Source organism: Hydractinia symbiolongicarpus, chromosome 1 (assembly GCF_029227915.1).
Source record: "Hydractinia symbiolongicarpus strain clone_291-10 chromosome 1, HSymV2.1, whole genome shotgun sequence".
Taxonomy (NCBI): Eukaryota; Metazoa; Cnidaria; class Hydrozoa; order Anthoathecata; family Hydractiniidae; genus Hydractinia; species Hydractinia symbiolongicarpus.
Window position 1 is genome coordinate 26022220 of NC_079875.1, and position 131783 is coordinate 26154002.

A 131783-nucleotide genomic window follows, 5' to 3' on the forward strand; every position below is an offset into this window, starting at 1 on the left:
TGAGACGTGAAGTATATATGTAATCCAAACCACTTCCATCCTCATAGCTCATCATTTCTCGCTGGTTTGATATTTATTTAACATCCAAAATCTAAATAGAAATCAAGAAAAATTTAATAATAAAAGATAATTAAAATAGGAGCCAATCAATTTAATCAATTTGGCAAACAGCTGCCTTATCAGTGAAAAAAACCGACTAAATTTTTTAGTGGGCACAAATATTAGTCACTAGCATCCCACGTCAGGGCCCACAAAGGTCCCGAAATTTGAGAAAAATGACCATGCTGATGTCAGCAACAATTAGAGAATGTTAAAAGTTTGAACCTAACTAAATTACCTAAGTTCCTAAGTCCGCTGTAAACATTGACAAGTGATAAACAGTAACAAGTGAACTATAAACACTGACAAATAAACTTTGGCAAGTTCAAATTGGACGAATATAGTAAGTACTTTCTAATTACTCGTGGGGACCAGGTTTGAAATTTGCCCCCGTGTGTTAATATATTTTTAGGGGATTGTGACTCTATTTAAAGTGAAAATGGATAATAAAAATTAACAAATTGCAGCTAAAAATGTAAACTGAAGATGTCCATACTTTTAAAGGCATTTTGTTTCTGAATGCACTGAAAAGGGAGAAGCAAAATTCCGGTTAATTGGTATGGTTCAGAAATGAAAACAACGTAAAGTATTGGTAGGAAATGTATTCTTAAATAGTTTGCAGTTATATTTGGGGTATGGGTTGAGGTGCTAGGGCTTCGTTAAAATTTAAATACTAAAATAAATTACTGACATTGTGACAGACAAGACAATTGGCACAATATGCCTTAGACAACGGACTCTTGACTCTTGCCACTACATGTCTATTATGGTGAGTGTTTATCGTAACAGTTGGGACACGGGCTTCTTTTTACTGCACCACATGGCTACTGGCTTCTTTTAGACATTTTGACAACGGATTCTTTTGCCAGCACATGACAATTAATGGCAATTAAACGTTTGTCTCATTATAACGGACTGACATGAACTGGCACACTCTTTACTTACAAAATACTTAATCAACTCTATCACTGTCAACAAAATAGACATCTGCGCCTAAGCTGGCTGACGAAGGAAGCCCAGTACCCCCAAATTTCCCCAGATTGAAAAACCAAGAGTTGATTTCCATGTAGTCTTCTATAAGTATGAAATTAGCTACATACTATGATATAACACAACATCTAATCATAAATATCGGCAACTAATAAACTGCTGTCCTATTGAAAAATATACGAAGGATAGTGCGACTTTTATAGTATTTTTACAGGCGTTTAAAACTCAAAATTTGTATATCTTAGAGGATCGTAATAACCTACATACTATACAAGTTAGCTCAGTTTAAAGCACAAACTTAATGTCCCAGATTTTTGTCATTTCATTTAACTCTGCTATGCGAGTAGACTGTTCTGTCAAAACGTTGTCTGCCAGGTGAATGTACCTTCTGTAGAAATCACTACTCCAGCGTCAAAAAATCTTAGTAGAATCGGGTATCCCGCAGGAAGCTGCAGCCCAAGCGCCGCAAATGCGAAAACTGTGCGTGTTAATGTTAATATTGTTAGGCAAGCTTATTGTTAGAAATGAAGAGACAAACTTTCGGGTAACCAACTTTCCGTCACTAAACATGAACCAGGGCCCTAGTTTAAATGCTAGGTAATTTTAAATGGCTAAAGACAAAGATAGCCTCCAATTTTTGCTAAGCGAATCTTGCACCCTAGCCTAAACGGATCTGTTTTAGAGCACTTAAAGTTAATTACAGCAGTTGAACCACACGTGAAAAAGGATATGTAAGCAGGTGTGAGGTGAATTCCTGTAACAAAAGTGGGTGTGGAGGGGCAAACGACACCCTTACAGGCCAAAAAATGCCACTAAGATAAGACTAGTCCACATTGCTTTGTCGTGGTTGTAAAACATAGAGTTTTTAATATAAATTATCATTTTACGCAGATCAGCTGGTGTAATTGGTAGTCTCTTAGAAGGAGAGTTTGGATGACATTTTCTAATGCCACGCAAAACATAGTACAGGCGACCCATGTGGGCTATCTTTGTGTTAATGCCACGTATTACACTCTCGTACTGAACACTGCAAAGATTGACTTTAATAGTAGCAAATTTGACGCGTCTTGCCAAATATGACGCAATCAGTTGATGTGGTATTTCTGTCAGAGGAAAGGTAGGTACAGATGTAGCTTCGCAAAATTTCTTAAACGAGAGATATTCTGACCAATATGTTGCCCTGCTGTTTGTTGAAATGAATTAGTTTAAATAATGACTTAAATCTCTTTGAAGAGTTGTAGCATTGATAAAGGAATAGGTGTTGGATCTGCTTCGGCTTCTGGTCATAGATGTTTGCAATGTTTTACTTGCCAGCGAGACAAAAGTATTGTATACTGCATAAGTATTGTTCTGGCCTTTAATGTGGCTTACCAGAAGGTTTATATTGTGTTCTGATGTGTTAAACAATAAAAAAACGTACGAGATGCATGATGTTTGGACAACGACACGACCCAGAGGACCACACATGAACAATAGCCAAATTATCTGTGTATAACACTAATTGCTTCTTTTTCCATGCCTTGCCCCAAGAAAAAAACTGCTACAACTATGACCAATAACTCAATGAAGGTGATACCATACTTATGAGTAAGGTTTAAGGCAATTGAAACCATGCACCAGATAAAAATCCTCCTATGCCTACTCCAGAACCATCAATAAAATGATTTATTGAAGAGGAGTCTAAGGTTTCAGTGTGGATAATAGCGATGCCATTCCAAGTGGGGAGAAACTCACACCACCATTGAATATCCTTGCGAGATTCTGATGTTATAGAAATATGATGGTGCAAGGAACGAACTGTATTGGAGAGATCAATAATCGACCACATTTCACAACCCTGCACGCAAAAGAAAAAGACCCTATAAGAGATAAAACTTCTCTCTTTGTGCATTTCTTCTTCCCTAACCAATTACGAAGTGAAGATAGTAATTCCGTGAACTTATCTTGTGGGAGACGAACAGCAAACTTTACTGTGTCTGTTTCAATGCCCAGGTATGTAATTACTTGGCAGGGGCCTACCATCTTATCTGGAGCCCACGGAACATAAAGCAAGTGAAAAACGTCCTTAATCAACTTTACATATATTTTTGACATATATTGACATATATTTTTAGGCAGGGCAGTTGTGATGAAATCATCTAAATAATGTAAGAGATTTTTGCCAAAATAAATCCACAATAATATCCACTCTAGAATATCAGCAAAGTTGTTAAAAATGAAAGTAGAGAAACGCCCACCAAAAGGTAGAACTACGTCAAAAAAAGTATCTTCCCTTCCACTTATAACCTAATAGGTTCCAATCACTATGATGCACAAGGCACAGTCTGAAAGCATGCTTTATGTCCAACTTAGACATGTAATAACTTCTACCCAACCTTTTAACCATTTCAACCACATCGTCAAATGATGAGTATGAGAGCGAAAAGTCCTCTTTTGTAATGACATTGTTAACTGAATGTTCATGTGGTGAAGAAAGGTCTAATACCACTCGCACCTGATACAATACCACAACCTGATACAATAAACCACACAGTGTTTTGTTTGGATGACCATTCAAGATACTCTCTCATACGTCAACCTTAACCGGGGTTGTAACAAGCGATTTTACTGGAAAGAATTCATTTGGTACTTGCCCTAAAGGACCGGAGTGTGCAATGGAGTGATGGGTGTCCTGAAGATCCACATGAAAGACGCCTGTGAGAATAGGTGCATGGGGTATATGTGCAACTGAGTCCTCTATTAAATTTAATGCACCGTGGTTGCTGGGTATTACTTCGAAACTGCTGAGGGACATTCCGAAACTGCTGCTCATCGGCCTTCCTAAACCGTCCACTTCGAGTGGGGCATTGGTTAGTGAAGTGCCCTACTTCATTGCAGATAAAAAACATGCATAGCTTAACCTGGAGGATGTAGATGAAGATGACACCAAGCAACAGCATCCCTTTTTTGGCAACACAGGAGCGCCTCTAAGGTTCTGGTTGTATTGCAGGTCATCAATGACATCCCACCTCTTGCTGGTATCATTTGCCAGATGTATTCTCTGCAGTTGGTCAAAGGCATATACAGATGAAAAAATATACTGGTTGGCAAATTGGGTGATGTACGTCTGACATCTGACTAACTGCTGAGTTAAGTGTGGTGAGTACTGGAGCATACAACTAAGATAATAGCTCCAAGTCAAACTCCATGAAGCATAACCCTTAATACGAAACTTAGTTACGTTTTTTCTACACGTAGCTAATGTGGGCGTGCCATCCACGGTGCGCATCCTCCTCGTGTACTCACCTCCATCGTCCATGGGCAAGGAGACAAGGACATTGAGGCATTGAGTGATGGGGTCCAGGTTTTCGATGTTGTATTCTGGTAGGCTTTTTGCCTACAATTCCCCGTTCCTTTTCGGAAATATCAAGGGCAGCATACAGCGTGCTAATTCTATGCGTGTTATTTGTGGCGTTAAGCAAAGTTGGGTTTCCCACATTCTACTTTGTACAAATATCCTTCCCTGCCACTCCAGATTTCTTTTGTACACCCTGATCTGATAACATCTTTAAGGCAGGAACGGCGTCATTGGGGATTAAAAAGGAAACAAGATGACAATTTCCCTTTTGTGTTTGATAGGCAATTTTCACAGATTGGACCCATCTCTTTCTGCTTCCTCCCAATCCTTGATTTGTAGTCGGCCAGTTTCTCCGCCTCGTCTCGCATTTAAAAGTGTTAACCGAGTCATCGCTAGATTTCCCAACTCCACAAAAGATGAAGAGGACCCAAAACTGAAAGTTGTCACATAATTCTGCCATTTTAGCAAGAATATGCTTATGCAACATTTTTACATCACTTTCCAAAAGAAGCTGGCATGGCTTTCTCCTTTTTTCTAGTTTGGTTCTTTCTAAATTATACCTAACGAATAAAATTTAAGTGAAACTTTGCGGTCAGAGTTATTTAACCCTAATTGGTATGCACTTCTTTGGCTCTTGTAGTTTTACCGTCGTAGTCAGAGATTAATGGAATAAATTACCATACTTATTTTCTTGTGAAGCCAGCATATTTTTGTATAACTTTTTGTTTTGATTTTCTGCTAGTGACCTAACTTTTCTTACACATGGATTATTATGTCAAAATTTATACTATTTTCCATTTAAGATTGCTAAATATAGTGGTTTTAAGCAACGCCTAATAAATCCTGAAGGTAAAATCAATTTTTTTGGAAAAAAATGTCACACAAAACATGGTGATAGTCACAAAGTTATTAAAAATTAAGCAAGTATTTTGGAAGATATTGAAATTTAAATTTTGTTTGTGCACCTTATGCCCCCTTCCTTTATTCCAAATAGGGTTAATAATATTATTGGAGAGAACATTTGTTTTTGGGTAGAAGAAATTTTGTCGTGACGCTGAAACCTGCTGAATGAAAGGTCACGAATTTACCTTGCAGAAGAAACAATGATATCCTCATTGGATTTTAAGGACTTGTAAAAGGTATCCAGCTCCGTTGATAAAATTCCTTGTCGTTCAAGATACATTTTATTCCTAAGGTTTTCACTGCCTTTATCATTACATAATATAAATTATGTCTTAAGCCTGCCTTTATAGTTTTATCATCCTTGGTAGTAATAAAACCTACGGCATCGCATAGATAATCGAAGTTATCTCTGTTAAACATATCAATGATGTTAAAACATTTTTCATAAATACCATCAAACGGCCAATCTATGTATGTCTCTTCGAATGGATTTGTAAACGGTTGTCTTTCTTGTGCTGTATTTTTTAAAACATATTACAGCCCAGGTTAAGAATGTTCTCATCTTTTCTGACAATAGAGCCGATTTCATCTTCCCTGATTTTGCATAAAATGTTATTGACAAATGTCTCAGGCATTTTATCCTTATTAGGGATAGATTCCATATATTATGGCAAACCAACTGGTGGAGCATCATTTTCTTTTCCACAAGATCGTCTATGTTGCGAAAAAAACCTTTTCGATATTATTGCTGAACATGAACTGCAATGAAGAAGTTAAAAATATTTTCTGCTTTTTCTTTCCCCCTGATACCGTAAATGATCTTCTTCTGCCTCTGCCTTATTGTTATTCACTATGCCTTCCCTTTTTATTTTTCTGAACGCCTTTATTCTTGATGATTTGTGAAAGGTCTGACTATCTGCTACTTTTTTCACCTTTTTTGTGGACTGTGCTGACATATCGTGTCAATTTCGTGGTTTTTTTCCCGCAAAATAAACACAGTCTTTTGGACTTCTGATATGGCTTTTGTTTCTAAATGGAGATATATGATACATAAAATTTCAAATTGGTTCGAATAATTTCCAAGTGGCTGGTACAGTTTTCCTAGTTACAAAGATATAAAGAAAACGAATTCCGACTTTTGAAAATAAAAGTTAGAACGAAATGTTTTGCTGTTTTTGTTAGATCTAGCATAATGGAACCCATTACAAGTTTCACTCACATGTACACGTTCCCCTGAACTATCGTCTGAATTAACAGATTTCTCAGCTGCCAGATGTTTTTTCTAAAGCAAAATTAGAAAGTGCTTGCTTAGTTTTTTAATTCTTCTCCATATATCAGATTCACTCCTTCGAAGAGTATTTATGTGAGTCTTTAAAGATTAATGGTCAAAAAAAGAATATTTTACAATAATTCCCTTATAAAGTATTTAACTCAAAATTGCAGAACTAAAGTTTCGTAAAATAGGTTTGTTTTAAAATTTCCTTAAAGTTTTTTCTCCAATCTCCTCCTTTATTAATATCCGCTAAGAAAAGTTCTATCGCTCTTGCTTTGGAGGTTGAGGCACTCCTCGTGGAATGAGAAGAGAAAAGCTTGGTATCGATACCAGCACATTCTAGAGTAGTTGTTACCCAACGAGACAAGGTTGACGTAGTCACAGGTTTATGTGGTGCTTGTATGCTTCTAAACAATTTAACAAATAAGCCTCTTAAAGGAAAAGTGATTTTCAAATATTGTTTTAAATTTTCTACGAAATATATTTCTTTAAAGGTCGTATTTAAATATTTCTAAAGGAGCAACATGATGTCCAGGTCGAGATGTTCTCAAAAGTTCTGCTATAAACACAACAATTTCTCTTGGTTGAAACACAATATTACGTACGTCGATTGATGATATAGTTTGATCTCTTTGTCCTGAAAGAATACGTAACAAAGTTACAGTCCGGCAGGTTAAAAATTTTCAAGGGTAGCTTGTCAGGATGTCCAAGTGACTCAAGATATTTTAAGACAATATCTATATCATACGTAAAGGAGCTACATGGCAGACGCAATTTATATTCTCCACGCGTAAAACGTTTCATAATTTGTTGCCTCCCAAACGTAATTCCATATCGAGGCTCCATTATGATTGATAATGCTGATCTTGCAGTATTAAGTGCAGAATATTGCTTTGTGCTATTCACAAAGAGGTCAGTTAAGAAATTCCAGACCTTCAACAATAATATGATTATACAGATCAATTGACTTACACAGGCAATAGTTCATCTATTCCTGTTATATATATTAGGTATTAATTCCTTGTACCATCACTTAGCGACGAACTGATAATATTTTTGGCTGAATGAGAGAGATTTTTCACATATTTAGCTTTCCAGACACTATCCCAATTAATAGGGGTCAAGCTTTCCTCCATTGGGTATGTTTCTTCAGAACGTGATGGTAAAGTCAAATGGTGTTTCCTAGGGGAAATAACGATAGGGTCTCCAATTAGCATTTCTTGGTATTAAGAATACAAACACTGATATGGCCAGTTTTGCACAACAAGTACTCCAATAGCTCTGTCAAAATATATTTTTTGCAAGACGTTGGGTAACAGTGAAAATTGTGGAGATTGATAGAATTTAAAATCTTTCCAATCAAATAAAAATGCATTAAAACCCCAAGTAATTAATAGATTGAAACTTAATTTCAATATAGAGGAATTTAGTACTTTGGAATCTAATTTACACACAATCAAACATTCATTCTTTCTAGATTCCCTATCTGCAATGTTATTTTCTTTTCCAGGGATATATGAAGCAGATATCCATATATCTAGATTTTTTTCCCGAGTCCAGATTTCAAAAACTATGTCGTTGCAAATTAATGAATGAGAGGTACCCATCTTGTTAATGCAGACAACTGCTGTGGTGTTGTCAGATTGCTTTTAGCTCAAGAGGATTTATGTATAAATCTCTTTCGTTTTTGTCCCCAAATCCATTTATTTTGATGGACTCAGGGTTTGTATAACCAATTGTGTTTAAACTAGTCAATATATTATCTATCCACCACTGCAGTTCCTTTTTTGATCTTGTTGAAATTTGCATTTTAGAATCAAATTTTCCTGAATTATTCTTTAAAGCTAATGTCTTATCATACTCCAGATTTCTGTTAAACAGTTTTCCAAATTTACCAATGACAGAGAAAACCTTTCGTATTGATGGAGATATACATCGAATTAATTCTGTACATATTTTGAAAATATTTTCTTTCTTTTCTTTATCTAAGTAAATTATCATTCTTGTAGAACCAATAATAAGGCCAAGAAGTGTAATCACTTGTTTTGGAATTAATTGAGATTTTGTAACATTTATAACAAGTCCAAGTTTGTCAAATAATTTTAAAATTGCAAACACTCTTTCAAGACATTTATTATATGACATGTGTGTGTTAAATATGTCGTCTAAATATTGCGATAAAATAAAATTAATATTCTCAAGAAAGCTATTGGAGATTTTAGTAATTTTGTGAATTTTCTTGGACCAGAATATAATTCATTTGGTAAAGCTAAATACTTGTAAAGAACATCATTAAAAACAAATTTTAAGTATTTTTGTGCTTCATTACTCATTGGTACTGTGTAATAAACATCTTTGAGATCTGCTGTGGTGATATAACAAACAGCCAGGTCTGATTAGCTTTAAGATGGTATTTAATGTATCCATTTTAAAATGCACATAGGATGGTAATCATTAAATTGTTTAATATTAAGTATTAATCTAAAGATGTCTCCATCCTTGGGTACTATTTTTCAATGCACCTGCCTGAAATAGCTTTATTTTGTGATTAAAGTAATCAAAAAGATTATCTAAATTTTCTGAAAAATTACTTACATTTATTTTTTGTAGTAGTATCGTTTGCGATGATTCTGTTTTTTGGCAGTACCTAAAAAAGGTATTTTATATAAATTAGGTGAGGAGTACTGGTTTTTCTTTTTATAATTATTTTCATACTCGTTACTGATGTTTAATTTGCAAACTTCCTTTTTCCATTCTGCAGCATTGGTGTTATCATTGCAAACTTTGAAGATCGAATATTAAGGGCAAGAGCGGCGTTTTGATAGAAAGATGCAAAAGAAAATATTCAGGTTTATCCAGAACCTGTATCAATATAATGCATGCCCCTAACCATCCACGATACCCCTCGTTAGAGAAATATATTCGATAACGTAATGATTTAAGTCGATATGATGCCATTTTTAGTTCTTGGTGAATCCTTGTTAACATGTTTTTCGAAACTACATCTATCACAAAGGAGTCAATATGGCTTGTGTTAGTACTATCGTAATTTTTGCCGACCATTGCATTCAAGTATTTAGGGAGTTCGGCTCGAGCCAGTTCTTGAAAAGTATCCACTTTGGCATTTATTCGTATTTTTGGATCAGAAACATTCTTCTGCTGCTCCGTCCTGTTGGTGTTAATGTTCACCTTTAATTTTGTAATTGTTGCATCCAGCAAGTCTGTCATTTCGCTAAAAGTATTCAATTCAAAGTCATTTGAATATTTCCAACTAGCTAGGTTCTAGGCTGCTTACGCAAACCTTTTTGTTATTATTTAAAGCGACTGTCATTAAAAATAGCTCTGTATGACATGTGTATATTAAATTGTTGCAACGACTAATGTAACTTACTTTGGCATATTCACTTTTGCAATAGTTATACAATTGCTCTTGTTCCATTGATTAAAATCTTTAATTGTTTGCGCAACCTGCAGCACCCCAACACCACTGTCCAGCGCATCACCGCTGTTGGTCATATAACTCAACTTGTTTCTGAAAAAGTTAAAATGCAACTGTTGGAGTTTGGAAGGTATGGATTAATCATGTCATCATCGCAATCACAATCTCAATCACAATCATCAATGGGGAAAAGAAAAGAAAAAACTTAGTTGTTCCTTGACCCAGTTACTGTCAGCGGAGCCTCTGATCCTTCTGAAAATTTTTGAAATCAAGCAGGTTTATTATCACTAAAAAAGGAAGGGGAAAGGGGGGAAGGGAGTATATTTCTACTATACTATCACTTTTTACTACTTATTACCAACTATTTTATTATAACCTTACTATTTTAGAATTATTATACTAAACAAATACCACATTTTAGACATAACTTAATGCAGGTTTCCATACAACTGCATTTTGCGCCCAGTCGTAAAAAGCGCCGTGACTTTTGATCTACGCATGCGTATTATCAGAATAATGCCGCTGACCTTCCGCCCTTGCATGCGCTGGTGCGATTTAAAAAAAGTTGAACAGGCTCTACTTTTTGCGAGCTACATTTTGCAGTCAATCAGATGGTAGCAATCTACATGAATTACGAAAGAATTTGTAATTAGATCATTTCAATATGGCTAGCAACATCTCGTTTCTGTGTTAAATTTTTGTCAAAGCCAAATGAATGTAGAGAATCAGAATATATGTCAATCAAGTGAAGTAGATGAAAAACAAAATAACATTAATGAGTCTGTGGAGGCACAAAGAAACAACATTGTAAACAAACTTAAAAAGACTACTCGTGATCTGACGACATTAAATCCATAAGCAAAACGTTTTATAGTCCTTTGATTCTTCTTTCTATGGAAAGTCGTCTTATCCACATGTTTTTCTTACGTATTTTGTTGTTTTTTTCTACGCCATAAAAATATTGCTAGGACTACTCTCAAATTTTGCAGCAACAAATATCGTCTGTTTACATCAGCCATGTTTTACAAAAAACACGTGAGCAAAAATCGCTAAATGGAAAAGGTTCGGTATATGTGATAAAAGTCGCTGCGCATTTTACGACTGGGCGCAAAATATAGCTGTATGGAAACTGGCCTTTAGACGTGACTTGAATTGTTTAAGAAAACTTATGTGTGCCTGAGAAAAATAGAAAAATGTATAGATGAGGTAGATGGTACAAACTCTTTGTGTATGTGTAACAAAGCTAAGCCACTCAACTTATCACACACCATTTTGTTGCGATTATCAATGCGTGAAATATGTTGAAATGTTGAGAAACGGAAATCCGAATACGTTTCACGAATACGGACAAATATCATAAAATACGGAAAGATTTGTATACGGGCATATATTTCCTCGTATTTTCTTGTGGGAAAAATACTATAGTTTTATATTCTCCGTACTTTTATAGTTCCAAAACTTTGTAGCAACACAAGATTGCAAAGTATTTTCATAAAAATTACGACACGTTTTATTTTTAACATGTTTCGACTTTACCAAAGTCGTCTTCAGAATATTATACAAAAGTTGATACATACACTCTTTATACAAAATTTTTTTTTCGAAAGTTATATAAATATTTCCCAAAAGTACAATTTTATATGAATTATACACAAGCTAATCCATATTGACAAAATAATATTAGATAAACTAACAAAAGTTAGTTAAATAAAATTTTATATACACAATTTGTTTAAGACAATTAAATATTTCCCAAAAGTACAATTTTTTAATTTAATTAAATGAATTTACACATGCTAAATCAATATCTAAGTAACAAAAACGATATTGAACAAGCGGCTAATACAAAACATAAAATTAAACAGATAAATTGATAATGCAATGCTTAACTTGTTTATTGAGGTGTGGTTTCAACCAAGAAATATGCATACCCTCTTTGAGTTTCCTCTGCCAATCAGTGTCTGCATAATCCAAAATAGAAAAACAATTTTCGTTACATAGTAATTTACAGTTAAGATTTGACTGCATATGCTTGAATATTTGTGAGTTTTTATCAGTTTTCAAATGTTCTTTAACTCTACTAGAAATGTGCCTGGTGGTTTCACCCACATAGCTAGCATTACAACTAGCACAAACAAATTTATACACAAGTCCAGATTTAAAAGATTCAACTCTGTCCTTGCAAGAAAAATAATCTTTAATTTTACACGACTTAAAAACGAGGCACACATTGATTATTTTGTTCAATAATGAAATGTATGAACAGGTCGATGGTGTTGCCATGGGCTCGCCGCTGGCACCTATTTTAGCGAATCTTTTCATGGGCGTTAAAGAAAAGGAATGGATAAAAAATTACTCGGGCTGTGGCCCAACATACTACCGTAGATATGTGGATGACATCTTTGCTTTATTTAACGATGAAAGTAAAGCGTTGGCCTTTTTTGAATACTTGAATCAGAGACACCCTAATATAAAATTTACCTTAGAAAAACAAGTTGATGGTAAACTTCCTTTTCTTGACATTTTAATTGAGAACACCAGTGACAAATTTTATACTTCTGTGTTCCATAAGTCAACCTATACTGGCCTTTTAACTAATTATTTTAGTTTCACTCCCAAAATCTATAAAATTGGTCTCATTAAAACACTAATTGACAGGACTTTCAAAATTAACAACAATTGGAAACACTTTGACATTAATATTAAGGCTCTGACTGAAATTTTGAGAAAAAACTTTTTTCCTACAAAACTGGTAAACCGCCATATTTCAAATTACCTTGATAAGAATTTTTCTACAGCTGTCAGTACAGAGACAACTAATGTTTTAGAAAAGAGGTATTTTAAATTGCCTTTTATTGGCAAGTACTCTAATACTGCCAAAGAAAAAAAAAGATTATTTTTCTTGCAAGGACAGAGTTCCTGAATCTTTTAAATCTGGACTTGTGTATAAATTTGTTTGTGCTAGTTGTAATGCTAGCTATATGGGTGAAACCACCAGGCACATTTCTAGTAGAGTTAAAGAACATTTGAAAACTGATAAAAACTCACAAATATTCAAGCATATGCAGTCAAATCTTAACTGTAAATTACTATGTAACGAAAATTGTTTTTCTATTTTGGATTATGCAGACACTGATTGGCAGAGGAAACTCAAAGAGGGTATGCATATTTCTTGGTTGAAACCAGACCTCAATAAACAAGTTAAGCATTGCATCATCAATTTATCCGTTTAATTTTATGTTTTGTATTAGCCGCTTGTTCAATATCGTTTTTGTTACTTAGATATTGATTTAGCATGTGTAAATTCATTTAATTAAATTAAAAAATTGTACTTTTGGGAAATATTTAATTGTCTTAAACAAATTGTGTATATAAAATTTTATTTAACTAACTTTTGTTAGTTTATCTAATATTATTTTGTCAATATGGATTAGCTTGTGTATAATTCATATAAAATTGTACTTTTGGGAAATATTTATATAACTTTCGAAAAAAAATTTTTGTATAAAGAGTGTATGTATCAACTTTTGTATAATATTCTGAAGATGACTTTGGTAAAGTCGAAACATGTTAAAAATAAAACGTGTCGTAATTTTTATGAAAATACTTTTATAGTTGAAATGCGGAGAAACGGAATCCAGAATACGTTTCATAAATTCGGATAAATATCATAAAATACGGTAAAAATGTGTATACGAGCATATATTTCCACGTATTTTCTCGTATAATGTGCGTTCAATGATTTGATGTGCGTTAAAAGATTCGCGGAAAAAACAGAAAATATTGTGGGCTGCGCCTACTCAAATGTTTTGTTTTACTTCCTCGAATAAAGAAAAATAACGTGCAAGAGAATATACTTTTGCGAATGAGACCCTGATTTCAGCAAAAACGTGATGTTTTTAGCATTTACATATTATGCTAGCAGAATCGCATCCCCTCTTCTCAAAATGTTTTGTATTATTTGCTAAATGAGATTTGGTCAGAATGGAATGAACAAGAAGCCACACAACAGTTAAATTTTATCATGCAAGAATAAAAACAAATTTAAAAAATGCATACGAAAATATAATCAAGAAAAATGGAGCGTGGTGGCAATGGAATGACATTATTCACAGTGTCTGATCGTTTAATATTTTCAATTCGCACAAGAACTATCTCTTCTTTATAACAAACAAATCTTTTATGGACTACTTTAGCTGGGATAAAGCATTTTGGTGAATAAGGCTCGAATTCTGTTGACCATAACTTTATTGAATAACTTCATAAAATCAAATGTTTTACAATTTTTTCTTCCACAATTGCGTCTTTTTGTATCACTTGTACTTCATAAATTCCATTAACAACAGCAGGTCTTTCCATATTGGTGTCGAATACAAATGTATGAGTTGAGTAACGAGCATCTGTATTTGTTTCTAACGATTCTTCATTTTCCATGCTGATGTTACAATTGGTAACAAGTTTCCGCATGACTTAAATGGCTAGATCATTGTTGTTGGTGTGATACATCCCCATAACCTCATTAAACCGCTCAAAACTGAAACACCAGAACCGATAAACTGAACCAAATTCTGTGATGCACTGTCTTAAATGTAAAATTATTTGCATATTAGGGACGCAGGCGTCCTTGCCGTACCTGCACACAAACTGATCGCCAAACATCTTCAACAGACCTTTTCAACTCCAACCAATGTCACAGCTCTCTTGCAGAGTAAAGTACAGCCATAAACAAGCTGTGACCAGATGTTCAAATCACGTTGGTTAATTACGCCTTGCAAACAATACATTGAGTACACTAAGGTCCAATGCTTCAATTTATCTGCTTTCATTCGTTTATAGGTATCAGAAATGCAGTTTGCGATCCTACCCACATCAGAGGGCACTATCATTCTCTTCATTCGTTTATCAATTTCTTCAAGTTGGTGATCAGAAATGAAATCATTTTCAACCCAAAATAAAAAAGTGTGCTTGGCTACACCAAGCATTAAATTGTGCATAAGATATATGACATGCATTAAAATGGAGTCAAAGTAGTCCAATCTAAAAAGCTCGCTATACGTAGCACCAAATTCTTTTTTCAATTTTTGATTGCTTATCTCTAGTTGAGCACAATAGCCACCTTTCTCCTGTTTTGTTATGGTCATCTTTATTTCTAGGTACCCATGTGTCAGTTTCATAGCCAGAACAATCAGGTCTGTTGTCATTGTTTTGCGAAAAGGTTTTTGTACATTTACTGCAACCTAAAAAAATCCAATGGTATGCAATCAATGACCAGTTTTCAGACATAATGACAAGTCCCATTTTAAAAAATAATTTTTTGAGGAAACAAAAAAAAAATTATGAGGAAACAACATTAGCATTTTAAAATTCTTGCAAATTCAATGTCCTTTAAAACTTATTTTAACCCCTTCAGAAATTTTTAAATTCATGAAACCTCTTTCCAAAATATAATAAAAGTAATTATTCAAAAATACCTTGTGTTGCATTATGACTCATAAATCCACCACATTTTCGAGTAGCAGGAACATCACTTGATGTACACAACAATGCTATTTTGTAAAAAGCACTGGAATTTTTTCTTCGATAATTACGCCTGACCATAAACTAAAAAAAGTTGCTGATAGTGAAGCTAGGCTCTTTAGGAGCAGGAATTATTCCCAAAATAATCGTATTTTCCCATTTGAATCTTACATCACGAGGTAAGTTTATCAGCACACTCTTAAAGGATATTCCTTATTATTGAAGGGGTTAAAGAAATCAACGTTCATCATTAAACCTAGATTTCTTTTATCTTTAAAAAACAGCTCACCATACTCATCACAAAACTGTTTTTATATATATATCTCCATCACAAATATCTGCCATGAATTCTGTATCAGAAATTACAGGACCTTTGTGCAGCATTTCACTAAATCCAGGTCGTTTCAAAAGCTCTTGAACGGACACTTTGATGCGACGAGCACAATACAGTTTTTTATGTTTTACTTCCATCATACGAAAGGACAGTTTTCATCAATACTGTACTGCAAGACTCCCGTAACCGCTTTTGTGGATGAGTGGGAAAAGGAACATAGCTGCATTTTTTGGATATCTTTTTACCTAAAAAAAATTATAAAAACTTACAAAAGGTGAAAAATATATAGCGCATTTGTTCTTATGGCCTTAGGGAATATTTTGCGTAAAGAAATAGGAATGAGAGGATTGTTTTCAAGACCACAAAGTATATCATAAAGTAAAAACAAAATCTAATACCAAGTAAAATACATTATGTTTTACATATCGTCCATTAGAATTTCCAATGTTTTTGTGATCCAGTATTTGTTTTAAAAAATGCACAACTATACTGTGTCTTTAAGTTATGTTAAGAAAAAAAATAAAAAATAATTATTTGAGGAAACACTGTCAGTGTGCAAGAACCTATCAAAACATCAATCAGCCTTCCCAATTCACGTCAGCACTCTTTAATTGTATAGGTGAATGACGAAGTGTAATCTTAAAATATGTCAGCAAATTTTTGCTGACATATTTCTTCTTTACTTGGATGTAACTTGAATTTACATAACAATTTTCAGTTACAGTTTTTTTGCTGATGTAATTTAAATTAGAAAAGCTGTCAATGCAAATGAATGATTTTCAAAAGAGAAAACTTACCACCACTATATGTTATTGCATCCTCATAACTGCATGTGAATCACACTATGGACATACTATATATTTGTCAATGTTCTCTCTGTTGATACCACACACTTTTCTTTTTTTTTTTATTTTTTTATTTCACATTATTTATTGTCGAAAATACAATAAAAATAGTCATATTTAAAAAAAACTGACTAATTAAAATCGACTTCATGTAACTAACAAATATAAATTAAAAATAATAAATAAACTAAAAAGAATTTAACCTCAAAAGGTGATCTTATTTCTATATGTATCCTAAATTGTGAATATACAATCTACAAAGACGACACTGACAAGTTAAGCCTTTCCATTTTTTTAGACAACTTACAAACGTTGAAATGCATGGCGCTTCTTGAATAGATTTTGGTAGAGTTGCCCATAGCTGCGGTCCTCTGAAGGTTACAGTTTCCAAGCCATAGTTTACAGTTTGTGCTCTCCCTCGAAAAAACTCTGAATTAATACGATTCGAGTATTAACCTATTTTTGTTAAGAATAAATACTTCGGACATAATATCAGGATTGGTATTATTTTTGACTTTATATAATTCCTTTAATAAAATAATCAAATTACGGTGATGTACACTAACAGTTCCAGTTTTATCCAATAGGTCTTGAAATGAAGAGCTATAATCATTAGTTATTACACGAAGGGCTCTACTATGGATTCTATTAATGGAATTGTTAGTAGTACGGTTACAAAACATCCAAAGTAAAGGACAGTAACCAAACTGAGATAAAATAAAAGAATTTAATATGAGATATAATTTTTGTTGATCCATATACGGTGATAATCTAACAAGAGCATTTAATTTATTGCTTGCTTTTTTGCACAAATCTTTAACGTGTTTGCTAAAAGTCAACATATTATCTATTGTAATACCAAGAAGTTTTTCCTCCGAAGAGCATTGCACAGCTGTTCCATTGATATTAACTTGTAGAAAACATTGTGTGTTGCTACCGAAAAACATAAAATGACACTTCCTTTCATTCAGTTGTAAGCAAGTTTAACCTAAACCATGTTGAGACAGTTCTCATCTCATTTTCAAGCTCGTACAAAATATTTTCCTCAGAGTTTCCTATAACATAAATCGTGTTATCGTCAGCATAATTGCATATATCGCTGGTGACAAAAGATAAAAAATCATTCAAAAAGATGTTGAAAAGGAGAGGTCCTAGCACAGATCCTTGAGGGACACCGAAAGTCATTTCAAGCCATTCGCTAAAAGAGTTTGCCAGTCTGATACGTTGCTTCCTATTTTTCAGATAGCTAGCCACAAGTTTTAAAGCCGAAAAACTTAAACCATAGGCATATAACTTCGCTATGAGAAGATCATGGCTAATACAGTCAAAGGCTTTTGATAGATTCATAAAGATAGCTCCAACTTTTTGTTTGGCATCTAATGCTCCTCGCACTTTCGAGAACATACGCAAGAGAGATTGTTGAGTACTAAAGCCCTTTCGGAAACCACATAAATACGGAGATAGTTTATCACAGAAAAAACCCATAAGTTGTTTATATAGAAGCTTTTCAAATATTTTAGAGACCACAGGCAAAATACTTATAGGTCGAAAATTTTCTTTAGCTGATGGATCGCGTTTTTTAAAAATTGGACAGACTTCGGCACATTTTAACTCATTTGGAAATTCAGAATCCTTAATAACGGTGTTGTTAAATATGCTAACGAGACTTTGATAATATAAACTATAATAATCTTTCAAAATTCTACTCGGAATATCACCAGCAACATTTGATTTGGATTCATCTAATTTCTTCATTTCTTCCCACATTTCACTTCCCGTTGTTGGACTAAATTCGAATCTCGCAATATGGTTATATCTCTCATTGATTTTTTGGATACTCGGATGTAATTCGTATTTTTAAATAGCATTCAGAACGTAATCATGTGAATCTGTTGAAACATCAGGCCATCGATATAACTTCAATGAACTGACAACCTTTTGAAAATAAGAGTTGAAGATATTTGCTATGTCTTCATCACTCGAGATAATACACTCATTTTCGATAAGAATGATTTTCTTTTGGTTTGATGAATCATCACTGACAAATGGCTTCACAGTACGCCAAAAACATTTGTTATCTGTTATCTTCTTAGTATTAAGGTTTGAATAGTAAGTAAATTTGGCCTTTCTCGACAGCTTGATACAAAGATTTCGTTGTAATTTATACTGCTTGATGTTTTCAGCTGAAGGAGATGATATCGATTTATTGCGTAGTCTGGAACGCAGCATGATAGCCTTTCGCAAATTCTTGTTCATAAATGGTTTATTATTCGATCGCAAGATTTTCTTTTTAAGTGGCATATGATTATCTAATATATTTTTGAAAGTGTTATTAAATTGTTCATACGTGGTTATATTTTGCATCCTGTTGGTCAATTCTGATATAAATATCTCTTTATTAAAATGAGAGTAGTCACGATAATTCACAACTTTCGGTGGAGCTTTTACATAAGTAGTTTTCATAACAGTTAGCACCATTCTGTGAAAATCTGAAAGACCAGTTTCGATAGTACTTGTGTGTTTAAACGTCCTTCCAATATTAGTTAAAATCAGATCAATACATGAGGGATTTGATGCTGATTTAAGACATGTTTTTTCTTTTATTAGATTAGACAAATCGAAGGCACTCATAAACTCTGACATTTCATCACTATCTGGCTCCAGGTTAAAATCGCCCATTACGATAATGTTTGAGTAATGTCTCATGTGAAAATTAAGTGCATTCGTGATATTTGAGAGGAAAAAGTGTGTGCATTGTGACGGTGGACGATAAGTGTACAGCAATAGGTACTTCTTCTTCCTTAGGTTTATCTCCAACGTAATCAGTTCTATTCCATTCTGTACCTTGAATGAAGTCAGTTCTTTAGTAAGAAGATTTTCATTTGCAAAGATCATCGAACCTCCACCATTTTTTTCCCGGTCACGGCGAAAGGGGAGCTTGAATCCAGGCATGTCAAATTGACCTACCGGGAAAGATGAATCTACTTTTGTTTCACATATGCAGAGAATATCGATGTTGTTTTCCACAAACTCTTTCAGGAAGTCAAATTTATTTCGTATTGAGTTGATATTCACGTGGGCAATAATAACATTCTTAGGATTTTTTATCCGTAAATTTCTCAAAGAAGGTAAAGTATTGGAAAGGTTTTGACTGTCATTCACATTCATGTCATCGTTGTAGACTACATTTCATTCATTTTGATATTTCTTTAGTGTGTCAACAAATTTTTGGGATAGCAACAAGGTTCCTTTTCGATTCAGATGAAGATTACTTCGGTTTAGATGAAGTTTTGGAGATATAGTATGAGTAATAAAACAAATGTTTCGCTCCTGGCATTTTGATTTGAGTAGCTCGTTTAACGCTTTGACCTTTACATTATATCTGTCTTCGCGTTCAATGATTCCTGATATGATAACATTGGTTTTATCACTCATTTTCAAAGCCAGAGACAAAATATCATTGCAGATTTGATGATGAGTCTTTTTAGATGGTATGTCGTTTGTACCGACATGCAAAATAACTCTATTAGGCTTTTGGTTTAGTGAGGGGATCACATGATGATTTATCGCGCCTATTTTTGCTCCGGAGAATGGTTTAACAATAACTTTTGTCTTATCGTTGAATTGATTCCCAAGCTTCCACCCTTTAACATCCTTTATTATGGAATCTCCCAATATATATGTAACATCATTATCACAATCAACTTTCTCGGTATCCGATTCAATTGATGTATTTAAATGGCTAGGACGGGATTCTATTTTATAACCGGCTAATTGTTGTAGACGTTGTTTTCTGCTTTTGACGGTAATTTCTTGCATCGCATTAAACTCTTCGTGCTTCTTTTTTCTTATAGACTGTAATTGGTTTTCAATGTTTGTTTCAATACAACCATCAGACTTAATTGAATCGTTTTGTAAATCTTTAAAATGTTCATTGTCAGTATGATTAGAGGATAATGATTCCGTATAATTGTTTTGGGAGTTTTGCGGTAATTGTTTGTGATGTAAAAAATTAATACAAGTATCTTGTGAAGAGCTAGAACGCTCGTCATGCATTAGTGATTTCTGTATAAACAAATCTATAATATTATTTTTTGAGCTCACCTCTTCCTTCAGAAATTTAATTTGGTCTTCGAGTGATTTAATATAACTTCGTTGTGTTGAAATATTACTTTCGTCGTCCAATAATGGAGTATAACCACGCCTCAATTTACGAATTTCCATTTTTATGATATCTTTCAGAGATTCATTCAGATCCGCAAATAATTCAGATTTCAACTTTTCATACCTTATCTCTTCATATTTATCATCTATGAATTTCTCTGAGTCTACAGCACAATCATTTTCATTCCACATTAACTCAAATTCGTCAGGATTTGACAAATCTCGAATATGATTTCTCATAACACGCTCCGTATCCGTGTCCGTGTCCGCCATATGCATCTTATCTATATAAATGACCATTTGTATAATGATGTTGTAAGTGCATTAAGAAAATGGTAAAGCCAGCTGGATTTTGACATGTTCATTAAGTAAGTGAACAATACTTCGCAAACTACAAGCAGTGCTTCTGTTGTTTTATTTGAGTTGAAATTTAAAGAAACCCACGACAAAATAATTTTTTAAACAACTTTAAGAACTTTTTCACATGTAGATTCGGTTATTTCTGGTCCACTAATAAAATCTTCATCTGGGTTTCTATCTGGGTCATTCCATATTTCTCGGCTCTGCATCCTGCAAGTAAAGTAGCCTTACATCTTTAAAATATAAAATCAATCAACACAGTAAATCAATAAAATCAATCAACACAGAGCAACATCATTACAAAAAATATTTATTATTTTCAAGGATTAAGTAATGCCATCCATGTGTCTTTTCTGTATGACATATAACTGATTCCTAACATTGTTTTTTTTTTCTCTTTGCATCATCACAGTAAGGTTGTTGTCATTGTCGTTATATCCAATTGGTTCTCTTTTTTTGCGTTATGTGGAAAATATAATCAACGCAATTATTCCATTTTCAGTAAATTGTTCAAAACTGTTGATATTTTGATTGTCATAGTTGGAACCTAAAATTAGATATCATAACAAACTTAATCACCACAAAACAACAGCTAACTATGCAATTCTGGACAACAAGGAAACAACGTAAAATGACGCTCAAATTATTACAACTTTAAGAAACCTCAGAACTTAATTTCTGTTATTATTGTGTGTGAAAATGGATAACAAAAAAAATCCTGATTGGGAAAATGTAAGAACTGCGAACAGATTCATTGTTATCATTATTAAAAACCATCAAAACAGTTCTTTTAAGAACTTCGCTACCACATAATAAGTTTATTTTTATTTTTATAGTTTCTTTTTAATCATATTTTTTTTTCGTTTTTATTTTTTATTTTAGTTTTTATTTTTTATTTATTTTTTATTTATTTATTTATTTATTTATTTATTTTTTTATTTATTTATTTATTTATTTATTTATTTATTTATTTATTTATTTATTTATTTATTTATTTATTTATTTATTTATTTATTTAAAGTTGGATCCAGTATAGTTACAAGGTACTAATTTACACCAACTATCAAATTAAAACATGTAAATACTAAGTGATAAAAATACAAATAAAATACTAAAATAAATCATCGATTGATCCCCGAATGAGCAGCACAGAGTTTACATTGGCAGTATATTTCAACGTGCCTGATAACAGATTTGAATTCTTTTAGATCTGTCACATTTTTGACACACGCAGGTAGGTAATTCCAGGCTAGGCTAGCGCGAAATTGAAAAGAATTCTGCCCGATACTGCTTTTAGAAGGTGGAATGACCAGTACAGAACCACGCCTAAGACTGTAAGTAGTCTCCTTCTTTCGAAAAATATCCCACATTAGTTCAGGGTTCAATCCATGAAGACACTTATGAACTTCAGTTAAAAGGCTTTTCAGATTTCTATCATGGATAGGCATCTTACTAGATATTTCCAGTATTTCTGTATAGGTTTTCTGCACCAGACCAGTTTTTGCACACAACGCTCTTTTATGGGTTGCCGAAATGAGATTGTGTGCCTGTTTGCTGCAGAACATCCATACAAGGGGGCAATAATTGAAACAAGGTAAAATAAATGAGTTAAATAATAAATCAATCTGATCCTGTTTGAGAAAATTTCGTATCCTCAGGAGTGCTTTTGTCTTTGAGGAAGCACTTTTGCACATCCCTTTTACGTGAGGGTAAAATGAAAGTTTTTCATCCAGAGTAATACCTAGTAACTTAACTTGTTTTGATGGAGCAATAGAAGATGAGCCAATCTGAATGCTGATATTGCCAACATCAGCTCCCAGAATTATCATCTGAAACTTGCTTGGATTTGCAACCATACCATTTGAGTTGAACCAGTTTACCACTTTGACTATGTCAGAGTGCAAACTTTCTAGAACAGCAGTAATGCTACTCTTACAACTAAAAATGGTGTTGTCGTCGGCAAAGTTGCAGATATCACCCTCTAATAACAGGAACAACAAATCATTAATAAACACATTGAATAATATCGGTCCTAGGACAGAGCCTTGAGGAACTCCTAACAAAATTTCTAACCACTCACTAACCGAGGAGCCTAACCTCACTCGATGTTTCCTGTTTGATAGATAGCTCAGTACAAGTTTTAATGTATTATATCCAACGCCATATGCCTCCAGTTTTGCAATTAAAAGACCAAAAGGGAGACAATCAAACTCTTTGGATAAATCCATCAAAACTGCACCGACTTTTCCAGATTTTGAGAGACATTTTTGCCACTTTTGAAGCATGTTTAAAATAGCATACTGACAGCTGTAACTCTTTCGAAATCCACAAAGATATTTAGACAAAAAGGTGTTGAAGAATGGTAACAGTTGTTTGGCTAAAATTCTCTCAAAAACTTTGGAAACAGTTGGTAACAAACTGACAGGTCTATAATTTACCTTGTCTGTGGAGCTACCCTTTTTATATAAAAGGATTATCTCTGCCAAAGATAAAAGACTAGGAAAAACAGAACTGTCAATAATAGAACTGTTAAAACATTTTGTAAGTACTGGAACACAATATCTAGCAGCTAATTTAAGCATCTTCGTTGGAATCGAACCACTGACTTTCTTGCTATCATCTAACGCAAGAATTTCCTTAAACATGACATCCTCACAAATTGGAGACAACTCAAAAGTATGTGTCTGTTTCTTCGATTTAATGAAGAGGACACTAGGGTGAGACGCATACTTCTCAACTGCAGCAAGAACAGCATCACACTCGGATGAAAGAGCTTGAGGAATGTGTGGCATGTTAAGGTTGTCAGTAATTTTATTAAAATATTCATTAAATATGTTTGCAATATCACTATCATTATTATATAATATATCTTTGTCAACAAGAGTAATTCTTTCTTTACCATATTTGGCTTTTTCATTAAACAAAGGTTTTACCGATTTCTAAAAACCTTTACTCATATTACTTCGGCCAAAGTTGGAAAAGAAAGTTTTCTTGTCCTGCCTATTTATATTGACCACCAAGTTTCTTTGTTTTTTAAATGCTCTCACATCATCGTCTTTCCCGGAAGTGTTAGCTACCCTTAAGTACTTAATGTCCGGTATGGTGCACGAGACACGGTAAACGAAAAAGAAACACGACGAAACGAAAACACAAGACAACAGATTGGCCTAATAAAGATCCCTTAAATAAAATGTCAAGTTTTTTCCAACTGAAAAATAACTGCGAGGACAGCATTCCGTTTTGGCCTGAGAAAAACGGTTTGTTTTTTAGCCCAGACATTATTTAGACATTATATATATTAAAAATAATTAATAAAAACTGATATCTCCGATATTTGTAATTTTGTATTACATAAGTGTAAGAGGTTGATAGCAAGAATTTGACGCACATATGCTACGTAGGTTTATGCACGCAGATTGTGGATTTGCCTAGTTAAATCAATATCGTGAGTTGCTTATGACTTTAATTCAGCTGCCTGGTTCCAACCGTCCGAGATCATGAATTGCATATGGAGTTTATCTAATTGTTCATAACGGATTGAAACACATATACATAGGAAAGCTCCGCTTTTAATTTCACTCGACTTGTATGCAAGCAATTTAAATTATATCTAGTAATATTATGAGCAATAACCTCTTAAGATTACTTATTAATAATATCCTGTAAAAAATTCATCATAATACATTAGACAAAAATTGAAGCAATTGATACGCTTTCTAATGAGTTGTATTGTTTATTTAGTGCATTTTTTGTTGAAAAGATACTTTTTTATCGGTCTGATCAAAATTAATAATTTCTTAGGGCACTAAACCTCACAAACGTCAAATACTTAACGAGATGTGCAACAGCACTTTAAGTATTTGATATATATTATTATATAAATATATAATAAAATGGCTGTGTCAACTATTAAGAGTTTCAGGATCATTGGGATTACCGATTAGGTATTATGAACGAAAGTATACCATGTAGGGCATTTTTTGCACTCCCATCCGCATGACAGGGTTAGCCACTATCCTCTGTATGCTCTTATGCTTCCAAATTTGCAAGGCTCCTTTATGCTGTTAAATTCGAAAGAGTGAATTACACCTCCCTTATGCTGTTGTATTGCAAAGAGTAAATAACACCTGCACTTACTGTTGTTCTTACTGGTTATTAGATCATCCTCTGACTAAAAAATTAATCATTTAACATTTTAATTTTTTTTTGCTATTAATAACTTACAATGAAATAGTTTGTTAAAATAATTCTTACATTATGTGTTTGTAGTTTTTTACGTGAGACCAGTAATACTTTTGTATAGTAGTACACATTTTTTTGTTCAGTTACGCAAACATTTTGATTTTCATCGTCAGATTCCAATTGACCTGTAAATATAAAAATGTGTTTGGAAATATTTGGGTACTAACAATTTCTTGTGGAATTAAAAATCATAAAAGCTTGTTTTTATACCTGTCATATATGCCAACAGTTCTAAGGAATTACGATACTCAAAAAAGGTTCTGATGTAATACTCTTTATTCGTTTCTCGTTGCAGGTATCCTTTTATCGCATCTACATCACTTTAAAATACGTTATTTTTATTTTATGCATTGTAATAATATGCTATGGACGGGGGCATGTTTTCCGACTCCTCAGATACTATTTCGACGAAACTTTGGAATGGAACATTCATTAAAGTGTGCTGCCAAAAGTAGTATGAATTGAAAACAGACACAAATCTTGTTCCCACTAATCTGGGAATACCATCTTTGTAGGGAATTGGAACCTAACCGTAATTAAAAGTATACAATAAAAGTAAACACTGACACCCTAATTAAGTGAAAGTGGCATATTGTAAAACTTACAGCTTTGCTTGTATCAAAATTACGAATATATTGAAACAAACTCATGTGTTTGCTGTATTGGGGGCGATTTAGATAGCATAATACTATAGGGTTTTCGGTTGTGGTTGAGGGCTTCGGCACAATAAATTATGCAATCTAAAGAATATATAATAACATAAATACATTTAAAACACAAATACTGAAGTAAAAGTCTATTGGTTATAATTACTAACCTTAATATCCGCAAAATGTAGGTCATTTCCGGTTCCGTTACCTTCAAGTTAAATAGATATTGGCACACTAGAGTAAAGCCATCCACATTTGTTCCACTGAGAGCTATGAATATATAATTGAATGTAAATACATTAACAAAATAATCACAAAATAATTCTTTTACTTACAAAATAAATTAAACACATCTTTGAATTTTGTTGTATAATTATAATTACATGGACGTCCATTCTGCACAACAATGTTCCCAATAAAGTGTCGATGTATGCCCTCAAATTATTTGCAAATGCCAATGCGTCATGTTGCAATATTATTGTCCCATTCTCATTGACATGATTTTGCATACTTTGAATCGAGGAGTTAAATACTTTCTTTGCAGATGGTTGTAATGTTTTCACCTGAAATCAGAACGCGTTTAAAGATATAATTCATAGAAATTATTTCAATTAAATATTAAGATGTTAAACAAGCATAGTTACATGATATCCAATAGAAGGATTTTTCTCTTCCATTCTCCATTTAAATCTATTTAAATCTAACTCATTAGGATTTTTTAGTCAAACGAGCAAATGGAGGTGGATAGTCCCTTTATTCTGACATTCAAATCTGTAAAAGCAGGTATTCCAGTTTGACTGCTTTTTCCTAAATAAAAGTCCACATTTTACTTTTATATGATTTCCAGTTCTTTGTGTTATGAGTAGTTTATTCACACCTGGTTCCTGAAAACAAAGCATTTTTCCATCTTTGACAGTTGCTTCCCGTCATATACCCTCTTATAAGTTGCTCCAAAATGTGCATTATATGTATGTGCGACAACATACCATTTTCCAACAAATTATTACTATGGATGCCAAAGCGCTGTAAAAGTATTTTCATCCGAAACAAAATCTATATATCAAGCATCATTTTAACTGTCTTAAACAAATTCGATGTCAGTCAACGTACTTGTGGAAAGGTCCATTCGAAGGGACTAATTGTAATAAATCAGGACGGAAAACCATGTTGTCGGACAGCGTCTTTTAAAAAAGAGTGTTGTCATTGCCAATATGTTGAACTAAACCACTTGTTTTCCAATGACTTTCCAGGATTGATATTTCTCTTTCGTCCCATATTAACCGCACCTATAATTATGAATCATGGGTAATTCATTTAAACATTTTAAGGAATAATTAAAAATATGAATATTTAAAATAAACTATTTCAAATATATCATACCTGAGACGGTTTTAAATATCAATCTATCAAAGTGATATTGTAATCACAGATAGTCATTGCCATAGTTGACAATTGGTGACAACACCTTTAGACGAAATGAAATTTTAGAGGACTTTGACAAAGTACCTATAATAATATATATAAACTATTTTATGAAATAAAATGCAAAAAAAAAAAAAGCAATGAATATATATAGCATAATACGCATATACAAAAATGTTCTTGTAATATAAACATACCTATACATCGATTCTTCAGAATCCATTAAATAACTATATACGCGTAGTAAGTTTGTTCGACGAACACTGTTTGCAACATTATTAATTCGTTTCAACACGGTTGTTGGCTTATTCTGAAATTTACAAAATAAATAGTTAAAGCAATAACGACAATTTATGAATGCAATGAAGTAACAGTCTTACTTTCAGACTTTATGGTGCCATTCGTTGTCGATAACCATATTAGTGACGGGTGTTCCTTACAGATGCAGGACCCCTGCATCTGTTAGGAACACCCTTAACAGCTCCACATCTTCTGGATGCAATTGCAGCATGCATTGAGGAAATTCGTTAATTGTCGGAACGGTATATTGCCCGTTACAAGCTTGACAACTTGTAATATTTTTGTCTTTGCTTTGGAAATGTTTAGTAACAATTTTTCTCGACATAATGAGTTGCACCTAAAAATACAGTTAATTATCAGTACATATGTTGCATATATCAATTACCAATTACAGAAGTTTCAAAAAAATTCTTCCTTTGACAAACGTTCCAACTTTTGTTTGATATCCATTGTTCTAAATCGTTAATGATTTGTTGGCATTTTGTCGAATCTAAAGTTATTATTTGTTTTGTTGTCATCAATTACGAAAAATAAATCAGTAAAAGAATAAAGAAAAGTATGCTCCATACAACAAATTGAATTAAATTATTTTGTAACACTAACTTTCTTTCGCATTTGTTAATAATCTTACCATTTGTAAAAACACATCCTAATCGTTCATTGTATGTTTTACGTTTTTCTATCTCTTCGTTTCGACGCGCAATCAATGCATTTGTATTTCTTTCACAATAAACTTAATTTCCAAATATGGAAACGGCGTTATAGTTTTCCATTTATCGTTAATTATATAATACCAATGTGTATATAAATGGTTTTTCTTGCAATTTTACTTATTTGAAGATCTCCCGCCTTAAATTCACCTAAAATTTTCGGATTTTTATAGTTTTTAAAAATGTCCGAAGAGTAAGGTTAACGGTGTAATTACATTTTTTATGCGTTATTATGATTCATCTGGAAATATGAAAACGGCTTATAAGTTTTCATTTATCGTTTATTTTTTAATACCAATTTGTATATTACATGTTTTTTCAACCAATTTTATTTAGTTAAAAATCTTACGCTTTAAATTTATTTAAAAAAAATGTCGACTTTCCCAGTAAACACGAGACGTCTTAAGCACGTCTTAAAAATGTCTTTTGAAGACCAGATGAGACGTCTAAAAGCGTAACGTCTAAAGACGTCTTTGAGAAACGTAAAAAGACGTCTTTTTGCGACGTATTAAAGACGTTTTAAAGACGTTTTTGAGACGTTCCCGTAGGTACCCAAACGTCTTAAAGACGTCTTTATTTAGTCTCTTTCAAACGTTATACTCAAATAATTTTAGCCTATGCGTATTAGGATTTTAGTAATTTTAATTCTGATGGAGATGTGACAAACCAAAACAAAAAAAGGGTTAAGAAAACGATGATGAAGAATTTAATAGAAAATTTATATTTATATGATTTATATAAATAAACAGTTTAATAAGAATAAAATAATATCACATACAAGCTTTTATATAAGCAACAACAACGAAGACAAAATGGTTACTTTCGGAAACTTTTCTTGTTCTAAAAGATGAATGTTCAATGAGCAACAAATAAGCAACAATCAAGCATTTGAAGCTGTTTTGGTTATAAAAAAAGCGTGCATGTATGACACAAAATATACAGTGTAATACTACAAAAGTAAAATTGTTGAGCATGAACAATAACAGTTAGTATCTTTGAAGGTTGTCTTGAACAACAGCGTCAATTTATTTTCGCCAATCACTAACACTTCGGTCTGAGCTCTGCTTGTAAAATATATCTGTCATATTGTGCACGTTGGATAATGGGTTTCTTCTTTGAAGATATATTCCAAACAACCCTTTAATAAAATGCATTTCAGTCATTACGCCAATATATAAAGTAGCTACTGTTTTTCTTCAATAACAAACTTTATAGGTCTAAAACTTTAGAACATGTGTAACGTGCAATTGAAGGGGAAGGGATAGTGAAGCTAAAACTAAGCATTTAAAGTATTATTTTCCAAGTATTGATGAAAGCTCCCCTTGATTTCAAACTGGCTTAAAATAACTCGTAAACATAATCTGCCGCGTGAGGACCAAAAATCACAAATGTTTCTGCCCGAGAAAGTACAAAAAATATCTAAGATACTTACTTTTAATCAGCAAAATATTTTCTTTATTGTCCATTCATATCTCGGATAAATACAGCCTTTTTTGCTTTGCTATTTACTTGTTGTGTTATGGAGCACATTATTCCCTTAACTTCAAAAGTAAACGTCAAATGCAACATTTGTTGAAACAGAACGATGTTCTTTACAAGTTTATTCTATGCGGTCATACGAACGCTGTTTTCATTGTAAAATGTATCCTTTTTTGGACAAATTTAATTCGAATTTTTGGCTACCTCTGTATATAAAATTCTGAAATATCAAAACCTTTATTTCTACGCCAATAATTGCGAATGGGCAAAGAAATAACGTAGTTATTTGTTTCTTGTGAAATTATCTTTAAAACGAAAAGAATTGATGACATTCATTTCGAACGAGATTATACTTGTCTTACAGAGACCAAATAAAGACGTCTTTGAGACGTTTCTTTCGAACGAGATTTTACTGGTCTTACACAGACCAAATGAAGACGTCTTTCAGACGTTTCTTTAAAACGAGATATAACTGGTCTAACGGAGACCAAATAAAGACGTCTTTAAGACGCTTCTTTAAAACGAGATATAACTGGTCTAACGGAGACCAAATAAAAACGTCTTTAAGACGTTTCTTTTGAACGAGATTTTACTCGTCTTATAAAGACGTCTTTAAGACGTCTTTTTCTGGTCGAGAGACGTTCGAACGAGCTAGGGACGAGAAAAGACGTCTTTAAGACGTCTTTGTGTTTACTGGGAAATGACAATTCTCCTTTATCAATACGTAAAATCACAATTATATGAGACTAGTCACTTTGAAATGCCTCGTTTATCAATTTTACGACTAAAATATACAGAACCTGAGACGAGGTTGTCGACCCTAAATGACAATTATCCTTTATCAATTCGAAAAATCACAAATATATGAGACTAGTCTCATTGAAATGCCTCGTTTATCAATTTTGCGACTAAAAAATGTAGAACCTGAAACGAGGTTGTCGACCCTAAATAACAATTATCCTGTATCGATACAAAAAGTCGCAAATATATAAGACACTCTTCTCTTTTAAATGCCTCGTTTATCAGTTTTACGGCTAAAATATATAAATCCTGAGACGAGGTTGTTGATCCTAAATGACAATTATCTTGCATGAATACGAAAAGTTGCGAAGCATTTCGCAAGTTGCAAGCAAAATTAAACTATCCAATACTTTGTCCCTAGCGCTTCTTGTTTCTTTGGCGCTAACATCTTCCGAAATACATCAAAATTGAATATCATATAGAAGAACCCTGGGGACGAGGTAGGAAAATGAACGCTCTGCGGAACAATTCAACAGTTTTTTTGCGAATAGACTGCGCGAGTATTTGATGTGCGTGGGATATTCTTTTCAAAATGTGCGAGAAAATTAGATTACGCGAAACTAACAAAAACGAATAACGCGTGTTAAAATTTTGTACCGCCTTTTCCCACAAAATGGTAAAAGTGAAGAGCGCAATACAAAATTACACTTTTAGCAGTATTTTGAAAGATATGTGATACATCGAGTTGTACAACCCGCAGAAGTTGGTCCTAACGTAACGATTTCGTAAATGACCTCACAACAAAACAGTATTTTTTTCACGTAAAAATACCGGCAGTAGAAGCCACAGAATCTGCTGGAACGAATTTCGAAAACTCACGGGAAACAATTAAAACAAAAACAAACAAATCAAAACAGTTTTTTAACTTTATCAAGATTTATTAAATAGCTTCAATTTTGGGCAGAAAAACAATAACGGATTCGCCTTCTTTTCACCACACGCATTAGAAGATTACATCACTCACTCCCATTGTACACAATCTAAAAGAAAAAGAAAACATTTTCATATAGTGAAGCTTCCAGTGCCTTTAGGGGATGGCCAAGTCAATGGAATTGAAAGCACTGTTTTTCATCTTATAAATAATTAAGGCTAATTCGGAAAAGTATAAAAGAAAAAGCTAAACAATTTGGCAACTAATACTAATATTATATGCAAAGTTCCAACCATACCAACAATTTCCAAATCTGACAAAATCATTTAAGAAGTGTTTATTTTTTCAGGTTTTCATTGATGCAAGACCAAGGGAAATTAAATAAGTTCATTGTCCTTGACCCATTCAAAAACACATGCTTCTTATCATTCAGGTTTTTTTCAACCAACATTAATGTAATCACCCAGAGGAAATTAAAATGTCTCTTGTCTGTGTTTTAAAATCTTGAATAAAATGGTAATTTTTACGCAAATAGTTTAAAAATAATGAACTTTTTTATGTGGGTTCTTCTCAAACACACTTGGGCGGTAGCTTATTGTATACTGTACCATATTTTTACTACTTTGTACATCTATATATACATATTAACTAGAATAATCCACTTTCCTTAAAAATATGCTTTTCGTTACTAAGAGTAGGGAGCACCCTTAATCACGTGTCCAAACTTTACAGAAAAATTTTTTTTCCGATTATAAGAATTTAATCGAGATTTAAGGGGTAGTACATTTCCCGTTCCATGTTACCTTTTCTGCTACTTCGGATTGATAAAGTTTGATATTATAAGTTACTTCAGTTTTACTAAAATCTTGTTAGAGAAGATGATGTAAATTTATTAGTTCCTAGGCCTAACTACCCATATACTTCTTTGTAAATCCTTGTATAATCGTATAAGTGTTGTTCGTCTCAGTTGAGTGTTGAGTGTTTAACTAGAACTTAAAATCTTGTTTGAGAACATTAGTACTACGTAAACACATATATTCTTGTTATTTTACGGAGTCTGGATGATATCATAGATAAAGCGTTTGCCACCGTTTTGTTCCTCTTATAAACTTTACATTTCACTAAATTTCATTTTGTATTACACTATCACTAGTTTCCTCTGAAAATAGTTTGATTTAAAAACCCAATTCAATTACGGCAAAAGTACACTAACGAATGAGAAAAAAGATCTATTCTGTATATTACATCAATAACTTCTCGTGACATAAAAAATATCTTTTAAATGAGTTGCATCTTAGTGGACGGGATTTGCAGTTGGTCAAATTAAAAAGTACTTCATTATTCAATCATACCTATGAGAGAATCGATTTGATAATGGGAAAATCCACTTCCGTCTGACAACAGCGTATCCTATCCATGGTCTAATTGCATAATTTCTCACCTAAGAACAAATAATACACAGCAAGTATACACACAAGTATCTCTTTTCCAGCTTCTTCAATACCAGAATTTGTCACACTTAAGGAGAAGATGAGAGACTTGTTGCACACATTTCAATTGGACATTTGAAATTGATAAGGCGATTTTCTGATGCGGCCAATAAACATCCTAATAGCGACAGTTATAGAAAAGAGAAATAGGGATGTTGGACTTGTTGTGCCGGCCATGTACAACGCCATGACAGAAAACAAATTACATAATAATTCCCCTCGTTCCGGAAGAAGTCATATTTTTGTATTTGCTTAACAATTTGCACAAGCAATGGCCTCAAAGGAATGCATAAAATATAGACGAACAAAGGAGGTATTTCGAAGTTGACGTCAATATTTTATTAAGTGTTAATACTAATATTTCATTAAATAAACACCGTAGTCACCTGAATAAATCTTCAATCAAGAAGAAAATTATAAGAAAATCTAGAATAAATTCAGTAATGAAAGTCTATCAATTTCTCCAAAAAGTGCACTTAATTTTGGAGGCAAAATTTATGATATAGCTTAGTTATCTTAATTACTTATTGTGTTATAAACGCAAATCCTGTCATAGCACTGTTTTTACAAGAACACACATACTGTATAATATTAAATACTGCGGTAGAATATGATACTTTATTGCGATGAATTTTTGCGTGAATTAAATTTCGCAATTAAGGACATCCACGAAAATTAAGCATTTCGCGGAGATTTTTCTTTGCGGTTAGGCCATTTGCTAATATTTCGCGGGGACTAAATCTCGTGTTTTTGACTATTTTTGATATTTTTGACTATTTTTTGAAATCTATTGTCGAAGAATCTAAAAAAAAAGCATTTACAAAGACGAATTCTATCCAGGGAAAGAGCTTTATGGCTCCACTTTTGATGTCGTAGGAAGCTCTTTTCCTCGTTTACAAAAACAATTAAAAAGAAGGGCTGGTAAAATGAATTTTGGACCGGCGTCTGAGGGCTCTAATTGGTTAAGGAGTAAAGTGACAGTATAATATATATATGTATAAATAACACAAAAAAAGTAGATGCTTTTGTAATCGATGAGTAGAGGTAGTTTATTTTGAAAGATACAATAGATTTTTATCTTATCATTTTTAATCGTTTTTTTTTTCTGATAAAAAACGATGACAAAAGAAGTAAGTGAAAGTAGTTTGTGGAAGTGGAGAATTCGACCATGAAAATTTTTCAGAAATTTTCTTATACAAAATTTAGCGGATCACACAATTATTTAAAAATTTCGCGGGTACAAAGCTTTTCGAATTTACACGGTTATTATGCCGAAATCCGCGAAAATTATTTCCCACGAAATTTTTCCTAATAAACTACATTTTATTTATCTTATTGTTAAATAAAATTCAAAATTTGGAAATAACACAATTTATTATACCTTTCTATGGAATTCTTTGCTAAAAGCTTTCTAGTTCTTGATTTTATATATCGTGAAAGATACTTTAAACACTTTCATGATTTGTTAGTTTTGCCTGATCGTTATCCGACTTTCAAGGGACCTACACTTCTGCCATCATTAATTAACATTACCATACGCCAAAAGGGACTATTTTATTCCCTTTAACAGATTTGTAAAATACGGATCACTATGTAGAAAATGCTGACGGAAATAAGCTAATTTTTTCCTTGATCAAGCATTACCTCGTTAAAAGAGGAAAGGCGCAAAGTGACATCGTCCTGCTTATTTTGGCCGGAGTATTATAGGCGAGGGTAATCAGCTTCCCTCATATTGGGTTGAAAGTCATACGTACGACTATAATATTTACTAAGTTTTAATTAGACACATGCGTGCCAGATTTTTGTTCCCATACCTATAAGAGGCTTTGACATTGCCTATTACTCGAAACTACTCCTACATATCCCTATGAAATCCTTATAATCGAGAAAATATAATAACTCTTGTTAGGATTATCATTTGAACTTGAAACTTACAACACAAAGGGAATCATTCAATATGCCAAACTAGCTAACCGTTAAGAGATTAATTCAGTATTCTCATAAGGGTATTAAATCACAAAAATATATTTTTTTGCAAAAATGTTTTTTGTTTAATGGCATAATCTTAGATTGAATCTTATCTGCCCTATTTCTACCACTGTCTTCAGTGCATCCTGGATTTAACCGTGTTTCGTAAAAAAACATTATCAATTTTGTGCAAAATCATTTTGTTTATAAAGGACATGGGCGGCACTAGATCTCTTAGCCAGTAATTTTATGTAACGTCATTCTTTGCATAAAGCTGCAAATTAAACCTGGCCACTTTTTTTTCAGAAATTTTCTTATACAAAATTTCGCAATTATGCAACATTGGGCAGGAACAAACCTTCTCGGATGGCTCTTACTTTTAATTTTAGAATTAATTTTGCGGATTATGCTGAAAATTAATTCCCGCGAAAAACACAATTTATTATATTTATTCTATGGAATTCTTTACTAATAGCTTTCTAGTTCTTGATTTTATATCATCTAAATTCAACAGAATATGTAAACGAAAATTGGCCGACTGAACTTCACCTTTTTCAAAAATTTACGGGACATTGCTTGATTTGTTACTTTGTCGGTGTTGCCATCGTTAACCGACTTTCAAAATTATCATTTTGTTTTCAGGGACCTACTTCTGTCATCATTAATTAACATACACACGTTAACAGATTTGTAAAATATGGCTCCGGACGAATTTCCAGAAAGAAAAATTCTATGTTTTTTTGCTGTGAACGCTATCTAGAACATGCTGACAGAAACAAGGTAATTCTTTTCTTTGTTATTACATTATTTTCAAGCTAAATTGGTTTAGCACTACCTTGTCACAAGAGGGAGGGTGCAAAGTGACATCCTCCGGCGTATTCTGGCGGGAGCATTGTAGGCGAGGGTAAGCAAATTCCCTCATATTGGGTTGAAAACTGTACGTACGGCTATGATACTTACTAAGTTTAAATATTTATCTATTAGACACTTGCATGTCGCAGAGACTTTGATATTGCCTATTACTCGAAACTACCCCTAAATATCTCTATGAAATCCTTATAATCGGAAAATATAATAACTCTTGTTAGGATTATCATTAGAACTTGAAACTTCGTTTCATCAAGTAGAATCTTTCTGTATTTTGTGGACAAATGATTAATCCGATTTTTCGTCACAGAAAAAGTAACATGAGCAAAAATATATTGCTCCTATTTTGATCCTTTTTTACGTGTTTTTTACGCTTTAAATTAGAAAGGTTAAAAAACATTAAAAGGTTTCCTTCAAGATGAGCATTCTTATTAAAAAACATGAGCTTCAATGAGTTTCCAATGTTTACAAAAGTTAAAGGGTTTGCGGTTTTTTGCACATGCTGTAGATAGAAAATATAAACAAAGAAAATTTAAAACATGACTGACTGAAAAAATGTGAAAAACACCAATAAGAACTAATAAGCAACAAAAAAAGTGAATATTTCCGACTATTTGAATTTCCACAAAACACATTATTCTTAAAATATTCTTAAAATTTCGGATTTTGAGCCTCGATGATTCTTATAAAAGAAATTTGAATGAAAACAATGTGTAGACCAAAAGCGATAAAGCAACAATACCTTCCACCAATTTTAAATTATTTTACAATAGTCAACTCATTGGAAAAGCCTCTGGAAATGTCCAGAGGCTTTTCCAATGAGATTTTAACAGTCAACGTAAGTAAAATTTATGTCTAAACAAGCCACAATTTCGATAACAATTAAATGTCAAGCCTACAGTGTGATATAACAATAGGCCTATTTCAATATCGCCTTTTCAAAGTCATCCGTGGTAGCGAAAAATCAAAACATTGCATGAAAACGAGGTTAGTTTAGATAATGTTCAGGACGCCAAGTTGTTTACTAGCTGTTCTGACCGTAGTTATCAACAAATGTTGGTTTTATAATGTTCAACTGCCGTATTGAAAGAGTCGCAGTGAATAAAAGTACATAGAGGGTATTAATAGTGGTAGTGTGACAACAATTATGAATATTTATTGATATTAAGTGTATTCATGACAACTTTAATGTTGACTAGCTAGCTAGCTATAGCAAGCTAACAAACGTCTTGTTTCTTGCTCCTCCAAAAAGTTTATATTCTATACTGTAAAATCTGAAATATTTACCTAGTTTACTGAAACTTCAAATAACTTATATAATTATAATCTATATATATTATACTTATATTTTCATCCTAGCCAGATAATATAGGATGAATGTTATCGCTAGCTATGTGCACAGAGGTGAGATCTCTTAATTAGTGTCACACTTCCTTGCTAATATCCTTTCACATTCAGTATAAATTTATAATAAACATATTTTGGCTCATTGTTTTGGTTTGTCTGTTCAAGTTCATATTAGTATTGTAGGTGTATCATTTATTGAATATGTTCAAGAAGTGATAAACTACTGAACATGCTGCTGTTCTTACGAAAATGTTTTAGTCAAAGGTCACACATTTTCATAAATAAAAATATTTAGTAGCTACAGTGTAGCTCCCTTCTTTAAGAAAATAGATTTAGGTTTCTCCTAAAATTGTTCTTATTCTCTTTGTGAAAAGAATAAAAAATGCCTATTGATTATTATTTGAATAAATGTTATGGGGGCCAAGATAATCACTGCAAGGTAATTTATTTCATTTATATTCATGAACTTATAAATTATTTGAATTTATGAAGTCACGTGCGATTTGGATCATTATAACAAATTATGTTCATGTCACGCTTGAAAGAATTTGAATGGAAATAAAAACTATGAATTTTTAAAAGAATAAAGTATTAAATACTCTAGGACTCTCCATCTAAGCCATGGCCCCTACTAGAAATAATAGACAGAGTATATCCTTCCATATTTATTAGGCTATTCATGTAAAATATGCACATCTATCATCTTCGTTCAATTAACGGTCATATAACGAACGTACCGTTTGCACATTCAATAACCACTTTTCCCACACGTTCAAATAACGTTCCGCGTGTAACGTTCAAATGATGTTCCAAATTAACGTTCTAATAACGTCATTCCGTTGGTCTAAATACCGTTCAAATATCGTATCGCTTGCACATGTTTCTAAAACGTTTACTTTGAGTTTGTGTAAATAACGTTATAAAAGAGACGTTACAAAAACGTTTAATCGTATACTGTTTTAATAATGTCACAGTAATAACGTTAAAAATACGTCATTTAAGCGGTATTTAAAGAACGTTATTTTCATACCGTTTCAAAAACATTTAATTTATGTTTGTGTAGAAAACGTTGCAAAAGAAGCGTCATAAAAACGTTTTTTTTTAATGTTCAAACCAGAAACGTTAAAAAAGAAACGTTTAAATAACGTAATTTTTCGGTTCCGAACGTGGCAACAAAAAAACACTTAAAAATAACGTTATAATAACGTTATGTGCCCACTGGGTATTAACAGAACAATTTGTTACTTTAAAAAACAATAGTAGCGACAACTGTAACATTCTTACAGGCCATAATTTTTAAAGAATCAAGGCTCAAGGGTACTTATAAGTAAGCATGCTTTTACCTTGGATGATTTCATTGCTTTTATTACAATTTGTTGAATATATCACACGAAGACCAGTATTCAGCCGAATACAAATAATTCAAAAAGCCTACGATAGCCAAGTCATAACGTTATTTACAGATGTTTCAAAAAATAAAAGATGTCTCTAACAAAAAATAAAGTACATATATATGTCAACAACGTTGGTTAAAGCTCCAACAACTAGCTAGTAGTAACCAAACTAGTGCTAGTGTAGCTAGCTATATATAAAATCCAAATTAATCAACTTTAAGAAACCCAAAGGGTATAAAATAAATGCCATTTTCTATTTCTTTTTTAGTTCATAATTTGCCCATTTGACAAGTTAATATAAGAAATAATAAAGGTAAACAAACTATATGTACATCACTTCGCTAAAAAATTATAATTGTCTCTAAACGAACCTCGTTTTCATGTTAGTATATCTATTCCGGCTGTGTATTGTGCGGAATGGAAATGGATATTGAAATAGGTCTATTTACGTATATGAAGTTTCAACATTGAATATGATGAAAATTGTGCGTTTCATATTAAGACATTGAACAGGCAGGTGGTATTTAGAAAAGAAATGGTTATACTTTCACACATCGATTAAAACAGCACGCTATTAATACTATTTTTATTTTAAACTACATTTTACAACCATTAAAACAATGGATGGGAACAAACTGTTTCTCCTTTCACTAAACCTCAATTAAACCAAATAGCAAACTAAATTTCTCTTTAAGAAATTGCAAAACTCTAAATCAACAAAAAACTTTTTTGTATATCACATACATTGCTGCCCCCTTATAAGTTTATATAAAAAAGAACTTGCCAGATTTATTAAAAGCTAATTTTGTTGATTCATAAAAGTATATTAAAAAAAGTAAGATGCAAAATCTAAAGCTATTGAAAACAAAATCAATATAACATAAAATTAAAGGAGCCAAGGATAAGTTTTGCCTTTTTGTATTTTCTCTCCCAAATTGCTTTAATAACTTCACGTTTCAGAGTCAAGGATAAGTTTTTTGTATTTTCTCTTCCAAATTGCTTTAATAACTTAACGTTTCATTTGTCGCAGAATAAAAATTTTAATTTCCTGTGGAAAGTTTCATTTTCAGTAACTTGCTGTAAAAATACCTTACTTTTCTGTGAAATTTTTCACGGCAGCCTTAATTATTTAGTCACATACATTTAATAGTTTTAACTATTGTTGTCTTCCATACTCCAGTAAAGCAACTTCTATATGCAGAACTTTATCACTAACGATTTATTGTGATGTTTGCGGGCTAGTACGCTTTAACTAATTAACGAAGAATTTTTCAAATGCTGATTTTCTTAGAAACACAATAATCACAAAACACGCTTGGTGCATGTTCTTTTAAATAGAAAAACGTGTAACAAGCTCATCAAAGAGTACTACAAACTATATTTACTTTGGTGCTTTTATCTAGTTAGCACTTAGGCTACGTAAGACAGACGATATATATTTCTACTTAATTTTGAATATGCCAATAGAATAGTTATATGCAGTAAAGAATGTATTTTATTAACTATATTACAGTCAGCAAAAACTTGCGTAATTTGACGTTAACACCCTATACACATTCTGTCTCCGCTGGTCCATAAAGCGTCACTTTGTATAACTACATATTGTACTATGCGCAAGAATTCAAAAATTCAAAATCTTTTAACGTGAATGGGTTTTTCACTATGTATTAAAAACGGCATATTTGGTGTATAGGGGAGAAGAAAAAGCATTCCTTAATTGAATGTTGTTTTTCCTAACAAAATATATGTTTAAAGATGTTCCTACGGGATTGTAACATTACTGAGAAAAAACTACTTAATGAATACTCCTTTTCGTTTTTCCATCTTAAGCTTGGTTGGTTATCAATGACTTTTAGTTGCGAAATGATTCAACAACAGTTGCTGTTTCGATTTTATACGAATTTTTTTGGCATTTATTTTAGCTGATATGAAATATGAAATATTTATTTTTCTCTCTCTTATAATTTATTTTGCGGTTCCTTTAAATTACATCAAGGCATTACTTTTTGAATATGTTTTGCGCGTGTTTTACAAATGATCACAGATACTTCTAAGACATTTTCCGAAAATTTCCGATAAAAAAGAATCGTTCGGATCTGCAGCGTATTCACTAGAAGTCATATTTTAAAATGCAACAAATAAATAAATAAAATTTTAGGGTCTATTAAATGCCAGAAGTATGTATTAATTCAACAAAACCATTAACTTTTTAATTGAGAAATAAACTGTACCAAACATTTTCCAGATTATTTTAAGTTAGAATATCCTTGGGTATATCAAAAAATTAAAAATTAGGAGGTTTGAAAGAGTGGTTACAATTTTCATTTGAAATCTGTACTTTGTACAGGCAAGACTTTTTGAAGAAAACCGTAGGAAGATAACCTTTTGCTCAGTCGCATGCCGTTTTTTTAATCTTTTTATCTTTTCCCTTGTAAGTGTATTTCAGGTGTTATATGGAAGTTATAAAAAGACAAACAAAGCTTTTTTTAAGAACTTTTCTAAATTTACTTTACTAGGCATTTCGTGACACCACGGCAACAACAAACACATATCAATCCCCTGGAAAACAGCAATGTTGGTTATTTGACGTCATTATTTTTCTGTAAGGACTAGATAAAAGATAATAACCCACAAGGAGAACTTGTTTACTGTTTTTTTGCTTTTTGTTCAAATTCAAATTTTTTCTTGAGAAGTTTAAGTATCATTTTTGGAACAGAATCTATATAAAGAGATTAAGAATCTCTGGCACGAGATTTACATCAAACCTGTCCTCTGAATGTTAATAGGAAATTTGAAATACTAAACCAATAATAAAGCTTTTTTAATGTGTTGTATAATGGACTGTCGAACAGTGTCAACAAATGTTCTGGACCAACAGAAGAAATCTAAGATTGACGAATGTCAAACAAAAGTCAATTGAGACGATACTGGTAACAAAAACAACTACCTGGCAATGTCAGGAATTCTTTAAAATATTGGGCATAAATCTCAGCTCCTCATGGAATGCTGCTGATGAAAAATTATATGGAAGTATGCACAATCAAATGGGCGTAATTACAAAATGTAAATTACAAGATTTTCAATGATATGAAAATCAAAAATACAAAAATAGCGAATAACATAGTATCGTCATTTTACTTAAAATTAAATGATAACTATAAGCTTTTAAAAGGCATTGAATAACGGAGTGACTTAAAGCTTCTACGATGGAGAGTTTCTAAAAGCAAATACGAGCTATGGCAACAAAAGAGATTATCAATCCACTGTTTATTTAAATATTTATAGCGTGTGTCATTTGTGGTAAGTTGATTGGGTGTTGTGAAAAAAAAGTTAGAATATTTCTGTTAAATAATTTTAAAAATAATTCCAAGACAGATTTTACGTAAAGGGTAATATCTTACGACTTATATACTGAACAATCTCACTCAACATTAATAAAAAAAGATACTTAAAATATTTTCAAGTTTCTGTAATAAAATGGCTTTATCAAAAGTTGAGCTTGCTGCAATGTTGGAATGCAAGATTTGTTTAGACACCTATCATCAGCCTAAACAATTAAACTGTGGACACACTTATTGCCAAGATTGTCTAGATGGTCTTTTATTGTTTGAGGAAGATGGAAGTGCTGAACTGCCTTGTCCAGTAAGATGTACTGAAAAGACAACAATCACTAACGAACAAACAACATCCTCGTTAATGAAAGTGTTTACATTAACAAGCATTTTGGACAAAGTGTAAGTTAATTCTATGTACATAATACTGAAAAACGCTCATTTATTACTTTTCTCAGTATTTGGCGGAATGTTTATTTTAGACAATCGCGCATGGAAATAACACATAATTTTTTAAAAAAGTTGTTAGTTTCTAACATTTCAGTTCGAGTTACAAATACACAAATGTGGTTTTAATGTGAATCAAAAAAATAAAATTACGAATCTGAAAGCTTTTCATGAAAGAATAACAGACATAGAAAAATGATATTTTAAAGCAGAAATTTTATATCAAATATTCATATCGTGAGTAAAAAGTGTTCGAAAAATAAGAAAAAAGTAACAAAAATAGCAGCTCATGGTCGTCATAAAAATTGTATAGCATATGTCAAGAAACTCACTATAATGGATAATAAGGATATATAATTTAGTTACATAGAATGTTTTTTTAAAAAAATTGATATTACTTTGTTCATAGCTCCCCTGGTGAAAAAGTTAATTCTATATGTCAGAAAAGTAAAGACTGCAACCAGATGATCAACTATTCCTGTACAACATGCAGTTTAAAGATCTGTGAGAAATGTCAAAACCTTCATTCTTGTTCCAAAAAATCATATATCAATGTCATTTTCAGTCAAAAATTGCAAGAACTCCAACCATTTTGTAAGCAACATGACTCGCTTGCAAAATTTGCCTGTATTGATTGTGAAAATTTGTTAACATGTGTTTATTGTAAACACCGACAACATAAGAATCACAGAATTAAATCGATAGATGATTTTGGCCTTGAAGCCAAAAAGTGGTTTCAGTCGTTTATTACATCATTCAATGAAACAAAAGTGGTGTTGGAAAAGTTAACAAGAAAATACAGTGACGCTCTAACAAGTTTGGAGAAAGAAAGGGAAGTATTTGTTCAAAAATTAAAAGAAAGAAAGTTAAAGCGACTAGACGAATTTCTCAAAATATTAAATAAAGAAGAAGAAGATCTACTGCGGATATTCGATGAGAAATCTGAAGAATTTAAAGCAAAATTGATTTGTGATGGTTTTGTCGACAATAAGAAAGTACAAGAATTTGCAGATTACGTTCAAGCTTTTAATTTAAAATCTCATTTTGAGTTATTTACAGAAAAGTTGGAAATTGAACGACAACTTCGCAGGCTATCCTCGTTTCCAAGAACTATCCCAACATTCAATTCACACCTTCATCAAATGAACAAAGCAGATATTTTGTCAAATCCATTGGGCGAAATAAATATTTCAATAGATGACGTCACCACTGTTGGTGTAGATCCCAATGAATGTTCGGTTTATAGAAACTTGATTGATGAAGTTGAAACCCAACCCAACTATTCCCAATTAACAACTGATCTAATGAACTTAGTTGAAAGTCTGAAAAGTGAGTTTTTCATTTTATTAAAGTTTTAACATAAATTGTGCGAATTTTAAAAAATTGTTATTGTATTTTATAGAGTACGAGAAACCAATTGTAAATTCTTCTTCTGGAAAACAACAACAGAAGTAGGTATATTTTAAATCCTCTATGTGTTACTTGTCATCGTCTCTACACATCACCATATTGATCAGAATCAGAATTTGTTGTCATTGAACTACAGCTGCTTCAATATTTGTCACGTACAATTAAAATATTTCTACAGCCTGTTTGTTAAATGTTTGTACAGATTGATAAAGGTTAAAAGATAGCAGTAATATAATTGAACAGTGTTTTTGTTTAGTGATGTAAAGCCAAAAAGTTTCCAGCGTGCTAAGGAACGTTACTCTTTTGAAGGTATGGAGCTTTTTATATGGTGGAGATAGGTTAATTTTTCTCGATACACAGTAATTGTGGTATTGCTAAAAGACTATTACTACCTAAAACAGGTTGTATATGTAAAAACGTGATCACAAGTTATATAAAAAAGATCATTTAAAATTTACAATAAAATACACGAAGCTTTTCGTAAATAATCCTTACTTACCTGAAGATGTAAAGTTTTATTTACAAAAAGCTTCGTGTATTTTATTGTAAATTTTAAATGTTCTTTTTTTTATATAATAATCCTACTATGGCGAAGAAAACAATTTAGTAAGCACAAGTATTATTCCAATGCTATTAATTCTTAACACTCATCAACTTTAAAAGTTTTTCTTGTTGCTGTGTACTGTGCATAGTACTGTTCAGTTCTGTATGCTAGGCTTTGGAAAAAGTTTTCTTACCAAAACTTAAATTATTTTAAGATAAAACCGATAGGCTAAGAGATTTTAGGCGAGAAAAACTGGGGCTAGTTCTCTTGCATAACGCAGAAATTAGACTTAATTTATTCGTCTCTATATGTAGTTTTTGATGATTAACAGTACTGTCAATCCCATTTCTAACCATTTGTAGTTTACCGTAGTACTATTACTCCAGTTTTCACCACTCGTAGCACAATAGATGTTCTTCTCCACTTCTTCCCACACTTCCCCCTAAACTTTTATACTTGGTGAGCCAATCAAAGCCAGTCTGCCTACTCCCATTTTGATTCTTAACAACTCACCGTGTCACTGTAATGTCACTTGCCACTTTTAAAATTTAAAAAAAACTGTTTGAGAATCCAAAAAAAATTGCCGCCTAGATAACTCCTACTAATGATAATTCCTCACTGAACAATCCATCCATGCCCTCCCGTACAATTACTCCTTGCTAATTTCGACTAAATACATGCCCTAAGCAGCAACTTCCACGCTTTTCTTACATATATAATTTTATAAGAACATGAGCCTTTCCTTTCTGGCAAATACGAATAACAAAAGAACAACTTTAGGTTCAAATCGTTGTTTTTAAAATCGAGGATAAAAACTAACAGCGTTTTTCTTCTTTCAGAGGACTGTAAATAAAACTAATGCGTGCAAAAAATGGAAACATTGAACGAAAATGTCACCCAAGTCAACTGCGAACGCTCACGGCAACTTTGTTTCCAGGGAATTTACATTAATAATAAAACAGAGTATCAAATACGCACTTTAAATTTTTACACTTAGTCGTATATCAGTTTAAAAAATGATGAGTTTAATTTTTATTATTTACGAAAAAATAACATAAGCCAAATAAACTTATTAACAATTATGTTCTTAAAGTTGTAATTTTTAGACAATTGACTATATAAATGTTCTTAAAACTTAAGAGGTTAGAAATAGAGATTCCTATTTAAATTTTGCGCCCACTGCGAACTTCGGCCTTATTTCATCTAGTGCAAATTTGTTTCATCATTCAGAAGTGTGAGAAAGAAAGTATTCCATGAAAATAATTTTTTTAATTTAAAGTTGGCACCCTTTGTCCCAAATTTTAACCACATAATTTGTGTTTAGAACTCGAAAATATCATTATAAATGGCGATGTCAAGACATTTCAAACAATTCTTATTGATCATCCAAGTATCGTTAAAATGAGAGATGATTATGAAACAACACTTTTGATTATAGCAGCATGGTACAATAAACCATCAATAGTGAAATGCTTGATTGATGCTGGTAGCGATGTGTATGCTGTGAATGAATATAAATGGAATGCATATCACTACAGTGCAAGTTATGGTCATCATGATGTTTTGAAAGTTTTAATTAATCATGACGTCACAAACATTAACAACGTAAACAGTTACAATAACACACCATTACATCTTGCATCTCGTGATGGTCATATTGAATGTGTGAAGTTGTTGTTGTCTATACCACACATCGATGTCAATATACGAAACTGGCAGAACAAAACTGCTTATGATGTTACTCGTAATAACACTATCAAACGTTTATTACAAGAACATCAAAGAAATTAAGAAAATTTTCAGACAATTATACTTTTTAATTTACCTAAGCAAATTATTAAAAGCATATTTCGTCTTTTTTATTAGAACTATAGGTTATAGTAGAATAGGTTTCTTATTTATTTCATAAATATACGTTCACATATTTCTAAATATGACTTCTTAAGAAGAAAATGGTATAATTCAACAAATACTAAAAATTTAGCTGGGATGTGTCATCTTCACTAACAGTGAGTAAGACACCTCAGTAGTTTGACAAACAGGATGGTTTGTATCAGAAATAACCCTTAGAAAAAACGTTTCAAACAGAATTTGTTTTAAGACACACCACTGGCTCTTTCTGGACTTACGCCAAAAATTTAATTTAAACACCCTAGGGTTTGCCGTTATGTGTTATATGTTTTGTTAAGTATTGTTTTATACGTCCTCGGTGTATTATGTAGTTTTGAAAATTATATTTTAAAAAACTTGTGAGAAAATTGTAACAATTTACGTTGATAATGTCTTATAGTAACAAGACGAAATATCCGTTGAAATAAAATAACGTCATCATCAATACTTTTTTTTATTGTGAAGTCATATGCCCGAATTAATATGTATCAACACGAACAATCGCAAATATATGACACTCGTCACTTTGAAATACCTCGTTTATCAATTCCACGCAGAAAATATATAGAACCTAGGACGAGGTTGTCGTCCCTAAATGATAATTATCTTGTATATTATATCGTCGGCAACCTCGTCTCAGGTTCTATATATTATAGCCGTATAATTGATATACGAGGCATTTCAACGTGACGAGTGTTATGTATTTCGGATTTTTCGTATTGATGCAAGATAATTGTACTTTAGGGTTAACAACCTCGTCTCAGGTTCTATATATTTTAGAAGTAAAATTGATAAACGAGGCATTTTTAAGTAACCAGTGTTATAAATTCGTTATTTTTCGTATTGATACAAGATAATTGTCATTTAGGAACGATAATCTCGTCTCAGGCTCTGTCTATTTTAGTCGTAAAATTGATAAACGAAGCATTTCAAAGTGAAGAGTCTCATATTTAGGATTTTTCGTGTTGATGCAAGACAATGGTCATTTAGGGACCACAACCTTGTCTGAGGTTCTATATACTTTAGTTGTAAATTTGATAAACGAGGCATTTCAGAGAGACGAGTGTCATGTATTTGCGATTTTTCGTACTGGGTAACAACCTTGTCTCAGGTTTTGTATTTTATAACCGTGAAATCGATAAACGAGTCATTTAAAAGACACGAGAGTCATGTATTTGCGAGTTTTCGTATTGATACAAGATAATTGTCATTTAGGGACGACAGCCTCTTCTCCGGTTCTATATAATTTAGTCGTAAAATTGATAAACAAGGCATTCAAAAGAGACGAGTGTCATGTACATGCGATTTTACGTATTGATACAGGATAATTGGACTTTAGGGTCAACAACGCCTCAGGTTCTGTGGATCTTAGCTGTAAAATCGATAAACGAGGCATGTAAAGAGACGAGTATCATATATTTGCGATTTTTCGTATTGATGCCGGATAATTGTAGCTATTTTAGGAACGACAACCTCGTCTCAGTTTCTGGATATTTTAACCCTAAAATTGATAAACAAGGCATTTCAAAGTGTCGAATATCATGTATTTGCGATTTTTCGTATGAATACAAGATAATTGTACTTTAGGGTCGACAACCTCGTCTCAGTTTCTATATATTTTAGCCGTAAAATTGTAAAAAGAAGCATTTAAAAGAGACGAGTATCATATATTTGCGATTTTTCGTATTGATACAAAATAATTGTCATTTAGGGTCAACAACGTCTCAGTTTCTATATATTTCCGTCGTAAAATTGATAAACGAAGCATTTAAAAGAGACGAGTATCATATATTTGCGATTTTCCGTATTGATACAAGATTATTGTACTTTTGGGTCAACAACGTCTCAGGTTCTATATATTTCCGTCGTAAATTTGATACACAAGACATTTCAAAGTGTCGAGTGTCATACATTTGCGATTTTTCGTATTGATACAAGATAATTGTCATTTAGGGACAACAACGTCTCAGGTTGTATATGTTTTAGCCGTAAAATTGATAAACGAAGCATTTAAAAGAGACGAGTATCATATATTTGCGATTTTTCGTATTGATACAAGATAATTGTCATTTAGGGACGACAACCTCGTCTGAGGTTCTATATACCTTAGTCGTAAAATTGATAAACAAGGCATTTCAAAATGTCAAAAGTCATGTATTTGCGATTGTTTATATTGATACAAGATAATTGGACTTTAGGGTCAACAACGCCTCAGGTTCTCTATATCTTAGCTGTAAAATCGAGAAACGAGGCATTTAAAGAGACGAGTATCATATATTTGCGATTTTTCGTATTGATACAAGATAATTGTCATTTAGGGACGACAACCTCGTCTGAGGTTCTATATACCTTAGTCGTAAAATTGATAAACAAGGCATTTCAAAATGTCAAGTGTCATGTATTTGCGATTTTTCATATGCATTCAAGATAATTGGACTTTAGGGTCAACAATGCCTCAGGTTCTCTATATCTTAGCTGTAAAATCGATAAACGAGGCATATAAAGAGACGAGTATCATATATTCGCGATTTTCTGTATTGATGCAGGAAAATTGTCATTTACGGTCGATTTTTCGTATTGATACAGGATAATTGTCATTTAGGGACGACAACCTCGTCTCCGGTTCTTTATGTTATGGCCGTAAAGTTAATAAACGAGACATTTCAAAGTGATGCTGTATTAATTATTAACGCAAGACGTCCCTGGGCAATAAAATTTTGAACTTTGGCACTTTTTTGTTCAAGTTATCAGCAAACCTGTCAAGCGTAAATGTGCCAAATTTACTCTGAATGAAAGAAAATGTTTAATTGTCCGCATCGTTATATTTTGATAACTCATCAGCCAAAGTATTAAGTTCTCTAGGGTTCCACGACGATTCTAATTTATTGTCGTATTGAATACAAAAGTTGAAAATTAGTACGGCTAATGCTTGCAATTGAGGTTTTGTACTACCGACTTCAATGATGCGCGAAACATTAAAATTATCAGAATACCAAAGAACTTGTTTATGTTGTTAGCAAAACCAATTGTATATATATATATTTCCAAAAGTTTAGTTCTTATAAACATTCCGATTCGATATAATAAACCTTACATTTGGAGTGTGAACAACCTGCATAGTGAACCTATTCCGGTACTCATGGAATTAAGATTTCCGGCAATTCTCGACATTTGTCTTGGCGTGATTCTTTTGCGTTCTAATGCTACCTTAACGAGTAATAACAACTCCTTTAATTTCTTCTTTGGAACGTAAAGTTTTTCGTTCGTAGTATCTATTTCAAAACCTTATCATTGTTTAGTTGGAGATGGAATCAAGTCTTGCTTCTCATGACAGACTGGTGATTTTTATAAGAAATCACACCTGACACACGGTAAGATGTTTGTGGTTGTTTGTGAAAAGGAGTCGCAATTTTACTACGATTTATAAAAGAATACAAATTCCGCTAGCTGATTTTTCAGTTTTTAGACGTTTCCAGTTCATGAATGCTGTTCTATTTTTTTAACAAAACTATTATAGGTTATATATTTTCAAGTATATTATTTTTAAATAGTATCTATCAATAATATTTTTCAAGTTATATGATCGTCCTGTTTTATAAAATTCGTGACAACAATTTTTCTTGCGGTTTCTTGTAAGTCTGGTTTAAAATAACTGATTGTACTTTTCCTATGGTTGTGTCGTTACTTCGCCGTATATTCTGGAACAAAATAACTGAGCAAATCTCAACGAACCAATTGTGATTATTAAAGCGTTACAATTGATCAAGTACTTAATTACGTTTAATTACGCTTGTGAAACATATCAGTCTTCGTTTAATGGTTTACATTAGTAGAATAGTCTACCATAGTTAATTATGAAGCAATTGTAACAATATCTCCATCCAATTTTTGATTTATGTGCATCGGTAGGTTAGTGTACAATGTAATTATGTCGCTATCAATGTCTCATTTTTTATGTCACCTCTGTTGCCTGAAACAAACGCAATTTGTTCTTGTCTAAAGATAAAACAATAAATTGAAAACAAATAATATAAAAACTGAGTTCATAAAAAACAACTAGTTCTATGCTATATCTTCTTTTTAAGCAACAATATCATAGCTACAAGGCAAAACAAAATACTAAGTTAAAAACAGGATAAGGTACAAATTTCATTAGAAATAGTTGATTTTACCTTCACTAATAATTAATACTAAAGCATTCATGAACTGAAAATCGTCTGTTAAAATGTTTGCGCACTTGCGATAAAACACATCATCAAATCGCATAATTTGAAAGTCTCGAAATCCGACACACCAGTTACAGCAAGCTGCAATTGCAGAAGAAAACCCGAATGTCCATTGGAAGGAAACTGCCAAGTGGCGTCTGTCATATACAAATGCGAAGTTACAGCACCCGCTCACCAAAAGAAAGTCTACATTGGTCTGACTGAGAAATCGTTTAAGACAAGATTCAATGGCCACAAACAGTCTTTTAGCAACAAAAAGTACAAGAACAGCACGTCACTTTCATCATACGTTTGGGACTTGAAAGAGAAAAGCAATGTCACCCCGACGCTCAAATGGTCGACCATCAAGCAAGTACAAAGCTACACTAACAATTCACGAAATTGTCCTCTTTGCCTTCAAGAAAAATTTGAAATCCTCTTTTACAAAGACAAAAGTGAGCTTTTAAACAAACGCAGTGAACTCATTGCTAAATGTCGTCACACAAATAAGTTTCTTTTGGCTAATTATAAATCTAAGGACTGATAATTACTTAGCCAATTATCTATTCACATGTTTATAACACCACGCATTTAATGATGTCTCTTAGGAATTTATCTTGTCAAATAGATAGATACGAATTTTTTTGTTTACTTTTTTCACTTGTATAATTTGGCTGATGAGTGTATAACACGAAACTCGGAGTACCGAACCAATGTCAAGTTATTTTTACTTCCTTTACTAATAAGCTCTAAACTTGTATGTTTATTGAGCACTGTTATTGGCTAACTGCACGACAGTTTTGTAACAATCTCAATAATAATTATGTTGTGTAACGATGTACATTATAATCGTGTTTAATATTAAATGTGTCTTTCTTTCTTAGCTTCAGTTAAGGCATCAAAAATAGTAAAATAGTTAGGTTAGGATATACCAGGTATATTTATTTTTCGTAATACCGTAAGTAACCACAACTTACTATAAGCTAAATTCTCATTGGGATAACAATATTTAAGCATTTTTAGAGAACAGTAACTCACAATTTTTCTTTCTTTTCGAAATAATCTGCAGAAGAAGAAATAACAGTAAATAGTTACGAAAATACATATGATTCAACTATTAATTTTATCATAAGCAGAATTCCATTCATTGCTAAAAAAATCAAATTTTGATTTAGCGTTGTTACAGAAGATTACTGAAACTATTAGTATTACTTTAAACTATAGTATTACCATCTTATTAATCCTGTATCAAAATATATTTTTTAAGGCTATGTGTAAATAAAATTTCTCTTTAGATCATGTTGAGTGGGATGACACCATGCGAATACCTGGTAAGTCAATTTTTTCACTACTATGTGAAAAATTTAAAGTGTAACATACTGCATTTCATAATTCACAATAGTTTTCTCAGAAGACGAGGAAATTAAAATTAAAAAAGTGAGTAAATATTATAAACTTATCTCTGATGCGAAGTATTTTTGGGAATTTGCAAACTTCTTTAACCCGTTGTTAACGCATATATCAATTTAGTGTAAAAAATGGAAACCAAATTATCCATTAATCATTTTGTTTTTGGATAATTTTTCGGAACAGCCACAGCATGTGCAATGAACTTTAAATTATTGTTTGTCAAGTTTACTGATAGTTATGCGATTTTATAAGCATATTGACGATAATTACGCTAACAGATGCGAATAATATTTAAGTTGATTAATGCTTCACGCTGTCTGAAGTGTGCTTTTGTTTTGCTAAGTTTTTATTCATGTCCACATCAGGACTGCGAGGTTTAATTAATTTTATGATGAACTTTGAGAGGAAGAAAGGACAACGTTAATTCTAATTTACTGCTTGTTTTAATGCACATTTCTTAAGAAAATATTGTGCGCAAGTGAAAGGGAAGAAATGCATGCGTTTCAATTCCTTTATAAGGAAAAAAACGACATAGTTTTTTAGATATAAAATTTAATTTTTTTCTTAGCAGAAGATAATAAAATGCTCAAGGTTAAATATATGTATGCCATCTTTTCATTTTTTTGCCTTATACTTTCGAAAAAGTTAACGTCACACAGATATGATCGCATTAAACTACAAAATAATGTTACAAAACGTCGTAGAGTTGACGGTAAATGACGCAACATCTTTCACTTTTGGCTAAAAATATTCGTCTAAAAGTATTCGTCGCTTTTTAACTATAATTTTTATAAAATACACTTTTCAAAAAGAAAGCTAAATTGTTTGTATTTTGTTTTGTCTTCTTGAGCTTTTTGTATTCATTTTATGGTAAATAACAGGCAAGTACACGTTTCACAAAAAAGGCTTACCGTGCTAGATACGGTAAAAAGTGAATACTTAATATTTTAGCCTTGCGTTTTTCCTTTATTTTCATTTATCTGAGAGGTTTATTTTTTCAACCTTTGTCATCTTAGCTAATTGTTCTCTGATTTGAAAGTGTAGTTGTTTGCCTGTGTAAAAATCCACATTAAACCTTTCAAATCTCACATAAAGTCTTTCATTAGAATGTTATCTTCTTATTCCAAATTTCAAAGAAATATGAAAAAAAAACAAGTTTCTTAATCTGAAAAATTTCACCCCCCGCCCCCTTTGACTCAACCATAATAAATATCTGATTGATGATATACCTTGTTATATCATTACTATAATTATAACAATGACAAAGGTTTTTGTTTTTAACAACTTGTATAGATTTGTTTCAGGGGGTTTTGAGGCAAGATTTTAGAGATCTGAGAATTCTGCGCAATTGAAATTCAATTGGAAAGGATGCAAAGCATTTTTAATTTAATAAATACATGATAACAGGAATACGGCAAACAACAGGAATAATTATTTCATATTTTTCTTAAAGTAACAGTTACGACCCGTCTCATGTGACAAAAAAAAATTGAGGATGTTCTTCGACAGATTTATATCGTGGATATCTATCTGTAGGTCTTCTACGACGAGAAACATGAATTAAACTAAGGTTTAGTTTAGTGTTCCAAACACAGAAAAAAATTTCAACCGAAAGTCAAGTGTTGCTAAAGAAGGTTTCTAAGCTTGAAAACTTGATTCAGGCTCGACTATAACAAAGTGTTTTTAATATTTGGCTGCATATCATCCTAAAGGTCCTCGTTTATTACAGAAAATATTATTTGTTTTAATGTTATATCGTTTTGTTTTCATAGAAAGAAGAAATCAAACGGTTGAAATTCCGTAAAAGTGGTACGTTTTTTAATTTGCTGGGCTGATTTGATGGCTTTTCATATAAAATATTTGTATAACTGCTAGGGAGGTAATCACACTGACGCTGCTTAATAAACTTACCTCCCACTTAGAAAATCAACTTTGTACTAATTACGAAAAAGGTATTATTTTCCTACGTTAAAGTTGAAGAGTATTACCCAGGGAAGAAGCGTTTCATCCTTGATATCATAAGTACTTTACATGGATTGTTGTTAAGGTTGAAATTCACGCAAACTCACAGTAATTCCAGCGGATCGTACGACAAACAAATAATTGCACGCTGACCAAAATAGAAGCCCATACATTCTTGTTAATGTAACACAGAATCTGGATGTTCAACGTAAAGAAGAGTGTGCAGCGGAATGTGCGCAAGATCTCTTCTTAAAAGCATATCATAATGCACAAATTATATGAACGAGTCTATAATAAAGAAATAAGAAATAAGTAAAAGAATATGCCTACACCACTTTGAAAATTGCCGATATAGAATTGCCTAAATTTATTACACAACAAAAGAACATAAAACAATTTTTCGGATTAATTTTGCAAGTTGTTTTTCATCTTTTTAAACACAGCATTGGAAGATCGACGAAACAAAATTTCTAATCGAATTTGTTTTGTTTATGGACAATTTTTTGGATCCCAACTTGTTTTTTAAATTCGGAATTCACATTATTATTAAACAGCCACAACATGTGCAATGAACTTTAAATTATTGTTTACCGCATCCCGCCATGTTTACTGATAGTTACTATGGAATTTTACGTGCATACTGACAAGAATAACATTTAACTTCTTCCATATTACATTGACAATTTTGTAGTTCGTAACTTTGGAAACCGTAGATATGGATTTTTTGGTGATAGAAACTTTCTATGGCGCAAAGTTGTGATTTTTGCAAAAACTAAATTCACCAAAAAAGTTATGAGTTTAATTTAATTCAAAGTGCCACGGTCTTTGTGGTGTTACCGGTAGTTAACACCACATCCTCTAATGTGCGCAAACATAAATTTAAAATGCCTTCCTACAACCCACTAAATGAAATGAAATTTGGTTTACGTAGAAAATAACTTTCGTAATTCCATGTTCTTTTCTACGCTTACAATGTCAATACTTCACAATTTTTGACATTTAAATTTATAAAATTTACATTTTCCAATTAAATTTTTTTTGGAATAGCAAAACAACAAAATATAAATGTCAGAACCGTGTACTTCAGGTTTACCTGCCGTTTTGACGCGTTTATGTTATAATACTCGTTGTCTGTCTGAGTTAATTTTAAGACAGGGGGTTAAGCAGGGAGAATAATCATAATAACTAGTCGATAAAGTCCGTGGAAAAATCCACAGAAGCAGGATAAAATTGAAAAATAACCGTCATATAAATTTTGATGATGTCAGCAACCCATCTGCAAAAAAAATTAGAACCTTGCTTTTACGTTGCCTTTATTGTGTAGACCTTAAAGCGCTGATCAAGAAAATGTATGTAATCACGTGCTTTTCATGAATGGTTAATGAAATTTACGGGTTTAAAAATTTTTAAAATGTTTTTTCGAAATTTGTATACCCGTTGCCTTCATGTTATAGCTCTTGAAACGCTGATCAAGAAAATGTATAGGATCATGTACTTTTGACAAACGGTTACGGAAATATTGTGGTTGAAGGGTTTTTTGATGATGTCATAAACCCGTTCATTCCGAAACGGATTTGGGGACCCAGGTTTGGAAAACTACCCAAATTGGTCCCAGGTGGTCCTTAGTTACCCACGCGGTGAAAAAACATTGACATCACCAACTCGTTTCCATGTTAAAATTTTAGGTGCACTGTAATGGCTTCATTAATTTAATATAGGATATTGACGTTAAAGTAGTGTTATTTTCGTCGCGTCGTAACGCCAGAAAATTTAACATATTAGACATGCATTTTTCGGCAACATCAAAGGAAAATGGAGACATCCACTTTGCCTGTCACAGACAGACGGACACACTCTCCGTATTATTATAAGAGATAACCCCCGTCGAAGTGACTTTGATTACTTCATGGTGACAGTCAGTAATGATGCAAGAAGTATTGATGCGGAAAATATGTAAACCAACAATTCACTGTTGAATCTTCCGTGGGTTGACGACTAGTAAATTAATATTTGCATGAAAGATTTCCGAATTGACACATGATAGAGAAAAATAATTATTTCATGATACTTTTAGTTGCGCAACCACTTGTCTCAGTGTCTCAGAAGATGAGAATGATGTCGAAGACGGTAGGTATTTATGACTTTGTATAATCAAGGAGATGAATATTATTAAAATTAAGGTAGCGCCTTATACACTCCCCCCATTAATCATTTGGAACATTTAGTGTGAAACGGTTATACAGATTTATCAAATTAATTGGTGTTTGAAGAGCATTCCACAGTGTCAGCATCGAAATATTGCAGATGCACCTGTTTGACCTTTTCTTATTAAGTATCACGCATATTTTAATAAAAAGTATCAACCAGGGCTGATTTTAATTCAATCTTAATACCACGGTGATGCCATTTTAAGAACAAGAAAGGTTTTTATATTTTAATATCATATGCGAAGAAAGAAAAGGTTGCATGCTATATTAGCAAATCTGACAACGTCTAAAGCTATGAGGAACACACATGTAAACAGCCCAATACGGAATACCGCTAACATGTGTGAACAACTCAATCCGGAATGTAACTGTTCCGGAACAAAAAGCAATTCAAAACGGGTGAACATGATCTTATTCACTGAATAGATAAATATTTATTTTTTATACAAACATGAGTTTTAATGACGGCATAATTGTACGAAAGCTTTATGTTTATGCTATTTATAGATATTCGAGGTAGAAACAACATTGACTTAACAGCAAAAGAACATTTTTTCATTGGGAACCATTTTGTCACATCAAAATTTTCACACTACGCCCTTTGAAAATTATTTAGATTTTTAATGTTACGGCTTGTTCTTTAATTTAAGAAATCTATGAACTTGTTTTTAGCATTTCGGCTGAAATATTTTGTGTCTATCCTTTTTCCCTTGTAAAGCACATCATAAACAGTACTATGAAGAACGAATAATGCAGTGTTGACTGTCAATACATTTTCTTGAATATTAAATCTTTCTCAAAAATACACTATCCCGAGGATTTCCGCTAATACTGAGCATTATTAGCACAAGTCAAAAATCGGGAAACGTGTATTCGCCTTTTTTCACTCCTACAAAAATCTTCCCAATAACTTACCTCTGATCATCTTCAGAAAATACCATGTTTAACCACATATCACACAAGATTAATTTTTTTAACCATGTTGATAAGTTCGAAAATTCTACGTTGTTTTATGAACGTTTTATTTACGCATCAAATCTAACATATAGTGATTGATCGCTTTATTTCAGTTTTCACTCCATTTGAAGCCAATGATAAAAAATTTTATTGCAGAAAAACGCCTGCAAACATGCCATCTAAATTATTGCATTTTTAACGAAGTTTCTACAACAGGCAGAAAATAAACTAAACCTTTAATATAAAAATGACAAAAACATTCTTTTTAAATAGCAAAGAAAAATACTACGATAGAATTTCGTAACATTTACTTTCCAATCCCTTCAATTGAGGCCTTATGTTCAGAAATATGTAAACGAAGCTATCATCTTACGCATGGATACAGTTATTCTTTTCATTTCATAAGAGTATCAATATTTTTTGCACTAATTACAAAAGGTATAAGAGCTTAGTTTTCTTATCGTGTAAGGTTAAAGTAGCTATACAAAACCGAGCACCACCATACTTAAGCAATATAAATGTAAGTAAATAACGGGTATTCCATAGAAAAACCTCTCGTCACTGTGCAATAACTTGTACTTATCGCCAGAAAGACGTATGGAATTGTTTCAACTGTTCTGTTTTACACAGCACAAACTACGGTACGAAATAAAACTGCTCTCACTACTCTATTTGCACATGTTTATTGGGACATTGCTTGTTGTAAGAAAAGCATATTTGTAGATCCCTACTAATTTAATACTTTTCTTTTTGTTATAGTTTCGGTCAACGTAGAGAGATCAATGTGTAAGTGCTAGATTCCACATTCATTTAAATTTTATGTATCAAAATCGATGTGTTCAAACAATTAGCCTATAAATTAATCATTTTTTAGTAACTCTTAAAAGTGATGAAGACGATGAAGATGATGACGTCTTTGGTATGTAAATTTTCATACCTGTTACCTCGTGTTTTCATCAACACAAAGTTTTTCTCAGTTAAATTTTTCAATTTTCTGTGTTTTAACTGCGTTCGGATTTACTTGTTTACTTCTCTATAGAAGTAAAAGTATGATTGAATGAAATGAAACCAATTTCCGAGTAAGGTCAATGAGGAAGATCAGGGAGAACATGGTGTTGCCCTGCATGGACGCATGGTAAGTTGCAAACATTCAATTTAGCAAAGTAAACGTTTATAAAATTTCTTGAAGTTAATCTCTGTAATCACTTTTACAAAATTTTGCAAATTCAAGTAAAAATTGTAGAAAATTTAATTTGTAACTACACAATAATATAACACGACGTGAATAATGCTAGCAGGCAAAACAGAAAAATTGGGAAGCCACGGCGCACAATGATGTTTCTGCAAGTAAGCTTTTTGTCGTTTATTAAATTTGCATGAAAATCAGATCAAACCTTTAATCAGTGTCTCAAAACGTTTGATAACTGATTTAGAATTAGATTCAAATTAAAAGTGACACAAGTCAGCGTCGTTATATGCCTCTTTTTCCAAAACAGTCGTCTGCCAAGCAAACCGTGCGTTTTAATATCTACTCTTCATTTATATTAGAAAATGCTAAATGGGAGCAAATTCGCTTCTAATTTAAATCGGGTCTTGGTTAGAATGTATTTAATGTATAGAGCGTAGTACTTACATTTTTGGCTTCCATTCTAATCTGATAGAGAGACTTACTGATATAGTGACGAACACTTTTACTACATTAAAACTTATGTACTCCGCCAACTTATTTGTTGATTCTTTTTGCTGAATTTGCGCGAGTATTAAAAGCGCAACGAAGACAATTATTATAACGAAACATTTGTCGTAATTTCAGATGGTGAATGTGCCTTGGCGGACGTTAACTGAGCCAAAAAATAAAGAAAAAATAAGAGTAGGAACAATTATTACACGCGCTAATGAAAAAACCTGGTTTAATGTAGTTCATTCATTAAAGAACCTGAATTACATGCTAAAATCCTAAGGTTTCATTTGCATATTCATTCTGACTTGAATTCTTGTTGTATGACGTATATTGCAAACACAATTACTGCATTTAAATTTATTTTTTGATTTTCTTCTGATTTTAGGGCGAAGAAGAAAAATTTAGCACGTGTGTGTTTATCGACCTGCGATTGTTACACTGACCTGGTACGAAAGCTTTACATGTTATACTTTAAACCATTCGCAGGAAACTTACTACCGGATAATGCATCAGCGATTTTGATTTGCACTCACTACCGTTCAAAATGTCTTGAAAAATTAACCATTAAAAGTTAATAACCTTTCTTACAGTCGCAACTTAACTTCAGGACAAAAGTTAAAAAGGGTTATGTCATACATTTGCAATACCTACGCTTACAAAGTCGATCTAAAGTCGTAAAATTAATTATCGCAAACGATCTTGGCGGTGAACCGCAAAATGATCATAGGAAAACATTTTCTGTGATTATAGATGGATCAAAAAAGGATCAGAAGGAGAGAATTTAATACATATGGTGATAAAAAATCTATTAACGTAGTTGTTCTTATAGCAGCAATCTATCACATTTACTATTATGCAAGAAAGCGAGTATTAGAAAGCGCATCGAAGAGGATCATCATGTTTAAACCATTCAAAGCACCGCTAATTTTCGGCTTACAAATCTTATCAAATTTCCTTAGCCTGCTTTGTTTAACATTTGGTATTTCACTCATGTAAAGCGACAGGAATGAAATTCCGGTTAAAGTTACTACAGCTGTAATTGTGCAGTAACTTTACGTTCAGTGTAAAAAAGAACTTCTACTCGGGATTTAATGCGCAGCCAAGAGGATTATTATAATTAAACTTCGTAAATTTCGATGGTAAATGTGGCGCGGACGTTAAAAAGATGAATAAGAAGAAAAAAAGATAGAAAAACTTTCTCATACTAGTCGGGTCCTCGTACTTTTAATACCTCATTACATGCATCTCGCAACTTGCGGTACTATTTTGCGCGACAGACAGACAGACAGACGTGTACTGGTAATATAAAATAGATAGTAATGAACACTTTTGCTGCATTTAAAGATCTTTTTAAATTTTTTTGTTTTTTTATTAATTTGCGAGTTTTAAAAGAGCAGTTGAAAGAATCATTAACATTTTTTTCACATGGTACCTGTGCCGAACTAGTTTAGTTTAGTTTAGTTAGTTTAGATTACTATTATAATGATGTCAATTTCTGTGAAACTAAAGCGAAATATTCGCCAGGTGTTAGAGAGAAGCAGTTATATGTATTTTTTAAATAATAAGGTATAAACAAAACCGTTTCAAATGTGGTTTTAATTTGTTTATACGGCATAAGATCATGTGTTATCCATTTTAGGATGTAAAGAACACTTTTGAAAACGTTGCGGCGATTTTATATGATGGCGTCGAAAGATAATTTTCAGGGAATAAAACTTGTTTCTGTGAGATACAGTATGCACATGTTAAACTGGGGAGAGGAGGAAGATAAATTACAAAACATACAGCTGTAGCAGAAATTTAAACTTTGGGGAGATAATGCACAAACAATAATAGTTACAGCTGATTTTTGTACCTTGCACATCCATATTCACTCACGTAAAGGTTATGAGAAGGATAAAAATAAATTATTATTCAGGCTACGTTGTTGCGAGTCAGTATGTTCGTGAAATATCGCACGTGTGAACAAAGATACATATATTAGTTCAAGTGACACACCTATAACTTGTCACTTATTGCATGTTTGCGCGCGTCAATAAATAAAAACCTCATACCGCCCCTTCTGTGACTCTTTGTCTTCCTCTTCTTCTTTATCGACGCAGTACAAACTATTAACAAAAAATAAATGTTTTTGGTAAAGGGTACTTTGTTTCTTTCGTTTTAAAAATCTCGAAAAATTTTTATTTGGTGAAAAGATGTAGTTCAGCATTAACATTTAAACGACGCTGATAAGGTTTGTTGCCTGCACATGGTGGGTAAAGATCAGCTTTCATAACTTTTAACCCATTTCTTCCAGGATGTAGGTGTTAAAAGTACCGCCCCGAAAAGGATCAAAATTTTCGCAGGTCATAACTGAAAAATCAAATTCAAGAACTGCAAGCAATGATAGATCTTTTAAAAATGGGCATGACAAATATCATTCTCATTTTATTGAAAGTACGATTGGTAAGGGATGCTCCTCCTCTACCAGCATGCAACGTTTAGGAAGAAAATTGTCAAGACACTTTTAACTTACCGCAGTGTCAATTCCGTATTGATACTTGGCCCTTACTTTACATCAATGGTTCATTGGTGTTACATCAACTGGCTGAACTATAAAAACAATAAACAAATATATAATTTTAAGAAAGAACCTCATTAATTCTTCACGGCTTTTCCAGAAAGATATTTTCGCTTATAAATAATTTCACTTACCTGAGTTTGTTGTCACATATACTCCATTGACAATCAGTTCAGGTGAGGTATTTTAACGTAAATTTGGCTTCACTTATATTTTAAAATCATATTTTTTGTGAGGAAATATTCTCTGCAAACTGACGTGCGCAGCCTTCACACGATAATTCATCGGATAGTTTTTGTCAATTAATTTAAAAAGAACTAATAGTTCGTTTTGGGGTTTCTAAATGCACGTGTCATTTGCGCTTGATAATTTCATTAAGATAATACTACGTAGCGTAATAAAGCGAAGAATAAAACTTAATTTCCCTTGGTGCTTGTGTAATAAATAGTAATTTAACGGTCGTCAACGTAAGGGTCGTCAATTTGTTTTGACAGTAGCATTTTGCTATCGTGCGATGCAATAACTCTATTTTATTCACAAGAGACACAATAGTAAAAGATTACTTTAACTAGATGCCATATGGGGAGCAATCGGCCTGGCTAACCGGAGTTTCCTTTTATTCAACCAGACTGGCAAAGGCAGTCTGAATAGTATGATAGTTCCAGTTCAGAAACCACATGATTTCGGTACATTTAAAATAAAAAAATAATAAAAAAATATACTATTATCAACATATTTATCTTTATAATGTTTGTTGAATTTTACAATTTATATTAAATACATACGTACATACATAATGCGCTACACACTATTTATTTTAACTCTGGCTGAGAAAGCTAAACGTGATAGCGAGCTGATTTCAGCCCAGAAAATAGGCCAAGTCAGGCTAACCTGGCTCATAGTGAACATCCCACATTTTAGTTATTTTAGCGTTAAGTATGTACAATTGTGTAAGGTACTCCTTCATTGTTGGAGTTTTACAGCAATTGTATTATCAATGCAGTATTTTTACAGCAAATCGTATTATCATGCTCTTTGTGGGCGAAGAATTCGTGTTGATCAAGGTACACCAATATTTTAGGTTTGACGTAAAATCCTGCAATATTCGCAGTGGACACAGTGCAAAGCCCATTGACACTCATGACCACTTATTAAAAGACATAAAAGAACGGTTTATAATCATCTATTTTTGTTTTTAAAATTCCAAAGGAGGTATTAACCTTTGCGTAACTCGACATTATCTTATCGTATTCTTGTACCCGCCGATTTCTTTTGTTTTACTCGCTTTTAAAATATTTTTATGAAAAGCAATTTTTGTCCTTTTCGGCGACTGTTTACACTGAAAACCCTTGATTGCATTGTGAAGAGATAACCTCAAAAAAGGCACTCGTTCTCTCTATGATGGAAGTCAAACAAGAAAATCTTTGGGGGTTTTAAGGAGAATCTTGGAGGAAAGAATACGGAAGGAGAAACAACTTCATTCCTGTACGCTTTAAATGTATTGAATTTTTTATTGTTTTTAATTTCAAAAGAATCAGTGCGTGAGGTGCTCCACCGAGTCTCGCCCAAAAATGATCAAATTCCATATTCTCCTTTAATAGGGGCTAACTTTTTTCTATTGAAATCTGACTGTAACACGCTGCAGGCACGTGATTATTGTATGGAAAGTGTGCCTAATATAGGTCGGTAAACATTGCTGTTAAAAACTTCAACAATACGTTTGGAAATAAGATATGCGCCGGACGAGTACCGACAAAATGTGTGCTGGATTAATGTTTGTTCTAACTAAAGAAATAACTTCTTATAACAGAACGTCGTTTTAAAACGAGATATAAATTTTTTCTTTTTGTTTACAAAAGTGTCGAGCATGTCCTTCTTCGCTAATTATGTTAACATAAAAACAAAAGAAATTTTACCGATTTCAATATGGCTTCTTGTTTTGATAATATTATCAAGTTCATCACCAAATTATCTAATTGTTTTTATAACCAATCATAGTTGCGAATTGTTATTCACGAATAATTTAGTCACACAAACGCCAAAATTTCAAATTAAGTTTCTATACAGACACCTGCTAGAACCTCACGCAGTATTTCAATAGAATTACAAGAGTTTTTTCTCCTTCCGTATTCTTTCCTCCAAGGGAGAATTGAACACAGATAATATTTTTTGAGATACATATCTACAACCAAAAGGAAATAAAAGAAAAACAGCAATGAAATAAATATAGATTATAAATTGTATGTAGCACTGATTGACGCATTAAAAATCTCCTTTTTTTTTAGGCACGGACAGATGGTAAGGTAAAAATAAATTTCATACAATTTCAATGTAAATATTGCTTTGGTTGTGCTAATTAATAGTACAAAGTAAAGTAGCGCATGGTTAAAAGTGATATTGTGCAGTCGAAGAGTGACATTTATTGACATTTAGAGTGAAATTTATTGTGCTGACTCCACTTTCATGTATGTCAACCGGTTGTTTTCGGTTAGAGTTTATAGTAACTCCGCTACTTCTTTAGAGCCAATATTTCTCATGCTGGTATAAACTGGTATGACAGAACCCCTATAATTATAAAATCAAAACTTTGAATCCATCTGTACGAAGAGTTCGAAGAGGTTTTTTGATATGCGACATAAATTGTATATTCGCCCGGAAAAGGTTTTTCAAGAACATCAAAAAAGTTGACATTTGATAGGAAAACCTGGACCAACAAAGAAAGCTAAGGAGAAACCAAGGAGAAACCCGTTGATGCTTTAAGATCGATCTATGAGATGACAGTGCTTATAGTAAAGCGGGCAAATGAAAAATAGATAATTTTTCTTCAAATAGGTAAAAATAAAAACAATGTAAAGTCAATAAAGAAAGACAGACGTCTTTTTACGTGCAACGTGTATCTTCTTGAAGCTTTTATGGAAGAAGCAAAAAGGAGGTGTCCGAATGACTTACTATATTTGGAGTTGTCTTGTCTTTGCGCTTTAAACAAAGGCCGGATGTTACTGCTACTTTCTCTAGTCTAGGTTATCAAATTCAATTTCTCTTAAACAAAAGCTAATACACAAGCAAGTGTCAGAGCAAAGCCCTAAAACTCAAATCCACCTTATCGCAAACCCCGCATTGCGGTAACATCACAGGTTACACCGATAGGACTGCAGACGGAACCGCAAACTAAATTGCTTGGAACTTGTGCTTGTAAGACTTGCTGAATCCGTTAAGAGTGCTTTAAGTCATTGCATTCTCATCACGAACACCTTTTTTTTATACTGACGGTCAAATTTGCCTAGTCTTGATCTTGTCAATTAAACACGAATTTAAGCCCTTCATCAAAATCTAATTAAAAGAAAAACGCTAACTGGAAAACATTTTGTGAACAAAATGTTTAAAGCTATATTTAAATTGCTATTCCCAACCAACCAAGGAAGAAGAATATATGAGTTGAAACGACAAGATGGTTTTAGGTGAGCGACTTTTTTATTTTCTGTGTACTATTGTGTACTTTTATATTACCATTTTAATAGCCATTAAACATGTTCTTTATAAATATGTAGTTAAATAAAGGTGTCTTGAATATCTGTAGCTGCAGCTGCATCTCATGAAATCGGCTACAAGCTTTAGTACTTTTTTAAATTACAAACCTTTTGCTAGCATTCAACAATTCAACTAAGCCGAGAAATAAAGTAAAACAGTAACTGTTTTTAACAAATGAGCGACAATTCTGCTTTCATGTACAACAAAAGTTTTTTTAAATCATTAAATCAAAAGGGCTCCAACAAACTAGTTTTGACGGTGTCACATTCATATTTATCGTCATGAAGGATCTTCATTATTTCACACAAGTCACCATCTGTTGATATAAAGAATGTATCTTTCCCATTCTCTTTAAATAGTTTTGAATGTTTTGCTGAAGGACTTAAAGAACGTTTCTTCGAAAGTCGTTTGGCAACTTATGCAATGGGGTTGTTACTGTTCCTTACCATTTTCTTTGAACTTTGCATGTAGTTTTCAAACTAAATGCTGAAATGTTATTGAGAAAACAACCATGGTTAATAACATCATAAGCTAAATGGATAAGGCCATGCACATTATACACTGTGGAGATATTTCTATAAGCATTAACACTATTACGAAGAAACCACAACAACAACTCCTTTGCATAACATACCAGCTCACGATTGATATTTTCACTTAACAAAATAGACATTGAAACATGTAAATCAAGTAAATGTTTCTAAACTTTCTCATCAACAACACCTTCTAAAACAGCTGGTCCAAGGTAAGGCAAGAATTGCCTAAACTCTGTCGCTTTCCAGTAGCATAAAACATCCAATTTTCTTGGTTGACGTTTAAAATTAGAGGTCATACTTCCCGGATAGGTGATTAATCTCTGAGAAATAACAGATGATAGATTTTGTGATAATCGACATATTGTATTACCCTTTAGTAAAAAGGTTAACATTCGCTTCAATACGCCAAGTATAACAAGGTGCATATAATCCAATGGAAAATCGTTAATACAGTCAAATTCAACAATACAAGTCAAGGGGCAAAGTTCCTTTTGATGATTTTCTTTACAATCAAATTGGTTAAATTTCTGCTTTGTTCTCATTTCGTAATTTTAATATTTATCGAAAATTATCCTATTTTCTTTTCTTTCGCCTTTAATACAGCATCGTTCGCAAGAGTAATATCCGGTATGCCTAATTGTGCATTTTAGAAAAGATCTTGCTGGTGCATCACATACCAAACTTTTAAGGAAAAATCATGATCATCTTTGAAATTGACACCATCTGCGGTCAACTTTTCAATTTTAGTAATGAAATCAGATAGGAAATCATTAACAGACAACGGCTTACTAGTTCCATAAAATAATGCAATAGGAAAAACATGGTGCGAGTTGTTTATTGACCCTAGTATAGGCCAAAACTGTGAGTTTGTTGACTTGCATAATGGAACCCCATCAAGAGATGATTGGATGCCTCTTCGAGAGATTTGGCTATACCTAGATAACAGTAACTACTATTTTCATCAAAGATTATGTTTTCAACTGATGAAGGTGTTTTTAGTAAAGTGCAACTGTCCTTTGGAACATTCAAACCAGAAGATCATTGATTGAATCTCTGCTTATTGGTACTGAGTTGCTCACTTTGCTAAATCTTGTTGCAAGTTAACAACACTCACTGTATAATGTAGTATCTACGCTACTACCAACGACACTCATTTCTTCAAAAAGCTCCTGTTCTACATCACTATCTCAATGTTCAAAGAATTGATCATAACTATTATGTTCAGCTTCACATTCTGTATTAGATGATAATTCTTCTTCATCATTATCATCATCTTGTATAAGAAATAGCTTCAACTTTTTCTGCAACTTTCGCCTCTCATTCCTTTTCTTTGCCTGATCCATGTCTACAAAAGATTACAATCTCAAACAAGTTTGCGTGCGTACTTTAATTTTTCTCAAACTTTCATCAGGTTGGTGGAAAACGTTCGTCATTCCATGAACTGGTGTCTGGCTATTTGTACAAGGACTTGTTTTAATCAAATCCTCCAATTTTTGCATCTGACAAATAATGATAACGAGTTACCCCGAAATGATCCAAATCATGACAAGCTTTACAAACTTGGAAACTTATCTGCAAATCTTTCAGATTTATTCTATAAAAAGTATGCTTCACAACGGAAACTATCCATTGATGCGAAAATGATAGGGACAAAGTCTCGTGTTTTAGTTATAAAATACATGCCCAAGAAGCCCAAAAAGTTTGTAATAAAGATTTGGGTATTGTGCGAAGCTGTTACTGCTCACTGCCTACAGTTCCATACACTGGAAAGACTGAGGGCACAGTTGAGCATAATTTTTTCGTACCGCATTGTTTTTAATTGGCTACAAAACTACCTCGGAAAAGGTTATCTGGTATTCTTCAATAATTTCTGCATAAGTTTGAAACTCGTTGATGATCTCTAGAAACAGCAGACATATTTCTGTGGTACACTAAGAAAGGAAAGAGCTCAACTCCCTATTGCCTTCCAAACAGAAATATTGGATCTGGGAGCTGCGTCATATCTCCAGCAAAACAATGTTTTAGATCGTGCATTGCGGAATGGTATTGCCGATGTTTTTCTAATGCTAAAAAATCTTTGGTGTACACAACACGTTCAAGAAAGAGATGCTAAAATTAAAAGAAATCTTTAATGATGCTTCAAATGAGCCAATTGGCCCGCAATTTAATGATGTGTGTCAGGCTCTAGAGTTAGTCTGGGAGTATATGTTGTTTAGTGAAAACGGAGCCTGCCTTCACAAATATATCAAACCTAATAAGCCGAGTTGTTAAACAAGAACTATCAACAAGGTTAAGTCAAACAGACATACGAAATTTCTTTCAGTGAAAACTTACTAGATTGTAACTTTTGTAAACTTTATAGAGTCTGAAGAATAAATTGCCTTAACTCCAACTAATGTCTTATTGTTGTCTAAGTTCGACTTAACAGGAGCTTCGCTTAAGTCAAACATTCGTTAAATCGAACTGTTTTCTCTGGTTCTTTGGAGGTTCAAGAAACCTGGAGTTAAACTGTAATAACCAAGACTCAGACTGAAACAAATGGCGTTGATGAAGCTGTCAATGCTGTCAAGTGCACTAAGACACGTGGCATTCAATTTCGATTTTATCTTATGCTACTTCTTCTGACTCACCACAACACATTTAAGGGTTGTTTTTATAGATTTGTTCTGTTTACGCTTTCCTTTAGTGCAATCGTCACGATCAGTTAAACAAACTTTTTTTCGCTTTCGTCTTGTTGCGTTTATTTGTGTTCTTCATTTTTTTAAAAGTTATGTTTAATGTACTAACCGGGAGACCCGGCGTCGAAACACTGCGTTGAGCCACAAGTAACTGTGCGGCCTGGCGTTGAACGCGTAGTTTAGCGCCTAATAAGAAACCCAACAGTGTCACACATTCAGGTTGAGCGCTTTAGTACAGGTATGCAGTATGTCGTGAATCTAGTAAGGAGGCCACAACATTTTAGTGTTTCGGTTGCAAATTTAAAGAATAAAAACACAGTTTGCAACTCGTTGCTACTCCGTTGTAGCAGAAACAGTAGGACAACCATTTTAATTTTTCGGATAATGTTTGCAATGAGAGTTCAAAAATGAATTTTACTTCAGGCTGAGCGCTTAGTACAAGTAAACAATGTTGCAGATCCATATAGGTGTAATACCCTTTTCTGAAAAACACTTTAACGCAACTTCAGATAAACAGAAACAGAGGAAACAGCTCAACACTGGACCGAGTGCTTAATAGAGATAAACTGTGTTGCACATGCGCTTATGCTTAATACCCTTTTAACACAGTTCCAAACCCGTTGTTACCCCGTCAAACGTTAATAAATTATTCATAACACCAGACAGAGCGCTTAGTACAGGTAAACTGTGTTTCACGTGTGTATAGGCGTAATAGCCTTTTCTCAAAAAAGGTTATTACAACTCCAAAGCTAATAAAGAACACACAAAACAGCCCCTGTTAACAGCAGGTTAAACGTTTATTACAGGTAAACCGTGAGTAAATAATAGGCGTAATGTCATTTTTCAAAAAAATTTTATCACAACGGTTTAAATAAAAGCACAGGGAACAGCCAAACATTACCCTGTCCATCTGACAAAGTTTTCATGACGGCAATAAAATGTGTATGTATATTTTAGTGATCTCGCGTACGGCCGGGCCTAAAATCAAACAACAGGTTGAGTAAACATGTAAAACAAATAAGGTTTCTGATTGGTTAATGAAATCAAAGTCCGGCGCAAAAGAGTTGACAGGCTTAATAGTCTAAATTAATGGTCCGGATTAATGGTCGGGATGCCTAGGTTGGAAATGTAGATTTTTTTTAGATTTGTAGATTTTTTGCAGTGGCAATGATCGTGGTAAAAAGGAAAGTGACTTCAAAAAGATTTATAAAATGGTTGGTAGGACGATGACAAGGTTATGGAAAAAAACAAATACTATGGTTGTCGCAGCATTGCTTAGGCGTGGTTAGACGAAAGCAGCGATACGCGGCTAAGCTAACATTTTGCGTGGCAGACAGACAAATGTATACGGAAATTTTAATTTAGACTAGCTAGCCTTCAAAGTCTTGGTTCCTAGCCGAAAATCCTACAACTGGTACGTTTAAGATCTGCACGTAGCTACACAACGTGACAATAGATTTATCTTAACATTAAAAACAAACATAAAAAAAAATATTAGGAAATATATAGCTTTTAGAAGATAAAAAAGTCAAACAGGCCTACAAACCGTCCACGCACTGACCACACATTGCACCATTTTCATAATCAAAATGACCTTCGTTTATTCAACCGCGAAAATCTTGGATTCTTTCTAGTCGCGAAAATCGTGCAGTGTTTGTTTAAAGAATCAGGCTTCGTGATTAGGCTTCGTGATTAGTATACCACGTGCGAGCGGTGAAAACAATATCGGCAGAAATATATTGCATTTGGAATTCGTGCGCATTTTAAAAGTTTCGTGTTTCCGTTGCAGGACACGGCTTTCGCGGACAGACAGACAAAATACGGCTATCATTAAAGAGACTAGCCAGGAAACCCAGCGTCGAAACGCCGGGGTGAGCCACAAGTCAAGGTGTGACCCGGAGTTGCACACACTGTGGAACGCTTAATAAGAACCGAAAACTGTGCGACACGTTCAGGTGAAGCGCTTTTAGTACGGGTATACATTATGTCGTAAATCAAGTGAAACGCATACACCATTGTAGTGTTGCGACTGTAACGTATTTTTCAAATAATAACTTTCCCGCGAAAAAGTAGAAGCCGTTGCTACTCCATCATAGACAAACAATCAGTCAAAATTATTTTATTTTGCGAAATAAGTTTCAGTAAACTTTAACAAAGTAACTGTGACACTGGACTGAAAGCTTTGTGCAAGTAAACCTTGTCGCAAATAAACCGTGACATCATTATTAAAAAACTTCATCGCGACTTCAGTTAAAAGAGTCCAGGAAACCGCCTGTCGTTATCCTGTTCAATTAAAAATTTTATAATACTCAGCAATTTTATTTTTCAGCATATGTTTTCAGAACAGTAATAAGTGGTAGGTGCATTTAGCATAAGAATCGTGTTGTAGCGAAATTGCATTTGTCTACTTTCACTTTTTAGCCAAATAGGAAATATGTAAATGGCTACATCCACAACATAAAAATAAATGTTGGTACGATAAAACGCCTTTATACCAAACAGAATAGTAAAAAGTAAGACTCTAGCTAGCTAGGTAGCTGCTAGCCTTCAAAATCTTCGTGCCTAGCCAAAAATTTTAAAACTGGTGCGTTAATAAGATCTGTATGTAGCTAAAACACGTGAAAATTTTTTTATCTTAACATTGAAAACAAACATAAAACAAATATTAAAAAAATAAAGCTTTTAAAAGATAAAAAAGTCAAACAGGCCTACAAACCGTCCACACACTGACCGCACATTGCACATGACCATTTTCAAAATCACAATAGCCTTCGTTCATTGAGCTGTGAAAATCTTGGATTGCTTTTTTAAGAATCAAAATGGCCTTCGTCCATTCAACCGAGAAAATGTATTGTTTTTTAAGCAAAATAAATTGTTTTTAAGCAAAAATCTTGGATTATTCCTGGTGGCGAAAATCGTAGATTGTATTTTTAAAGAATCAGGCTTCGTAATTAGTATATTACCCGCAAGCGGCGAAAAAAAGTCGACAAAAATATATCGCATTTGGTATTGGTGCGCATTTTAAGAATCCGTGTCCCGCGCGGACAGACAGACAGACAGACGACGGCTGTTATTACAGAGCTGCTTAAAAACTATGTATCTCTTCAATATTTATTTAATTTCATTCTTTTATTTTGTCCTTGTCTACTTTTTTAATGTAAGCACGGAATAAAATTTGGATCAGGTTCTTAACAGCGAAATTTAATGTAACACTGACAGAACTTATGTTTTTAATGTACGAGTTTCCTACTCGTACATTAAAAACATAACTTTTCAGGTCAGGCTTCAGATTAACTTAAGGGAAGAACTTTAGCGGCAATTTAGCCTTACATTCCGCAAAAGTTTTTTCCGTAAAATACGCTAAAGTTAGTCAACCGCTAATGTTTATTCTCCCGAAAAATTTAACTTTTAAAAATGGGAAATTTGATTCCCGCGTAAAAAATAGGCAATTCTTCTCTCTCTTTTGTGTACGCTAACTTAAAAAAACTTTATATGAAATGCTCCAATCCGCGAAAGTTAACTGGTCTTAGGGGCTGTTTACACGTACCCGACATGAAACTCATGCCGGCATGAAATTTCATGCCGGCATGAAAATTTTTTGGTTCACACAGAGCGTTCCTGCCGGCATGAAATGAGTTTCATTTCATGCCGGCATGAAATGAAAACCATTCTCAAATACATGCTGAATTATGAACTTTCATCCCACAGATTCATTTTAAACATGGCTTCCAACAAGAGACAGCTTGCGCTTTTTTCAGCCTTGAATGCAGTTCTCGTGAGTTCTTCAACGTTGTTACAACTACTAAGTATTTTGGTATTGAAATTTTTACAAGAACAGAGGAGGCTCAACAATTTGAGATATCAAGCAGTTATGGAGAGAAATACAGCATTGTCGAGGTACAGACGTGCAAGGTTGAGGTAAATATTTATATTGTTTTGCTGTGGATTTTTATTATTCTTTTTCGTTTCCTGCACAACTACTCATTTTTTAGATATGTTAGAAGCAAGAGAAAATGCTGGATTAAACCTGGAAGAACTGATAAATGGTGGGATAACTTGCACATTGTTGGTAACATGTGTGACGATACTTGGTTACAAAACTTCAGAATGACAAAACAACAATTTATGAAACTTGTCGAATTAATTAGACCTTACGCAAAGGAAAGGTCTTCACAAGTCCGCAAAGACGTAATTCCGCTAGAAAAACGACTAGCTATTACGCTTTATTACTTGAAGGACCAAGGTTCTCTTTTGATGATTGGCAATACATTTGGCATAGCAAAAAGTACGACAAGTGTTGTTGTACATGAAATATGTGGCATATTAGCGAAAGATATCGCTTCTTTGTTGATAAAATTCCCAGTGGAAAAGGCTGATGTGGAAAAGATTTCCAGTAACTTCCTAAAACGATTTGGATTCCCTCAGGTGATTGGTTGTGTTGATGGCACACACATCCCAATAAAACAACCCTCAGAAAACTCTCATGATTACTTTTCCTACAAGATGTATTACTCGATCAATTGTCAAGCAATATGCGATGCGAATGGACAATTCACGAATGTCGAAATTAAATGGCCAGGCAGTGTTCATGATGCTAGAGTTTTTGCTAACTGCACGGTTCAGGAAAAGTATCTTAATGGAGAGTTTAAATTATTTTACAAGGAGATCGTAGAGGATGGTGAATCCGTGCCACAGTTGCTTTTGGGAGATCCTGCATACCCTCTTTTACCACATGTGATGAAGGAGTTCGATCATTGCATATCGAATGAACAAGTCATATTCAATCAAATGTTACGCTCCGCCCGTAACCAAATAGAATGCGCATTTGGAAGGCTTAAAGCTAGGTGGAGAATTTTAAATCGCGCTATGGATCTGCAAGTGAAACATGTTCCAAATGCTATACTAGCTTGTTTTGCATTACACAACTTTTGCGAAATCGAAAAGTCGTTTGTAGACCCGAAGGTCGTAGAGGAATTGGCATTGAAAGAACGCAGCCTTGTAAACACAGTTGATAAACTTAACTCTTACACAACAACTTCAGGAACCAGGGTTAGGGATACTTTAGCAAACTATTTCAAAGAGTTTTTGTAAATTTTTATTTTCTTCAAGGTTACATTATAACTGTTGGTAAACTTTATTTGAACTATCACTACTGCTGCTTGAGGTTTGTGAAGAATACGAGCTTGGAAAGCTTCCTCGAGCAGGTGTAAAACTAGGAGAAGGCAAGGTATTCTGAAAATTACTTCGCAATGGAGTTTCATAAGATGTACCATATGGAGTGTTTGGATGCATTTGCTGTTGAGTAAAGTATTGTGGGTAACTGTTTTGTTGAGTTCCACTGATGGCTTGGGCAAGTAATGCCAAACCATCACCAATTGATTTACCGACACTAGCTATTGACTCGGATATTTGACCAAATGCTGTATTGGAATCTTTTGTTGCTTGGGTCAATTGGTTTACCATATTCTCCTTGAGACGGAGTTCATCTTTAGCCATGTTTAAATACATTTGATCACGCTGGCTTGAAGAAAGATTTTTTTCCATCATTTTACGTTTGTTATCTACGAATTTGGCTGTGACTTTTTTTGCCATATTATTATCAGCTGTAGCATTAACAGGCAACTTTTCACTACCTTCAGGATTATCAGTTTCTTCTTGGTTTTCATCATCATCATCATTGTCGTCATCAGACTCCTCGAAAAATCCTTCAACGTTTTCGTCGGCAATCGTACTTTTGGAGTTTGAGATGGAATTTGTGGCTGGTGATCCACCCCAGAGATTCTTCAACAAATCCCAGTTGTCGCATACTATTTTGCCACTGCCACTCCGACGACCTTCGTTGACAGCCTTTCTGTAGTCCTGTCGAACTTCTTTAACTTTTGCTTTTATTCTAACGTAGCCACCTTTAATCGATTTTTTGTCATTCATAGCCTTTGCTTTTTGTACTGCAAGTTCTTCCTTAGGCAGTTCGAGGTCAACTTCAGTCGCCATAACAGGTCCGAAACCACTATTTTTGAAACGCTCTGCCATCATCACACGAACTTTGTTGTAAAGTTCCACCAGATCACTTTCGAAATCTACCCCTTTGTACTCATACTGAGATTTCAATTCATTCATGCAATCAAGAAGTGCCTCAACCATAGTGTTTTGCCATCGGAATCTTGTCGATTTTGTTTTCACTTTCTTTACTTTTTTCTGTGGCGGGGGGTGATTTTCGGATTTATCAGAATCGTCACTTTCACTCATGATTGGTGTTTGGAGTTTTTCAATCATATCATTAACGACTTTTGAGGAAGGAATTCTGAAAAAAATATATATTTTCTTTTGTGATGGTTTTATTTCATATTTCTCTCATTTTTTATAAGCAAATAAAACGCTATAAACTGAAGTTGTTGTTATTTCTATAAAAAAAAGTTACCTTGCTGCTGCATTGGCCATATTTTTCTTCACAAAGAAATAATATTTGAGTTTTGTATAATTTAAATTCTCTTCTCAGTGACTTCTGTATTATGACTTCTGTATTATAGCTCATTTCATACCGGCATGAAACACGTTTTGCGTTCACACGGTAATATCATGCTCAAAAAGCCCCGACATGAAATTTCATGCCCGTCTTAAGGACGGGCATGAAATCATGCCGGCATGAAATTTCATGTCGGCTTCGACGTGTGAACAGTTATAGGTTTTCCTTAAGACACCGAAATGAACTCATGCCGGCAGGAGTTTCATGCCGGCATGAAAAAATGCGTGTAAACGGGGTCTAAAACTGTAGCCTTGTTACTGAAATTGCAACCACACAGGATTTCTTTATGTGATAATAAGGATTGGTGGAATTGTTTTCCTGCAAGTAATGCAGTACTTTTTGATTGATTTTTTATTTATATTACAATGTCTCTTATGGATTGTTGGACTTTAATTTGTAACTGACGACCATTTTGTTGGTGACAGATAACTTAATTTCGTTCCCATTGCTTGCAGCGCTAACGATGCGTCGTTTTTAAGAGATGTAAGTATAATGACACGCAACTTTATAAATCTCAGGACAACAATTATTATTGTTTTTAAAAAAATTAATTGACCAAAACCGTCCATTCAAACACCATGTGAAATCTAATCGCGTTTTATTGAAGAAAGTATTCTCAGACGATTAACGGGATTCCGCCCCCTGCCCTGACGGTTTTTTTAATAACTTCTTATTGCTATCTTATATGGCTTTGAAACTTACTGATTTTTAATTTTTATCTATTAGACACCTGCAAGCCAAATATTTAGGTCCCATACCATATGTTCCTTTTATGACGTACTGTAAGCGTGCCGCCCTCAGTCAGGTATGTTCGAAAAACCGCGGACGGAATAGGGTTAACACACATCCGTACATGTTTATACAACGTGCAAAAATTTGTTACAGTTTCGGTATTTTCTACGGGAATTACTAAAACAAGCCTACACGTCATTTTTTCTAAAATGGTAGCAAAACATGTCGTTAAATTGTACGCGACGTGTCATACAAACATGAGATTCTTTCCATATAGTGTTAGCCAAACCTCTTTTCAGAATACATAATTCTTTCCGTAGTCAAATCTTTTCAGAATACATTATTCTTTTCGTTAATAGGCCATACTGATGACATCAAAAGAAAAGTTGCTAAAGGGGTGGTATGAAGTGTTTTTTTGTTTTTGCGTGCGCAAACATGCAATAAGTCAAGTTATAGATGTGTCATTTGAACTAATTGATGTATCTTCGTCCACACAACATGTGCGATATTTCATGTTGTTTGGTAGCTGTAATATAAAATTTAAAAAATAATTCTTCATTAGAACCGTAACGACGTAGCGTGAAGAATTTAAATATTTTGTTCTGTTCGGCTTATTCTCCTTGCGCCAATTTTTAGAGTTTTTAATGAATGTTGTATTGTTGTAATATGGTGTTACGTTTATATCCCCTTAATGACAGGCTATAGGTGTGCCTATTTGCACAACTTAAATATTGTAACAAAATGTCAGAGAATTATTCTTTGACTGCCAATGTTTACAAAAGTTAATGCGATTCCGCCCCCCTGACGGTTTTTTTTTAATAACTCCTGATTGCTTTCTTATATGGCTATGATATTTACTGAGTTTCAACATTTATCTAATAGACACCTGCATGCTAAATTTTTAGGTCCCATACCTTTCAGAGGCTATGATATTGGCCATTACTCGAAACTACCCCTAAAATCTCTATGAAATCCTTATAATGGGGAAAATATAATAACTCCTGTTAGGATTGTCTTTAGAACTTGAAACTTGCAACACAACTTTGTTTCATCAAGAAGAATCATTTCAAACAATTTTGACACGTGACTAATCCGATTTCCCGATTTTTTCGGATTTTACCTGAAAATCGGAAAAAACCGGATTTTCGGGTAATTTTGGGCAATTTTTTATTCGATCCATGTAAAAACCGGAAGATATGTTAAAAAAATTTTATTTAGCTTTCAGAAACTTCAAACAGAATGTGAAAATTCGCTCTAGAACAAAAGTAATTATATTTTAAGCAGATAGTGGCATTTTTAACAATTTTCAAGCTTCCGATGACGTCACAGAAAATGTGCTGACGCAAGCAAAAATTAATTGCCGCCATTTTGTTCCTTTTATGACGTACTATAAGTGTGCCAAGTTTGATTCAATTTGAACAATCCTATGAAAAGTTATTGAGGGGGGGCGGAATCCGCCCCCCCCCCCCCCCCGGTCATAGTATGTTCGAAAAACCCCGGACCGAATAGGGTTAACATTTTATGACGATAACCTCGCATGGAAGAACAATATTTAAGTACGTCCTCTTTCCTATTTAATTATATGGAAACTATTTTCGCGCTGACGGAGAAATAGCAATACATTTTCTTAAAATAACATTCACATTTAAAGAACTCGTTAGGTCTGTGCTTTTAAAAAACTTAAGTAAGTTGTACAGTACTTGGTGGTGTGAATAGTCTTCAATAAAGCATTTCCAGACTAATGATTCCTCTCCTACATGCAGCTTTTTAAATAACTTTTCTACTCATATGCGTTGTTTTGATTAGTCATACTTGTGTTAGAAACCTGTATGCCAAAATTTAGTTCAATACCTCCACCATTTCCTTTATGACATAATTATATTCTGAGAGCATAATAACTTTCGTTAAGATTATCTTTAACATTTGAAACTTAAACGAAATTTATTTCACCAACGATACTTTTGCAAGAAAAAGGATGTGTAAATCTGAAAGAAGCAAAATTCCTCAAGAAATGCATATAAAATGGTCTTGTAAAATATCTAGAAAACTTATGATATTTTCTAAACATTTCGTGGAAATCGGTTCCAGCTGAACATGATTGAAAAAACAGCGTCAGAAACGTCGGACAAAATGTATCGGGTAAACGTCTGTAGTAGATATAGCTATGCGCGCAACGATTTCAATTTTTTTACGCTTTATTTCTCTCGCACTTGCTTATACTTCTAGGCGATTTGTTTTAGCGGGCATTAATACGAAATAATGATGATTGTGACTTTGAATTGCAGTGTATGTGTACGTTCATAGGATGGAAATTAAACTAGTAAAGATAAATTTCCTCCGTTGTAACTTAATAGTGTTGTTGATTACTGATTTTAAAACTTACTTTTAATGCACGAATATCAACATATTGTAATTTAAGCAGTCCCTTGCTTTAGTTGTTTTGTGTCTTTTTTTGTGTAGCAGTCACGTGGCTTTGATTTTTTGCTCCATACGTATTCGTTTTGTCATCATTTTCTTCTTGTTTTGACACTAAAATAAAATAAGAAGTTAACATGCATTAAATTTGCCATTCGAAAATTGATATTATAGCTTAACCTTTCCCAAACTTTTTGATTATTTGACAAATTATTGGAATAATTTGCGTGAAATGCAGTCGGGTTTCTTTATCGCAGCTACGCAAACATTTTAACCGGAGGAGTTCCAGTTCATGAATGCTTTGTTTTCTATGAATAAAAAAGGTGAGAACAGATATTTTCAACATTTGTATTAAAATTTGTTTCTGATTTTATGCTATGCAAGACTTCCATTCCTAACTTTTTTCCTGTTTTCGCTTATAAGGTGTATATTCAAGATTGTAATAGCGAAATGGATTTTTTTACTTTTTCATATTTATATTAAATTTATTGTATTCTTTTTAGACAAGGAAAACATAAACAACGGATTTACCCATGTAGAAATTGAATGAATATATTTACACTATAATACACTGATATAATGCACTAACCCACAAATTATAATCTGCTTAAAAAGACTATATTTCATGTCTTAGTTTTTAACTGGCACAAGCGCAAGAAAACGTAATAAAATATTTACTTAGTTTTATGGCATTAGTAATAACAGTTGGCTTGGCCAGATGCCTGCATCATTTAACTTATTCCAGAATGTACGGCGACATTAACATTTGAATAACAAAAAGGCGGATTGAACAATGCAGAAATTGGATGGAGATGTTTACATTGTCGTATACATTGCTATAATGCACTAGCTCACACACTACTATCTGCTTAGGAAGACTGATATATTCTATGTTTTAGTTTCAACTTGCACAAACGTAATAAAACTTATAAAAATATATCATCCCAGCATATAGGGTTACAAGGAGCTACATGTGATTGGTGTTGGATAATTTCTGTTCAAGTCAGCATAAAGATACATCAAGAAATTTCGTAGAACTCTTTGTGTTACTTACACGAAATGTAATCAGCATGTAGACAGCGTTGGATTACTCTCCCCTTAAGTAACGAAAGAAGAACTATGAGACATCAGTATTGTAAGACATGTTTGTTACCATTCTTTTGCAACATAATACTATTAGAAGTTAGGGGAATATATTTTAACGTTTAATGATGTAGGATCTGTAATTATCAATCTGATTTGTTAAAAATTGCAGCAGCATGCATGAACTGGAAACTTTAGAAACTGAAGAATCCCACTGCATTTCGCCAAAAAGCAATTCCTTACTGTTCAAAAAATGTTTTGGCTAGTGCACAGACAGAATATTGCAGCAACCAGTGCTAGTTGGGCTGCAAGAAAATAAAAAAGGACGGAATTAAATTATACGCATGTTCAGGTACAAATATTGCTAAATCAGTTTACACTACGTACCGCTGGGCCTACAGTACTTAAGAAAATTAAATTTCTGACAAATAATAAAACACGCACACGTGAGCAAATTAATGCATGTTAATTACTAATTCGGTAACAAATAAATTGTTAGTGATACTTTTCTTCTTTGTCTCAATTCTTATAAATATTTTTCCCAACAGCTGCAAATGATAAGTATTACTATTGCGTGCAGCTCATGAACTAGTATAAATCAACTTACCAACCCGACATTTGTTTAATTTTAATACTTGTTATAAATCGTGGGCCGTAAGGTACAATGCGACCTGCTCATTTTTAAGCATTAATGTAATTACCTTACCTTCAATTGTTCTTTCATTTCGTAATACTAAAGAAATTTTGCTCATTTTTAAGCATAAACATTTTTAAAATATTTTATATTTATGATAAAAAAAATCTCACAGTAAATCCTCTTTTCTCCATTCTAAAAAAATAAGTACAGAATTCTTAAATTAAAAACTAGTCGTAAGATTAAAAAATTAACATAAAAATGTAATTACCTTACCTTTAATTGTTTTTTCATTTCGTAATACTAAAGAAATATAGATATTTCTTCTTCTTCTCTTACAGCTTAAGAATAAGTTAAGTTAACAATAAAACTTTCTAAAAATGCGCTAATAAAAACGCCAATAAATACAAAAAATAACTTATCTCCTTTACCATTCGTATAATACATTATCCTAATAAATTTGCCAACGTCATCAACAATTGGAATGGGGAAAGCTTTTTTATTGTTCTTCTGTTCTGCTGCGTAAGTGGATTTTTCCATGGACCTTCATGGACTTTTGGAATTAATTCCTTACAATGTTTTTTAGTATATATGGTCACATTTTTTTGTTTGACACCTTCAGGTTTATATGCTACTTATGCCGCCATTTCATAGTACTTTTTCGGATTATTTTTTTCCGGATCTTAAACATCTTGCCGGGAAATGAACATTAAGAAAAGAAAGAAGAGTAACTAAATTACAAATGCTACAGAGTTTAAATTAAATTTCGTGCAAGTAATAAAACACGCACACGTGAGAAAATTAATTCATGTTAATTACTAATTCGGAAAGATTCTTTAGTGTTGAGAGTGCTTTATCCCTCTAACTACACATTTAACTTTGGTAAGGCTTCCATAGAACAATATACATTATTTCCTTTTCTCCATAGTAAAGAAGCAAGTTGATAGAGTTTTTAACTATTCGTAAGATTAAAAATCAAACATAACATAAAAATCTTATTACGTTTGTAATTATCTTCCAAAGTTGAATCTTTTTGCCAAATTTCAATATTTTCTTTCTCCATTACCTTCTCACAGTAAATCGTTTTTTCTCCATACTAAAAAAACCAACCTTACACGATAAAATAACCTTATACCTGTTGTAATTAGTGCAGGTGAATAAGAAAACAGGTAAAAAATAAAACTTAACAAGAAAGACATCTAATGTTCCTACATACTTCAACAGCCTAGTGAAGGTATTGGAAATAAAGGTTACGAAATTGTAATGTAGTATTTTTTCTCTGTATCTTTTGTATATTAAAGCTATAGCTTATAACGTAATATTGCCAGCGGGGTATGTACCTCAGGGGATTACCGTATCCTTAAAAGAACTGATATATATATATGTAATAGTTCAGTTAAAAAAGAGAAAAAGTTTGCCATTTGAATGGAATACCCGTTATTTACTTGGTGCTGGGATTCATTAAAAAGGCAATATTATGGATGATGAAAATGTATTGGCTCCCCGGTTGGCTCCCCGGACCGAATAGGGTTAATTGAATCACCTCTTCATACTCTGAAACCTCTATGTAATTTATACATGCTTGAGGTAGAAACAACAGATACCTTTCAGAGGCTTTGATATCGGCCATTACTCGAAACTACCCCTAAAATCTCTATGAAATCCTTATAATGGGGAAAATATAATAACTCCTGTTAGGATTATCCTTAGAACTTCAAACTTGCAACATAACTTTGTTTCATCAAAAAGAATCATTTTGAATAATTTTGACACGTGACTATTCCGATTTCCCGATTTTGTCGGATTTTACCCGAAAATCAGAGAAAAACAGATTTTCGAGCAATTTTTGGCAATTTCTTATCCGATCCATGTAAAAAGCGGAAGATATTTTAAACAAAATTTATTTAGCTTTCAGAAACTTCAAACAGAATGTAAAAATTCGCTCTAGAACAAAAGTATGTTTTGAGCAGATAGTGGCATTTTTAACAATTTTCAAGCTTCTGATGACGTCACAGAAAATGTGCTGACACAAGCAAAAATTTATTGCCGCCATTTTGTTTTATAAGTGTGCCAAGTTTGATTCAATTTGAACAATCCTAAAGTTATTAAGGGGGGCGCGGAATCCGCCCCCCTGGTCATAGTATGTTCGAAAAACCCCGGACCGAATAGGGTTAAAAAGCTTAAACATTACCGTCATCCATCCAGAAGTCTTCAACTATAATGGATAAAATGTGTAGTTGAAGAAAAATTAAATTTTAAATGTGGCGAAAACAAAACAAAAATTCGTAGTAATCGTTTCTAGGCTTCTAAACTAGCAAGGTGAATTTGTAAATTTCAAACAAGTACAGACATCCCCAATTCCTGTTTTCAAATTTACCTCACCAGTCAGCGTATAGTAAAAATTTAGAAATTTTGGAGAAGCAACAGGTATTTAAGGTTACTAATTCCCATGAAGAACTACGAAGAACTATTGAAGAAGAACTACTTCTCATGATCAGAAGACTGATTATGGTGAAGCATTTTTTGTTGAGAATTAAATACGGTTGTTCTATGATAAATATTTATCCATAAATACACACCACCAGGATTATCTGAGTTCATCGCTAACATATTGCCACATGTAGTGTACTGGCTTCGTCTGCGGCTCTCATTTCTGGGGATCGAATCCCGCTCACTACCAGGCGTTTGTGATGAACAAAGTAGTCACTTCTCAATATGACTTACACGCATTATACTCGCCCGTCATGACCAGAGATGCTGTTGCTAATAAGTCATAAATTTACCATGCGCTAAATTGAAAATACATTAATCATATATGTAAATGACTTCAATGTTGACATTATAGAGATGATCTGCAGAGTACAAAATCCTGTCCTGCAGTATTTAGCACAACTTTAGAAACAAACACTGTTTCTTATTTTACAATCGTTATCTTCAATTTTTTATTCGGATAGCAAATGAGAAAAAGAAATTAATCAAGTTAAATGTTGTTCTTGTCAATATGCTTGAAAAATTGCATAATCAGCAACTAAACATGGCGGGATGAGGTAAACAATAATTTGAAGTTCATTGCACATGTTGTGGCTGTTTAATAATAATTTGAATTCCGAATTTGAAAAACAAGCTGGGATCCAAAAAATTGTCCATAAACAAAACAAATTCGATTAGAAATTTTGTTTCGTCGATCTTCCAATGCTGTGTTTAGAAAGATATAGAACTACGCATTATATAAAAACCTGAAGAAAATAAAATTCTAAGGAGGATGTGTTAATTATTTACAGTTGATAAAAAAGGGCGGGAAAGTAACAGACAGTAAAACTGGAAGAAAATATAGTTCAACAGTACGATTTTCTTCAAAGCCAATTGTAATTTATGCTTGGAGTGGTTTTAGGTTTCCCCTTTTTTACACTAAATTGATATTTGCGTTGACAACGGGTTAAAGAAGTTTGCAGTTTCCCGAAAACAAATCGCATCAAAAATAAGTTAACAATCTTTACTCACTTTGAATTACAATTTCCTCGTCTTCTGAGAAAACTATTGTCAATCAGAAAAGGTATGTTACACTTCATCAGCTAAAAATTCTTTACACAGTAGTAAATAATTACCGTACCAGGAATGTCTATCGAAGTATTATCCCACTGAACAGAATATAAAGATAATTGTTATTAATACATAGCCTTAAAAATATGTTTAATTAATGAGATGGTGTAAAACTAGGTTTGCCAATCAACCATAATATCTTCTTGCTCTCTAAGCCCACCTCCTATTTTTCAACTTCTTTATGAAGCAATTATCAATTGTTTAATGTAAAACTTTTTGTCAAATATTTTGAGCAATTTCAATTTAGGAATAAGATAAACTACTTTAATTATAAAATTATTACTTTCTTATAAAATAAGCCAACCGACATCGTTTTAAATTCATCAAAAATATTCTTGTTATCTTTTATTAAACATTGTATGCATGAAATACAATATTGTTTAGCATATTGACACAAAGTAAGATTTCCAATATAGTCGGTAACTGTCGTGCAACTGTTGTTTTGCGAATGTAACCTGCTATTTTTTTCTTCTTCTTCTTCTTCCTCCACTAACACAATTAGTCAAAAGGGTTACACAATAAACTCTATCCAAGTTGAGAAAGGAGGAGTGGCGACAAATATGCCATTTCACAGTGTCCTTTATCCTTTCTTACAACATTTCATTAAACAAAATTTAATGATTATCAGGTTTTTAATAGCAATGAAAGCAATTCTGATTACGGTACAATTGATGGCAGTTGATTTCCCTGCGTGTATGAATACTAGTATATCCTATATTATGCTATATTCAACCCAAATATTATGTACATCGTTAAACTCTTTCAAGTTTTAGAGGCGCCTCATGAAACCCCTATCAGTTTTTCACTTCTGCATCGCAAGAGTTTTTTTGGTAAAGGAGAGTCACTGCATTATTTAGTACTTTTGGGAAACGAAACTGTTGATGTTATCCTCGGTGATTTTAACGTAAATGCATTGAGTTACGAAAATTGCAAGGCCCCTGGTGTCGATTATTAAACTTTTCGCCCTGATAAAATGTTATTTTAACAAGAACGAAAGCTTTAAGCCATAAGGCTACATAACAAAATATCAATACAATACGCAAACACACTTACATTTCGCCATTTAGTGAAAAGATCTAGAACACAAAAAGTGGTACACATCTCAAAACAAACCAGGTTGCAAAATTTTATTTCACGCATTCGGTTATTTAGAAATCCGTAATTTAGACGTATCTTTAAAAGTCAATAGAAACATACTTGTTCTTGCAACTCTTCTACTATGTGTTGCTGTTGTTGTAGTTGTTGTTAAACCTGCTGTTGGCGTCGGCGTCTTTCTGCACCCTGATTTTGTTGGCGGCGCCGACGCCTTTCAGCAGCGTCAACTTCTTCTTCCATTAGCTAAGTAGTATTATATAAAGCTGACATCACCAAACACATTTCGCAATACATCAAAAAAGTCGATAATCCAGAAAAAATAATAAGATCATATGATTGTATTTCAGTTCTATGACCTCCATTAACTGGTGTTTTTCACAATTGATTTGGCGACCGTCCTTCGGTAACTTAAATAGCTTTGTCCAAGAAAGTTGCGGTTGAAAAAAGACTGACGTCCGGAACTCGTTTCCTGGTTATTTGAACTAAAACTTCACGTTTGCTATAATTTACTAGTTTTGTTAACAATATCGAGGAGATATCGATTACAACAGCATGTTCTAGTAATGCCTCAAATATTGTGCGGTAAATATCTTTTCCCGTTGTTGGTATTGTATGGAGCGTAATTAAAATAATATGTAGAATCGCGTGGTTTTGATTAGCGGGTGAAAAGGTAAGTTCTTTGAAAGTATGATGACGTAAGGAAATTCTCAACAATGCACAAAAAAAACATTTTTTTTTTTTGGAGGTGCCTATAATTTTTGGCTAAGGAGATATTGAAAATGAACGTTAGCCTTCTGCCTGTCACAGAAACAGAGAAATACTCAACCTGTTAGTTTAATGGATCGGTAAAAAAAATCAGTTGAGCTTCAAGAAAAGTCCGTTATTTGTTTTATGTCGTGGTTGTCAGCTGAGTCCGACCTATGTACAAAATAATTTTTTTACTGGTTTTCTCTATTTTGAACTAGAAATAAATGTATACAGTTATGGTTTTTTTAGTGACAAAATATTGTAACGCATTGAGAACATTAAAAAAGCATATGCTGTAAAAGTACATTGAATTGCAGAATACATCTCAATGGAAAATTTGGACTATTTCTTAAAACATTTAGCTATGTAACATCATTTAGCAAAAAAATGTGTCTCTATTTACTTTGCGTAGCCCACTAAACTTGTGATAAATGTAGTAAAAAACAAGTTACTCACCTCAGTTTTTCTCTCTTTGATTATTCTTTGTGCATGTTTTGCAGCACGGCTGCTTCCGGCAACAATCAAGCATGGCTTCTCACTATGATAAACAGAAATAGTAAGCTTTTTAATATCATTGAGTTATACGGATACTTCATACCACTAGAAAAGCATAAATTTAACATCTTCAAAATTGTATAATTGAGCGTAAAATATGGAATTTTTTTGTTTTTGTTCTGTTTGCTGTTCAGTATTTAAACTACAATATTTCTCATTGTGTTTTAGAGAATGGAAAATTTTTGACCAATTTTTGGCTTGCAAAACAGCATCTTCTAAAATAAATTATTGCTTGTGGATATTTTATATGAGGCCTTTATTCCTATAGGATTTTAACCAGATTGTAGCTACTATGATGTGCATAAAGAGGGAACAAGAACTGTACTGTACTATTATTTTGTTATTTCACTAACTTGCTAAATAAATAATAACTTACGGAAAACGAGGACTCCAAAAAAAATTGAATTGCACTGTGGGTTCGAATGCACCTGCAGGCGGTTTTTCTGAAAAATAAAAATTTGCGTAAAAAGAGCTCGTTGATGACGTAGCAATTCACTATTTGGAACATGGCATTTGTCTTTGTTTATATTAGCTTCGGTGTCATTTTAAAAATTCAAGTATATAATAATATAATGGAAAAAAATGATTCTTCTCAGTAGAAATTTATATTACAGGTCTCAAGCTCTAAGCAACCGACTGAAGAAATTTTGTAGTAATTTGAGGGATAGTTTGAATTATAAGCTTTTACTGTGATTGTTTTCTGTAGCATATGGTAAATGTACGAAATTGTTCAGTGTATGAAACCTTTTATGTTAAAGAAAAAATATAATTTTAACATGTTAGCCAAATAAGCATTGGTTCACTTGTCAAGAATGACACCATTCATTCTGTTTTGCTATTTCCGTGATCTGAACCGCGATCTAAGTGTTATATATATTGGAATTAATTATCCTTTACGCCTTAATGTATATTTAGCACAATTCGCTCCTTGGTAAATATGTTTCCACACAACGGCAATTAAATTCAATAAATACTCTATGATGGTCAATACATATAGTTAACAATGTTCTGTCATATATTTAATATCGTTTCTCCTTTTGTAAGAAATATTATTCCTAGAAATTGTTTTAAATATTATAAACAATATGTGTATACGGGTATATTTTAATTATCTAAGGAAGATTAACTCTCTTTGGTTTGGGGGTGAAGGGTTCGTATAGTAACGCCAGTAAATTTCGGTTGCATCACAATCTTTACACGGGATTTCGTAAACAACATTGCTTTGTTCTTCCAGGTTTATTATGTCTTTTGGTTTAGATAAAGTGCTTCTTAGGGTGTTTTTAGAGTTAAGAATGCATTTGATCTTGTGTTGCCTTAAAACTCGACGAAGGATCTCGCTGGTACCTGGTACCTCCGTTGCATCTTTTCTTCATTCTATTTTCCACTTGCGTGATTACTTTCCAACTGAATCCACTTGTGATTAATGCATTTCTTACAAGCCGAATTTCTTCTTTCCTCTCCTTGTTATCTCTGACTACGCTGTTGACACGATTCAGTAATGAAGATATGACACTTTCTTTGCCAGATTTCTGATGGTTTGATTCGAAGTTGTGTGTTATTTTACAATACAGTCAGTAAGCGATAGCTAATTCCATCCTGTTCAAACTCAACAGTGAATTTGATTTGTCGATGCAGGCCTTTATGTGTTCATGGAACTCTTCTAGATGGGATGTTTTCTGGCGAACATCGACTACTGATGATGCAGGACTACCATGGCAACTCCGTCAGTTTGAGTTTAGAAGTTCTTATTAAATAGATACTATGTTTTGGTTACAACAAGTTCGACAAAACGCATCCTTTTCGATAAGGTCTTTAATGATGTTTAGGGTGTCTTCTTTGTGAACATTTGTGTAGAGTGGCGTGACATCAAATGATACCATGCATTCGTCGTCTGCTATCCTTAATTGTCTGATGTATTGCGAGAATTCCTTTGAGTTTCCGCTATGGTCAGTTGTTGTAAATTTGCTGAGGATAGAAGCAACAAATTTTGATAGGTTGTATAAGGGTGTTCCAGTGCGAATGAATTTTGGTAATCCGTACTAACGCGGTGGTGTTCCGTCACAAGGTTTCATTCGGTAATACTGCTTATCGTCGGTGTATTCTTTTCTCTTCAACTCCGTTAAGATGTTCTTCGCTTCTCGTTTGATGACGTCTGCAGGATTTTTCTTGAGAAGTTTGTTAGGCCCGTTGTTAATGTGTTCGTTGCACTTGCTGATGTAGTCAGGTGTATTCATGATAACCGTTGTTCTCTTTGTCTTTCTTTAACCTGGTGTCATACAGAAATTCATTCCTTGAGTCTTGACTTAATGGTGTTGTCAAGATCAAGAATTTGGCGATGTAGGGTGTTACGTGACTTTAGTGGAATCTTTCTTGCAATAACTAGTATGATACAACATTATCTTAAATTATTTTATTATGCTCTTAGAAATGAATGTATACTTCTGAAACTTGAAAAAAATTTTTCCAAATTCATGGACTGTCAAATGTCTACAAATATTTTGAATTTACAAATTAAGATGTTTTAAATTATTTACAGTAATAATAAATAAGTAAATAATAGTGATAACAGCATTCTTCATCTTCTTTTGTTTTTAATTTTTATCACTCACAAAAAAATCAACAAAAAACAAATCATTTTTGAAGTGCATATATGTTGCATTTCTACTCTGGTAGAACATGCACACGTATATAGAAATGCAGCATATGCTAGCACCTATGCACATCATGTCGTTAATGTATTGCTCAAATCGTTCTTCTTTTTCTTCATCTTCTTGAACACCTGTTATGGCAATCGCAGCCTTTTTGTACTTTGATATAACAACGTCCCAATTCGGGGCAAGTGTAGCTGCAAATTCCGAATAGGCTACGTATGGTGTATTAAGCCACTTGCATATGAATGGTTTTCATTTTTTTTCGAAATCCCCATCCGTTGCAGTATTGCTAATGGTCGCTGCACCGTATGGTCTAAGGAAGTCATTCGGGAAATGGTCAAAAAAGAACACTGCGCCTTTTGTTCGACGTGACATCTAAATATACCAAAAAAATTTATATGTTTTAGAAAGAGTAAATGTAAAATGCAATGGCACATTTTCATATAGCTTATTTTTTGAATAACCTAAATCTGGACAACAAGGAAACAACGTAAAATGACGCTCAAATTATTGCAACTATAAGAAACCTCAGAACTTAATCTATTGATTTTTACTATTATTGTGTGTGAAAATGGGTAAAAAAAAAGTTAAATCATATGTTCCGGTAGCAATTCTTATGTAATTATTTAACGATGGAGTACACTTAAAGTATTTTTTTTCTGGCTTATCTGCTCCTCCAGCCTTTGAAATATTGTCCGGATGGAAATGGACGTATTTGGCAACTTTTAAATGTAAGGTTGCTAGATACATGCTAGCACCTATGCACATCATGTCGTTAATGTATTGTTCAAATTGTTCTTCTTTTTCTTCATCTTCTTGAACACCTGTTATGGCAATAGCAGCCTTTTTGTACTTTGATATAACAACATCCCAATGCGGGGCAAATGTAGCTGCAAATTCCGAATAGGCGACGGATGGTCTATTAAACCACCTGCATCTGAATAATTTTAATTTTTTTTTTCGAAATCCCCATCCGTTGCAATATTGTTCATGGTCGCTGTACCGTGTGGTCTAAGGAAATCATTCGGGAAATGATCAAAAAAGAACACCTCGACTTTTGTTCGACGTGATATCTAAGTATATTAAAAAAAATTTAAATGTTTTAGAAAGAGTAAAACTTATATCTGGACAACAAGGAAAACTTAATCTATTGATTTTTACTATTATTGTGTGTGAAAATGGGTAACAAAAATATCCTGTTAAATCATATGTTCCGGTAGCAATTCTTGTGTAATTATTTAACGATGGAGTAAACTTAAAATATTTCCATTCTGGCTTATCTGCTCCTCCAGCCTTAAAAATATACATGCTAGCACCTATGCACATCATGTCGTTAATGTATTGCTCAAATTGTTCTTCTTTTTCTTCATCTTCTTGAACACCTGTTATGGAAATTGCAGCCTTTTTGTACTTTGATATAACAACATCCCAATTCGGGGCAAGTGTAGCTGCAAATTCCGAGTAGGCGACGGATGGTCTATTAAGCCACTTGCATCAGAATGGTTTTAAATTTTTTTCGAAATCCCCATCCGTTGCAGTATTGGTAATGGTCGCTGCACCGTATGGTCTAAGGAAGTCATTCGGGAAATGATCAAAAAAGAACAGTGCGCCTTTTGTTCGACGTGACATCTAAATTTACTAAAATAAATTTAATTGTTTTAGAAAGAGTAAATGTAAAATGTAATGGCACATTTTCATATAGCTTATTTTTTGAATAACCTAAATCTGGACAACAAGGAAACAACGTAAAATGACGCTCAAATTATTGCAACTATAAGGAACCTGAGAACTTAATCTATTGATTTTTACTATTATTGTGTGTGAAAATGGGTAACAAAAAAGTTAAATCATATGTTCCGGTAGCAATTCTTATGTAATTATATAACGACGGAGTAAGATGGAAATGCACGTATTTGGCAACTTTTAAATGTAAGGCTGCTAGATACATGTCACCTATGCACATCATCTCATTAATGTATTGCTCAAATCGTTCTTCTTTTTCTTCATCTTCTTGAACACCTGTTATTGCAATTGCAGCCTTTTTGTACTTTGATATAACAACATCCCAATTCGGGGCAAGTGTAGCTGCAAATTCCGAATAGGCGACGGATGGTCTATTAAACCACTTGCATCGGAATGGTTTTAAATTTTTTTCGAAATCCCTATCCGTTGCAGTAATGGTAATGGTCGCTGCACCGTATGGTCTAAAGAAGTCATTCGGGAAATGATCAAAAAAAACACTGCGCCTTTTGTTCGACGTGACATCTAAATATACTAAAAAAAATTTCAATGTTTTAGAAAGAGTAAATGTAAAATGTAATGGCACATTTTCATATAGCTTATTTTTTGAATAACCTAAATCTGGACAACAAGGAAACAACGTAAAATAACGCTCAAATTATTGGAACTATAAGAAACCTCAGAACTTATTGATTTTTACTATTATTGTGTGTGAAAATGGGTAACAAAAAAATCCTGTTAAATCATATGTTCCGGTAGCAATTCTTATGTAATTATATAACCATGGAGTACACCTAAAATATTTCCATTCTGCCTTATCTTCTCCTCCAGCTAAAATATTGTCCAGATGTAAATGGACGTATTTGGCAACTTTTAAATGTAAGGCTGCTAGATACATGCTAGCACCTATGCACATCATTTCGTTAATGTATTGCTCAAATTGTTCTTCTTTTTCTTCATCTTTTTGAACGCCTGTTATGGAAATTGCAGCCTTTTTGTACTTTGATATAACAACGTCCCAATTCGGGGCAAGTGTAGCTGCAAATTCCGAATAGGCGACGGATGGTCTATTAAACCACTTGCATCGGAATGGTTTTAAATTTTTTTCGAAATCCACATCCGTTGCAGTATTGGTAATGGTCGCTGCACCGTATGGTCTAAAGAAGTCATTCGGGAAATGATCAAAAAAACACTGCGCCTTTTGTTCGACGTGACATCTAAATATACTAAAAAAAATTTCAATGTTTTAGAAAGAGTAATTGTAAAATGTAATGGCACATTTTCATATAGCTTATTTTTTGAATAACCTAAATCTGGACAACAAGGAAACAACGTAAAATGACGCTCAAATTATTGCAACTATAAGACTGTCTTTTTTCGGGTTTTTTTGGGCCTATGCACGTTTTTTCGTAGGCAGCTTATCGGCACCGTCATGCTCGCTATACACATAAAAAAAATGTGAAATTATGTAATTTGTACGTTCAGGTACTATGGACGGCTTACTCTACAGATATTAGCTAGCTATTAGCTAAACATGTTACCTGAATCATCATTATTGGGATTTTCGTGGCTTTGAAAAGTTTCATCAACATTCCCACCTATGTTCATCATCGCAATCCAGTGCTGGAATGTTGTCAATAACTTCCATAGTACGCAAAGATGAGGGACGGTGTTTAGATTTGACATTCTTCTTAGTGCAATCACCATTTATACGTCTGAAGTAAAAATTAGTTTTTGAGACAGATTGTCCACAAAATTTTCGGATTTTCTTCATTTTGACCGTTGCTTGCTATATCTCTTGTTCAAATGAAGAGATTCGGGACCGCAGTTTCAAGGCCCCGATTTTAAACAACTCCATTAACTTTCCAGATCGTCATTGTCTTTTTTTTACTGGATAAAAATTTCCCTTTTTAACGTTCTTATATAATAAATTTACAATTTTATATTAAATAATAACTTATTAAACTGACATTTTTTGCAATTTTAACTTGGTCTTGATTTTGCCAGTCGGGAAGATCGACCCGTGGCTCCAAAATTTAACGTCTTTTCATCATTTCACATTTTACAAGAAAAACATTTTACCAGAGCATTTTTTATGGCATCAACAACATCATTTTTTAGTAAAAGAGCCAATGACTACACCTGAAGGTGTAAAGTTCTTCTGCCAACTCGAACAGATGTTCCATCCATAGCTAGATGCAATTTATATTTGTTTGTTTTTTGAAATGGGCTCTTTAAATCTGAAATTGTATTTTCTTATAATTTTTAGATCACTGCTTTTTCCATCAACACCATGGGACAGTAATAATAGAAACTCCTCCGATAATTCATTTTCATCCTCAGCATCATTGGTTTCACCAAATATTATTATTAGTTTTACAGTATGTTTTTGGTCACTTCAATATCAAATATTTGTGTGTAGCTCACAGCTAAAGGTTTTCTCAGACCACAACATACATAAATACTGGTAGACGGAGCAAATGAATCTTATATATTTCTGGATGATACATAATTATGTAACTATACTGTTTTAGTCTACTTAACAATGCCCAAGACAACTTTAATGAGAAAATAAATCAAATTCAAGGAGCAAATGAGGAGATTGTGCGAAATTTACAAGGAGAATTGAAAGAATTGAGGGATGAGGTAGCTGTGTTAAAGCAACCAAAACAAAAAGGGAAAATTGCAATTCATGTGGAGTTATCGGTACGACTTTTTCTTATTATGTTGACGTTCCCCTCTTTTTTTGTGAAATTTCAGCTGGTAATTCTCGCAAAAATTTATTCTCCTAACGCAACTGCCATTATATATTATTCTATTTTTAGAAAACGATTCGTGACCTGTAACAACCATTCTAACAGGTGGGAGGCTAGAATTTTAGTCAACGGTAAGTATGCCTGTTTGTTTTTGGATCCTTTCTTTTGTCATTACGAGGTAAATAGTGATAAGCAGTCTATTACAAGGTCTGAATGATAGCTCTGTGAATTTGATCGGCAAATTCGAAAAATTAAGTTGATAAAAATAAACATTGAATGAAGTTTGACCTTAAACATTTAAAATTTTATATAAGCGTCATTAATTCTAAAAATTGTCCTTGGTTTGTCATTATTCACTGAACATATATGCAACATTTTAATTTTTTTTCTTTTAAATAACTTAGAGTAAGTATCAAAGCTTTGTGTTAAAAATAGACTAAGGAAATAAAAGCATAGTATAGTATATATATACTTTAGTTATACAATGCGGGAGATAAAGTTTTAAAAAATTATTACTTGGACGTTTATAGCAAATTTAATGTGTGGGCAATGTCTGAAAATGAAGACGAAGAAGGGAATAAGATATTGCGATCTCTCCCTTGGAGAACCGAGGAGGCTTCACACTTAGTAAGAAGATGTGACATGGCATTGGAAGTTATTAGAAAATATGGCGAACCATCTGACCGTGCACCAAATGTTCACTGTCTTGAATTTGTAAAACCAGAACTTTAATTGTAATGTTTTCTTTGCTTTGTGTGTGCTTATTTCAACGTTTCTCCTAGTAAGTGTTATTTTACTTAAAACCCTAAAGATATTTGTTTAAATTGAGTGTTCATTGTCATTGTTTTTCACAGCATCAAGTTTTGGCAAAGCTTTTTGTGCATAATTTATATATTTAAATTTTATTATAAAAAAGGCTGAAATTTTTTTTTGGGAGCATCAACTTTTTAGATGCTTCATATGTTAACAAAGTTTTTGTATGTATTTTATATTTTTATTGTATTTATAAAAATTTCCTTGTTAAAAACAGTTTGTGAATATATAACATTTCTTAACAAATTCATATATTAAATATTCAACAATTCATTTGTACATTTCTTGTTGCACATTTCCTTATTTTCTTAAAATAGCAGAGTTTGTTCGATTTGTTTAACTGCTACGCTGGTCGATATGCCAATACGTCATCAGCGACGCGCACTATATTCAAAGTATTCATCATCAATATTTTTCCGTATTCCTTAAGGATGATATTTCGCCATTTCCGTATGATATAAGTACTCTCCGTATACTGCGTTTTGTAATACGGAATTTCGTAAATCCGTATCAATCTCCGTATAATACTTGTATCCGTCCGTATTCCACATTCCGTATACGGATAGTATCCTATTGTCCGTATTCAAATAGTCCCAATACGGTGTGATACGGATTAGTATACGGAGTTTATACGGACGATTTAGTCTCCGAATTTGTCCGTATTCTGTCTTAATACGGAGAAATTCGGATGAAAAAAAACCTGTATTTATGCATGTTTCACGCAATGCTCTCCATCGATATTATTACGTTTCGAGTCAACGATTTTGAACAACTTAAACGACGCACTCACAGTTTGCGATAGATGATATTTTTTACCACCCGAATGCGCGCGTTTGTCGAGTTTTTTTGTTTTGTTTACATTTGTCGCGCAACCGTCACAAACCACGTGATAGAAAATAAGCAACATGATTCGCTCAATTACGTAGTTTCGAACGGGACGGCATTCGAATAGAAAGTTTCCTTCGCGTAAAAACAAACAAACAAAAAATTTAAAGTTTTCGCGACAAAAGACGAACTTAAAAAAGCGAATAAAAATTAGTATCGTTAAAAGATAAAAAAAAACACATAACTAAACACAGTTTATGTTAAGTGGGAAGGAGGAATTTACAGGTAAAGTTTTGTTTTTAAATATAAAGCTGCTGAAAGTATTTTCAAAAAATGCAGAAAACCAATGCAGCTAGTAGGTTACTGAACATATTCTTAAAAAAAGAAATGTTCATGCTTTCGTTTTCCGATTTGTTTATATATAAAGACAACAACAACGCTAGGCTATTTGTTTACAAATTTTGCATAAATTAAGGTATCTTCAAGTGCGTAACTATGCGTGTTTAATTATTTAAAATGCTGCACAAAGATGTGAGTACAAATAATTTTGTAGTTGTTCAAGCAAATTATATTATAGAGATTGTAAATAGCTTCTAAAAACCAATACTCACGGGCATCCTTATCTATTTGCCTGCCACTAGACTGCTCTAACTGAAGTATCCTTTTTTATAGCCTTTATTGAGACAGTTTGGGTTTTTAGCTACTGCACTGCTACTATTTTTATTTTATAGACCGTTATTAGACTTTTATTCAGAGAACCCTAGCTAGCCGTTCTTAGTTATATATAGCTAGCTATAGTTAAAAGAGTGTTTTCTTTCTATTATGTTTTAGCTAGATACCAGACAAAAAAAGAAATAAATAGTTTATCAAAATCTATAGCATTTGAAACTTTAGAAACTGTGAGTAAGAAATTCTTTATTTTTAAATTATATATAGTTAGCGTAGCATTTCAAAACTGTTGTTTTACGAATAAGAGGATTCTATTGAATTCAAAATAGTGGTATTAATTATAAAAATGGTGGTATATATTAATTTTAAAGTGTAAAAGGTCAGAACTGTCAATCTTAAGTCCCTATATATTTATATATATCTTATTTTTTCTCATTTTAGGAACTGTGGTACCTAATTTGTTTTATTTAGTTTTAATTAGAATATAATGTCTAATGAGTCTGGAATTAATGACAGCAGTAATACTGTTCGTGGTTTTAGACTGTTTAATAATTTGAGTTGGCATAATAGGATACCTCATGTTGCTGTACGTGCAACCCGTACTCGCAACACTACTATAATGTTGCAGTATTATACTTACCGTTTAGCTGCTCGGGAATATTTCAGCCCGATTCATTATGGTAAGAAATTGTTTCAGCAGTATTGTGTTGATTCTTATGTTAAAGTTGAAGGTAATAATTTAAATTACATTCGAGCAAATCAAACCAACCTTCGTGTTGATAGTTATGAAGGTTTAGCTGACCATTTGAATGCACGAGCTGAAGAGCGAGGCCTTCAACCAGGTCGTATTGTTGTTCTTCCTTCGAGTTATTAGTAAGTTTGGAAAACCTGATTTTTTTCTGATTTTACGTGCAATCCAAAATGGCGTGAAATTACAGAAAATTTGTTTGCAGGCCAACGTGCACACGATCGGCCTGATTTAGTTTCTCGAGTTTTTAAATTGAAACTAAATGCACTCCTACTGAAATGGGAGTTCTATGTAAGACTATAGCACATGTGTATGTTATAGAATTTCAAAAGAGGGGTTTGCCTCATTGTCATTTGTTAATTCATTTAGATCCCAATGACAAACTTAGGGATGCAGATGACATAGACAGTGTTATTTCAGCAGAAATTCCTAATCAACAGGAACACCCTGAGCTGTTTGAAATTGTACGATCGTGTATGATTCATGGACCATGTGGACATCTGAATCCTAATTCCAGATGTATGGAAGATGGTGTTTGCACGAAAAGTTTTCCAAAGAAATTTTTAGCATCTACGGTAGCTGAAGTCAACGGATATCCATTATATAGACGCCGTGATAATGGTATACATATCAATGTCAATAATGTTGATGTAGATAATCGCTGGATTGTTCCATATAATCCATGGCTTTCAAAGAAATACAATGCACATATAAACTTAAAGCCGTGCATGTCTGTTAAATGTGTTAAATACCTCTATAAATATATTTATAAAGGTCATGATTGTGCCAACATTGATATCAATGAACGTATTGATCATGATGAGGTGCAGACATTTTTAGATGCGCGGTATGTCAGTGCACCGGAAGCGATATGGCGTCTTTTTGAATTTAACATGCACCAACAATCTCATGTTGTCCATAGATTGCCAGTGCACTTGCCAAATAACCATATTGTTTATTTTCAGCAAAGGACAGGCCAAAGAGGCTCTGGACAGAGCTGCAGATCAGGCTATAAAATTAACAGCTTGGTTTGTGTTAAATGCAGAGAATCATGATGCTCCCCAATATATGTATCCAGATATTCCTCTTCATTTTGTTTTTAATAAGAACAAAGTTTGGAAACCAAGACAACGCGGTCATGGTAAAATTGTGTCCAGAATGTATAGTGTGAGTCCTCGCGCAGGTGAGCTTTTTTATTTACGTATGTTGCTATTGCATACACCTGGTGCAACTTCTTTTGAAGATTTACGAACTGTCAATGGCAATGTTGCTGAAACATTTCGTGACGCCTGTTTACTGCGTGGTCTCCTGCAAGATGATACTAAATGGAACAATACTTTGCAAGAAGCTGTTAACTTTCAGATGCCTCGACAATTAAGGCAACTGTTTGCTGAGATACTTACTCACTGCGAACCTTCTGATCCTTTTACTTTGTGGACAAGGTACAAGGATGCAATATATGAAGATTATATTCACCAAATGAATGAGGAACAGGCTGAGTACAGACTGCTTCAAGATATTAATTCTGTACTTAGGTAAATCTCTTACTGATTATAATCTTCCTCATTTAGATGAATTACCCCCAGTTGAAAACATTAATGTAGCTATGGAGGCTGAAAGAGCTTCTCAACTAAGGGCTCAACTTACTTACGAGCAGACTGCACTGGCTAATGCAGTCATAGAAGCTGTTGTAAATGTTGCTAACAATGCAGCCCAAAACAACCGTCTGTTTTATTTAGAAGGTGCTGGTGGTAGTGGTAAAACCTTTACTTATAATTACCTTATTTCTGAACTTACAGGTAGAGGTTTTCAAGTTGGAACTGCTGCATTTACTGGCATAGCAGCAACACTTTTGAAAAAGGGTACCACCATTCATAGAATATTCCGGTTACCTGTTCCTATTGTAGAGAACAGTACATGCAGCATAACCCCGGTTTCTGCTTATGCTGCAGAATTGCGACAAAAGAGTCTCTTTTTACTTGATGAAGCTTCCATGATTCCTAAGCATGCTTTTCATGCAATAGATCGTCTTCTACAAGATATTTGTAATAATGAGCTTCCATTTGGAGGTAAAGTTGTTCTTTTAGGTGGTGATTTTTCACAGTTACTGCCTGTTGTCAGAAAAGGAAAACCAACTGAAATTGTGGACATGTGTTTAAAAATTTCTCCATTATGGCACTTGGTTAAAGAATTTCGATTACATCGAAACATGAGAACAAGGCCAGGAGAACAACAATTTGCTGCATGGCTTCTGCAACTTGGGAAGGTGTTTTACCTGTTCGGGAGCAAGAACCTTTCCAAGGTGCAATTGAAGTGCCATCCCAATGTGTGATACAAAATGAATGTATTGTTGATACTTTGTTTAGGGATCTTTCACCGGAAATTATGGCATCATCTGTGGTACTAACACCCACAAATGATGGACAATAAACAAGGCACAAGGTCAAACCTTTGAAAAGGTTGGAATATTGCTGCGCAGGCCATGTTTTTCTCATGGTCAGCTGTATGTTGCTTTTTCTAGAGCAAGAGCATTTGGTGATGTTCGAGTAAGTGTTGTTCCTTGCCTGGATGACCAGGCAAGGATTTTTTTTATAGGGAATGTTATACTCAAAATGTGGTTTACCGTCAGGTTCTTACATAATTTATTGAACAATTGGGAAATGTTATACTTAAAATATTGTTTACCGACAAGTTCTTACGTGATTTTCCAAACAATATATAAATATATGCAAATCTATTTTTAAAGCAATTTTGCTTTGGATTTAAAATTTATCTTTACTATTTATCTGAAAATTACTAGAACTTGTATTTATTATCCACCATGTTGTATAATATGACACATTTGTGCTGTCAAAAAGGGAAAAGTATACCTCTATAGAAGGTATATGGCCAGGTAACCTCTGACGCTGCCATGACCTTAATGTTATACAACATGAGAGTAGTTATAAAGCTCTCTCGCACCTTGTAGGAAGAAGCTCGCACCAAATGAAATGTTCAGATAAAAAAACTCACATTTTTTCTAGGTCCCTTAGTTTAAGATATAATCATAATTTATTGACAGTATGTTGAATAAACAGATTGTTGATAAAAGTTATTGATAAAGTTATGATAAACCAAGATTTTACTCATATTTGTTACAGATTTTAACACAGATTTATTTTGTTATTGATACATGATAACCAAGAAGACATTATGTGAATTGACTAATAATTTGGAAGGAATTTACAAAGTAAGTCGTTGCTCTGAAAATTGATTGCGGGAGAATTTTCTACACCAGCTTCTTACATTCCATCTAATAGAAACCAGGTGATATGAGAAAAATTCTATTTTACACATTAATTTTAACAACATTCGTAATTAGTTCCAATGATCAACAAGTACATTATGAAACTTCATTACCGTTGTTACCAAAGAATACCCAAGCGAGACATCTTAAAAGAGGGAAATCACGGGTATTGTATTATTCAAATTGCAGTGCCACGTTTAATCTTATTCTTGATGGTGATATTGAAGTTAATCACGGACCTGGTTTCGTCGCTCCTAAATGCAGTACTTGTTCTAAAGTAGTGAGATGTAACCAAAAACGTCTATTATGTAGTCAATGCCTCGATGTTTCACATGCAGTATGCCAAAATAAACAACACTTGGTTACGAATTCTCGAGTACCGTACGAAACAATGTGTGATCGATGTCTTCATACCGTTCTCCCGTTTCTCAATGTTTCACTAAATACATCCTATGTAGAAAGTGAGAACGACGTATCAATGACTGACTACCATCTTGAAGCGCTGAACAAAAACAAACATTTGTTAAAAATATCTCATTTGAACACTCAATCCTTGATATCTTCTTTCGCAGAATTTCAAGTATTTGCCCATACATATAACTTCGATATAATGACAATGTCTGAAACTTGGTTGAAAAATAATAAACACATTATCGAATATGTTGAATTACCAGGTTTCAAGCTAGTCTATAAAAACCGGGAAGAAAGGCGAGGAGGTGGTGTGGCAGCGTATGTTAAAGATGATATTGACTTTAAATTACGAAATGACATCACAACTTTATATAACGAACTTGAACACATATGGATAGAGATAAATGGTCGCAATAGACATAGCAAAATTCTGTTGGGTGTTTTTTATCAACCGAACTTTGACGATGCAAGCAAAGCTGAATGGCTCAGTAAAGTGGATATTATATTAGATAAAGTCGTGTCTCAGTGGAGAGGTCACATTGTTATTACCGGTGATATGAACATCAACTTGTTGGAGAATTCACAGATCACAACAGTGTACAACGACATTCTTGACTCTCATAACTTAGTACAACATGTTACGAAGCCAAGCAGAAGAGGGACTACGCTGATTGACCATTTTATAACAAACGCTCAATGTAAAGTAAAACTTTGTGATGTTACTCCAACACCAGAAATAAGTGATCATGATGCTATATATGCCTGTATCAACACAAGAGTTACAAGATTTCAGCCTCGTTTTAAATATATACGTGATTACAAGAATTACATTTTAAATGATTATGTCACTGACTTTTCGCAATTACCATTGAGTGTTGTTTATTCTTCAGAATCTGCAGATGATAAACTAGATATTCTCAATGAATTAATATCTTCATGTATAGAACGACATGCACCATTGAAACGAATCAAAGTTACCAGACCTCCAGCACCATGGCTAAAAGATCTCCGCATTAATGATATGCAAAGCAAATGTAGAGAATTGCGTCACAAAGCTCACCTGACACAATCTGATAGTGACTGGGATAATTTCAGAGATATTCGAAATAACCTGAAACGTACGATCAAGCACACTAGGAATACGTTTTTCAAGAAAGCTCTAAGCTCAAAAAGACCTGCAGATGTGTGGAAGTTTATTCACCGTATTCTGAATCCGAAGAAAGATAAAATTTGCCTGGATCCAACCACGCTGAATGATCACTATATATCAACCGCGAATAGAATTTTGAACGCTGTTCCAACTACACAAGGTGACTTATTGAATCATATTAACAATTTCCAACTACGCAATGACCGTTCAGAGTTGTATTTTAGACATGTGACCTATACGGAAGTTGAAACAGAATTGAAATCGCTTCGCATGGATTGTTCCGCTGGATTCGATAATATACCAGTTGCTCTTATAAAACCTGTATTAGAATATCTCATTTCACCTTTAACACATGTTATTAATTCTGGTATTGATGAGCAAAAATTTTATACGCAATGGAAAATCGGAAAGGTTTCTCCAATTCCAAAATGTGACAATGCTACTTCTCCAGATCAGTATCGACCTGTTTCAGTTTTGCCGACCTTGTCTAAAGTGTACGAAAGGTGTATCGCAAACCAAATATGTCAATACATCTCATCTGAGAATGTACTCAAAGACAACATGTCCGGATTTAGAAAGCATCACTCGACTACCACCTTACTGCTGAAAATACGCGATGATATTATAAAAGCCATGGAAAAGGGTGAAGTGACACTAGCAATGTTTTTAGATTATTCCAAGGCATTTGATACAGTTGATTTCAAAACTATCATAACTAAGCTGTATCATCTTAGCTTTTCTAAACCAGCTGTTCTATGGATGTGTTCCTACCTCAACAATCGATTGCAGTACGTTCAAATCGATGACTGTTCATCATCGATGGAGACCGTTCAATTTGGTGTGCCACAGGGTTCAGTTCTAGGGCCGATTCTTTTCAACTTGTACGTAACTGACCTACAAGATGCAGTTCATGGGACAGTTTGTCAATTCGCTGACGACATATCTTGCTATGATCACTGTAAACAAAACGAATTACCGAATGCCATTGAACAACTCACACAACGTTTGGACAACTTGTGTGACTGGTCTTCCAACAACAACCTTGCTTTCAACCAAGGCAAGACTAAAATCATGCTGTTTTCGGGAAGCAGAATGTCACAAACACATAAGTTAGATGATGACACACATGTAACCTTCAATATTAAACATTGTGGTAAACTTATTGAAAGAGTTGCAAGTTATAAGTTACTTGGTGTGCATTTTGATGAACATTTAGCCTGGGACACTCATTTAAACCAGCTTTTGAAATCTACTTACTGTAAGCTTTCTGTATTGCACAAATTGAAACATTCAGCTCCTCAGTACTTACGTAAACAGTTAGTGGAGACACTGTTACTCTCTAGACTTGACTACTGCAATGTGGTGTTTTCCAACGCACCAGATTACAAACTTAACCGTATCAACAAAGTTTTAAGATGTGCAGCAGCCTTTGTTACAGCGCACTACTGTACCACAGCAGATATTTTGAATTTGAAATGGTTGCCCTCCAAAGAGAGAATCAACTTGAACATGTTGAAACTCGCTCACAAATCTTTGCACGAAACAGAATTTCCCACATACCTGAAAGGGCTGGAAATGAAGAAAACAGAAAGAACGACAAGAAGTTCTGAAAGATGTGTGTCCGAATTCAAAGTTAACGCATCGGATAAAACTTTTATTGGAAGAAGTGGTCGACAACTGAACGATCTTCCCACCAGTCTACGAAAAGAAGTGGTTTATAAAAAATTTGTTTACGGAGCTAAATGTTATTTATCAGATAGAGCTCTTGCAAAATATATAAATAAACATTAATTTTTTTTTTTTTTTATAGAAAATATTGCATTCAATATATACACACACTGTTCACTTTTATTTACGACTTTACGATTGCATGTTTATTTGTTAATTTTGTCCTGTTCTTATATATTCCAACAACAGCCTCGGTTCTACCTAGTATGTCCTCAGTATGCGCATAGCTCCAGCCAATCAAGTTACTATTTCCCCCAGGCTGTTTTTTGTTCTCTCCGCTTGTTCTACTCGTTCTATTCCAAGTCCATTTTAGTCTCTGACTTTATTTGATTACATAAACTAATACTATAGTATTTCTTCAATATATAATCTGTTTATTTATTGATTTTGCCGTGTCCATACGTTTTCTCACCAATCGATTCCACGCTATCGCATCCCACCATGCCTCTAGCCATTTCTCCACTAGTTCTATCTACTCTATTCTCATGTCCATTTCGAGTCAAATTTTAGTTGGTTAATGTTTATACTGAAATATATATTACGCTTTTTAAAATTTTCTTTAATTTTTATTATAAATAGCTGTTTTTAATTAGGGATGAAGAGCCATTGTAATACATGGATATGCCCGAAATATACCATTATTATTATTATTATTATTATTAGTAGTAGTAGTAGTTGTGCACCACCGTTGTTATATAATACTGTTTCACAAACATTGTTATATGCTGCGTATCAGTGTGCAATAATACTGACGTTGGGTGCACTTCCGTCACATACGTGTATATGGACATGTCAGGTTTCTGGCTGTTGAACTACTCTTTGTGGGTATTTATAATTGCATGTTGAAAGTTCATTTACGTGTTTACTATTTTGAGTATCTTGTGTCCCATTTAATCCTAAAAATATTGTAAGGATGCATTTTATTTAATGTGTGTTAGACATGATCTCTATTTTTTTTCGGTGAAGTGCAAATTCCTATGGCTTACCTTCACGTGGTGCACTTCGTTAAGTGATTAGCATGTTAGGTCGAAATTGTTACAGACATAATACAAGATAAATTTAGAATTAGCGTAGAACATTTGGGTCCTAAGTTTTAAAAGTGGACGATTTTTTTACCTCAGACTTAACAATTTAAAAAATGTAAATGTTAAAATCATGCATCGCTTTTTACTTTTTTCTGTTCTTAAAACTTTAAAAATTGTAGCTATGTAATAGTAAAGCATGCTTAACAATCATCTCTTATAGTATTTAACAATCATCTCTTATAGTATTTATTGACTTAGCAAAAAAAAACTCGTTTCTTATTTTTATGGAAAAGATTTTGAAGAAAAGGTTAATGTTTCCAAACTTGAACATAACATTTTATCAGGGAGTTCCATTACATTTTTTGAAACACAAAACACATAAACATCTATTAGGAAAAAATAAATTAAAACGTAAATTGATATTTTTAGTTCACACTTTCTTTAAACTTCAATTTAAACGATTTAAGTTTCGTTGAATTTCTACCTAACATGCAAATCATAAACTAAAAGCCAAGGCAATTTTTTTCAATTTTTTATAGTTAGGGAAAGTCAGACAATTTCTGTAGTATGTAGTAACTATACCAGACCAAATTGGATGTAAAAAGAAAATTTAAATTTGGGCATGGAAAAGCAGAGAAAATGGAAATGGAGTTAATTTGGCCGTTTTATAATTAATTTGTCGTTTGGACTTTTGGTTTATTTTTACTTTGACAAATTTATTTTTCAGACAATATATAACAAAAATGGATATTAATGAAATTGAACTATTACAATCTCCAAATAGGAAACCAGGTGCGTACTATGTTTAATAGTTATAATAATACAGAAGAAAAATATGCCAATACAAAATAAATCTAAGCTATTATTTTCAAATATTTTTTTCTTAAGAACAAACAAACGAACAAGAAAATACAGAAGGTCAGACAGTTGTAGAAGGTATGTCACATTTCTCTTCAATTGTGATCTTACTTCCATTACTACCCTAATATTTTTCTTTATCAAGGGCAATATATTATTGGGAAAAGTTTATTGGAATGTTACATTTATTTTCACTACTATGTTAAAATTAACCGTTCAAATATCAGTTTTATAAAACATATATAATTTCGCTTATTACTTAGGTAACGATATTGAGCATGATGGTACAAAAAAATTAGAATTGACGTTTGATGCCTATATCAAATTTAGGAAGGAGAATCCTGGCCCTCGGTCACGAAATTCGTTCCAATGGTGGGTGCGGCACGGGGGTCAGGATTCAGCCAACTTTAAATGGCGAAAGTCGAAACAAAATAAAAAAATACAAAAAAATAACAACAATCAAAAGCATACACACGTCAATGCAAAATGCATTAAATGCACCATACACGTGCATTAAATTATATATAATATTTATTTATTTAATTATTTATTTATTTTTATTTAATAGCTATTCATTTTTACTTTAATTAAATTGTTTCATTGGTTAGACATTTTATGGAATTTTCGTTCTGAGCGCTGAAGGTAGTTTTGAAATAGGTTAGCATCCCAGCAGTTTGTTAAGTATTTTTACAAATCAAATAATGGTATTAAATATAGATTAGTTTCTTCATTAAGCGGTTGATATTAATGAACCGCGTACTTTAAAAGAAAAAGAATGTAATGAGCACAAACTAACTAAAGCAGTGTTTAAAGAAGGCGCGATGTTATGAAACTCAAATATATGTGTGTTAAGAAATATACGTTATCATATCCAAACATGTTTTTATTTACTGTGTCAAAGTAATATACCTTAGGGAAGAAATTTTTGCCAAACTTATTTTAGCAACTAGAACTTCTTCACTTTTCTTTTGTGATTAAAATATTTGCTGATTATTGTGTAATTTATATTGGCGTTACGAAAGAAAACTGACCTCTGATGTGAATATAAATGTTATTGCCAAAAACATTTAATATGCAGAATGCGTAAGCTAAAACTGATGCAAATATTTCGTGTAGGAATGTAGCTCGATATTCTCATGTTGTCCATATACTAATCGTCTAAAAGTCGAGGCACATGTTCAAAGAGATTTCAAGTTGTAATCTTCCGTCATAAGCTTACTTAGCTCATATTTTGGTATATTGTTGACTGACTAATATTTGCTTTTGCTCCATACAATATTTTTCCTAATCTTTTTAACAATATCTTTTTTTAATTTTAGGTTGAAGCACAAAGCCCCATGACTTGCCTTCCCGTGGCGCGCTTCGTTAAGTGACTTATTTCTTCTCTATAGAGATAAATCACAAACTGAAAGTCAGGGCATGGCATCTTATGCATCACAGATTTATTGGAGGTAAGTTGTTCACTATTTTTTTTAATGTATGATGCTTAATACGATGAGTCTGTGAAAGGCATATTGGATATGTTCATTTTTCTTTATAGTTGCTAAAAATATGTCTTTTAAATGCTAATCGACAAATTAAACGTTACAACGTCAAAGACTTTAATAACTTCTATAACTTAATTTAAATTAACGAAAACATTACAATGTACTTATACCTTGGAAGCGGTTGAAGATAACTATCATTATTATGTATTGACGGACAACATCAAAATGTAAGTTGTGATTATCTTTTCCAATGTACTCTTGCCTGAGTGGATTTTTCCACGGGCCTTATCGACTAGTATTATAATAATTTCGTGCTATTCTACCTTTTAACTCCTCATAATATGAAACACCCACGAATTAGAAACGGATTTACGCCTTACAGTTCCCAGCTTCAAATACATCTCAACACCACCTTCTAGTACAGATTCGGACGCTGCGGAAGCACGTTTTTTGAAAGGCGGCTTCTATCATGACGTCATCACGGGAGAATTATGAGCGAAAAAGACCGCCGTGTGTATCAGCACAAGAAATCGCAAATATATGAGACACTCGTCTCTTTTAAATGCCTCGTTTATCAATTTTACGGCTAAAATATAAAAACTCGAAACGGTGATGTTGACCCTAAAGTACAATTCTCCTATATCAATACGAAAAATGGCAAATATATGACACACACGTCTCTTTTAAATGCCTCGATTATCAATTTTACGGCTAAAATATAAAAACTCGAAACGAGGTTGTTGACCTTTAAGTACATTTATCCTGTACCAACACAAGAAATCGCAAATATATGAGACACTCGTCTCTTTTAAAAGCCCCGTTTATCAATTTTACGGCTAAAATATATCAAACCTGAGACGAAGTTGTTGACCCTAAAGTACAATTATCCTGTATCAGGACAAGAAATCGCAAATATATGAGACACTCGTCTCTTTTAAAAGCCCCGTTTATCCATTTTACGGCTAAAATATATCGAACCTGAAACGAGGTTGTTGACCCTAAAGTACAATTATCCTGTATCAATACAAAAAATTGCAAATATATGAGACACTCGTCTCTTTTAAATGCTGCGTTAATTCTACGGCTAAAATATAAAAACTTGAAACGAGGTTGTTGACCCTAAAGTACAATTATCCTGCATCAATACAAAAAATCGCAAATATAAGAGACACTGGACTTCTTTAAATGCCTTGTTTATCACTTCCACGGCTAAGATATATGGAACCTCAGACGAAGTTGTTGACCCGAAAGTACAATTATCCTGTATCAGCCTAAGAAATCGCAAATATGTGATACTCGTCTCTTTTAAATGCCTCGTTTATCAATTTTACGGCTAAAGTATAAAAACTTGAAACGAGGTTGTTGACCCTAAAGTACAATTATCCTATATCAATACCAAAAAATCGCAAGTCCTGTATTAATACAAAACTAGTCGATAAAGCCCGTGGAAAAATCCACTGAGGCAGTATAAAATTGAAAAATAAGCGTCATATGAATTTTGATGACGTCAAAAACTCATCTGCAAAAAAATTAGAACCTTGTTTTTACGTTGCCTCTATGGTGCGAAGTTGAAAGCGCTGATCAAGAAAATGTATGTAATCACGTGCTTTTGATAAATGATTAAATAGATATAAAGGTTAAAAAAATTTGCTGACGTCAGCACTGACCCGTCTAGACCCCCCATTTTTTTTTTTAAAAAATTTGCATACCTGTTACCTTCATCGTATAGATCTTGAAAGGCTGATCAAGAAAATGTATAGGATCATGTACTTTTGACAAACGGTTGCAGAGATTTTAGGGTTTGAAGGTTGTTTGATGACGTCATCAACCCGTGCATTCCGAAACAGATTCTGGGACACAGGTTTGGAAAAATCACCCAAATTGGTCCTAGGTGGTCCCTAGTTACCTACGCAGGAGATGACGTCAGTTATTTCCACCCGTTTCCATGTTATTTAGCCTTAAATTTAAAAGTGCAATGCAATGGCTTCAGTAATCTTAATATACTTTCCTTTGACGTCAATATTGCTTTAACGTCAAAGTTTGGTAATTTACAGAACAAATTTATAGACGATGTTTTATAGACTTTATCAAAGAAATTTTATCCACTTTGCAAAAGTCACAGACAGACAGAACTGGCGTATTATTATAGAGACTAGTCGATAAAGCCCGTGGAAAAATCCACTGAGGCAGGATAAAATTGAAAAATAAGCGTCATATGAATTTTGATAACGTCAGCAACCCATCTGCAAAAAAATTAGAACCTTGTTTTTACGTTGCCTCTATTGTGCGGAGTTTAAAGCGCTGATCAAGAAAATGTATGTAATCACGTGCTTTTGATAAATGATTAATAAGATATAAAGGTTTAAACAATTTGCTGACGTCAGCACTGACCCGTCTAGACCCCTCAAATTTTTTTTTTAGAAATTAGTATACCTGTTGCCTTTATCGTATAGATCTTGAAACGCTGATCAAGAAAATGTATAGGATCGTGTACTTTTGACAAACGGTTGCAGAGGTATTAGGGTTTGAAGGTTGTTTGATGACGTCATCAACCCGTGCATTCCGAAACGAACTCTGGGACATAGGTTTGGAAAAATCACTCAAATTGGTCCTAGGTGGTCCCTAGTTACCCACGCGGTGAAAAATCATTGACGTCACCACCTCGTTTCCAAGTTATTTGGCCTCACAGTTTTAGGTGCACTGTAATGGCTTCATTAACTTAATATAAGATATTGACGTTGAAGTAGTGTTATTTACGTCGCGCCGTGACGTCTAAATATTTACCATATTAGACATGCATTTTTCGGCAACATCAAAGGAAAATGAAGACATCCACTTTGCCTGTCACAGAGACACGGAACTGGCGTATTATTATATAGATTGCAATTATATGATACTCTTCTCTTTTAAATGCCTCGGTTATCAATTTTACGGCTAGAATATAAAAACTTGAAACGAGGTTGTTGACCCTGAAGTACAATTCTGCTATATCAATACGATAAGTGGCAAATATATGAGACACTCATCTCTTTTAAATGCCTCGTTTATCAATTTTACGGCTAAAGTATAAAAACTTGAAACGAGGTTGTTGACACTAAAGTACAATTATCCTGTACCAGCACAAGAAATCGCAAATACATGAGACACTCGTCTCTTTTAAATGCCTCGTTTATCAATTTTACGGCTAAAATATATCGAAGCTGAGATGAAGTTGTTGATACTAAAGTACAATTATCCTGTATCAGCACAAGAAATCGTAAATGTATGAGATACTGGACTTCTTTAAAGGTCTCGTTTATCACTTCCACGGCCAAGATATATGGAACCTGAGACGAATTTGTTGACACTAAAGTACAATTGTCCTGTATTAATACGAAAATTCGCAAATATATGATACTCGTCTCATTAAATGCCTCGGTTATCAATTTTACGGCTAGAATATAAAAACTTAAAACAAGGTTGTTGACCCTAAAGTACAAAACCCTTATATCAATACGAAAAATGGCAAATATATGAGACACTCATCTCTCTGAACTGCTGCGTTTATCAACTCTGCGGCTAAAATATAAAAACTTGAAACGCGGTTGTTGACCCTAAAGTACAATTATCCTGTATCAATACAAGAAATCGCAAATACATGAGACACTCGTCTCTTTTAAATGCCTCGTTTATCAATTTTACGGCTAAAATATATCGAACCTGAAGCGAGGTTGTTGACCCTAAAGTACAATTATCCTGTATTAGCACAAGAAATTGCAAATATATGAGACACTGGACTTCTTTAAATGCCTCGTTTATCACTTCCACGGCCAAGATATATGGAACGTGAGACGAATTTGTTGACCCTAAAGTACAATTATCCTGTATCAGGACAAGAAATCGCAAATATATGAGACACTCGTCTCTTTTAAATGCCTCGTTTATCTATTTTACGGCTAAATTATATCGAAGCTGATATGAAGTTGTTGACACTAAAGTACAATTATCCTGTATTAATAAGAAAATTCGCAAATATATGATACTCGTCTCATTAAATGCCTCGTTTATCAATTTTACGGCTAAAGTATAAAAACTTGAAACGAGGTTGTTGACCCTAAAGTACAATTATCCTATATCAATACCAAAAAATCGCAAGTCCTGTATTAATACACAAGTAGTCGATAAAGCCCGTGGAAAAATCCACTGAGGCAGGATAAAATTGAAAAATAAGCGTCATATGAATTTTGATGACGTCAGAAACCCATGTGAAAAAATTAGAACCTTGTTTTTACGTTGCCTCTATGGTGCGGAGTTTAAAGCGCTGATCAAGAAAATGTATGTAATCACGTGCTTTTGATAAATGATTAAATAGATATAAAGGTTAAAAAAATTTGCTGACGTCAGCACTGACCCGTCTAGACCCCTCAAATTTTTTTTTTAGAAATTAGTATACCTGTTGCCTTTATCCTATAGATCTTGAAACGCTGATCAAGAAAATGTATAGGATCGTGTACTTTTGACAAACGGTTGCAGAGATATTAGGGTTTGAAGGTTGTTTGATGACGTCATCAACCCGTGCATTCCGAAACGAATTCTGGGAAATAGGTTTGGAAAAATCACCCAAATTGGTCCTAGGTGGTCCCTAGTTACCCACGCGGTGAAAAATCATTGACGTCACCACCTCGCTTCCAAGTTATTTGCCCTCAAAGTTTTAGGTGCACTGTAATGGCTTCATTAATTTAATATTAGGCTGTTTAGTCACGTGATCAAAAGCCGTAGAATTTTTTTTGCCGTAGCGAACTCGCATACCGTAGATAGATTTTTCCGAGATTTTATACGTATGTGCCCATCCAAAGCTATTTTCCGACTATGTTTTTCCTTATTAGGCATTTTTCGATAGGCACCTCTTTGCACAGAATAGGCCGAGTTTTGTTTTGATTGATGATAGAAGTTTGTAGCTGTTAACGTTGAAGAGTTACAGGATTTTGAATTTTAAGGTTGCGATTATTTTTGTATTGTATGTGTTATTTAAACTTTTATCATATCAAGTAGTAAAGTTTAAAGTATGTAGAATTGTTCTTATCAAATTAATAGTTAGTTAGAAAAAGGAAAAGCTGTCGAATTTCACATTTTTTTGTTGACACTTTTGGATCCCCCCTGGCAGACAGAGCTAACAACAGCTACAAACATGGCGGACTAAATCTCAAAAATAAGTTTATGGGGTTATAGCTACTAGTTCACTTTTGTATATTAATAAGAGACTGTTTACAATAAGAGATGTTCAATGTTTATAGTTACATATATTTATAGTTTAGCTAGATAGTGATAGATAGTAAAACAAAGATTTAAGCGACTATATAGCTAGGTGGTATTTGGGGTTATATTCTAGCTAGCTAGTTAAGCTTTGTGTTTGTTATTTTATCACTATAATTACCTCTAGTATGGATGCTAAGGTATGTCTAGCTAGTTTTCACAGCTTGTTTAGTGTTTTTTATAGATTAAAATTTTTTATTAAAAATGAACAATGAACAAGTGTTTAACTGGTATGTTTCTATGGGATCAGGGCTCAATCATTTACAGCTTTCTCAAGATTTCCATACAGAGTTTAATGTTCAAGTAGAGTGCGATTCCTGTAGTTTATTGACAAAAATTAAAAGATTAGCCATTAATGTTAAAACATTGAGGAAAAAGAGAAATAATGAGAAATTAAGAGAGTTGTTTGACAGACAATTTGATCCACCGTTGCATACTAACATTCCTTCACCCAGTATCCCTTTATCAGGAAGAGAAAATGATCTAAAAGAGACGGTTAAAATGTTAAAAAGTGAGAACAAAACCATGAAAAGAAAACTGGAATCCTTGGAGGAGTTAGAAAATGAGTACCATACTCTTCTCCAAGCAATGAACGAGAAATGTGTTGATTTAAAAACGGCCATATTACAAAAAAGTGGTATTGAAGAAAACTTAGCCAAAACCAAGAAAATGTACGAAACGAAAGAGAATGACCTGGCTAATATTGAAAAGAAATTTGATGCTCTTCTTGTTAAAAAAGATCAGACCCATTTCATCAGAAATTTAAATAAAAAAAGTATAGAGATCAACAACTGGAAAAGAAAAAAGATATTGTTTATAAAGAGAGGGAAAAACATGTTAGGGTTGTAAAAGAATTGCAGTGTAGTATGAAGTTACTTGAAGAACGTGTTTTGCAGCTAGATTTTTGTGTAAGTGATATGAATGACGAGAAAATCAAGTTACAGAAGAAAGTGAGTTACCTCAGGAAATGTGTGGACACAAAAAATACATATGTTAGACAGTTTAACGTCAAAGACATAGAAAGTTATCATTGTGAGCTTCGAGAAGCTACCGAACAATTAGAAATTTAAAAAAAAGAAAATGATGAGTTAGAAAAGTTAGTTGCTTTGATGCAGGATGGACAAATAGTTAGCTTTGAAGGTGGTCGTTATTCTGATGACATTCGGGAGACTATCATGCAGCTGCTATCATTAAATGTTAGCATGAATAAAGTAAACGATGTTATAAAAGTTGTTCTTACAAAACTAGCGAAGAAGGATATTTCTAAGTTACCCTCTGATACAGTTAAATCGCGCTTAATGCAAGAGGCATTAATTGTGTCACAAATTCAAGTGGCTGAAGCTATGCTTTCCAATAACATTAATGTTGGTAATTGCTTACATGGCGATGGGACTTCTAAATACCATCGTCATTATCAAAATTTTCAAGTAACAACAGCAAGTGGAAAAACACTGACATTTGGGTTATCTGAGATTGCAGGAGTGGATGCTGCAACAGTGTTAAAATCATTTACTGATACCATCGATAATTTATGTGACATTATGATTAGTGGAAAAAAAGAGGATAATTTTGCGAAGTTGGTGACTTCTATTAAAACAACCATGTCAGATCTTGGTCCTATTAATCCTGTATTTAATGCCCAACTAAAAACGTTAAGAGAACAGTTACTGCCAGCTGCTATAGAAAACTGGGATACCCTAGCAGAAACTGAAAAATCTGATATGACAGAAATGGCAAATTTTTTTTGTAAACTTCACTTGCTGGCGAATTTTGCCTCTGAAACTGATAAAGTTTTGAATTCATTTGAGAAACTACCTTTGTCGGAGAATTTCGAGTCAGTATTCGCATTTCAGAGTAAGGAGAGTGGGGCTGTTCGACTAGTGCGTACTGCCTGCAAAGCTTTACATGTTCGTGGGAGTGATGAAGCTGGTGTGGCATCATATTTTAATTTGTTCCTTGAAAATTAAAACCTTCAATCTGAGTTTGCTCCATTTGTTGGTAATCGATTCAACATTCTTTTTTATAATGCTGCAGCATTGTATTATCACAAGGACCATGTTGCCTCATTCCTTAGTGCATGGCCAGCTCCCAACAATCTCTTAAAAGCTGTACAAGAGGACATTTCAAACAAGGTGTTTTTAGCCGAGGTCCGTGCCTTAGGTATAATCAATAAACTTTTGACTGGACCATTGTGGCGTCTGATAGAAGAAAACAGAAGGATTTTAGACCTTAATCCTTCCGTGATTTTGCAATATTGGATCTACTTATAAGAACAAAACCTAATGCTTCCATTCAAACCCTCCAAGCTTTGACAATGTGGTCCAGAAATCATACCTTAGATTGGCTTTCTGAAAAATCTGTTGAAAAGCGTGCAAGTTTAATGGAAAATGCAAGAACGAAAGTTAATGCGATGAAATCGAAGTACGAAAACCGTAAAAAAGTTTTATTATCATTAAGGCATGAAAAGATAAAAAAAACAACAAGCAAAAAGTGAAGCTGAAGAAAAAAGTGCATCAAAGAAAGCTGAGACATTTAATAATCTTTTAGTTTTGAATGTCCAGGCATGGATTACTGTGGATCAAGCTGAAAGTGGAATTTTTGGCATTGAGGAGAAGTGCCGAAAAAATGTTTTATTAGCACAGTTAGATTTTTTCCGCTATGTCATGGGGGTGAATTGTAAAGGTAAATTTTACAACCGTACAAAAGTTGAAAATGGAAAACGTATTAATTTAACGTGGGAGGAGTTGTTGGAAAATTTGAAAGTTGTCATCGGAGCTAGTAAAATTCCTGCTACTTTAGTGGAAAAGTCTCGTGATGTTCGTGACAATGTTGTTGCTGTTCAGAAAAGTGAACTTATGTTCAAAATTAGAGAAGCGAGAATGTCGCAAATCACTATGCAACAAAAACGTAATTTTCTGAAAGAATTTCTAGCAGATCCAAACCTACTTGTTGGAAAGGATATTCGTCATCGACTTAGAGAGGAGGGGAGTGATGAGGTAAATTGGGAACAGGGAAAAGTTATGAGCTTAAGTAAGATTGCTACGATACGATTGAACGCGATAACGTTTGGAAATTTCCATTGCTTTTGGATTTTGAAAAGGGAGATTTGATATTGCTGTAGTTTGCTTATTATGTCGTTAATTCGGTATATAATAATAGTTTATGTTCACATGGTATACATTAGTTTTGTTGATATATAATATTTTAATGGGAAAAAGTCAGTCTATTTTAGTCCATTTAATTTTAGTATATACAAGTTTTGTATTGGCATTTGTAGACTGTATGAGATTTTGTTCTGAGATTTTGTTCTTTGAAATATGCCGCTCTGCCTATCCTATATGCTTTTTTTATTACTAACTAGAATTTGACTTCAAGATATCTTGGCCAAACATCTGAATGCAGTGGTTGTACAGTTAAACGTGTTTATATACTTTGTATAAAAAATGGTATTTCTGGCATGACTATAAAATGCTTATATTATGTCAATGACTTTATATTAAAGTTTTTATTTAGCTTAATTTTATGATTTTGATATTTGTTTCTTTCTGGATTTTTGCCCATCTCTCTACAGTATTTAACAGCCTGGTCTGCAAAACATCAATAATTTTTTATAGTTTAATTTACTGTTTTTTTCACAATTCTGTTAATTAACCTATACAAACTTCGCAAATGGCTTATATACCTGGTTTCCTTTTTAGTTCTTACCCCCGTCTTTTTTAAATTTAACAGTCTGGTCTGTAAATTACACATATTTATCACATGATATTTTTTGTAGTTTTAATTACTGTTTTACCATGGTTCTGTTCTTTTTTATTTAATGCAACTTCGCCAACAATGGCTTATTTAAAACTGGTTTCTTTTTAGTTTTACCCCCGTCTTTCTCTATTTAACTGTCTGGTCTGTAAAATACACACCTTATCACGTGATATTTTTTGTAGTTTTAATTACTGTTTTATCACAGCAATTTAATGCAACTTCGCCAATGACTTATTTATAACTGGTTTCTTTTTAGTTTTACCCCCGTCTTTCTCTATTTAACTGTCTGGTCTGTAAAATACACATATTATCACATGATATTTTTTGTAATTTGAACTATATACTGTTTTATCACAGTTTTTTTTTTTTTATTAATTTAATGCAACTTCGCCAATGGCTTATTTATTACTGGTTTCTTTTTAGTTTTACCCCCGTCTTTCTCAGTTAACAGTCTGGCCTGTAAAATACACATCATATCACGTGATAATTTTATAGGTTTTCTTCTTTTAAGTTCTAGTGACGTTTATAGTTACTTATTTCTAGTTACGTGATAGGATTACTTTTCATTTTTATGTTAGTTTTTACCGTTATTTTACCAATGTTATGTATATTTTACCATATATGGAAAAAGTAAAAATGGCGGCATAATGACGTCAGATATGAAAAAAAAAATTGCAAATGTCTTTCTTAGCATAAATTTTACCAACCCTAAAATTTTCATTCTATAATGTTTAGTTATACCAAAGTTATTGTACACGTAGCAAAGGTCTCAAAATGAGTTTAAAAACAGTCGTTTTGGTGCCAAAAATGTTCTACTTGGAATGCACTTATTTTTTCTAATTTTTGCTACCAATTACGCATACTAAAATAGCCATAACTTTTGAACTATTTATCGTACAAGGAAGTTTGACCCCTCGTTGAATTTCAAATGGCCCAGCCATTCTGAAAACAAGAACATTATAGACTCCTACACAAAGCTTTAAAACTCCCGAAAGTGCCTACTAAATGACCATTATCTTGTATCAACACGAAGAATCGCAGATATATGAGACATTTGTGTCTTTTAAATGCCTCGTTTATCAATATTACGTTTAGAATATATTGAAACTGAGACGAGATTTTCGTCCCTAAATGACAATTATCTTGTATCAATACGAAAATTGGCAAATATATCAGACATTTGTCTCTTTTAAATGCCTCGTTTATCAATTTTACGACTAAAATATATGGAACAAGAGACGAGATTGTCGTCCCTAAATGGCAATAATCTTGTAATCGCAAATACCTGACATTCGTCACTTTGAAATGCCTCGTTAATCAATTTTACATCTAAAATATATGGAACCTGAGACGAGATTGTCGACTCTAAATGACAATTATCTTGTATCAACACGAAGAGTGGCAAATATATGAGACATTTGTTTCTTTTAAATGCCCCGTTTATCAATTTTACGGCTAAAATACATAAAAACTGGGACGAGGTTGTCGACCCTAAATGACAATTATCTTGTATCAATACGAAAAATAGCAAATATATCAGACATTTGTCTCTTTTAAATGCTTCGTTTATCAATTTTACGACTAAAATATATAGAACCAGAGACGAGATTGTCGTCCCTAAATGACAATTATCTTGTATCAATACGAAAAATCGCAAGTACATGTCCCTTTGAAATGCCTCCTTAAGCAATTTTACAGCTAAATTATATAGAAACTGAGACGAGGTTGTCGACCCTAAATGGCAATTATCTTCTATCAACACGGAGAGTCGCAAATATATGAGATTTTTTTCTTTTAAATGCCTCGTTTATCAATTTTACGGCTAAAATATATAGAAACAGAGACGAGATTGTCGACCCTAAATGACAATTATCTTGTATCAACACAAAGAATCGGAAATATATCAGACATTTGTCTCTTTTAAATGCCTCGTTTATCAATTTTACGACTAAAAGATATGGAACCTGAGACGAGATTGTCGTCCCTAAATGACAATCATCTTGTATCAATACGAAAAATCGCAAGTACATGTCCCTTTGAAATGCCTCCTTAAGCAATTTTACAACTAAAATATATAGAACCTGAGACGAGGTTGTCCACCCTAAATGACAATTATCTTGTATCAATACGAAAAATAGCAAATATATCAGACATTTGTCTCTTTTAAATGCCTTCTTTATCAACTTTACGACTAAAATATATGGAACATGGGACGAGATTGTCGTCCCTAAATGACAATTATCTTGTATCAATACCAAAAATCACAAATACATGTCACTTTGAAATGCCTCGTTTAGCAATTTTACGACTAAAATATATAGAACCTGAGACCAGGTTGTCGACCCTAAACGACAATTATCTTGTATCAACACGAAGAATCGCAAATATATGAGACATTTGTTTCTTTTAATTGCCTCGTTCAGCAATTTTACGGCTAAAATATATAGAACCTGAGACGAGGTTGTCGCCCCTAAATGACAATTATCTTGTATCAACACAAAGAATCGGAAATATATGAGCCATTTGTCTCTTTTTAGTAACTCGTTTATCAATTTTAAGGCTAAAGTATATAGAACCTGAGACGAGGTTGTTGACCCTAAATGACAATTATCTTGTATCAATACGAAAAATCGCAAATATATGAGACATTTGTTTCTTTTAAATGCCTCGTTTATCAATTTTACGGCTAAATTATATAGAAACTGAGACGAGGTTGTCGACCCTAAATGGCAATTATCTTCTATCAACACGGAGAATCGCAAATATATCAGATTTGCTTCTTTTAAATGCCTTGTTTATCAATTTTGCGGCTAAAATATATAGAAACTGAGAAGAGATTGTCGTCCCTAAGGTACAATTATCTTGTATCAATACGGAAAATGGCAAAGATATCAGACATTTGTCTCTTTTAAATGCCCCGTTTATCAATTTTACGGCTAAAATACATAAAAACTGGGACGAGGTTGTCGACCCTAAATGACAATTATCTTGTATCAATACGAAAAATGGCAAATATATCAGACATTTGTCTCTTTTAAATGCCTCGTTTATCAATTTTACGACTAAAAGATATGGAACCTGAGACGAGATTGTCGTCCCTAAATGACAATCATCTTGTATCAATACGAAAAATCGCAAGTACATGTCCCTTTGAAATGCCTCCTTAAGCAATTTTACAACTAAAATATATAGAACCTGAGACGAGGTTGTCGACCCTAAATGACAATTATCTTGCATCAATACGAAAAATAGCAAATATATCAGACATTTGTCTCTTTTAAATGCCTCCTTTATCAACTTTACGACTAAAATATATGGAACATGGGACGAGATTGTCGTCCCTAAATAACAATTATCTTGTATCAATACCAAAAATCACAAATACATGTCACTTTGAAATGCCTCGTTTAGCAATTTTACGACTAAAATATATAGAACCTGAGACCAGGTTGTCGACCCTAAACGACAATTATCTTGTATCAACACGAAGAATCGCAAATATATGAGACATTTGTTTCTTTTAATTGCCTCGTTCAGCAATTTTACGGCTAAAATATATAAAACCTGAGACGAGGTTGTCGCCCCTAAATGACAATTATCTTGTATCAACACAAAGAATCGGAAATATATGAGCCATTTGTCTCTTTTTAGTAACTCGTTTATCAATTTTAAGGCTAAAGTATATAGAACCTGAGACGAGGTTGTTGACCCTAAATGACAATTATCTTGTATCAATACGAAAAATCGCAAATACATGTCTCTTTGAAATGCCTCCTTAAGCAATTTTACAACTAAAATATATAGAACCTGAGACGAGGTTGTCGACCCTAAATGACAATTATCTTGTATCAACATGAAGAATCGCAAATATATGAGACATTTGTTTCTTTTAAATGCCTCGTTTATCAATTTTACGGCTAAATTATATAGAAACTGAGACGAGGTTGTCGACCCTAAATGGCAATTATCTTCTATCAACACGGAGAATCGCAAATATATCAGATTTGCTTCTTTTAAATGCCTTGTTTATCAATTTTGCGGCTAAAATATATAGAAACTGAGAAGAGATTGTCGTCACTAAGGTACAATTATCTTGTATCAATACGGAAAATGGCAAATATATCAGACATTTGTCTCTTTTAAATGCCCCGTTTATCAATTTTACGGCTAAAATACATTAAAAAACTGGGACGAGGTTGTCGACCCTAAATGACAATTATCTTGTTTCAATAGGAAAAATAGCAAATATATCGGACATTTGTCTCTTTTAAATGCCTCGTTTATTAATTTTACGACTGAAAGATATGGAAACTGAGACGAGATTATCGTCACTAAATGACAATTATCTTGTATCAATACGAAAAATCGCAAGTACATGTCCCTTTGAAATGCCTCCTTAAGCAATTTTACAACTAAAATATATAGAACCTGAGACGAGGTTGTCGACCCTAAATGACAATTATCTTGTATCAATACGAAAAATAGCAAATATATCAGACATTTGTCTCTTTTAAATGCCTCCTTTATCAACTTTACGACTAAAATATATGGAACATGGGACGAGATTGTCGTCCCTAAATGACAATTATCTTGTATCAATACCAAAAATAACAAATACATGTCACTTTGAAATGCCTCGTTTAGCAATTTTACGACTAAAATATATAGAACCTGAGACCAGGTTGTCGACCCTAAACGACAATTATGTTGTATCAACACGAAGAATCGCAAATATATGAGACATTTGTTTCTTTTAATTGCCTCGTTCAGCAATTTTACGGCTAAAATATATAGAACCTGAGACGAGGTTGTCGACCCTAAATGACAATTATCTTGTATCAACACAAAGAATCGGAAATATATGAGCCATTTGTCTCTTTTTAGTAACTCGTTTATCAATTTTAAGGCTAAAGTATATAGAACCTGAGACGAGGTTGTTGACCCTAAATGACAATTATCTTGTATCAATACGAAAAATCGCAAATACATGTCTCTTTGAAATGCCTCCTTAAGCAATTTTACAACTAAAATATATAGAACCTGAGACGAGCTTGTCGACCCTAAATGACAATTATCTTGTATCAATACGAAAAATCGCAAAAATATGAGACATTTGTTTCTTTTAAATACCTCGTTTCTCAATTTTACGGCTAAATTAGATAGATACTGAGACGAGGTTGTCGACCCTAAATGGCAATTATCTTCTATCAACACGGAGAATCGCAAATATATCAGATTTGTTTCTTTTAAATGCCTCGTTTATCAATTTTGCGGCTAAAATATATAGAAACTGAGACGAGATTGTCGTCCCTAAGGTACAATTATCTTGTATCAATACGGAAAATGGCAAATATATCAGACATTTGTCTCTTTTAAATGCCTCGTTTATTAATTTTACGACTGAAAGAAATGGAAACTGAGACGAGATTATCGTCACTAAATGACAATTATCTTGTAATCGCAAATACATGACATTCGTCACTTTGAAATGCCTCGTTTATCAATTTTACAACTAAAATATAAGGAACCTGAGACGAGATTGTCGTCACTAAATAACAATTATCTTGTATCAACACGAAGAATCGCAAATATATGAGACATTTGTTTCTTTTAAATGCCTCGTTTATCAATATTACGGTTAAAATATATTGAAACTGAGACGAGATTTTCGTCCCTAAATGACAATTATCTTGTATCAATACGGAAAATGGCAAATATATCAGACATTTGTCTCTTTTAAATGCCTCGTTTATCAATTTTACGGCTAAAATACATAAAAACTGGGACGAGGTTGTCGACCTTAAATGACAATTATCTTGTATCAATACGAAAAATGCCAAATATAACAGACATTTGTTTCTTTTAAATGCCTCGTTTATCAATTTTACGACTAAAAGATATGGAACCTGAGACGAGATTGTCGTCCCTAAATGACAATTATCTTGTATCAACACAAAGAATCGGAAATATATGAGCCATTTGTCTCTTTTTAGTAAGTCGTTTATCAATTTTAAGGCTAAAATATATAGAACCTGAGACGAGGTTGTTGACCCTAAATGACAATTATCTTGGATGAATACGAAAAATCGCAAATACATGTCTCTTTGAAATGCCTCCTTAAGCAATTTTACAACTAAAATATATAGAACCTGAGACGAGGTTGTCGACCCTAAATGACAATAATTTTGTATCAACACGAAGAATCGCAAATATATGAGACATTTGTTTCTTTTAAATGCCTCGTTTCTCAATTTTAAGGCTAAATTAGATAGATACTGAGACGAGGTTGTCGACCCTAAATGGCAATTATCTTCTATCAACACGGAGAATCGCAAATATATCAGATTTGTTTCTTTTAAATGCCTCGTTTATCAATTTTGCGGCTAAAATATATAGAAACTGAGACGAGATTGTCGTCCCTAAGGTACAATTATCTTGTATCAATACGGAAAATGGCAAATATATCAGACATTTGTCTCTTTTAAATGCCTCGTTTATTAATTTTACGACTGAAAGAAATGGAAACTGAGACGAGATTATCGTCACTAAATGACAATTATCTTGTAATCGCAAATACATGACATTCGTCACTTTGAAATGCCTCGTTTATCAATTTTACAACTAAAATATAAGGAACCTGAGACGAGATTGTCGTCACTAAATAACAATTATCTTGTATCAACACGAAGAATCGCAAATATATGAGACATTTGTTTCTTTTAAATGCCTCGTTTATCAATATTACGGTTAAAATATATTGAAACTGAGACGAGATTTTCGTCCCTAAATGACAATTATCTTGTATCAATACGAAAATTGGCAAATATATCAGACATTTGTCTCTTTTAAATGCCTCGTTTATCAATTTTACGACTAAAATATATAGAACCTGAGACGAGGTTGTCGACCCTAAATGGCAATTATCTTCTATCAACACGGAGAATCGCAAATATATCAGATTTGTTTCTTTTAAATGCCTCGTTTATCAATTTTGCGGCTAAAATATATAGAAACTGAGACGAGATTGTCGTCCCTAAGGTACAATTATCTTGTATCAATACGGAAAATGGCAAATATATCAGACATTTGTCTCTTTTAAATGCCTCGTTTATCAATTTTACGGCTAAAATACATAAAAACTGGGACGAGGTTGTCGACCTTAAATGACAATTATCTTGTATCAATACGAAAAATGCCAAATATAACAGACATTTGTTTCTTTTAAATGCCTCGTTTATCAATTTTACGACTAAAAGATATGGAACCTGAGACGAGATTGTCGTCCCTAAATGACAATTATCTTGTATCAATACGAAAAATCGCAAGTACATGTCCCTTTGAAATGCCTCCTTAAGCAATTTTACAACTAAAATATATAGAACCTGAGACGAATTTGTCGACCCTAAATGACAATTATCTTGTATCAACACAAAGAATCGGAAATATATGAGCCATTTGTCTCTTTTTAGTAAGTCGTTTATCAATTTTAAGGCTAAAATATATAGAACCTGAGACGAGGTTGTTGACCCTAAATGACAATTATCTTGGATGAATACGAAAAATCGCAAATACATGTCTCTTTGAAATGCCTCCTTAAGCAATTTTACAACTAAAATATATAGAACCTGAGACGAGGTTGTCGACCCTAAATGACAATAATCTTGTATCAACACGAAGAATCGCAAATATATGAGACATTTGTTTCTTTTAAATGCCTCGTTTCTCAATTTTAAGGCTAAATTATATAGAAACTGAGACGAGGTTGTCGACCCTAAATGGCAATTATCTTCTATCAATACGGAAAATGGCAAATATATTAGACATTTGTCTCTTTTAAATGCCTCGTTTATCAATTTTACGGCTAAAATACATAAAAACTGGGACGAGGTTGTCGACCCTAAATGACAATTATCTTGTATCAATACGAAAAATAGCAAATATATCAGACATTTGTCTCTTTTAAATGCCTCGTTTATCAATTTTACGACTAAAAGATAAGGAACCTGAGACGAGATTGTCGTCCCTAAATGACAATTATCTTGTATCAATACGAAAAATCGCAAATACATGTCTCTTTGAAATGCCTCCTTAAGCAATTTTACAACTAAAATATATAGAACCTGAGACGAGCTTGTCGACCCTAAATGACAATTATCTTGTATCAATACGAAAAATCGCAAAAATATGAGACATTTGTTTCTTTTAAATACCTCGTTTCTCAATTTTACGGCTAAATTAGATAGATACTGAGACGAGGTTGTCGACCCTAAATGGCAATTATCTTCTATCAACACGGAGAATCGCAAATATATCAGATTTGTTTCTTTTAAATGCCTCGTTTATCAATTTTGCGGCTAAAATATATAGAAACTGAGACGAGATTGTCGTCCCTAAGGTACAATTATCTTGTATCAATACGGAAAATGGCAAATATATCAGACATTTGTCTCTTTTAAATGCCTCGTTTATTAATTTTACGACTGAAAGAAATGGAAACTGAGACGAGATTATCGTCACTAAATGACAATTATCTTGTAATCGCAAATACATGACATTCGTCACTTTGAAATGCCTCGTTTATCAATTTTACAACTAAAATATATGGAACCTGAGACGAGATTGTCGTCACTAAATAACAATTATCTTGTATCAACACGAAGAATCGCAAATATATGAGACATTTGTTTCTTTTAAATGCCTCGTTTATCAATATTACGGTTAAAATATATTGAAACTGAGACGAGATTTTCGTCCCTAAATGACAATTATCTTGTATCAATACGAAAATTGGCAAATATATCAGACATTTGTCTCTTTTAAATGCCTCGTTTATCAATTTTACGACTAAAATATATAGAACCTGAGACGAGGTTGTCGACCCTAAATGGCAATTATCTTCTATCAACACGGAGAATCGCAAATATATCAGATTTGTTTCTTTTAAATGCCTCGTTTATCAATTTTGCGGCTAAAATATATAGAAACTGAGACGAGATTGTCGTCCCTAAGGTACAATTATCTTGTATCAATACGGAAAATGGCAAATATATCAGACATTTGTCTCTTTTAAATGCCTCGTTTATCAATTTTACGGCTAAAATACATAAAAACTGGGACGAGGTTGTCGACCTTAAATGACAATTATCTTGTATCAATACGAAAAATGCCAAATATAACAGACATTTGTTTCTTTTAAATGCCTCGTTTATCAATTTTACGACTAAAAGATATGGAACCTGAGACGAGATTGTCGTCCCTAAATGACAATTATCTTGTATCAATACGAAAAATCGCAAGTACATGTCCCTTTGAAATGCCTCCTTAAGCAATTTTACAACTAAAATATATAGAACCTGAGACGAGGTTGTCGACCCTAAATGACAATTATCTTGTAACAACACAAAGAATCGGAAATATATGAGCCATTTGTCTCTTTTTAGTAAGTCGTTTATCAATTTTAAGGCTAAAATATATAGAACCTGAGACGAGGTTGTTGACCCTAAATGACAATTATCTTGGATGAATACGAAAAATCGCAAATACATGTCTCTTTGAAATGCCTCCTTAAGCAATTTTACAACTAAAATATATAGAACCTGAGACGAGGTTGTCGACCCTAAATGACAATAATCTTGTATCAACACGAAGAATCGCAAATATATGAGACATTTGTTTCTTTTAAATGCCTCGTTTCTCAATTTTAAGGCTAAATTATATAGAAACTGAGACGAGGTTGTCGACCCTAAATGGCAATTATCTTTTATCAATACGGAGAATGGCAAATATATTAGACATTTGTCTCTTTTAAATGCCTCGTTTATCAATTTTACGGCTAAAATACATAAAAACTAGGACGAGGTTGTCGACCCTAAATGACAATTATCTTGTATCAATACGAAAAATAGCAAATATATCAGACATTTGTCTCTTTTAAATGCCTCGTTTATCAATTTTACGACTAAAAGATAAGGAACCTGAGACGAGATTGTCGTCCCTAAATGACAATTATCTTGTATCAATACGAAAAATCGCAAATACATGTCTCTTTGAAATGCCTCCTTAAGCAATTTTACAACTAAAATATATGGAACAAGAGACGAGGTTGTCGTCACTAAATGACAATTATCTTGTAATCGCAAATACATGACATTCGTCACTTTAAAATGCCTCGTTTATTAATTTTACAACTAAAATATATGGAACCTGAGACGAGATTGTCGTCACTAAATGACAATTATCTTGTATCAACACGAAGAATCGCAAATATATGAGACATTTGTTTCTTTTAAATGCCTCGTTTATCAATATTACGTTTAAAATATATTGAAACTGAGACGAGATTTTCGTCCCTAAATGACAATTATCTTGTATCAATACGAAAATTGGCAAATATATCAGGCATTTGTCTCTTTTAAATGCCTCGTTTATCAATTTTCCCAGTAAACACGAGACGTCTTAAACACGTCTTTCAAACGTCTTTTAAAGACCAGATGAGACGTCTCTAAGACGTCTCTGACCCGTCTAAAAGCGTAACGCCTAAAGACGTCTTTAAGAAACGTAAAAAAGACGTCTTTTTGCGACGTGTTAAAGACGTTTTAAAGGCGTTTAAGAGACGTTTCCGTAGGTACCAAAACGTCTTAAAGACGTCCTTTTTTAGTCTCCTTCAAACGTTATACTGCCAAGGCAGGCCTGCTTCAAATAATTTTAGCCTATGCGTATTAGGATTTTAGTAATTTTAATTCTGATGGAGGTGTCACAAACCAAAACAAAAAAAAGGTTAAGAAAACGATGATGAAGAATTTAATAGAAAATTTATATTTCTATCATTTATATAAATAAACAGTTTAATAAGAATAAAATAATATCACATACAAGCTTTTTTATAAGCAACAACAACGAAAACAAATTCATTATATACTTTCGGAAACTTTTCTTGTTCTAAAAGATGAATGTTCAATGAGCAACAGATAAGCAACAATAAACCATTTAAAACAGAAAAACCTAAGCTGCATTAAGCTAAACTGCTGTTTTGCTTATAAAAAAGCGTGCATTATACAAAATATACAGCGTAGCTAATACTACAAAATTAAAATTGTTGACCATAAACAATAACAGTTAGTATCTTTGAAGGTTGTCTTGAACAACAGCGTCAATTTATTTTCGCCAATCACTAACACTTCGGTCTGAGCTCTGCTTGTAAAATATATCTGTCATATTGTGCACGTTGGATGATGTGTTTTTTCTTTGAAGTTGAGACGTTTCTTTCCAACGAGATTTTACCGGTCTTACAGAGACCAAATAAAGACGTCTTTGAGACGTTTCTTTCAAACGAGATTTTACTGGTCTTACAGAGATGAAATAAAGACGTCTTTGAGACGTTTTTTTAGAACGAGATATAACTGGTCTAACGGAGACCAGATAAAGACGTCTTTAAGACGTTTCTTTAGAACGAGATATAACTGGTCTAACGGAGGCCAGTAAAGACGTCTTTAAGACGTTTCTTTAGAACGAGATATAACTCGTCTAACGGAGGCCAAATAAAGACGTCTTTAAGACGTTTCTATAGAACGAGATTCGACTCGTCTTATAAAGACGTCTTTAAGACGTCTTTTTCTGGTCGAGAAACGTCCGAACGAGCTAGAGACGAGAAAAGACGTCTTTTAGACGTCTTTGTGTTTACTGGGATGTTCTTTTATTTTAGCCGTAAAATTGATAAACGAGGCATTTAAAAGAGACGAGTGTTATATATTTGTTATTTTTCGTATTGATACAAGATAATTGTCATTTAGGGTCGAGTACCTCGTCTCAGGTTCTTATATTTTAATCGTAAAATTGATAAACGAGACATTTAAAAGAGACGAGTGTTATATATTTCCGATTTTTCGTATTTATACAAGATAATTGTCATTTAGGGTCGACAACCTCGTTTCAGGTTCTATACGTTTTAGTCGTAAAATTAATAAACCAGGCATTTAAAAGAGACGAGTGATAATTATCTGCGATTTTTCGTATTGATACAACATAATTGTCACTTAGTGCTACAACCTCCGTAAAGGTTTTATATATTTTATTCGTAAAATGGATAAACGAGGCATTTAAAAGAGACAAGTGTTATATATTTGCGATTTTTTGTATTGATATAAGATAAATGTCAAAAAATAATAAGAACGACAAAATCTACGACATATCCAAATATATCTTTCAGCAAGCTTTCGCCAACGCCCAGGTTGGCATGTTCACACTGCTTCTAAATTTTATTTTACAAGTTAGAGATAAAATACTAAACATAATAGGATATAATAGGAAGAAAATAGAGCTATTATAATAATTCTAAAGGCATAGATTTTACCGTGTTATTTAAAATGGGACGGTCACACTCAATTAATAAGCTCTCCATCAGAGTAAGTTTAAAATCTTTAGACTCTTCCGCAAGTACTGAAAAGTTGTGAAACGATGCTGGAGAGTAATTACAAAACATTAAATGTTCGAGAACGGCACTGGCCTGGGGACCAAGTTTAACGCGTTTACCTGTAAGTGCAGAAATACCTAAATGCTCAGACATACGGACTTTAAAATGGCGTTATGTTTTGCCATAATAAGTGGTGTTGCAGCCACTACACTAAAACAGTAAACGACCTGAGCGTAACGATTCGGGTATTCTGTCCTTAAAGGCAAAGCAGCTACGTAGCCTCCTCTTAGAAAAAAATATAAGTTTAACATTACAATGTGCCAGTTTCTGCTTAAACAAACGGTGCAAACGTGTTCTAATTTGTAAGGTAATCTTTCCTAAAAAAGGTAAAACAAGGACTAACTCTTTCTTAGGAGCAAGGGACACATGTTCCTTCGGTTTCAGACGCAAAACTGAAGGAGTCTTTCACGGTATAGTCATTGATAGTGAGACTTACAAGCTTAGGTACAAGAAACTTTGCAAGCTTGTACGTGGGAGTATCAATAGCAGAAAGAATAGGACGAACTTAGGTACGCCATTAACACAAGGTTTATGCACCTTGGCTAGACCATACAAAACACCAGGATAGGACCCACTGGAACAAAGTTTCTTGTACGTAGTTTCATCGATATAATTATTGTTTAATAAAGATCTATAGGAATTCCTCAATCTATTTTCTATATTAATTATATAACTAATGTCCTTACCAGGAGGAATGTTCAATTTTATTTTACAAGTTAGAGATAAAATACTAACTTAATAGGATAGGCCTATTAAGTTAGTATTTTATCTCTAACTTGTAAAATAAAATTTAGAAGCAGTATGAACATGCCAACCTGGGCGTTGGCGAAAGCTATATTAGCTAAAGATATATTTGGATATGTCGTAGATTTTGTCGTTCTCATTTTTTAATATCCAGTATTAATACAAAAAAGCGCAAATATGGGAGACACTCATCTCTTTTAAATGCCTCGTTTATGAATTTTACAAGGAAGATATAAGAACCTGAGACAAGGTTGTTGACCCTGAATGACAATTATCTTGTATCAAGACGAAAAATCGCAAATACATGACACTCGTCTCTTTTAAATGCCTCGTTTATCAATTATATGGCTAAAATATATAGAACCTGAGACAAGATTGTCGTCCCTAAATGGCAATTATCCTTTATCAATACGAAAAATTACAAATATATGACACTAGTCAAATTGAAATGCCTCGTTTATCAATTTTACGACTAAAATTTGTAGAACCTGAGACGAGGTAGTCGTCCCTAAATGACAATTATCTTGTATCAATAAGAAAAATTGCAAGTATACAACACTCGTCTCTTTTAAATGCCTCGTTTATCAATTTCACGGCTAAAATATATAGAACCTGAGACAAGGTTGTTGACCCTGAATGACAATTATCTTGTATCAAGACGAAAAATCGCAAATACATGACACTCGTCTCTTTTAAATGCCTCGTTTATCAATTTTACAGCTAAAATATATAGAACCTGAGACAAGGTTGTTGACCCTGAATGACAATTATCTTGTATCAAGACGAAAAATCGCAAATACATGACACTCGTCTCTTTTAAATGCCTCGTTTATCAATTATATGGCTAAAATATATAGAACCTGAGACAAGATTGTCGTCCCTAAATTGCAATTATCTTGTATGAATACGAAAAATTGCAAGTATACGACACTCGTCTCTTTTAAATGCCTCGTTTATCAATTTTACGGCTAAAATATATAGAACCTGAGACAAGGTTGTCGTCCCTGACAATTATTTTGAATCGTTACGAAAAATCGCAAATATATAACACTCGTGTGTTTTAAATGCCTCGTTTATCAATTTTACGGCTAAAATATATAGAACCTGAGACAAGGTTGTCGTCCCTGACAATTATTTTGAATCGTTACGAAAAATCGCAAATATATAACACTCGTGTGTTTTAAATGCCTCGTTTATCAATTTTACGGCTAAAATATATTGAACCTGAGACAAGGTTGTCGTCCCTAAATGACAATTATCTTGCATCAATGCAAACTAGTATAGAAAGTGTTGCGGAGAGGTTGCCAAGGCAAAGGCATTAAGCACGGCAAGGACAGGGCACGGCAAGGACAGGGCACGGCAAAGGCAAGCTAGGAAACAGGGCACGGCAAAGGGCACAGCAAAGGTAGACAAGGAAACAGGAAGAGGAATCAGTAAGGCAGGGGTAAGCAAGGCATGGGAGGCACAAGCAAGGCAAAGGCATTGAGCACGGCAAGGAAAAGGCTCGGCATAGGCAGGCAAGGAAACAGCAAGAGTAATCAGCAAGGCAGAGGTAGGCAAGGCATGGTAGGCATGGGCATGGCAGCCACCAGAAAAGGCATGGGAAGGGTAGGTAAAGGCAAGGGATACGGCAAGGAACGGGCAAGTGCCTTAATAGAAATTGGTCCATTTACAACTCAAAGATTACGTATTCTCTAAGCTTGTATCATATTCCGGGAGCATTAGAAAATATCCAGGTGTCATAACGTCAAAAAAACTATCATTGTTTGATAAATTTGAGATTAAAAGTCAACTTGGCACCAATAAATTTGATTAACAATATTGGTCTTTTATAACTCTAAAGTCAAGGTACAGAAATGATCCAAAGTCATTATTAAGGACGGGAACTGGTAACTATGCTCCGCAAAAAGTAATACAAACAAAGCAAAGCGTAAAGGCAAACAGGTATACCAACCTCGTCCCTAGGACTTTACTGAGCCTATATCCCCCAACCTCCATCCCAGGGCTTTTTTTGATAAAAGGGACGGCGTTATAAAAAGAGACAAAGACCCCGAAGTTCGAGGTTTCTCCCCCGGTTTATTAATTAGGAAAAAAAATCATTTTCAAAAGAAGTAACCTACGCCTCACAACATTGATAAAAATACTCAGGAAAACACATGACACAAGTGATCGCTAAGCTTAGTTTTCATTTGCGTTAATTTTTTCGCGTTAATGTTTGACCTCAGAGTTAATCATATTGGGTATTTAGCGCAAGGAAGTTCTTATTTTGCATTAAAATTGTATGTTACACTCCCTCCATTTCTTATTTTTTTACCACCTTCCGTTTAGTAAGAACATTCTCAATATTTTTAAACCCTTTTCGTGTATTAATAATAACTATTTAACATATATACAACCAACCAATATATATACAATATATATACAATATATATACAAATGACGAAAACAGGTCTATTAGCGCTTACGCCTGCGTTTTTCACGTGCGGCATCCTCCCGGGTGAAAAAGTCTTTTTGCCCGGAAGCACGCCACAGGTGAAAATTTCCTTTACAAGCGTAAGCACCAACAGACCTGTTTTCGTCCACGTGCTTCTTAAAGTCCTGCCACGTTAATATCTTCTTCTTCTAAAAAAAAGAAGAATCAACAATGTAAACCATAAATTGTTCTCTAAAATTATACCATCGTCGTCCCTAGGACTTGTTAGGCTTTTTATATTCGAACATGCAAATAAAAAAGCCAAATAAGTCCTGGAGACAGAGTTGGTTTCAGACAAATATTAAACAAAGGCAGAGCAACACGGGATGCACTTACATGGTTTAGCAGCTTGATTTCTTCTGTTTGTTCGTTCTAAATAGAGAAAGACAAATATCTATTATTTATATTTATATACTGTGACACACTGTTATTTGTTTTTGTTTCAATATCATAAAGGACTTAAGCCTCAAGTTTAAGTAAAAAATATTTACTTACCAGCTTTTTTTTCAGCTCACTTATTTCTTCTTTATTGTTGTTCTATAAAAAGCATGAGATAACCGAAGTAGGCAGGTGGTATTATTCAAAATATATGTTTTTTTGTGCTGCTGATACTTAAGGTGAACTGATTTAAACTTACTAACTGATAGCCTTGTGGTAGCGCGTTCGCTTCCAGTGTGGGAGGTCTTGGGTTCCAACTCCAGCTGAGTCATGCCAGAGACTATAAAAGTGTGAATCTATTTTTTCTGCTTAGCGCTCAGCATGAGAATAGGATTGATATCTTAGGGGATTGTCTAGTTGAGCGAATGCTGCGCTTACACGACTTTCTTAGCTCAAATGAGCTCAGCCTACAGTTTTAGCCACGTGAATCATGGGTTACTTTGTCTAATTAACGTGACTTTTTCTCGGACATATGGCACCTCAAACAAGGGTCTTTGATCGGAAGGTCATTTTCAAGAAACAAAGAAAGGGAATCTTTAGCTAATTAGTATAGCCTTACTTACACCTAAAGGTAGCTAGCATAAAACTGCCTACTTAGCTGAAATAATATTGTAACTTAATAACATAGCAAGCTAGCTAGTTAGCATAAAAAAACAGTGCCATAATGTCAATGTCCATAGCGGGAGAAAAAAAGCACAACTGTTTGCCAAACAAATGTACAAATTTATTGACGAAAGAGAATGTTGGTATAAACAAGAATTTATTTCACTTGAAACTGTTCTTCTGGCTGACAGGATTAAAGTACAAAGAGGTAGTGGTTATGGCGGCTACATAGCGGATAGGATTAGGAAACATTCAAAATGCACTTTCTGTAAAACGATGAGTACCAATATTTAATTCAAAGTTTTACCAAACAAACGGGGAAATACAT

The 131783-nt window shown here is 33.3% G+C and overlaps 5 protein-coding genes and 2 long non-coding RNA genes across 8 annotated transcripts; 4 read left to right on the forward strand and 3 right to left on the reverse strand.

Annotated features, from left to right (window-relative positions):
* Positions 1-2683: 2683 nt before the first annotated feature.
* On the reverse strand, positions 2684-3883 carry LOC130621267 (uncharacterized). Its single transcript, XM_057436600.1, has 4 exons — positions 3662-3883; positions 3376-3601; positions 2996-3227; positions 2684-2948 (listed from the first exon to the last, which is right to left on the reverse strand). The coding sequence occupies exons 1-4, from the start codon at positions 3881-3883 to the stop codon at positions 2684-2686; spliced, it is 945 nt and encodes a 314-aa protein (XP_057292583.1).
* Positions 3884-18594: 14711 nt separating this feature from the next.
* LOC130621467 (uncharacterized) lies at positions 18595-19905 on the reverse strand. Its single transcript, XM_057436789.1, has one exon. It carries the CDS (start codon positions 19903-19905, stop codon positions 18595-18597), a length of 1311 nt encoding a protein of 436 aa, XP_057292772.1.
* A 22064-nt stretch (positions 19906-41969) lies between these two features.
* LOC130648384 (E3 ubiquitin-protein ligase TRIM56-like) lies at positions 41970-46870 on the forward strand. The gene is made up of 5 exons (XM_057454430.1): positions 41970-42536; positions 42991-43910; positions 43984-44032; positions 44248-44300; positions 45860-46870. Exons 1-5 carry the CDS (start codon positions 42280-42282, stop codon positions 46324-46326), a joined length of 1746 nt encoding a protein of 581 aa, XP_057310413.1. The 5' UTR covers positions 41970-42279; the 3' UTR covers positions 46327-46870.
* A 2211-nt stretch (positions 46871-49081) lies between these two features.
* On the reverse strand, positions 49082-61710 carry LOC130648392 (uncharacterized). 2 transcript variants are annotated; one of them, XR_008982949.1, is made up of 4 exons: positions 61542-61707; positions 61363-61439; positions 60902-60955; positions 49082-50421 (listed from the first exon to the last, which is right to left on the reverse strand). It is a non-coding gene; the product is annotated as an uncharacterized LOC130648392 (long non-coding RNA). The 2 variants fall into 2 exon arrangements; XR_008982950.1 differs by lacking the exon at positions 49082-50421 and adding an exon at positions 53818-54290 and having other exon boundaries at positions 61542-61710.
* A 10070-nt stretch (positions 61711-71780) lies between these two features.
* LOC130648401 (putative nuclease HARBI1) lies at positions 71781-73240 on the forward strand. Its single transcript, XM_057454452.1, has 2 exons — positions 71781-72067; positions 72142-73240. The coding sequence occupies exons 1-2, from the start codon at positions 71781-71783 to the stop codon at positions 73238-73240; spliced, it is 1386 nt and encodes a 461-aa protein (XP_057310435.1).
* Positions 73241-96013: 22773 nt separating this feature from the next.
* LOC130621642 (uncharacterized) lies at positions 96014-97339 on the forward strand. Its single transcript, XM_057437004.1, has 3 exons — positions 96014-96582; positions 96701-97262; positions 97307-97339. Exons 1-3 carry the CDS (start codon positions 96014-96016, stop codon positions 97337-97339), a joined length of 1164 nt encoding a protein of 387 aa, XP_057292987.1.
* A 13141-nt stretch (positions 97340-110480) lies between these two features.
* LOC130648424 (uncharacterized) lies at positions 110481-115599 on the forward strand. Its single transcript, XR_008982953.1, has 2 exons — positions 110481-110656; positions 114334-115599. It is a non-coding gene; the product is annotated as an uncharacterized LOC130648424 (long non-coding RNA).
* The last annotated feature ends 16184 nt before the right edge of the window (positions 115600-131783 follow it).

Bases quoted from the DNA above. Each gene is read 5' to 3' on its own strand.
- LOC130621267 (XM_057436600.1), bottom strand. From the start codon at position 3,883: ATGTCCCTCAGCAGTTTCGAAGTAATACCCAGCAACCACGGTGCATTA. The intron at 3,602-3,661 runs GTATGAGAGAGT...TTATTGTATCAG, and splicing joins CAACCCCGGTTAAGGTTGAC to GTTGTGGTATTGTATCAGGT. The intron at 3,228-3,375 runs GTTATAAGTGGA...TACATTATTTAG, and splicing joins TAGTGATTGGAACCTATTAG to ATGATTTCATCACAACTGCC.
- LOC130648401 (XM_057454452.1), top strand. From the start codon at position 71,781: ATGAGTTTCATTTCATGCCGGCATGAAATGAAAACCATTCTCAAATAC. The intron at 72,068-72,141 runs GTAAATATTTAT...CTCATTTTTTAG, and splicing joins TACAGACGTGCAAGGTTGAG to ATATGTTAGAAGCAAGAGAA.
- LOC130621467 (XM_057436789.1), bottom strand. From the start codon at position 19,905: ATGAATGTGAATGACAGTCAAAACCTTTCCAATACTTTACCTTCTTTG.
- LOC130648384 (XM_057454430.1), top strand. From the start codon at position 42,280: ATGGCTTTATCAAAAGTTGAGCTTGCTGCAATGTTGGAATGCAAGATT. The intron at 43,911-43,983 runs GTGAGTTTTTCA...TGTATTTTATAG, and splicing joins CTTAGTTGAAAGTCTGAAAA to AGTACGAGAAACCAATTGTA. The intron at 44,033-44,247 runs GTAGGTATATTT...GTTTTTGTTTAG, and splicing joins TCTGGAAAACAACAACAGAA to TGATGTAAAGCCAAAAAGTT.
- LOC130621642 (XM_057437004.1), top strand. From the start codon at position 96,014: ATGGGAGTTCTATGTAAGACTATAGCACATGTGTATGTTATAGAATTT. The intron at 96,583-96,700 runs GTATGTCAGTGC...GTTTATTTTCAG, and splicing joins CAGACATTTTTAGATGCGCG to CAAAGGACAGGCCAAAGAGG. The intron at 97,263-97,306 runs GTACTTAGGTAA...TTCCTCATTTAG, and splicing joins TGCTTCAAGATATTAATTCT to ATGAATTACCCCCAGTTGAA.